General features: G+C 43.6%; 2 protein-coding genes and 1 long non-coding RNA gene across 3 annotated transcripts; 2 read left to right on the top strand and 1 right to left on the bottom strand.

Annotated features, from left to right (window-relative positions):
* Positions 1–2516: 2516 nt before the first annotated feature.
* Positions 2517–12712, top strand: LOC118208248 (retinoic acid receptor gamma-A-like). Its single transcript, XM_035382738.1, has 7 exons — positions 2517–2671; positions 2865–3006; positions 4613–4776; positions 5685–5861; positions 6485–6689; positions 8268–8426; positions 9325–12712. Exons 1-7 carry the CDS (start codon positions 2555–2557, stop codon positions 9705–9707), a joined length of 1347 nt encoding a protein of 448 aa, XP_035238629.1. The 5' UTR covers positions 2517–2554; the 3' UTR covers positions 9708–12712.
* Positions 12713–18173: 5461 nt separating this feature from the next.
* Positions 18174–25799, top strand: LOC118207762. The gene is made up of 3 exons (XR_004761450.1): positions 18174–18301; positions 18394–18458; positions 25525–25799. It is a non-coding gene; the product is annotated as an uncharacterized LOC118207762 (long non-coding RNA).
* Positions 25800–27478: 1679 nt separating this feature from the next.
* On the bottom strand, positions 27479–56129 carry calcoco1a (calcium binding and coiled-coil domain 1a). Its single transcript, XM_035381730.1, has 15 exons — positions 55943–56129; positions 40939–41099; positions 40482–40584; positions 38470–38672; positions 38089–38301; positions 37441–37589; positions 37277–37346; positions 36946–37101; positions 36106–36360; positions 34968–35093; positions 34487–34582; positions 34101–34185; positions 31763–32010; positions 31533–31627; positions 27479–31074 (listed from the first exon to the last, which is right to left on the bottom strand). Exons 2-15 carry the CDS (start codon positions 41068–41070, stop codon positions 31047–31049), a joined length of 1959 nt encoding a protein of 652 aa, XP_035237621.1. The 5' UTR covers positions 41071–41099; positions 55943–56129; the 3' UTR covers positions 27479–31046.
* Between the last annotated feature and the right edge of the window lie 67543 nt (positions 56130–123672).

The raw sequence follows: 123672 nt of genomic DNA, 5'->3' as shown, positions 1-123672 counted from the left end.
TGTCCTCTGTGAGGATGTTGTGATTCATGCGTAGTTTTTTCAAAGAGGAAGACTGGGGTTATAGACAGACACTGAGGCCCACGTGAGTCTTCCAGGCCTGCTCAATTTGCATGCTCCCCTTCGAACCAACATTGCGTGCACTTAAACTTGCACTTGTGCAAATCTGCTCAGGATTTACCATTTTCATGTGCTGTACGGGTGCTTTACTCAACCCAAGAATGGCCGTGGCATTCATGTGGAAATTCTGTCTCTCCAGGAGTCAGAAGGGCAGTCTGGAATCATTTTGGAGACTATAACAGATGCTGACTAGCAGCTGATATTGGGGTTTTGCTGTTATCACTCTTAGCATTTTTAGTAATACATAGTAATATTGGTAGTAGTGGTATAGATGATGATTTTTCTTATTTTTCGTACTATCACCTTCATCCTCATCATCATTGTGATGAATTTTTGTACAGAGCCATGTGAGTATGGCTCTTTTTTTTGGGGGTTCAGAGCACAGTTAGAGTTCAGGTCAGCCCTGAAAGCCCTCTTTGTCCCCCTCATTCCCCTCTTTCACTCTATCCCTCCTGTTTTTATTAAATTCTTCATTTATACCCCTTTTCTCTTCTTTTTGAAGTCTCCCAACTCTTGTAAAAAAAAAAGCCAGGCTGCTGTTTTTTTTTCAACCCCTTGGTGTGAGAGAGGGAGGGAGCTGTGAGGGTTTGGGGGGTGGGGGGGGAGGTGTGTAGGTTAAGTTCGGGCTGGTTCTGTGGTTTCCATTGAGGGTCTGAAGGCGGTGGGAGGGGGTTCGGGGGGCAGTAAAAGTTGGGGTTTTAGGGCCTCCCGTTCCTTCTCGATTTTATGATGGTGGGCTTTTTTACTTGTCTGGGCTGCAGCTGGCGTTGTGAATAGCCGCCCAAGGTGACCGGGTCCCAATAAAGTCCTCTCCAGTCAGACCCGAAACTGCGCCTGGGCCCTGGGACCGACTTTATAGGCCGGCTTACGAGCCTGGGCCTCTATTAAAAGCTGGCAGGGCTGCGCTGTGGAATTTAGGGCCAGGAAACAGGAGAAAAATAGGGTGTGTGTGGAGGGGGGGAGGGGGAGGGGGAGGTCTGAAGGGTGAACAGGGGTGGAAGTTGAAAGTCAGTGCATCGGCCTGTGTGCAAAAGGCGTTAGGCATGTGCGCGGTGCTGTGGTGTGTGTGTGTGTGTGTGTCTCCGTGGTGTAGTGGTGAATGTATGCATGTGTGTGTATGGTGCTGTGGTGTGTATGTATGTGTGTATGGTACTGTGGTGTGTGTATGTATGTGTGTGTATGGTACTGTGGTGTGTCTATGTATGTGTGTGCATGGTGCCCTGGGTTGTGTGTATTTGTGTGTGTGTGTCCATGGTGCTGTGGTGAGTGTATGTATGTGTGTGTATGGTGTTGTGGTGTGTGTGTATGGTACTGTGGTGTGTGTGTATTTGTGTGTGTGCGGTGCTGTGGTGTGTGTGTGTTTGTGTGTGTGCGGTGCTGTGGTGAGTGTATGTATGTGTGTAAGAGTGTGTGAAATAGGAACAGGGACTGAGAAAATGCATGTGTATGTGTGTGTTTGAGAGAGAGAGCACTGTAAGTGTGAGAGAGAAACACAGAATGAGAAAGCGTGTGCGTCTATGTCTGTGTGTGTGTGTGTGTGTGTGTGTGTGTGCGCGTGTTCGAGCGAGAGATTGTGTGAAACAGCTGTCTAATAGCAGTATCTCATTCCGCTGTAGCGAATGGCGGTGCGTAGCACAGCGTGTGACTCAAGGTAACACTGACGTCAGTCTCTCATAAGCTATAGCTCTGCTGTCGGTCATGTGATCGGTCCTGACAAGGACGGGCATGTCAGAGAGGAGGAGGAGGGGAGGAGGGGGAGGAGGGGGGGGGAGAGCAGAGGAACGAGGAAGCCGGAGAGGAGAGGCACATGCACTCTGCCTCGGGGGGCCGGGGGCAGAGGCGTCTTCAGCGTCCCACCGTTTACCTGCCTTATCAGCGCGGCTGTCAGTCCGTCGCTGATCCCCCGGCTCGTCCGCTGCCGTCTCTCTGTCTCCCTGTCAATCAGCACCCACGCACACACGCCCTCCCCAATCTCTCTAAATATTTACCCCCGCGGCCTGCCTCCTGGTGAGCGTTGGGGTGGTTCTGCTGATTGATTGACAGGTCTCCTCTGACATGCTACGGCTGATTAGTTTCACTCTTTACCGTCAGGCACTGGGCTCGCAAATAAAACCCGCTCGTGGAAAAGACACTGAAAGTAGTGATCTTACTCAGTGCAGACTTCACCAGTTTGTTTCAAATGCTTTTTGACTTTAGGCTTTTCAGCATAGAATTGGGAGCTGTAAGTACAGACCCCCATAGCATGAACAGCAGCGTCAGACCACAGTACAGTCCGTCCGAGTAAAGTAAAAACAATGCCTTAACCTTAACCCGCTTCCAAGAAGCTCACGGTCACTAATAATAAAAATAAATATTAATATGAAGAACCTCTCTCTCTCTCTCTCTGTCTCTCTCTCTCTCTGCAGCGGTGGAGACCCAGAGCACCAGCTCGGAGGAGATGGTCCCCAGCTCTCCGTCTCCCCCGCCCCCGCCGCGGGTCTACAAGCCCTGCTTCGTGTGCCAGGACAAGTCCTCCGGGTACCACTACGGCGTCAGCTCCTGCGAAGGCTGCAAGGTGAGCCCGGACGCTCCGCCCCTCGAAAAACGCCCGTCCCCCCCCCGTTACGGAGGTGCCACGCTCCGCCGCTCCTGCCACAAAATATAAAATCCAACCTTGTCGCAACGCAACATACCGGTGAACAGAAGGCGTGAGCTGCTGTATCTCCCGCCCACCCCCGGTTTGCTTTCCGCCCCCCCACCCCCCCCAGGGCTTCTTCCGGCGCAGCATCCAGAAGAACATGGTGTACACCTGCCACCGCGACAAGAACTGCCAGATCAACAAGGTCACCCGCAACCGGTGCCAGTACTGCCGCCTGCAGAAGTGCTTCGAGGTCGGCATGTCCAAGGAAGGTGAGAGACGGGCCCGAAAAGCCTGGGGTTTTCCTGAGCAGGCTGGGCCAGGAGAACGTGTACCATGCCTGGGCCTGCGAAGGACGTGAAGGGCAGCCTCACTGGCTCCTGTTCATTAGGTCCAATGAAGCTTCCTTGGCAGGGAATATACTGACTAGGGTTGCCAGATGCCTGGTTTTTGACTGGATTGTCCAGTTTTCAAATTATTTATAAGTCTGCCAACTAAAATGGAATGAAGGCACATTGACAAAACAATATATATCACCAACTTAAGAGGATATAGTTAGTTTGTGTATTGTGAAAAAGGGAATTTAGGATGCCTGTCCCAAAATTCCACATCTGAGTGATTTAGTCAGACCTCTTACTGGCCTGATTCTCTCTGTGAGCACATAGAGTAACAGTTGGGAAACCTGACTTGTACCCCGGAGGGTTGCAGGTCTGAATCCTAGGGTGGGACATTGCAGTTGTACCCTGAGGGTCTTAACCTGGATTTCCTAGATAAATGCAACTGAATAAATGAATAATGTGTAGAATGGAAATTATGAATGTCACCAGAGATAACAGTCTTGTCAGCAAATAAATGAATGCCTGGTCATGTGACTTGCCGCTGTTCTTGCACAGGGAATAGACCTTCCTGCCCACCTTCGACTCATACCCATTTTTCCAGTGGAGCAGGATGACTTTTAAAAGATTCCCTGCGATATCTAGGAAAGAATCTCTCTCTTTCCCCCTCCCCCTCCTTCCTGTTTCTCTCGCTCCATTTTGGTCTCATTTTCAGGTGCTTGATAAGGTGCGCTGTGTTTGATAAGGTTTCAGGTGTGCTGTGTTTGATAAGGTTTCAGGTGCGCTGTGTTCGATATGTTTTCAGGTGTGCTGTGTTTGATAAGGTTTCAGGTGTGCTGTGTTTGATAAGGTTTCAGAGCGCTGTGTTTGATAAGGTTTCAGGTGTGCTGTGTTTGATAAGGTTTCAGTGCGCTGTGTTTGATAAGGTTTCAGGTGTGCTGTGTTTGATAAGGTTTCAGGTGCGCTGTGTTTGATAAGGTTCAGGTGCGCTGTGTTTGATAAGTTTTCAGGGGTGTTGAGTTGTGCAGTTTGGCCTGAAATTCTGAGGTTGTGTTTAGGTTGTGCAGACAGCCTAGTGTTATACGTGGAAGTGATGTCAGCATGTGTGTGCAGGCTGAGGAAATGATGTCAGTGTGTATCTGACATGCCGGCCTGAACCTCCAGGAGTCATGTGTGCAAATTAATTTGTGAAAGGGTGTTTGCGAGTGTTTGTGTGTGTGTATGTGCGTGTATATGTATGTGTGTGCGTGTGCGTGTGTGTGCGTGTATATGTACGTATGTGTGTGTGTGTGTGTGTGTGTGTATATGTGCGTGTATATGTGTATGCATGTGTGTGTGTGTGTGTGCTGGGAGACAGCATTGTGCCTTGGCTATAACTGGATATCCTGAGAGGAAGGAGATAGGGGGAGGGAGAGAGAGAGGGGGGAACTGGGCTCATGATGCATGCATGAGCTGAATAAAACATTAAAATAAAGTTTTTGGGCAATGCTATGTAATATTGATATAAATCCTGAGTATGCAGTGGGCTTCTCCTCTTCCTCAGCTGTGAGGAACGATCGGAATAAGAAGAAGAAGGATGTGAAGGAGGAGGCTGTGCTGCCGGAGAGCTACGAGCTGAGTGGGGAGCTGGAGGAGCTGGTGAACAAAGTTAGCAAAGCACACCAGGAGACGTGCCCTTCACTGTGTCAACTGGGCAAATACACCACCGTGAGTCTCTCAAACACCCTAACACACATCACTCACACACTCAAACACTAACACACATCACTCACACACTCTAACACACATCACTCACACACTCAAACACTAACACACATCACTCACACACTCTAACACACATCACTCACACACTCTAACACTCTAACACACATCACTCACACACTCAAACACTAACACACATCACTCACACACTCAAACACACATCACTAACACACTCACACACATCACTCACACACTCTGACACACTCACACACATCACTCACACACTCTGACACACTAACACACATCACTCACACACTCAAACACACATCACTCACACACTCAAATACTCTAACACACATCACTCACACCACATCACTCACACACTCGAACACTCTAACACACATCACTCACACACTCATACACACTAACACACATCACTCACACACTCAAACACACTAACACACATCACTCACACACTCAAACACTAACACACATCACTCACACACTCTGACACACTAACACACATCACTCACACACTCAAACACTAACACACATCACTCACACGCTCAAACACTAACACACATCACTCACACACTCTAACACACATCACTCACACACTCTAACACACATCACTCACACACTCAAACACTAACACACATCACTCACACACTCAAATACTCTAACACACATCACTCACACCACATCACTCACACACTCTAACACACATCACTCACACACTCATACACACACACACTTACACACTCTAACACACATCACTCACACACTCTAACACTCCCACCGACATGAATATAGTAAACGATAAAGTATTTCCAGTGCAGATGAGTGTATAATAATGTTGTACAGCAGTAAAGATACTTTAACATGTGCCTCTCACCGCTCTCTCCTCTCCTCAGAACTCCAGTTCGGACCATCGGGTCCAGCTGGACCTGGGCCTCTGGGACAAGTTCAGCGAGCTCTCCACCAAGTGCATCATCAAGATTGTGGAGTTCGCCAAGCGGCTGCCTGGCTTCACCTCCCTCACTATTGCTGACCAGATCACCCTCCTCAAATCAGCCTGTCTGGACATCCTGGTACCCAGCATTCCCTCTGTCCCATACTAGCTGCTCTGCTTGCACCACCACCGATACTCTAAATAGTGACCAGATAGTCAACTCCCTCTTCTTTTCTGGCCTCCACATTGTATGTGTCATTAAGGTTTAGATTGGTAAGAAGAGATTATGGTGCTGTGCTGTTGGCTGCGGATGTTCCGACTTTGTCTACACCCTTTTCAGACAAATTCACAAGGATCCAGCAAATCAGAGATCAGTTCTAACTTATTGCCAGAGATTGATTGCTCATTTGAGCAATCAAAGCTGAATATCTGTTCAGGAAGTAGAATGTCTGTACTGACATCACGACTGGGCATCAAAGTGACTCCACTGTCAGAGATGAGGCCACAGTGCCACCCAGTGGACAGACATAGTATACAGCACAATCAGTAATAGTTAGCATAATAATAAATATTAATAAACAGTATTATTATTAATAAAATAATAATAATAATAATAATACATATTAGTAGCGTTATTATGAGATGTATTCATTTTTTGATCAGTTGAAACTAAGCAGTGTTTATAATATTAGCAGTGTTCGGTAGCGTGATTCCGTTCCCCCCCCCCCCCCCCCCCCCCCCCCCCCCCCCCCGCCCCCCCAGATGCTGCGGATCTGCACGCGCTACACCCCCGAACAGGACACCATGACCTTCTCCGACGGGCTGACGCTCAACCGCACGCAGATGCACAACGCCGGCTTCGGGCCGCTCACCGACCTGGTCTTCGCCTTCGCCGGCCAGCTGCTGCCCCTGGAGATGGATGACACGGAGACCGGCCTCCTCAGCGCCATCTGCCTGATCTGCGGAGGTACTGCGGCCTGCGCTGCTCGGGGATGCTGTGGGTTGTGCACTGAGATCAGTGCTTTTGGGATCAGTGTCTTTCATGCTTTGGTGTCACTGGTTTTTATTCTCAAATGTGCGGTAGGATATTCATTTCTTAAATTTACACAACAGGCAGTTTATTTTTTAATTGTGTGAGTGGGTGTTTATTCCCCTGTGTGTGAGTGGGTGTTTATACTCTGGTGTGTGAGTGGGTGTTTATTCCCCTATGTGTGAGTGGGTGTTTATACTCTGGTGTGTGAGTGGGTGTTTATACTCTGGTGTGTGAGTGGGTGTTTATACTCTGGTGTGTGAGTGGGTGTTTATACTCTGGTGTGTGAGTGGGTGTTTATTCCCCTATGTGTGAGTGGGTGTTTATACTCTGGTGTGTGAGTGGGCGTTTATACTCTGGTGTGTGAGTGGGTATTTATTCCCCTATGTGTGAGTGGGTGTTTATACTCTGGTGTGTGAGTGGGTGTTTATACTCTGGTGTGTGAGTGGGTGTTTATTCCCCTGTGAGTGAGTGGGTGTTTATACTCTGGTGTGTGAGTGGGTGTTTATTCCCCTATGTGTGAGTGGGTGTTTATACTCTGGTGTGTGAGTGGGTGTTTATTCCCCTATGTGTGAGTGGGTGTTTATACTCTGGTGTGTGAGTGGGTGTTTATTCCCCTATGCGTGAGTGGGTGTTTATACTCTGGTGTGTGAGTGGGTGTTTATTCCCCTGTGCGTGAGTGGGTGTTTATACTCCTGTGTGTGAGTGGGTGTTTATACTCTGGTGCGTGAGTGGGTGTTTATACTCTGGTGTGTGAGTGGGTGTTTATACTCCTGTGTGTGAGTGGGTGTTTATACTCCTGTGTGTGAGTGGGTGTTTATACTCTGGTGTGTGAGTGGGTGTTTATACTCTGGTGCGTGAGTGGGTGTTTATACTCTGGTGTGTGAGTGGGCGTTTATTCCCCCATGTGTGAGTGGGTGTTTATACTCTGGTGTGTGAGTGGGTGTTTATTCCCCTGTGCGTGAGTGAGTGTTTATACTCTGGTGTGTGAGTGGGTGTTTATACCCTGGTGTGTGAGTGGGTGTTTATACTCTGGTGTGTGAGTGGGCGTTTATTCCCCCATGTGTGAGTGGGAGTTTATACTCTGGTGTGTGAGTGGGTGTTTATACCCTGGTGTGTGAGTGGGTGTTTATACTCTGGTGCGTGAGTGGGTGTTTATACTCTGGTGTGTGAGTGGGCGTTTATTCCCCTATGTGTGAGTGGGAGTTTATTCCCCTGTACGTGAGTGGGTGTTTATTCCCCTATGTGTGAGTGGGTGTTTATACTCTGGTGTGTGAGTGGGTGTTTATACTCTGGTGCGTGAGTGGGTGTTTATTCCCCTGTGTGTGAGTGGGTGTTTATACTCTGGTGTGTGAGTGGGTGTTTATACTCTGCTGTGTGAGTGGGTGTTTATACTCTGGTGTGTGAGTGGGTGTTTATTCCCCTATGTGTGAGTGGGTGTTTATACTCTGGTGTGTGAGTGGGTGTTTATACTCTGGTGCATGAGTGGGAGTTTATTCCTGTTTTTCCCCTCAGACCGGATGGATCTGGAGGAGCCCCAGCGTGTGGACCAGCTGCAGGAGCCGCTGTTAGAGGCCCTGAAGATTTACGCCCGTCGTCGCCGGCCCAACAAGCCGCACATGTTCCCCCGAATGCTGATGAAGATCACAGACCTCCGCGGCATCAGCACCAAGGGTCAGTGTTGCACTCAGACACCGGGGAAGGCTGGGTCAGTGTAGCACTCAGACACCGGGGAAGGCTGGGTCAGTGTAGCACTCAGACACCGGGGAAGGCTGGGTCAGTACTGCACACTAAATACAGGGAAGGCTGGGTCAGTACTGCACACTAAATACAAAGGAAGGCTGGGTCAGTACTGCACACTAAATACAAAGGAAGGCTGGGTCAGTACTGCACACTAAACACAGGGAAGGCTGGGTCAGTACTGCACACTAAATACAGGGAGGCTGGGTCAGTACTGCACACTAAATACAAAGGAAGGCTGGGTCAGTACTGCACACTAAATACAGGGAAGGCTGGGTCAGTACTGCACACTAAATACTGGGAAGACTGGGTCAGTACTGCACACTAGATATAAAGGAAGGCTGGGTCAGTACTGCACACTAAATACTGGGAAGACTGGGTCAGTACTGCACACTAAATACAAAGGAAGGCTGGGTCAGTACTGCACACTAAATACAAAGGAAGGCTAGGTTAGTACTGCACAATAAATACAAAGATACTTAGAAATGCTCCCTTTCAGGATGACTGGCAGCCCACGGTGTACATTTTACCCACTCGTACCACTGGGTGTTTGCTGAAGCAGCGCAGGCTGGATAGCCAACGGCTCACAGGGCCCTGTTGCTGAAGCACCGTGTAAAATGTTAAATTTAGCACTCCTTGGTGTGGCGTCACTCAGACCAGCCCTTTTTTCCTCGCCACTGTTGCCGTAGGCTTGCTCCTGTGGGGGTTTAGGAGCAGGGTTGTCTGTAAAGCGTATTGTGACAACTGCTGTAAAAATACGCTATACAAATAAAATTTGATTTGATGATTTTTTTGATTTGGTTTCTCCCCCGGCTGCGCTCGGCCCGTGCAGGAGCAGAGAGAGCCGTCACTCTGAAGATGGAGATCCCGGGACCCATGCCCCCGCTGATCCGAGAGATGCTGGAGAACCCGGAGGCCTTCGAGGACCAGCCGGAGAACGGCGACGCCGCCGCCGCCGCCGCTCCGCCCCCGGCCCCGCCCGTCACCATCAAGAAGGAGCGGGAGGAGGAGGAGGAGGAGGGGGAGGGGGAGGGCGAATGCGGCGCCGGCGAGAACAGCGGCGAGCTGTCGCCGGAGGAGGACGACGAGGACGAAGACGACGACGGGGCGGACGAGGAGAGGGAGCGCGATGCGGAGAGCGACGGGGAGAACTGGGCGGGCGAGGCGTCCGCCCCCGAGTGGCCGAGGAAGACCCTCGCGGGGCGGGGCCAGTGAGCGGCCGAACGTTCCCTCGAAACAATCCCTCCAGTCTCTCGTAAAAAAAGAAACAAACAAACAAACAAAAAAAAAGAAACGGAAACAAACAAAACAGAAAATATCACAAACTTGTGATTCAGACCAAACTATAGGGAAGAATCTCATGGAAAAAGAACAGAGGCCTCTTTAGATGACAGTGACTGTCTCTCTCTCGGTGTTGTTATTGTTTTTTTAGTGTACATAGAAGCGAAAGGAGATGCCAAAAAAAAGAGAAACACCAGCCATAGCGGCGAGTGCAGGCGGGCTGCCGTTTTCACAGGGTCCTCTTCAGGGTGCAGTGCTTCAGGTGGCCAGCAGGGGGATGCAAATGGCATGTCCTATTTTTTCCCCCCGTCTTTTTTTAAACAAAATTACGAAAAATGAAACGACAAAGTGGACGCGGTGGCCCATTTGTTGTCGATGCTTTTTAAAAACAATTTTCATGTAGCATTTTAATTGTTTTTTTTTTTCTTTCTTCTTATGGCATATGTATACACTCCATATATTTCTCTATCTATATATCTTTATATTTTTGTTTTGTATTTGTCATTTATGGTTTTTGTATATTCTCATGTTCTCCTTTAAAGAATGTCCCAGAACAGAGACACAGAGAGATAAAGAGAGATAGAGGAGGAGAGAAAAAAACCCAGCAATTTACAACTGGCAGACCTCCACTGGTCCTGAAATGCTAACGCATCACTGATTCTGAATCAGTGAGATGCTCAAGATTTGGAGGGAGGAGTGCTTCTCTCTCATTGGCTGAAATGTTCTCAAACGCCAAATTCTCCATGCCAAATGAAGCTGTTTTTACTGTGACACACGAGGCTTTCTCACTGTGGGAAATGACAGTTGCATACCCCTCCCCCCTCCCCCCTCCTTACCTCCTGGAACTGCCCCTGCTGCTCTGTTCTTGGAGGGGCAGTATCGCTGATGCGTTCAGGGCGCGGGGCGTACCTGTACGGCCATGCTGTCCGTGCTGGAGGCAGTGTCCAGTGTCCAGTGTCCAGTGTTCAGTGTCCAGGCCCTGGTGTGAAGTGGCCTACACACCGTAAGTGCTGGCAGCACAAGAATGTGGCTGCAGTCTCTGGAGGAATCAATGCAGAATCACACACACACACACACTCAGACACACACACACACAGACAGACACACACACACAGGCACACGCACATACACCCAGGCACATACACACCCAGACACACACACACATACACCCAGGCACACACACACACACAGGCACACAATGCATGCACTTGTAGACACAGTCTACACTTGTAAAAAAGTGCACTTGTAGGCACTTTTGCACACACACACAGTCACACCCACGAAACTGTACACATACTACAATCAGCGTGCATACGCTTGCACATTTACAAGTTTCCGTGATTGGACAAGGAGATCTGCACAAAATATCATAACACATAAACGCACTCAGGGCTACCTTTTTAAGGACCCAACCGTAGCTGTCCACAGACATGCCAGAAAGGAGCCATATCCACAGAGACTTTGGGACTCATTGTCTCTCGTGAGCTCGGGGAGAAACGTACAACCTGGCCACCTCAATGACAAGCCATACCGCAGCCGGCTGTGTCCATCCGTTAAACTCTCCTCAGAGGTGGCTCGTTAACTGTGGCTCACCGGTGCTCGGGTCTCACCGAATTTTAACCGGCGCAAACGATGCGGGCGGAGAGCCGGTCCGAGGCGGCCGGCGACGCCCGAGCCGGGCTGAAGTGCCTCCGTCGCCGTGGAGCAATACGGACGCCACGCAAACACCCGCGAAAGGACGTCGCCCAATGAGATTTCATGCTCAAACGTGCGATCTGCGTCTTGGAGAGCGCGCGTGTGTGTGTGTGTGTGTGTGGTGGGCAGGTGTGTGTGTTAATGAGCTTTTGTTCTCGTGTTTGTACGCCCGTGTCTGTGTGTGTGTGCACCTGGGTCTGTGTGCTTGTGCGAATGTCTATGTGTGTATGCTTTTGTGTTTGTATGTGAATGTGTATGTATGCAAGTATGTGTGTTTGTGTGTGTGTGTTTGTGTACGCGCAATATCTGGTTATATTTTGCCAAATGAATGTGTTTTAATAGCACAGACTGTAGATGTGGAACCAGGCTAGTGGGAGGAGGTAATGTTCTTGGCTTGGGACAGAGCAGTAGCTTTTCCATTGTTAGTACCCACGTACAGGCCTGTGGCACGCAGCATCCACCATCCAACGCCTCCGTCTGCCACTGCGGTGCTGAGCAGGGGATTCACAGAAAAATAAAACGGACCTCCGTCTTATTTTCATCTGTCTTTGGCCGCTAGCTGTGACCGGTGATGGCAGCACAAAGCTTTCTACCTTTCTGTCTGAACAATCTCCCATGAAGCTTGCATTTAAGATTTGAGGTCAGTCCCAGTAAGAGTGTCCCACCCAGCAACAGGAATTACCCCTTTGAAGAGTTGTGTTTTTGGAATGTGTTTTTAAAATTCAGTATTCTGGTGATTGTTACATCAGCATTAGAATGTTCGGTTAAGAACATTCTAATCACATATTTGTGATGTCACACCTTAAAGGGGTAACCATAGCTAAAGCCCAACCTGCACTCAAACTCCGAGGGAGGGGCCAGCCTGGTTCCAGCTCTGCAGCAGAAAAGGGGGGAATTAATATCAGTGTTACTTGGAGACAGTGAGGATGGGTGGGGCTCCGTTAAGTCCCCGCCCTCTAAGAAAGGGTGTGGCCTTAGGGGGAAGGGAAGAACAGTAAGGCTCTGTGGTATCTGTACTGTACGTCCAACTTTGAGCATGTCGGAGTTGGCTGCTAATTATCCTCTCTTTATACTGTCAAACTCTCATGCTAAGAAAAGCCATTTGACAAAAGGGGAGGAATTTGTACAATAAATGAGATTTTTGTGAGCTTTTGATGCTTTATAAATCTATAATTGTTTTCTTTTTTTGCTTTTTTAAGTAAGTTTTTCAGAATAGGAAATAAAAGCCAGGTTGAGCTAACCAATCAGCCCAGCTTTATTAATATTATTATTGGTGTCCTACAGCTTAGTAGTGATGTTCACTTAAGACAAACCACACAATTAACCAGATAATAAATTACACTTTTTTTCACAAACTTTCTGAGGTAGCTAAAAATATTGGTGTTGGCCAAACTTCAGCTAACATTGAATCGCTCATCTACTGTAATTAGTTCATTCTGACTAATTAGTTATTTAACTTGGTTGCTGTAGTTACTTGGTGAAACATTTACTAATGAAACATTTATATTGATGCCAGTAACCAATCAAGTACTAGTACAGGTGCAGTACTTTTGTTTTTCTGGTTAGGTCAAAGATAGTCTGTCACTAGTGATGATGCTTTCAAGTGTGTTCCAAATGTACCAGAAATTGAAGCAAACTTTAGCTCTCTCATATTATTAAGTACATTTCAGCTGTTATGTTGAATGTTCTACTGAGTTTGGAAGTATGCAAAACACAAGTATGCATAATGGGAGACAGTCCAGTACTGACTAGTCTTCTGCTGGAGACTCTCCCTTCTACTGTGACATCGCTCCCTCCTCAGCCTATCGGAAGAAAGGCTTTCAAGACTTTAAGGGCAGATGACCCTAATTTAGAGTGGAACTGTCATTATGATTCAGGATCGGTTGCTAAAGGTAGAACACTTAATATTCTGTTGCAGGGCCCACCCTTCAGAGAGACCTGAGCTCTCCAAACATCAGGCACGCAGAACCATGAGCGTGCGGGCCTTAATTAAAATTCAGTCAAAGGTGCCTCGCCCTTAACTTTGCAAAAACCTAGCGACTTCAAACACGTTTCGCTTGCCTGTTAGCACCTGCTAAATTTCACAATGTTGTGCAAGGAGGAAAGATGCAACACTTTAAGTTTGTACAATCTGGGGAGATTTAGCTGCCTCACTTTAAGAATGAGGACAGTGACATTTTTAAATACAGCTTTCTGGAGTTTGCAGCCCAGTTAGGAGATTTTTTATCCACACTCACTACTTGTATAGAAACGTGCAGAAATCTCTCCACTGCTGATGAGGTTCCCCTGATGAGGAGTCCTTGGTAAAGTTGCGATCATTTGAATAATTAGTCACGCTGTGCTAAATAGACGTGTCTCATGTAGATCGGTGATATAGATACATTGCGAGTTAAACCTTTTTAAACGCGCTAGCGTGGTTATATGGTCGCTGTGGCGCGGCCTGTGGTGGGCGCTGGACAAAGGTGGCAAACATTAACCATTTTATTGAGGTGGAGGGCCTCGGCGAAGGGGTGGTCTGTTCAGGGGCTTCGGGTTAAAAAGGTTTCGGAGCCCCCAGGCCTGACCGGCACCGTAAATCTTACTGACGAAGGCGGAGCAGGCTCCAGATCAGGACGTGAGTCACACAGCGGCGCTGTGAGATTTTTGGGGCTCCGGTATTTGCACGCCCCGTTCTGAATCACCCCGTCCTCAAAATTCCCCAAAAGTAGAGTCAGGCGGCAAAGCACCCTGTCCCGCACCCTTTCAGTGATTTTAATAAATGATTTATTACTCGTTAGTGTTTGTACATAGCTCGTTGTGGCGATTTGAGTGATGTAGCTCTTATGGGAACAATGCCAACGGTATTGGTATTGAAAACAGATTACAAGTTTATCTAAATTACAAAGCAAATACGTGTGGTATTGGACAGCCCAGGACCACCTGTTTTATGATCCTTTGTGTAGTAGGCTAGCCATAGGTAGTTTCATGGAGCACAGCCATGTATGGTTGTTGGTATTTACTAATGCATTCAATTTGCCATTTGTGACAGATGACTTGAGTGGAGTGCAAAGTTGAAATATGTAAATGTATTGTTTAAAATCAGGTTTCACTCTGCATATTATTACTGAGAGTGATTGTACTGTAACTACAGCAACATGGAGACCTTAACTGGCACAGACACATATTTTTGCAGTCACAGGCCACAAAATTTTCTACTTGGTCTTTGTTTTTGGGTGGGTGGGGGGCGGTATTTTAATTGTTTTAAAACTTTTCTTTCCTGCCTATTTCTGAGAAAGATAAAGTATTATTCTTAGTTTTGTATAAGTGCCAGACCCTAGTTTTGGTGTTGACATCATTGTGTCATTTTCCTTAGAACAAGTGCACTAGTTTTGAACTGTAGAATGGGTTTACAACCCCGTCAAAGTCTTTTTTCTTGACATTGTAAGTATACTCAAGTAAAGTCAATTAAATTTGCTGTGAATTCTCTCCCTACCTTCCTCTCCTCCCTCTCCCTTATCCACCCCTCCCCCCTCCCCCCTCCCTCCCTCAAGCATTTCCACTTCTCGCTCTAATGTGCCTTCGACCTGTTTTGGCAGCTGCAGTAAGTGTGAGAGGGCTGTGGAGTGTGATAAACAGCACCGCCTGTCCCGTCCGCTAGAGGGAGGACGGGAGCAGACCTCCCACGCGTCTCTCAAACACAGCCTAGTCTTGTGTACCTTTTCGGCTTTCATTTTACGTTTGTTAATTGTGCCATTTTATTCACCTTCGTTTAATGCTGATTTTATAAAGAAATGTTAAACGTAATGATGTGTCTTGTTTATTTATTTCTGACACGCAATTGGTGGGTGAACAAACTGCAGTAGATGTACTGGCAAAATCGTATATACTGAGGAAATTTCTTGTTTTCAACCAATGTTGATCTCTCTATGGAGATTGCTATTATCTTGCAATGACCCCAATGATCAACAGAGGGTGCTCACGTACCATAGTTCGCATCTCCGGCCAGGAGGACGCTTCGCAGCGGCACGTTTTATTGAGTCAAACGATGGACACCATCTAACGCATTTCCTCCTGAGATATGATTGAACAACTAGGCTGACACCGTGACCTGTCCTTTGCGAAAGAAGGTAGCCTATAGACCTACTGATTAGCATTCTATTTTATTGACTGTTGCCTGTCACATGCATAGCCGTGAATTCTAGTGGTCCCTGGCTTGTAGTAATGGATTCTTTTCATTTGGATTCCCTCGACCTCAAACTGACTGTCCTTAGAGCTTGTCCTATAAGATTTGGATAAGATCATAGGCTTCAGAAACGCGGAGACTGGTGCCGTGTTCCCAGTCTGTCGTTCTTCCCACTCTGTAGTCGCTTTCTGTCTGACAGGCAAGATAGTGTCACCGGTCGAGACGCAGCTGGACAGTGGAGTCACGCCTCATCTACAACCCGGCCGCGCCCTAAATGCGCATGAGTCAGCGAAGCGTATCCAAAATAGCCGAAAGGTATCGAATTGGGATGTAGAAACCATTGTACTTGACACTGGCCGAGTGTGAACCACCACGGATCTGCTGCAGCACATCTTTGATGTAGATGTCTATTGTAGCCTATATGTTCGGCTTGCTGCGCGGCACGGTGAAGCGTTTATACACACACGCTTGCTCAAAAATAATTATGGGTACGTAAGAGCTGATTTACTGCATAATTGTGGCTATTACTGCAAGTGTGACCCCTGTCCCCTTCTGTGCCAGTGAAGAACATCAATTAGCAGCTAAAATACGAAAGGACAAGCCTTTTCATTTTTGTCCTGGCAGAAAATAACTCAACTCTACAGTGCTTTTGAAAGTACACAACAGAAATTCTGGCCAAACTATGTAGCCAAGAAACTAAGTTGAGCCGTTTAGAACTATAGATTTTGGACAATATATGATTTTGTGCAGATCATTACAATGTGATTGCTGATTTGTGGATTCATCCGTCCAACGCTTAAGTTAATGTAGCAGCATGTCACCTCACGAATACGAAACTTTGAACTAGTTTTGCTAAATCGGACTCTGACCATTTCAATTATTGGTCGTGAACAAATAGAACGCTGCCGTGTTTGGCAAAAAGGGAGCTTCCAATGAATAAGTTCATGCTTCAGCTGAACTGATTCTCCTAGCTTACAAGCCTGGGGTGCAGAGATTTCAACCTAGCCTTCACACCTGGGGTGCAGAGTTTTCAATGCTGCCGCTTCGACAGCTGCCTCAACTTCTGCTTCCTTGGTAACGTTAATCTCCGCGCGTCAAATAGGCCTATAGTCTGTTGCACTATAAAGTATTGAAACTGGACACACACAGCTATAAGACGCTAATGAGCACCGACACACACACGCACGCAAGCTCGCAACAGATACTCACGTGTGCGCGCGAACATACGAACGCGCGCACACAAACACGCACGTAGACGCGCACCTTTGAAGGTATACAGGGCTTTTGCAGTCATGAAATGGGGAAAAGAAAAAGCAAGGAGGAGTACGTGATTTGATTAAAAATCAACCCAACTGATTCCAGCTCTCTATGACACACCCAAACACTTACCCTGGCTAATTTCCAAATAGACTAGCTAATTTAAAAAACCCGATGAATAAATCTGATACTAGCATATTCAATTAGGCTACAGTTGAAATGGTAAATCACCGTTATTTTCAGAGAAGGCACTAGATGCCCCTATTACATGCAACGAATCAGAAAGAATTAAACGCACACACGCGCACACACGTTTTCTAGCGCTGAGTGATTGATGCCTTGGTCAGAATACCCATTTTTATTAATGGAAGAGGCAAGAAGGCGATAAACAGAGATGGGATTCTATTAATTAAATGATGCCATAATTAACTTTCATTAAACACAGATCGATAAAGCGAAGCCTGGACTCAAACAAGGTCTATACATTACACACCATTTTACAAGAAAGCGCTAAATGACCTCGTATATTCGGCCCCGTAAGTCGTCGCCATGGCAACCCACGGGAGAATTTGTTGAAGATGGTGGGTCTTAAAGAGGACGCACTTGCGGTTTTTATTCGTAGTCTCCCTGTTTTATGCGGTTCTATCCGTATTTATATTTCATTGCGGCAGCCGGAAACTAGGCTACACAAAAGCTTTAACGTGAACACAGCAAAAAATAAAAATAAAATAAATATACCAAAATATAACACCGAAGAACTGGGAATGTAGCCTAGTCAGTGAAACGATAGCTAGGCCAGCCTGCTATACTTAAATGTATCTAAACTGCGTTTTCATATTCCATGATATATATCTTGATAACCTGTTGGCCTATTCGTGGCTACTCACTGTAGGCTACGCCAAAGCAACTTGCATTCCACATCATTTTTTTATCCAGTACAGCCTATAGTAGGCTAGGCCTGCATCAACTGGAACAAAAGCTCAAGGGAACAAGAGTTGGTTTGTACCAAACAGGAACTTCCAAACATCATCGTAGCAAATTAGGCTAACCGCTGCCTCACACTGCTGGCAATAAAAGATACTCAGCCGAGATTGAAACATCAATAGGCTACTCGCCATCTCCGTTTGTTCAACTGCATCCGGAACGTAAACATGCTGTGATTCCCTCTACCTGCAATTAACTGACTATATAACTCAAACACTTTCTTTGGTCGTAACTTCTCGCCAAGACCACACCCCGAACTCGCGATTATGCATGCCTGATTTACAACAAGAAGGGAGCGGACGCGTAATTAACAGAAGTTACGCGCACGAGTCGCAGCTTGTTATGTCTATGCCCAGTCCACCGGCGGATTCTTGTGACCAGAATTTTCTATTCTTTAATTGCAATGGTTAAACGACCAGGTGTTATAAATGTCAGTTTCTTTGTATATTTGTAAAAAAAAAATCATTAAGTTAACATTACACTTTTTTCTTGGAGAAGCTAATTTGATTTTTTTGGAAATAGAGTTTGGGTCCAGATTGCAAACGCTGAAGAGAAAATGCATTGGCGGACAACATGCAGTTACAGAGGTAGGACCAACAGTACCCTTCCGGCTCCAGCTATTTTTATTAATTTTTTTTATTTTTTTCTTAATTGTAAAGCACAAGTGCTTTTTCAATCGCAAATCGCCCCACCCCACACCCAGTCACAATCTAATCCACTCGCCTAAGAGCCGAAAAAAAGCAGAGGCTGCACAGCGTCAGCTCTGCTCCTGGTGTTGATTAAGCATGAGTTTATGCCAGTGTAACGGAAGGAGATGGACTGGAGCGGTTTCCTGTGTCCTCATGAGTTTGATTTTAATATAGGAAGGTTTTCACAAGCTGCATGTGAGTTCCGCGCTCCGCCCGTGGTATTCGGCCTCTCTAGGTATCGGGATGAAGCAGTGCTCAGGAAAAGTTCATCATGAGGGGTTAAAGAATGTCGAATGGTTATTATCAGTTATTTGACCAGAAAAACACAGAAGTTAAATGAAGATTTCAGGTTATTGAAATGTGTTTAAAAAACGGATACATTTGGTTCCGTATTAATTCCCAGGCAGAGTTCGTGTGCTGTATGGACACTTGTTTTGCTTGACCCTGTTGAATGCTGTACTGCAGTGTGCGTTGAATAAGGTCAGAGAACAGCAGACCGAGCATTATGGCGCTGGTTATGGAGACTCCCAGCCCTAGTGCACCGTGGGCCTCCGTTTCTCTTTATGTGCCTGTTTACCTGGGGTGAAAGCTGATTTGTCCACTCCACAATCCCACACCCACCAATGATCACATGTATGTACATACACACACTTATGCATATTACACAGATTTAACAAATGCTGAAGTTACCTACTGGATTACATTTTTTTTTACATACAGTCCATTTAACTGTTTTTTATTTTTATTTTTTTTTAATTTTTTTTACGGCACCAATTTATCTCATGTACATCTGAGTCACAAGCCGTAATTATAGCCCAGTACACTGCTGTAAGTAGTTACAGGCCCAATTCCACACAAGCATCTGTTCATCCAACAGAATGAACTGTATTGGGACAGAAAACTGGAAAAGAGAATGGCTTTAACAGTATATTTTGTAGAGGAAAGAAAATGGCAGTTGTCTAGCCTAATATATATTCGCATTGCTTTCAAATTCATGCTTTGACTGACATATCATTAATTATGATTTATAAAAACATTATTTATTTTGCATTTTACTAACAGCATTAACCTAGATGTTCTAAATAATTGCCGTCATATACAAGTTACAGCTATCTTTTATAGGTCTTTTCAAATAAACTTTCACGAGCTACAGAAACGAGGCAACCATTCCCAGAAAACTTACATTAAAATAGTTTGAAGTAAACACAACTTTATCTAAACTGCAATAAATACAAAATACAGTCCTAATAACCCATATCATTATGGCCATCTTCCAGCTCGTACAGAAGACCCACCTTTCTGTGGATTGAAAAATTCATCTTGAAACTTATCTTGCATCTCCCTGTTCCCTTTAACCCCTAAGCAGTATTTCTCAATCAAAGCTTGTTGTATGGTTTTTAGCTAGCTATATGGGTGTTAGCTTAATGACTAGCTCTTATGTTTTATGTAGTATCTATTATTGAGTAGGCAATTTGATTTGTATTGTATAATTATTTGTTTTGGATTTGTATTATGGCTCTACATTGGCATGTTAACATACATTTAATACTTAAAAAATGTAGCACATACAACACTGGTCGGTGCATTTTGGCAATTGCAGCTGGATGCACGTTTGTTGTCTTGCATTTTAGATAGCTAGCAAATTCACTCTGGATAAGAGCATGTGTTTGCTGGCTTACTTCAATGGAATGTAATCAGCTAAAGTCAATCAGTACAACCTGTTAACATTCCATCATTTTCTACTGCAAGCTTGTTAGCTCTCATCTGCTGAGTTTGCTAGCTAGTTAACTGGTAGTTCAGGCTTTCAGCTAGCTAGATAGCCAGGTGACATTACAAAATCAAGGGCTGAGTATTTAACCATCGACCGTGGAGCTGGTGTTAGCGAGTTAGCAAGACCATTAGTTCTCCTCCCCCGAATTTTACAGTGGACCCTATGCATTCGGCAGGTAGTGTTCTGCTGGCTCCCTCCCCTTACCTCAAGGCGAGGAAACAGGCTGGAGTGCTCTTTAAGCTCAAGGCAAGGTAATGGGAGGGAGAGGTAAAACTAACTAAGATTTGAACATTGACTGGACTGAATTATCAAGCGAAAGTGTGTATGCAAAAATATGTGATAAACTATACGGTGGTATTTTCCCTTACAAAATGCATCTTTGGATGCATCTGAATGTATAAAGAACATTCTTAGTATAAGCATCTCAGAAAACAAGAGGGATATTATGTGGCTTGTTTCAGTTAATAGGCTAGCTGTGTGAGCAATAGAGAAATGGAGCTGCTTTGTAACAACTAAAATATGCCAAATGAATAATTGCAATGAGTATGAAACTAGTGAACATTTCATTTTGCACTGTCAGAGATCCAAAGAGGTGTGGGGGAAGATGCTTAGTATTGGTTTTGATGTAAATGTAAATTTTAATGCTGTGATGTATGGTATATTCAAAGAAAACATGTCAGATACACAGAGACACACTTTTATTGGACGCTGATATGCACAGTGGTGGCAAAGTTGTGGAGGACGAGGTGTAAGGTGGTTGTTAACCAGGTAAACATCTCCAGCGAGGTAGTAAGTGAACTGAAAAGAATGAGAACTTTGGACATACAACAAAAGAAACACACCGTGGAACCTAATCAAATTGTAAATTTTATTATGTAATATTAATATGCATTTTAAATATTTTTTTTGTACACCATTTTGTAAATGTGTAAAAAAACAAACAATAAAGTACTTAAAAAAAAAAAAAAAAAGTAAAACTAACGATGGCAGGATATGACAGAACCAAGCAATTGCAGGGAAAAGTAGAGGTGGAGAGAGCCAAGTATCGAGCCTTGGGGCACACATGTAGAAAAGCCACTGTAGCAGTAGTTAGTATGTGTATCAGAACTGTTCATTTCAGGGAGGTTCACAAATAAATCGGAGTGAATTGGGAGCTAGACAACTGGGGGGAACGACAATGCCATTAATGGTCAGCAGGTACAGCTGATGTTGCTAGCATTCACGCTATGCATTCACGCTGTGCAAACACAACGGGGTAAGCTCCACAAAATTACTTGGGTTATGCCAAAGTGAAACATCCCTTTAAGGGTTTCCTGCTACAGTGGCTTTTCTCATGCTCACAGCCCCTCCTCAGTAATTGGCTTTCTCCGCCTCCACTTTTCCAAAGTGAAATATCCCTTTAAAGAACTGTCCCGAGACACAGGATTAAATCAGTTGTTTGAGGTCCTGAGTGCAGAGACATGGGGAACACTGTGCAGTGCAGGGAACCATTTCCGTGGTTAGCGAGAGAGGGGGAAGGTGACAGCCATTCAGTAATGGAGAATATCGTAAATTTTACATCTTCTCCGGAGGGCAAGAGACAGGGAGAACTGCCCTTAAATATTAAAGAGAGGATGATATAGAGACTGAGAGGAAGAGGAATATTGCTTAAGGGCCTAAAGGCAGGTTTGTGTGAGGGGGGGTGGGAAGGGGGAATAAACTTTAGAGGGAAGGGGGAGGGGATAAGTTGGCAGGAGGAAGAAGGCCTGTATGTGGGTTTTACAGAGAGAGGGTGTGTGTGGGAAGTGTGTGTTTGTATATGAGTGCATACGGGTACACTTGTGCGTGGGGACAGTGCAAGTGGATTGTACACACACACACATACACACACACTTGTGTGTATGTACTATTGTGTGTGTGTGTGGATGAGTTTATGTGCATGTCCATATGTGTGGTGTATGCGCGTTTGTGTGTGCACGAGTGCATGAGTTTGTGTGTGTGTGTGTGTGTGTGTGCATGTGTGTGTATAAGTGTGTGTGTGTGTGTGTGTGTGTTTATATTGGTGTGTATGTGTGTGCGTCAAAAGTATTAGGCCACCTGTAGCTTTTAAAAAGACCTACCTATAGAGAATATATGTGCATTTATTGAATAACAAACCAAAGTATAAACTTACTTTGAACAATAACACATCAATACCTACAGAAAAATAACACAAAAAGATTAGTTTTACATAGATGTGGAAGGGTAGTTAAATTGATTTGAATTGTGGCAACGTTGCTCCCTGCAAGAAATTGATAAGAAGCTTAGGATTTGCTTCTACAGCTGTTGGGCAGTAATGTTGACAGGACACGACCTGGAAGATTAAGAGGGACTAGACCAGGGGTGCACAACACGGGCCAATCCGTTTCAGGATTTTGCGCCAACTTCTGCCCTTAATTATTTAATTAGCAGAATCGTACCTTGAGCCGACGTTTGTATGACAGCCGCAGATTGCAAGTGCATCCTAAAGATTTTACTGTGCTCAAGTACACGAGTGAACAAGTGTAGGTTATAGGGCTGTCAGATAGATAAAGCTGAGGCAATTGGATGGAACAAAAACCGGCACACAGACCGGCCCTCCAGGACCGGAGTTGTGCACCCCTGGGCTAGACAAACACATTATATGAGCAAAAGTATCTGGACACCCCTTGGTCTGGGGCTGTTTTTTATGGTTTTGGCTAGGCCCCCCCTTTTTCACTGTAGTCAGGGGAACTGATTTCTTAATAGTTGCATTTAGTTCTGTCTGTAGGTTTTGTGCAGTTTTATGATGGTTTCTCTTGCTAGACAACACAAGGAATTTGTCTTCTGCCTCTTGATCTTCTTGGTGTTCTCCTGTTAACATTACTGCCCATCAGCTGGAACCTTCTGAGTGTGAACTGAGCACCTACCTTCTTTCCACAATGTTTACTTAGCCTCACACATCTAAAGCCGCGTTTCCACCAAAATTACCCGGAACTTTCAGTCCCAGGAACTACTTTACCAGGAACTAAAAGGTTCCTTCAGCCAATGGTTGTCTGCGTTTCCACCGGGGTCTAAAGTCCCGCGAAGATTAGGCAAATTAGCCCACTGACGTATGAAAAAGCGACGTTGTTGTCGGTCCATCTGTCATATGATTTCTTCTGTAACCCCATACTACCACCGTAGTAGCCTACATTATTTTCTAATAACCGGGACAGCCCGGAGGGGTTTATTTCACTTATATACAACGGGTTACCAACAATGACTATATATGGTTACTTTTGTATTTATTGATTTTCATATATCCTCTCAAACACATTCATTATTATGTTTTTATGCGAACATTCGCTTTCATGTCTTGACATCCGAAGCGACAGAATGCATTCACATTTATATGTATAACTGGCAACAACAGCAGAAAACATGCACACGTTGTAAACAATTTGCTGTTTGATTACTTTCTCGTCGTCAATTCCATATAGGCTAATGGCAAAATGACAAGAATAGAACGAAAACTCGGACTTGCGTGAAAATGTAAATTAGTAGTGGTACAGACACCGTTTGCTTTCCTTCGAAGTTACTGCTAGCCGAGCAGCGAAGTGTGCCCTCCAGATGCGAACCATGCACCATAAATTAGTCCATAGTCTTACTGGTCTTTTCGTGGAATTGAAAAATGGCAGTAAAATTACAGCAGTCTGAAAAAGCTAAAGGGAAGATTACTAGAATTAACCTGTTATTTTACCCGGACAAAAAGTGCGGAAGGTGATTTCCAGTTTGCTTGTACTGTATCACCAATGTTAATTACGCAGAACTACCGCATACCTCACATAACTGTATCAAACGTTTTGAGTCAATTACAACGGGCTAACAAAGAAAATCCGGAAGAAAATATTCAGCAACCGAATTAATCCGTTTGAATGTTTTGGTAGCCTACGTAATATGCTGTCCCAGCACGAATGCTTAGCATTTTATAAAACGAATACTAAAGCAAGAAAAGAACAGAATAGCACACGTTATAATTCCAAGACGTTGGCAGGCTATAACCAAAACTAGGCTACTGCGCCGCATAACATACAAGTTTGATTTGAAGTTATTATGAAAATAAATTGGTTTGCCGCTGCATATTTTCAAACATGGCGGGTAATGGCGGAAAATAAATACAACACAAATGCGGCGAGTACTCGACCAATCAGAAATGTTCAGCGCTGCAAGCTCCACCCAAAAGGTTCCTGTACTTTCGGAAAGTACTACCCCCCGAGCAGGAACGTTTTGGGGGGTAAAACAAAGCCCCCAGAACTACATTTAGACCCTAGTTCCTGCGGTGGAAACGCACTGAGTTCCTCAAAAGGTTCCTAGTTCCGGGGTATAGTTCCTGCGGTGGAAACGCGGCTTATGCCTAACTCCTTTTTCTTTGCCATATTTCTTGCAACCTTAGTGCTTTTCTTTATTCAGATGTTATGTCCAGAGTTTGAGACTGCTATAGAGTCTAATGTAAGTGTGCAGTAGCACAGTGTTACAACATTATTACAGATTGAATGATTTTCAGGTCTAACTATATGATGGTAAAGCCTAGTTTATGTTGCTTTCTTTAGTTTTGTCGGGTAAGGTTACTGCTCTAACCAGCTCTAACTTAGCTAGCAGTGAAGAATGGTTTACATATGATGAGACTTATGGATATGAATGCTAATGAGCACAGGATACACGCTGTCCTTGTCCACCCTGTCCTTGTCTGCCGAACAGGTCACAATAATCTAATAGCGATTATTGTAATTTAATGGTTATAACTGGGTTAAAAACTTGACAGAAATATTAAAAAGACAATAAAATGTCACTTCTGGGAAATATAACCATGATTTGAATCCAGTTTCCTGGACCATTAAGGTAGATAAGACTGCACTCAATTTCATTACCCTTTCACCTCCCACTGTCCAAAATGATTAGATAGACATCCAATAATTAATTTATTTGTAATTAAAGTCGAAGGAGGCTATTTCAATGAAAGTCATGTCTAAGATTACTTTTATGTATTTTGAGTTATTGTAGGTAGAAACTGAAAAAGCTTTGTTATTCAATAAATGTGCTTGTATTAACTGAATCCTTCTCTACCTAAAGTTTAAAGGCCTACTGGTGGCCTAATACTTTTGGCCTGTACTGTATATGTGTTTGTGTATATATGTATGTGTGTGTTTATTTGTGTGTGTGTGTGTGTGTGTGTAGGAGCTGACAGAGTACATTCGGCAGGTGGAACAGAGATTGGACATCGTGGCAGATCCCAGGTGGAGCTTTCCGTTCTCCTCTAGTGAGAGACAGACTTGCCAAGCTGGGATACGGCAAAGGGCCTTCAGCATCCAGGGAAAGGGCCTTCAACACCCAGGGAAAGGGCCTTCAACACCCAGGGAAAGGGCCTTCAACACCCAGGGAAAGGGCCTTCAACACCCAGGGAAAGGGCCTTCAACACCCAGGGAAAGGGCCATCAACATCCAGGTAAAGGGCCATCAACATCCAGGTAAAGGGCCTTCAACACCCAGGTAAAGGGCCTTCAACATCCAGGTAAAGGGCCATCAACATCCAGGTAAAGGGCCTTCACTATCTTCCTATTCCCTCACTATTCTTCCAGAAAATCCAGCTATTCATTTGGTCTGACTGCTCAGTGAGGTGTCTGAAGTGTCACTGATCATTGATGAGCGAGTCTGCTTCACCGGTCCTGCTTCTGTTACGCTAACCGTGCAGGCAAAGGCACGCGGACACGTGTCATCAGCGCATCACCTTTACAGAATCCCAGAAGCTACTGCTGGGAGTTAAAATGAACTGTTGAGCCTTTCTGAACGTCTACCCACTTTGACTCCTGAAGGTCGACTCTGTTCCCGTTCTTGCTGAAGTAATGATCGATTGAATACGGCCTTCTCTTAGTGTCTTTGTGTGTTTGTATGTATATCATCATCTGTGTCTGTCCCTGTACACCTTTGTTCATGTGTCTGTCGACAAACTGTCCTGACAGCTCCCTGCATGACTTGGAGGATGAGAACCGTGTGTGTGTGTGTGTGTGGCGCGACAGACGGGGGCTCTGCAGGACCCTGGCCTCTCGGCCTGTATGTCTTTTACGTTGGTAATTAAAAGCAGTAAAGAGGGAGGGAGTTGTCAGTCCCAAAGCCGTTTCCCACTGAGTTTTAGAGACAGCTATAAAATGGCTGCCCCACCTCATTGATTTTATAATTAGCTCTCATCACCCCTAGACTCGATACTGGGAGAAAGATGGAGAGAGCGAAAAGGAGAGGAGGGAAGAGGAGGGCTAGGTGAGAGACAGGGGTTAAGGTTGGTCAGGTAAACAGGAGGACAGGCTCATGGGGGGGGGAGAGATATATATAGATATATACTTTTTTTATTTTCACAAAAATGAAGAGCGCTACAAGAAATGGATTTTGTTTCTGGAGACCAGGGGCGCTGCAACATTACAGTAACCCGTACAGTTAGCATTTGCAGTGCCCATTGTCACCTGGTCGTAGAACACGGTGGGTCGGTAACTAAGCCTGCTGTTAGCTAGCGGCAATTAATTAGCTTTCAAGCTTAGACGTGGATTCAAAGACTTTCTTTATTTGGGTGTAATGTCTGGAATTTGAGACTTAGTGTACAGTAGCTCAGTGTTACATTGTAATTACACACTAAACGATCTTCAGGTTTAACTACACTATGGCAAAGCCTAGTTTGTTGTTTTCTTTCGTGTAAGGTCACTGCATGGCTCTAACCGGCTCTACCCTAGCTAGCGATGAGGAATGGCTTACATATCACTTATGGATGGATATGAATGCTAATGAGTGCAGGATACATGCCCACTCCGTCCTTGTCTGCTGAACAGGTCACAGTAGTCTAATAATGTTTATTACAATTTAATGGTTATAATTGGGTTAAAAACTTGAAAGAAATATTAAGAAGACGATCAATTATAACTTCTGTGGAATATACCCACAATTTGAATCCAGTTTCCAGGACCTTAAGGGAAATGCATGTTCTCTGAGCGTATTTGCAATTACATCGTGGATGCATTTTCAAATGTTATTAATAAATGTTATTAATTTAATATTTAAAACATATACAATAGTAAAATTGAAATAAACATGCACACATGTGCACACACACGCACACCAATGAAAAAACACACCAGCAAAGACAAAAGTGATACATAGATAGTATTTTAATCCAGAGACTTACCCTCCACACTGCACAGTATTGGATATTGGAGCTTAGAAAATACATTTTGGAGAGCAAGGTATACTCTGTCAAAAAAAAACAAAAAAAAACAAACAAACCCAAAATGTGCAGGGCCCTGCTGTGCTGAACAGGCTGCTACAGGCTAGCACACCTGTGATACAGTACTGTGCTCCTCAACGCTGGAGCAAAGGAACGCCCCCGTCTGTGCGGATAAAGGGACACAGCAAACCCAAAAAGCCGTGAAGGCAAACGTGGAGCTTTTCCTGAACCCCGGGGGAAGTAGTGCGCAAAGGACGACGCAGAAACAAAAGTACGCCGTCCAAGCGCTTGGTAAAACACAGCATGGCCAATGCTGAACTCCACACGGATCTGAGTTACCTCCACGGTGTCATTTTAGCGAATATAACGAACAGAAATTGACATTAAATATTCTCTTGTGATGATAATGAGGAATTTAATTCCTCAAATTGCAATAACTTGATTAGCAAACTTTGTAGGCTCACGGTGTACCGGGGCTGTTATGAAAAGGGAACTTTTGAGATATTAATAGTCGAAGATGAAATAGGCTGATGACAAATCGGCTTGTTTTGCAGTTTCAGTATGTCGCAGGAATGGCCATCGTGTTTGCCACAGACGGAAACGACCAGGCTGGGTGTCGAGGAGGAGTTATTTTTATGCACAGAGGTGGTCTACCTGCACTGAGGGGTTTTCCTGTTCCTTTCAGTTTGTTCTAATAGCACCAATAACGCTATCTCCTGGATGCAGTCGCACACTGTCAAACTGTAGGGCCACGAAAATGTGTGGTCTCTTAACAGAAAATGGGAGTTTTTTTTTTGTTTTGTGAATTCAGAAAAAGCAGTTGGACCACCCGTGATGCTACAAACCTATTTTGGTATTTTCTCTGAGAGAGATCAACAGAAAAGCCGCTACGAGAATCAAAAAGGAAAAAGCAAACAAACTCAGAAAACAACTGCCAACACACAGACAAATCAAATAAAATGAAGGAAACATAAGAATGCAGAAATGAACAGAACAATAATATATGCACTACAGAACTAGTAGATAACAGTATATAAATCTGCAAGCAGCCTACATAAAGTCATAAATGTGCAATTATCCAAGATTTTATACATAAATATTTTTCTAGCGGTAAAAATAGGAGCAACGTACAGTAAATGTCGAGCTCAATAAAAACCATCATGTAAGTTGCTAAAAAAAAAAAGAAAGTGAAACAGATCTTCCCCTCAAAAACCCAGTAATGCTTTTTTTTCCTGACAGAACCTCTGGTGCTAAACTCCACAGCACCCTTACGAGCAGCCTTTTCACCATTCAGTCCGTGCGCGTGTGATTCACGCTCTGGCAATGCTACGTTACCCGCCACATCCCGCTATCAGTGCGACGCACCGGCAGTTACACGCGCGTTCCGTGATGTCACGTTGAGACGCTCCAATGAAGACGAGGCTACAGCAACTCTGAAATGACCTGCAACCTCAGTTTTCCATTTCATTTCGTTCATTTTTGTATTTAATTTTTGGGGGTGGGACGGGGGGGAGGGCTGGGATCCGTTAGCCTCTGTTATCCAGTTTGGAACTGCAGTTTTGCATGAACCTCACTGATGAGCTCACCCTCGAGACAGTGTCTGTATTCCTAACGACAACGGGCGCTACAGAAGGACTGATGGAAGTACAGGCAAATCACTCGCTCACTGACGACAAGCAGAAAACCTCCGGTGAGTACCTACTGTGGGGGCGACGTAACCTCATGCCAACTCAAAGGACCAAAGTGCCATGCCACTGCAGTTTCTCATGTCTTTTCGTTACATGCTTAAGCTTTGCTTCATAGTGCTAATTTCTTTAACTTCTGTGCGATGAGGCACGCATTTCGAGCAGCGGAGTGATCACCATCGTTATGAGTCACTGTATATCGAGCAAAGCGGCCCCAGAAAGGAACACATTCAAAGGCATTTTGCCTCGAGTTAAATGTCGCCGTCGTGATGTATTCGGAACAATTTGTATTTGTTTAAAAATCAATGTTTGTATCCCACCGGAATCCTAACTTTCATTACGCTAGGTTATAGCTCTCGTTATACGACCGCAGCCAGGGTCTACAGTTAAGATGCCCGTCTCCATGAACTTACATCGAGCTTAACTGCAGCACGGGCCCTACTCACCGATCTCCACAAACAGCCCCCACACGCACGTCCCCACACGAACAATAACATTTAAAAAGTGCCGAAGTGATTTAGTGGAGGCATCGTTTTACGTTTTTCTTTTCCCACCAATGACCTCTAAGGGTTAATGGGAATCCGAAGAGGGTTTGGGGGGCCTGTGGGGCCAGCCGGCCCAAGAGCCGGACGGCGAGCCGACCTTGCAGATCATTTGAACGTTGCCGCCTGAACCCGTTTGTGGCCTCGTCACGTCTATCCCCTTAAATGACATCGACCACAGCGTCACTGTCCTGTGCAACACACTGACAGCACAGATCCAGAGAAAGAGGGCTTTTATGAGACGGGAGACTGAGGCAGCAGAACCCCACCGTGGGCGTGGGCACTACCACGGGCTCATTGGTTTTCACCCTACAGTAGCTTTCGGCAGTCCTCATTGGACCGCGCGTGTCAGTACGTGACAGCCTGCAGTAGCCCCGCCCTTTACAGGTTTTCTGAAGCCTCAGTCTTGAAGCATAGCTTCAGGCGTACCTCCTTTCTCTGTCCTGTTTCCAAAGTCCTTCTTTCATTGCATACTTTCACTCGGATTTGCTACCCCCCCCCCCCTCCCCCCTTTCTTTCTGTTCTCTGGCAACTTCTCTCCACGACTCCCATCACGATCAAGAACTAGATCTCAAAATCAAATGGTTACACAAAGCATGAATAGCAATAAAGGATTATACAATTAAATGTGCAGATAAAAAAAAGCACAAACCCTTAGAGAATGTGACGGAAACCACTGAGCTGGTGATAGCAACTGTTACTTATTGCAATTATGAAGGTTTCTATAACTGTAGAGGCAGGTGCAGGCTGCAGTCAAATCTAAAACCAGTTAAAACTTTATTCAAATGGGAGACACACACATGCACACACACTCTCACACACACACACACACAAACACGCATATATGCACACACAGACACACGTGCATGCACATACTCACACACACGCACACATGCCTGCACTCTCTCACACACACACAAACACGCATATATGCACACACAGACACACGTGCATGCACATACTCTCACACACACACACACACAGGAAAACTAATACATTTTGCTAGTATGTCTTTCCGTAAAAAAGGCTGCACAGCTGTTGATGTGTGTTGTCAGTACATATATTACAGTATGCTAGTGTTTGTGTGGGTGTGGCAGTGGGTAATGTTGACTGTGCTCAGTGAGGCTGAAGGTTTACACACTGTATGTTGTATATTGATTGTATGCAGGTGTACGGGTGTGTGTGGTGTATACAAATGTAAGAGTTGTGGAAACATTCCATCGCCTCCTGCTGGTGATCACAGGTTGTGCAGCTGCAGTTTTGTTCCTCACCACAGAGGGGAGTCAGTCAGCTCCCTGCAGGATAGGAAGAGAAGAGACAGGGTTGAGATTAAGGTTATTAAGATTAATGTGGGGGGGGGGGGGGAATTCCGGTCCTGGAGGGCTGGTGTCTCTGTGTAGGCACACAAGAACAGTCAGCGCCTGTATGTGTTTATCAAGAAATGTAGCTAAAATGTCAGATGGCATAAATGATTGGGCTAAACCTGTTATAGCTGCATTTAGGGATGAGGGGCGAGTGTAAAGTAAGATCAGGGGGGAGGGGTTACAGGGGTGTTAGGTTTGGGGGGGTTACAGGAGTGTTAGGCTGGGATGGAGGTGTTACATGGGTGATAGGGTAAGAGGGAGGGGTTGCAGGGGTGTTAGGGTGAGAGGGAGGGGTTACAGGGGTGTTAGGGTGGGAGGGAGGGGTTACAGGGGTGTTAGGGTGAGAGGGAGGGGTTGCAGGGTATTAGGGGGTGGTTGGTGACTGATACCTCAGGATGATGTCGTTGTATTGGGGCAGTAGTGCGGCAGTCTCCTCCCCAGAGTACTGGTCCCTGGTCTTGGGTGTGTCCTGCTCCTCTTCTTCCTTAATTCAGAAGAGGGCAGGGCCATGTATGAGACAGACAGCAAGAAACACTGGCCAGTGCGAGTACACAGTGCGTGTGTGTGCGTGTGTGTGCGCGTGTGTGTGTGTGTGTGCGTGCGGCAGAGAGACTCTTACCGACTCTGAACTGTGCGTCAGTGTGTCAGTCCCCGGTTGTCGTGGAGAGGAGAGAGGGGCAGGCTGGCTGATAACCACGCCCCCCCGGGTCAGTTCTCGTGGCGACGGTGGTGGAGTGGCCAGGAGCAGGGCATCAGGGTGGGGGGGGTCACACAGGCCGTAGGCCCCCAGGGGCCGGGGGGGACGCGTGGGCTGGAGGGCTTCTGGGTTCTCATCCTCCGAGTCAGACAGCGGGCTGTCAGGACGGCCTGCAGACAGACACAGAGGACAGACAAAGGTACAGACACACACACAGACACACACACACACACACACACACACACACACACACACAGATACAAACACAAAGACACAGAGAGAAGACGGTATCCAATCAAAAACTGGCCTTAGACTGATAGGCAAATAAACACAAGTGCAACTTCAAAAACACAGTTTTGAGTCTTAATTTTGTAGAGCATGGAATTCCACAAACTATTCATGAAAAAAAACAAACACTTGCCTGTAACGATGAGTCAAAATGAAGGGCAAATGTTGATTAGACCTCGGACAGACATACGGACACATACATATGCACAAGACCTGAACAGACAGACATGCAAACACAGAAAACCGGACAGATAGACATGGTATATTTCCAAGAGGACTTAAAGCTGTAGTAGGTAACTTTTCTTATGGAAATATCCAGAAACAGTCATTGCTTAAAGAGTAACTGCATTCACTGTTTCAGCCTGGCTCCGCCTACTACACGATTCTGACAAATGTGTTCTGAAGTGGGTGGAGTAGGTGTGACCCTCTCATTTGCATAAAGTAATCTATATGCAAATTAGTCTGTACAGCATAGCTGTTCCGGGCTCGTGAAACTCTGATCAAATTGTCAAACTAGGTGCTGCAGATCAAATATGAATCAAGATTCAGCATCTAGTACCAAAAAGAAGGAAAGAAAATTGGACAGAGCTTGCTGTGAAACTAGAATAAACACAGGAGCATAATTCAGAAGGTGGCGAGAGCTTTGGGAGTGGGTGGGCTTTAAGACCAGAGCAGAGCTCGCATTTTTTCTGCTGGACGAGTAGGTCTAAATTTCGACACTAATTTTCCTAGAATTTTAGCTCACTAGCCAATTGTTACTTCAGTGAATTTAATGAATTTCGCCACTGAAATAGCTAGGTAGCTTTTACTGTTAAGGTTACTTAATTCGGCAGAAGGAAATGCTTGCTAACGTTTGCTGCGGGGTAGGTGAAGTTAGGTAGAGAACAGACTTGAACTCTGCTTGCCCAGCTGTAGGCAGCTAATTCTGACTAACATTACAAGAACCCTGTGTGACCGGTCTGTCTTCCTAGACACCGCAAGCTGCCTCTTGGAGCTGACGTTTTTAGTGTTGCCATGTCGGTCGGTAATCCTGTTATCTTGCTTGCTGAGGAGTCGTAGCTAACTAACAGGCATTATGATTTTCAATATGCTTTCAACAACATTGCGACCATTAAGAATGTTGCCTACTGTTGCTTTAAGATCCATATTAAGATCCAAATTCACCGATTACTTCGGCAACGGCTGCTGAATGTTTCACTCTGGAGTTGGCTCTGAGGTGGGTAAACGTTCAGAAAGGCTCAACGGTTCATTTTAATGGTAGCTTCTGAGATTCTGAGGTGACATGAGGTGATGACACGTGTCTGCATGCCTTTGCGTGTGTGGTTAGCATAACAGAAGCAAGGTGAGGCAGACTCGCTCATCAACAATCAGTGACACTTCAGACAACTCACTGAGCAGTCAGACAAAATGAATAGCTGCATTTTCTGGAAGAGGAGTCCTGTACATAAACCTCAGGGACAGTGTTGTGTTGCATATGGCAGGGGACACTGCGACTATATGCCTCACAAAGCTAATTCCAGAAACTAAGCCCTTTCCCTGGATGTTGAAGGCCCTTTCCCTGGGTGTTGAAGGCCCTTTCCTGGGATGTTGAAGGCCCTTTACCTGGGTGTTGAAGGCCCTTTCCCTGGGTGCAGGAGGCCATTTCCCTGGATGTTGAAGACCCTTTCCTGGGATGTTGAAGGCCCTTTACCTGGGATGTTGAAGGCCCTTTCCCTGAGTGTTGAAGGCCCTTTGCAGTGCAGTGGGCCCTTTCCCTGGGTGTTGAAGGCTCTTTCCCTGAGTGTTGAAAGCCCTTTCCCTGGGTGCAGGAGGCCCTTTCCCTGAGTGTTGAAAGCCCTTTCCCTGGGTGCAGGAGGCCCTTTCCCTGTGTGTTGAAGGCCCCTTCCCTGTGTGTTGAAGGCCCCTTCCCTGGGTGTTGAAGGCCCTTTCCCTGGGTGTTGAAGGCCTTTTGCCTGGCGTGTTCGTCACTCACTGGAGGAGAACGCTGACTCGCTCCACTTGGCATCTGCCACAGCATCCAATCTCTGCTCCAGCTGCCGAATGTACTCCATGAGCTCCTACACACACACACACCAATTAACAAAGATACACACACACACACACACAGAAAGCAGGAAAACACTTTTTGTTTTTGACTTTATATCACTCCACATGTAGGCAACATCAATCAACCTTTGTGTTAGTCTAGCTCAGTAAGGCTTAGTACAGCCCAGTACTTCCCAGATTCATTCATGGCTCAGTACGCCATACAGTATGGACCAGTTTGGCTCAGTATGGCCCAGCATGGCTCAGTGGAGCCCCGTATGGCTCAGTTTGGCTCATTATGGCTCAGTATGGCCTAGGACGAGGTGAACCTGCCTGTTTCATTAGCATCAACTGCTCCTTCTCCTTCTGAGACACCTGCAGACCGGTCTTCAGCTCCTGCAGCTCCCTGCGCACCTCACTCATCTGCACCTGCAGGGGGCAGCATTCACCACAGTCACATCCAGAGTACATCCAGTGTGTAGTAGTGCGCATTTGGGTGTACTAGCATGCAGATGGGTGGAGGAGTGTAAAGTAGTATTGTGCAGTTGGGTGGAGTAGTGTGCAGTTGGGTGCAGTAGTGTGCCGCTGGGTACAGTGGTGTACAGTTTGGTGTAGCAGTGTGCAGTAGTTTGCAGTTAGCTGCAGTAGCATGCCGTTGGGTGCTGGAGTGTGCAGGGTGCGGGTGGGTGCAGTTGGGTGCAGGTGGCTGAAGTTGGGTGTAGTAGTAGTGTGCAGTTGGCTGCAGTAGCGGGCAGGTGGGTGCCGTTGGGTGTAGTGGTGTGCATTTGGGTGCAGTACAGATGCATGTGCTTACCCTGTTACAGTCCTTCTCTCTTCCCAGCTCTACCTCCACCTTCTCTCTCTCCATCTTCTCCTCCTGCAGCCACTCCACTTTCTGCTGCACCTCCTCGATCAGCTTCTCCACCCGCTCTCTTTCCAGCTGAGGGCAGGGCAGAGGGAGTGAGAAAGGGAGAGAGGAGGGTGATCAGTTCTCACCACCCTTCCACTGCACTCGTCCCTCAGAGCGGCCTGGTGCATCTTCAGTCAGGTCCGTTGTTCAGTGTCCTGGGTCAGTTGTTCGATGTCCTGGGTCCATTGGTCAGTGTTCTGGGTCAGTTGTTCAATGTCCTGGGTCCATTAGTCAGGGTCCTGGGTCAGCTGTTCAATGTCCTGGGTCCATTAGTCAAGGTCCTGGGTCAGTTGTTCAATATCATGGTTCTGCTGGTCAGTGTCCTGGAACAGTTGTTTGATGTGCTGGGTCAGTTTGTCAGCGTCCTGGGTCAGTTGGTCAGTGTCCTGGGTCCGTTGGTCAGTGTCCTGGGTCAGTTGTCCAATGTCCTGAGTCTGTTAGTCAGTGTCCTTGGTCCATTAGTCAGTGTCCTGGGTCAGTTGTTCAACGTCCTGAGTCTGTTGGTCAATGTCCTGGGTCAGTTGATCAGTTAGTCAGTGTCCTGGGTCAGTTAGTCGGTGTCCTGGGTCAGTTGGTCAGTTAGTCAGTGTCCTGGGTCAGTTAGTCAGTGCCCTGGGTCAGTTATTCAGTGTATTGGGTCAGTTGGACAGTCAGTCAGTGTACTGGGTCAGTTGGTCAGTCAGTCAGTGTGCTGGGTCAGTTATTCAGTGTACTGGGTCAGTTGGTCAGTCAGTCAGTGTGCTGGGTCAGTTATTCAGTGTGCTGGGTCAGTTGGTCAGTTAGTCAGTGCCCTGGGTCAGTTGGTCAGTTATTCAGTGTACTGGGTCAGTTGGACAGTCAGTCAGTGTACTGGGTCAGTTGGTCAGTCAGTCAGTGCCCTGGGTCAGTTGGTCAGTGTGCTGGGTCAGTTGGTCAGTCAGTCAGTGTGCTGGGTCAGTTGGTCAGTCAGTCAGTGTGCTGGGTCAGTTATTCAGTGTACTGGGTCAGTTGGTCAGTGTGCTGGGTCAGTTGGTCAGTCAGTCAGTGTGCTGGTGCAGCGTACCTCTGCGCCGTGCTGCAGGGTCTCTCTCTCCTGCGCCCAGTTGGCGCGGCCCTCGCGCAGGGCCAGGCTGGCATCGGCGAGCTGCAGGGTGAGCTGGGCGGCCTGCATGCGGGCCTGGTGCAGCTCCGTCTGCCCGCGGTCCCTCTGCACCGCCAAACTGCTCAGCTCCGCCTTCAGGCCCTCCACCACCCGCTCGCTGGAGCTCAGCCTCTCCTGCACGCCCCGCAGCTCCGACATCGCCGCCTCGCCCTCCGCCTGAGAGAGGGGGGGGGGGAGAGAGAGGGAGAATGAGAGGGAGACGGGGGGAGAGAGAGAGAGAGAGGGAGGGGAAGAGAGGGGGGGAGGGAGGGAGAGAGAGAGAGAGAGGGAGGGAGGGAGAGAGAAAGAGAGGGGGAGAGAGAGTGAGAGAAGGGGGAGGGAGGGAGAGGGAGAGGGAGAGAGCGAGAAAGATTGTTAGTGTTTTTCACAATCTAGATGACCATACAGAGACACTAACAAAAACACTGAACCCCCTGTGTTCATAGGCACACACTCATTTTTGTCCTTTTCTTTCATTTTTCTCTTTTTCTATATTTCCAACCCATTCTCTTTTTCCCTCACCTCTTTATCTATATTCCCTCACTGAAGTCCGGCTTCTCCCATCTTCTCAGCCTTTCTCTCTCTGCTGTCTCTCAGCACTGCTTCATAAAACAACGTTCTCCACCTGAACTCTTTCAGTAAATGTCAGGTATATAACTGCTGTATAAATACCCATCTAGAAATAGTTCTCACTGAATAACGGTGTCTGCGAAACAGATGAGTAATAATATCCCTTCTGGGCTGTCTCCCTCTCGCCCTCACCTCTTTCTTCTGCGCAGAGTTGAGTCTGTGCGTCAGGGTGGTGATGCAGTCTTTCAGCAGCAGGATCTGCGTGTCTCTCTGGGCCAGGCAGCTGCGCAGGCTCTGAAACTCTGCAGACAGGCTGCGCAGCTCCTCCTCCGTCTGCTCCAGCTTGCTCTGCGGGGCAGAGGGAACCAGTGTGAGTACAGTGTGAGTACAGCCTGGGTACAGTATGAGCATAGCATGAGTACAGTATGAGTACAGTATGAGTATGGAATGAGCACAGTATGAGTAAGGCATGAGTAAAGCGCGAGTACAGCGTAAGAAAGGTGTGAGCACGTTGAGTACCCACCTGCAGTCTTTTTCGCTCCTCATCCTCCCCTTTCCTTTGAGTAGTCATCTTCTTAATCCTCTCCTTCATCCTGCACACACACAAACACACACACAAATTTTACCACTACCATGTACGCAGTAATAATAACAATAACAGACAGATACAGACAGACAGAGACACACCTCTCCAGTTCAGCCTCCTTCTCCAGCCCTCTGTGTGTTAGGGCTTTGATGTCCTCCTCCAGCTCTCTGATTTGCCGCTGGCTGTCTGCTCTCTCGGCCAATAGGTCATCGTTCTCCGTGATCACCGCCTCCTGAGAGGACTGCATCTCCTAAGGGCAGGAACAGGAAGTGGAGCCTGAGGACTCAAATGCTTTTAATAACGCACTCAATCCAATTATGACACACACGAGCGTCAGGGCCAAGGCTCTGGTGTTATAGCTGGTACCCTGTGGGCTCCTAAGCAGGAACTAAAACAGTCAGCCTTAGGCTCAAAGGCTCATAGTAAGCCTTTACTGACTGAGCCACTCTATAGGGCCCAGCCTGCGCTGGTGGTGAGAGTCTTTACTGACTGAGCCACTCTATAGGGCCTAGCCTGGACTGGTGGTGAGAGCCTTTACTGACTGAGCTGCTCTATAGGGCCCAGCCTGCACTGGTGGTGACTTTACTGACTGAGCTGCTCTATAGGGCCCAGCCTGCACTGGTGGTGACTTTACTGACTGAGATGCTCTATAGGGCCCAGACTGCACACATGGTGAGATTCTTTACTGACTGAGCTGCTCTATAGAGCCCAGCCTGCATTAGTGGCGCTTGTGGTGAGCCTATACTGACCTGCTGTTTGTTCTCCAGGTCCTGCACAGTCTCTCTGCTCTGCCTCAGGCTCTCCTGCAGATCTCGGATGTCCTCTTCCAGCTGCTCCCTCACTCTCTCCCACTCTTTCTTCTCCTTCGCTCTCTTCTCCTTCTCTCTCTCCTGCCCCCTCTCTGCCACCTCCCGGGCCTGGAGTAGCTCCGCTCTCTTCTGCAGGCACTCCTGTAGACGGCTCTGTGGGGACCATAATTAACATTATTCATTAGTACACTGCAGTATAGCCACTGTGGGAGACATCATTAACATTATTCATTCGTATAATATTGTATAGCCACTGTGGGGAACATCATAAACATTCTTCAACAGACACACACAGACACGCACAGACACGCACACACGCACCTGTAGGAGCTCAGCTCGGGGTATGACCATCAGCAGGTCCCCCACTTCCTCCTCCCCATGCAGCTCCTCCTCCAGGGTCACCAGGTCCTCCATCGGTTTGGGGGCGCAGAAGGTGAAGGGGGAGCTGTGAGCGCACGGGGTCCCCTTGGCGTCCACATACACAAACTGATACGCCTCCGGGCCAGGCCTGGGCAGGTACGAGGCTGGAGCACAAGGGAGATAAAGGGAAACAACGTAAATAATCGCTCTTTTGGCTGGGGGCATTGGTGGCCCAGTGGTAGAGCTCCCGCCTGCCACGCCAGCGGCCCGGGTTCGTATCCCATCCAATGCCCCTAAAACCCAGCCACCGGGGATGCGCAAGTCAGTGCATTCGGATAAATGGGAGGGTTGCGTCAGGAAGGGCATCCGGCATAAAACATATGCCAAATCAAATATGTGGATCAGGATGTGATCCGCTGTGGCGACCCCGAATGGGAACAGCCGAAAGAAGAAGGAAAAAAAAAAATCGCTCTTTGGGCTAATTGGGCATCCCCACGGAAACGACGACTTGTGGGTCAGCTCTCAACACCGACTCCTGTAATCTGCGAAATGACTTAGAGATGGAAGTAACACCTCTAATGCGTCCCCGATTCGAGCCAGGTCAGCTTGCCAACGGCGTACCATCACCGCTCAACGTGCTAGCCTGCCCTCAGCAAAAGCTGGACCGGCGCAGTCCGCCACACGCTCGCCGGGCCATTTGCATTCCTTCAGCGCTGAACGAGAACGACCTGTGTCCGGCCGACGACGATCCGTCATTTTTACCGAGTGCGGTTTTTTTTTTTTTTGCGAGGGCAGAGCAGCACTTCCCGCACCCCCGAGGCGGCGACACACGCCGTTTGCCGAGACGCGGTCACGCAGTAAAAAAAAAAAAAAAGCGACGGTTAACGGTCGCCGTTACCGAAGGTGTTTAAACTGTCTGAGGTTAACGCTTCGCGGGGCCTCTCCTGTCTTCTTTCGTCTCTATCGTCTCCTGGGCTGAGAAATCGCACGGTCGCGCCGTTCCCTCTCTCAGGGCGCCATTAATTTGACAACGTGCGAGACGCTGCTCTCAGCGCCGCTTTAGGTGTGGCTTCCAGCGACGCGTTTGTCCTCAACTTTGCCTCGCAAGTAAACACAATAGACACCTTTTTTTCCCCTCTCTCTCTCTCTCACTCTCTCCATTTCTCGATCTCTCTCCGCGTCTAGTCGCTTTTTCCTTGCGATTCCTCAAGTGTAACGAGCTGTTAACGGTCCTTAATTAGACAGCTTTAGTGACTCAACCAGTTCAGGCCTCGTTATGTTGGACACAGATATACCTGCTGCCGGAAAATCCCGTATTAATTTAAAACCTTTCTTTAATGGCTGCTGGTTTAAATCCCCGTGATGCACTCACTGTGAATATAATTCACTGAAAAACGACCACAAACAGGAACTGAGGGTAATTAAGCATTGAGCATGTGGCCAGTAAGTCACTGAAACTTAAACCATCTGTTGAGCCAAACCTGTACTGTGTTAAAATGAGTTTGAAGTAAACTGAAGTTTTGAAGTCGTGAAGGAACTCAATCGCATGTTTTCAGAAACCTGATAACTGATTAAGAGACCAGCTGGTCGTTACACACACACATATCACAACATTAAGGCCCTGGGAACGAGTCTGAAAACCCTATACTTGATAGGACAGGGAGAGATGGGTTGAATATAGGTGCAGGTGTAGGTAAGGGTGTAGGATAGGTGCAGGTGTAGGTGTGGGCGTAGGTACAGTTTCAGGTGTAGGTGTGGGCGTAGAAAAGGCGCAGGTGTAGGTACAGGTGCAGGTGTTGGGATAGGTACAGGTGTAGGTGTTGGTATAGGTTCAGGTGTAGATGTAGGTACAGGTGCATGTGTAGGTGTTGGTATAGGTTCAGGTTTAGATGTAGGTACAGGTGCATGCGTAGGTGTTGGTATAGGTACAGGTGTAGATGCATATGCAGCTGTAGTTGTACATCAGCGAGTACCTTGGAAGTGTACGCAGCAGTTAGCACTGGTTCCCTCTTTGTAGCCTCCTGGAACCAGGGCCCACACAAAGGTGTGGTAATTCCTCACTGAAGTCCACCCCACCTGAGACAGCACAGGATACACAGAACAAAAAGTTTACACTGCAGTGTACATTGCCAGGCAGATTCGGTTCAATCAATTTCCACCAATGATCTGCATTGATTCTTTGGTTTGAGGGATGGGGGGTTCTCTCTGTGGGTGTTGTCACTGGAGGCCATCTTTTCAGGACGAAATGGTACATGCCATCCCATTTCGGGTTATGTGCACCGACTAGCTATTTAAAGCCGGCTAACTGTTTGAGGATTACTTGTCCATTTCTCAACACACTTATCCCCACTAAGTATGGTACTGTAATATGGTTCAGTACAGTAATGTAAGTGAGAGCATATGGATAAAATGACCCTTTTACCCATTTACCTTAAACAGGCCAACCCAGTCACTGCTGGCCCAGCTGTGCAGAGGGCTGAGGGTATAATGGCATTCCACTCGGCTCTGGGGGAAGTAGCTCCGCCCCACATTCCGAAACTCCACCTTCCTGGCTGTATCCATGGCACAACCACCTGCACCTCTGCAAGGATCTAAAGGGACAGAAGAAGAATAATTCAGTTGGTCTAGGCACTTCAGCACCCAGATACAGATTTCTGTGTGCTCCCCTAGTCCTTCCACTGGAAGAATGCTGGCCCCGCTTTTGTGTTGTGACACTGCCACAGTTATCATCTAAATATTTTATGTTTTATTATAGTGGATTTGCCCTCATACCCCATGGTTTTATACACACTGGCTCTCTGGATTTATTTGTAACTAGGCCTGAGTATCAGGCTGTTTGTTGCAGTGTGAACAAACTGTTTGCATGGAGTTGGACGGAGTGTAGCACAGTGGGTAAGGAACTGGGCTTGTAACCGAAAGGTCGCAGGGTGCTGGCGGGTGTGGGCGCGAGGAATTGCATGTTATGCACTGAAATGACAAAGCGCTTCTTGTCACATTAATACCGCTAATTAAGTCAATCGGCAGTACACTGCATCAGAGAAACTAGCTGTTTCAACCCGTCGGAGGCGGGCTGTAGGCTGCCCACCCAATCAGAAGTTAGAAACAGTACTGGTATTTTCTGTGCTATTTTTCCATTGGTTGAACAAAAAAATACAAAAAGAAAAAAATTCTTAACTTTTGATTGGGTGGTTCCAAGGCAAGCAGCAGTTCCAGCTCCTGCCAGCTCCTGCTCGCTCAAGAGGGGGTTATCTCCTTCTACTCCAAAAGCTTTCAGCTCTCAACCTGCTTTCTCCCGCCGCACAGCCAGGAGTTGTATTTACTACCGAAAGCCTGCATCCCCCAGCAGCCCCAGTACTCCTGTCTCCACATACAGAGTGTGCTTAGAGCAAGCAAGCAAAGGCAGTGATCAGATAAATGCTGCAACTGGCCATCTGTCCACCTCATTACACAGCATAACAGGAAAAGTGGAGACAGACTGCTCAGAGGAGTCACATTCAGAGGACATATACAGCAGCGAGTTCAGCATAGGGGCTTCTCCCTGAATGAAAATCCACACTCAGATTGATACAGTAAGGAACACCACAACAACTCATGCCTAGACCTGTCCCTTGAAAACCCCCAAACCCCCCTGAACTAGCCAAACTCAAGCCTTGAGACCCATGAGTACCCTGAACTACTCTACGATTCGGGCTATCTGCTAACAGAACATCACCATTTTTGGAATTGTGATGCTGTACCTAAAGCGCAGCTCGACTTAAATTCTTAAAGTCATGACATTAAATGTACAAAATCCAACTCCTGTCTCTCGTCCCATTTCGGTAGGAGCGACGCAGCATCCATATCCCTTCTACACTAATGAAGCTGACCGAAGCACTACCAGGTGATAGCAAGTAGATCCCCCCGGGAATCCCAACTTTACAGGGGTTAAACCCTGGAGATGGGGGGTTAACGGCCCCAGTCCCCCTATCAAAGGGAGCAATTACGACCGTTATCTTACTCGCCGAAAATTACAGCCTCATTATCCAGCGAGAGAACCGGCGCAGAATTGCTTATTCAATACCATTCCATTTTATTTGTATAGCACTTTTTACAGAGAACTGTCACAAAGACGCTTTATAGAGTAGCGTGAACCTGATAATAGCAAGTAAATAAGGTTAAAAAAAAAAAAACTCCCAGTGGGGAGAAAACCCTCAAACAATGGTGAGAAAAAACTCCCCAATGGGAAAAAATCTCAAGAGGAACCTGGCTATAGAGGGGGAGCCCACCCTCCACTGGCCAGCCTGGTGTAAAGCAGCAGTAGAATGGAAGTAGAATGTAATAGAAATGCTACAAGGGATCTATCACAGCAAATAAAATGGGTTAAGCAGGTTACAGCTGAAGTGAAAGCTAACAGGGATAATAGAAGACCAGATGGTATAGTTCAGAATAGTGTGGTTTAGAGAAGTCAGATGAAGGATCTGGAGCTCCAGGCTGCATCAAGGCATGGGCAGGGGAGGAACAGGGTTGAAGCGGTCCATGACCATGGAGGCCGACTTAGGCTGAGGAAACAGGCTGGAGCGGGCTTGGGGCGAGGTAAGGGGCGGGAGCCCCATGGAAAGAGAAACAGAGAAGATAAGGTTAAGGCCAGCTTGACACTCGATGCTAAGCTACCTAGTGTGTCAACTCTGTAAGGCCAGCTTGACACTCGATGCTAAGCTACCTAGTGTGTCAACTCTGTAAGGCCAGCTTGACACTCGATGCTAAGCTACCTAGTGTGTCAACTCTGTAAGGCCAGCTTGACTCTCGATGCTAAGCTACCTAGTGTGTCAACTCTGTAAGGCCAGCTTGACACTCGATGCTAAGCTAACTAGTGTGTCAACTCTGTAAGGCCAGCTTGACTCTCGATGCTAAGCTACCTAGTGTGTCAACTCTGTAAGGCCAGCTTGACACTCGATGCTAAGCTAACTAGTGTGTCAACTCTGTAAGGCCAGCTTGACACTCGATGCTAAGCTAACTAGTGTGTCAACTCTGTAAGGCCAGCTTGACTCTCGATGCTAAGCTAACTAGTGTGTCAACTCTGTAAGGCCAGCTTGACACTCGATGCTAAGCTAACTAGTGTGTCAACTCTGTAAGGCCAGCTTGACTCTCGATGCTAAGCTACCTAGTGTGTCAACTCTGTAAGGCCAGCTTGACACTTGAGGCTAAGCTAACTAGTGTGTCCGCTCCGCATATGAGGCTCTACATGATAGTCTCACTGCTGGGGTACACCTGGAAGATACCTGGTCATCTCATATAAATTACACTACATTTGGGGATCCAATAGCTACTCTCAGAGGTTCAGAGCTGCCCTCCGCTCCCCCAGCCGTTCCTCACCCTACTGGGGGGTGAGAATATGCCTGGAGTGCAGGCCCTTTACCTTTATTTTTCTAATTCACACACAATCTGGAATCCAGCTATGTGTGATGTGTTCAGCCCTCCCTTCTGGTTCTGACAGTTTGGTTAGGGCACTTAAAAAGCTCCAAGTTTTCCTCTCCACAAGATGAACATCAGACTCCTAATGGGTACTGGCAAAGAGTATAAACGGTAAAACACCTGCTAATCCTACAATAATTTGTCTTCTCCTTAAAAAAGAATGATTTATTTCATCTGGGCAAAATTTACACAGACAGACTAACAATTATGTCAGTAAGATTTAAAGCCAGTGGGACAGCCAGTGCCATTATAGCTAATAGGGATAGATTCCCAAATGGATAATGCCTCCATTTTGTTGTCATGCTCTTAACTAATGGCCTCCTTGCTACAGAATAAGGTCCGACCCTCAGGGATATTACAGAAGGTGCACCCATACCCAATCATTTTTTCAGTCAGGTAGAAATACGATCTCACCTGGAAATTCCAGCACTAGGTGCAGACAAAGTCAGAAGAAAGAAATCGGAGCACAGCTATGAACTTTTTAAATCATCATTCCATGGATTATTAACCTGAAGGTATTCAGGTTAATAATGTTTCAAGATCAAAATCATAATGTTTCTTTTAGACATCAATCCAGTAGCCAAACTAGCTGACAGTTTGGCAGAAATGCAGAAATTAATCAGTTAAGCTACTGTTGAGGTAATCAGTTGTGGTACTCATACTAGACATGAGTACCACAAGACAGCAAAAAGACAATTGTGGTATACGTCTCCCAGCAAATCCACCACACAGTAGAAGTATGTGAGTGGCGAAAGAATGCATGTAGTACTACCCGATGGTACTGGAACGGGATTCATTTAATGATATCTTGCTTATCTGACTCCAAAATAATGTTTTAACCATTCCCTGTGATAACAGCCATAAGAGAAAGAGACTGCAAATGCATTTTGCATTGATACCGGTGTAGAAGAGTGACTGACCTCCGAGCCTTTCAGGACTATGGCTGTGAACTAATGGCAGAAGGGGTTATGTGACTTAAAGCTAAAACTGAGCATTTTTGAAAAACACTGGGGCCATTTCATAATAATTTTCAAAATAAAAGTACTAAAATAATGGAAAGACTACCAGAAGAAGTGTATATTGACAATATTTTTTTTTGTCTCGTAATGATAAACAAGAATTTTTTTATTTTTAAAAGGAGAGTGGACAGTACACCCTGCTTTCATATTATTTTACTTTATTCAGATGGGGAAAGCACAGAGGCTAACTGAGAGAAGGTGCCATGACACGGACCGTAGCCCCGATCACATGACGGGGGGCTCACACATGGCTCGAGACCACACGTTCAGACTTCAGAATACACCAAGCAAGAACATCTATGATGTCTGAAAGCAGCGATTTCTCGCCTGTCAGAAGCAGGTGTGAGAGAAGTCAAAAAAATCTGTTAGCAAGGAATAAATTGGCTTGTTTGGATTTGTAATAGATTAAGGTAAATCCTTAAGGGAAGAATACCTGAAGTTAACTCAACTTATACCGCATACCGCAGTAATGCAGCTTCAATCAAAATTAAGTTTATTAAATTATGTTTGGGGATATGCAGCAGGCCACTTAGGGTTTAAAAAAAATCTAACTGCTGCATTGAGAAAATGCCTTTATTGTAACAAAATATATCTGTATGATCTGTACAGGCTGTTAAAGACAATCTGTAAGAACAGCTGGAACAAACAGACCCAGAAAAATATCTAAAATAATGCCAGGTGTCCAATCAGGAATGAAAACTTTGAGAAACAGACACAGAAAAACACCAATTAAATACTTGTCTAATTTTTACTCTGGTCAAAAAAAGCACTGGCTTTAAATATATTGAATCTCGCACATGACACATGCATTCACATAGGCTACAAACACCATGTTCAGACCTTTCTGGGAATTTCAAAAATGACTGAAACCAGGGTTCACAATTCTCTTTATAAAGGCTTAGGCTGTATCTACACAGCATCTTAAAGCTCACACAAAGGGGAATTCCAAGCACGAGGAGGGAAACAATGATGCTTATCAGCTCACTGTGATGGGAACAAAAGCTTTCTGTGTTGTGTATCTGATTAATGAGAACATGAAGAAGACCCATTCTTTATGGAGAAAGGGTCTTGGGTACAAAAAAAAAAAAATGCGACAGCCGTCTAGTGTGTGTATGGTACAACCACAGATAGGGAGGAAACTGGTTGATCCTTCTGGTTGTTTGCACCTATAGGGCCGTTTTCTTCAGCTTCCAGCTGAACGCTCACACCGTGCTCAGGCACTTTTGGATGCTCGTCAACACCCTGGGCTGCCCAGCTGAAATATGAACTGATAATGGAAGTGCACTTGCAAGCAAAATTGCTAAAGATTTTCTGCTCAAGCTGCCAAGGGAACATGGTTTAACACCAACATATAATCCACCCGGCAATTGCACTGCGGAATGGGTACACAGACCTTTAGAACGCCCCTAAAAGAACAAAGCGATGATAAAAGTATTCGGATACTGACTGGACAACGTCACTAGAAAACATTTACACCCACGTTAAGCCAGGGGGTTACCAGCTTTTGAGCCCCTTCATAGCTGGGCAAATAAAGCCTTAAAAGGTTAAAACGCAATGTTGACACTACCCGCTTGTGTCCCATACAGGCTGGAGATCAAGTTGCAATGAAAGAACATTCTAAAGACACTGAAGCTGTGAAACCCAAATATGGAAAGATTCAGCAACTTCCCCAGTTAAACAATAAGAGAAAGAAATATCTATGTGATGACATGCAAGTCAGGCAGAGTAATTAGTAGAGATATTAGCAGAATTAAACATCACGCCCAAGGCCCATTTCTGGCAGCAGAAAGTGTTTGTTTTTGAGGGCAGCATAACGGGTGCGTGAGCGGCCATGTTTGAGCGAGGGTGATTCTCAAACGGGCGTCTGGGGACCCCCGGGGGTCCGTGAAGAAACCACAGGGAGGGGGGTTCGCAGCAGGGCGGAGGAAAGTACATTCCCATTTTAAGAATATTTTGTTAATGCTTCCGTATGTCACTAATTACACACAGAAACAGTTTCATATTGTTAGATATCTGGTTTTTGGATCGTCCTCATTTGAGAGACGGCCAATACAACTGGATCGGACAAACCTGCTCATAGTTCACGCAGTGCAGGGGAATGCTCTTCTCTATCCCTGACCCCCCCTCCACAAACATCAAAGGAAACATCCTTGGGCCAATTAGAGTCACACTGAGGGACTGTTTTTCTCCCACCCCCCTTCAGCAGTCATAAAAGGGTGTCATGGCGTCTCCTTTCTCCGAGCACCTAACTGCTGATGGGCCACAGAACACAAAGCTCCTTATGGGGTCAGAGGTTTCAGATCACACACAGATCACGTTCCTTTTGATTTTAAGTTTGAATTCAATCTGTGACATTTAATTGAAATGACTGAAAATCTTTATGTCTATATAGATAACGGTTGTTGAGGCCCAACAGTTTAAGTGAACATCTCAGGAAGCATGTCCAGTTTCAAGCAGAAACCCTACATCGTGCGATGTGGTTTTGGAAAATATTTTGCCAGAAGGTGGAGGTTACTACTGGCTGGATTGAACAATTATTTGTCTACACATACTCTGTGGTCTGAAGCAGAAGTAAATTTAAATTTTTTAGAGGTAGTCAATAGCTGAGCTGGATGACCTCCTATCATATTCATGTTTGGTCTCATTATAAAGAGACTAAAATCATGAATCTTTTAGTAATAATATAATAGTTCTTAGCCTTGCTTCCAACAACATAAGGCAACTTGAATATGTAATTTGTCAGCTTTCAAATACCACAGTCCTTGTTTGACCCGTCTCCCACAATTCCACCCGTTCACACCTCGCCCAATCAGCGCAACCATGCCATAGTCCCCTCCCCTCTTGCAACTGCATAAATGGGGACTTTCTTTACTCTAACACATAATTTTTGGGGGTGCTTAACCACAGCCAGTTAACATCTGTTGCGGTGGACATTCAGAGGTTGATATCTGCTGTTGCCATCTAGGGAATCTGAACCTAGAATCTGGGCCTAGTGTTCTAGGCGTTTGGTGTGCACAGGGTCTGATATTTTTACACTTTCATCCCTGGCTTTTTGTAATATTCGGCCATCTTTTGGTTTTGGTTCTTGAACTTTGATCTTGGATTTCTTAGGAATACTTGGGAGAAACAAGCAGTGGTTTAGTATTTTCTTTCATTAATTTCTGTGACTGTAACCTGTCCATGTCTGTAACATTCATTATTTGTTAAAGTAGTTTGAACCTTCATCTTTAGACTAGATGCTGAACATTTTTTTGTAATTTAAGAAATTTATTCATTTTAATCTGGTTGTGAGTTGTACATTTTTATAAATGTTGATCCAACAGGTTGCTTTGCCTATCAACAAATTGTCTATCAGCGATTTTATCAATAAATAATAATTAATGAATTTAATAATTCATATATTTTACAACAATTACCAAATTAAATCAAATAAATATATTCAATATGTAGGAGAGGTGAGAAGCTTTAAGTGTTGATACACTTGTGTTCAGTATTCAGAGTGCCAAACGGTAAACGAGGGTGTTACGGGATCATCAGGCCGGAGGGGACAGCTGTACACCCCCAGAGCGTGTGCAGTAAGGGCTGAAATCAGATATTACCGTCACGTGATATTAGAATAACCGCTACTGCAGTTAAATCTGATCTCCAGTGCTCCTGCATACCCACAGTGGGTCAACTGAGGGTGGTGCCCATCATGTAGCAAGTAGCAACCCTGGGGCCGGATAAAAGCACAAACTCACTCTCTGAGATTGAAGAAACTACAGTGGGAGAAAAGTTTCCCCACAGATACCCCAGGGACAGCCCGACGAAGCTGCAGCTCTGCTGTGCAGGGGAGAGTTTTTTTTGCTTTTATCTTGCTCTCTGCAATGCAAAGGTTTCTGCCCAAAGGTGGACATGCTGTCAACTGGACGTGAGTCCTCTCTAAGACAGAGAGTGTGTTCTTTTGCTCGGATCTTTCAATGGATGTGTTACTCCAAACCGTGAGGAAAGCCTCTAGACAGAAGCTACTGGGAATTTCATCCTTTCAACAGCATTTATAAATATATGAAAAGTATAGACCCAGAAAAAGTACAGGCACAACTGTAGCTGACAGCTATCTAGAATATAAACACTAAATACAACATAAAATATATAACAACTTGTTAAAAAATAACTTTTTAAAGCACACTGGAGCTTTGAAATTAACGTTTGAGATATTAATGGGTGTAATTTATCTTCTAAAACAATACATGACTCTGAATACAATACTCTCTCAAACTTACGTTAACCACAGACCTTATTCTCTGCAGAAATCAAATTCCCTATGGGAAAAAAAAGCATGGGGAATCTGCCAAGGGAATCCATGGTGGAAGTGACTTCCGGGTTGGCCTACAAAAAGACGTCATCACTGCAACGCTCCACACCTGCTGGTACCCTAGCGATATCTAACAGCAAGCCTGAAGAGAGAGTTCCTCTAAAGTTACTGAATGTGCTCGTCAGCCCCTCCTTCCTACCCAACCTGCTTACGTCCTCAAGGTCGAAGAGGTGCCAGTCCGAAGAGACAGTATTTTAGGACCGGAAAGATTCTGCATTTGCTAATGAGATTCACTCCAAAGGTTAGCAGCAAAACATGGACCAAGTAAAGAAGGCCTTTGGAAAGGCACCATCATTTTGTGGAATGATAGTAGACACTGCTCGAGAGGGCTGTAAAAAAAAAAAAAACGCCTATATCATCAGTGCTATTAGAGAAGTGGAGAGAGTTATTTTGCAACATACAACACAGGCTTATATATCAACGTGGGGGAAGTCCCTTTATTAATGCAATGATGAAAGCAGCATTAAGCTAATTCTATAACACACATGGTTGCCTCAAACACATGACTATGGGAAATGTGTTAACTGTACAATGCATGTGCGTGCTGTCCAGGATGCTTCATCAGACAGAGTATCAGATTTATGCGAACAAAACTCATGTCTGCCAGTGGCCAAAGCACACCCCAAGTGTGAAAGGCATGTTGCACTAGAGGAGCAGGGGACAGTACAGGATATACTCCCTCCTCCAGCTCTGATGCGGAGAGCTGGGAGAGCGGTACAGTGCCGCAGTTTTACGCCTCTGGAGAGCAGACCTCCGGCACCGTTACGTTTCATCACTTCACCTGTCTTGACAGAGTGGCCTTTTATGAGCACAGTGAAAAAATGCATCTCAAACCCGTGTGATATAAACCAGGCTATAAACATGATTAAAAAAAATAAATAAAAAAAAAACAGGCTACACAAATAAGCAGCAACTAATAAACCTCACTAAAATACTTCTATGGCATGACATTTTTAAAGGATTTGTCATTTTTAAAGCAACTTTTTAATCTATTAAATCCACGTAACGATTTCCATTTTGTTCGCACTGCGGCTTGTCCAGGTCTGGTCAATTTAGGCTACTTAGCATAAATATTCACTGAGTTCAGATGTCTCATATAGAACAAGCAGATTTTTACCCTCTGTGGAAATAATGTGATTCCTGTACATACATTTTAGCAAGGCTGAAAACGTTTACAAATATGCTATTCAGTGCACCTATTTCACAGGTAATCATCAAAGAAAATAGTGTATTTACACAATTACACAGTGGTATTTAAAGTAGAAGCTTTCTCCCATTAAAGAGACTCTTGGACAAAAATTGAAGAAAATTGTCCATTTGCAGAAATTGGCTGAAATACATCATGAGGTGATTCTACAATTTTGGAAACACTGCGTAGCATTGCTTTGGAATACAGCTTGTTTAATTTGTCTGAGCTAAAATAGACAATATTGTTGCATGTAATTTGGCACAATTTTGATATCAATACTTTCAATGAAAGGCCTAGATTTGAATGAATGACTTATATACAGTGCTACGTATGTGTGAGTAACTTGGCATTTTTGCATGTTGAAAATGTGTTTTTCATCAGATGTCCTTCAACCACAATCAGATGACCAGGTCCTGACATTCAGCCTGAAAATTGGAACAACAGGACGTATAGGTGCGTAAGGTGGTGTGCGTTGAATGTACGGATGCTGACACGGGGGGGGGGAGGTTGACATCCAGATTGAAATTGATGCATAGATGGGCGGCCCATTGCACTGAGTAATGGATTGCCTTGTGTGGGCGGGGGTAATGGCATTCCGGGGCGGTCGGTACGGGAGAGCGGGTAGGAGATGGATTCCTAACGACACAGACTGCCTTGCCTTGAGAGAAAGCAGTATAAGCTGCCCCGCCATGAGCCGTGGGTGCAATGGTCCTTGACATCAAATGGCGGCGGGGTCATCACACCTGGGTGCGTTCGAGCCTGGATGGAGCCCATCTGTCCGTGATTTATAGTTAAAGGGCAGAATGTGCTGGCAGGATCTACAGTGAGAGGAGTGACTGCGTTAGCCTAGAGCCGGGGGGGCCTACTGCCCAATCCTGCTCCATCTTCAGGGGGAAGAGTGACAGTGTTAGCCTGGAGCCGGTGGGTCTACTGCATGATCATACTCCATCTTCAGGGGGAAGAGTGACAGTGTTAGCCTGGAGCCAGTGGGCCTACTGCCCAATCCTGCTCCATCTTCAGGGGGAAGAGTGACAGTGTTAGCCTGGAGCCGGTGGGTCTACTGCATGATCATACTCTATCTTCAGGGGGAAGAGTGACAGTGTTAGCCTGGACCCATTGGGCCTACCGCCCATCCTGCTCCATCTTCAGGAGGAAGAGTGACAGTGTTAGCCTGGAGCCGGTGGGCCTACTGCCCAATCCTGCTCCATCTTCAGGGGGAAGAGTGACAGTTTTAGCCTGAAGCCAGTGGGCCTATTGCCCAATCCTGCTCCATCTTCAGGGGGAAGAGTGACTGCATTAGCCTGGAGCCAGTGGGCCTACTGCCCAATCCTGCTCCATCTTCAGGGGGAAGAGTGACAGTGTTAGCCTGGAGCCGGTGGGTCTACTGCATGATCATACTCCATCTTCAGGGGGAAGAGTGACAGTGTTAGCCTGGAGCCAGTGGGCCTACTGCCCGATCCTGCTCCATCTTCAGGGGGAAGAGTGACAGTGTTAGCCTGGAGCCGGTGGGTCTACTGCATGATCATACTCCATCTTCAGGGGAAGAGTGACAGTGTTAGCCTGGAGCCAGTGGGCCTACTGCCCGATCCTGCTCCATCTTCAGGGGGAAGAGTGACAGTGTTAGCCTGGAGCCGGTGGGTCTACTGCATGATCATACTCCATCTTCAGGGGGAAGAGTGACAGTGTTAGCCTGGAGCCAGTGGGCCTACTGCCCGATCCTGCTCCATCTTCAGGGGGAAGAGTGACAGTGTTAGCCTGGAGCCAGTGGGCCTACTGCCCGATCCTGCTCCATCTTCAGGGAGAAGAGTGACTGCATTAGCCTGGAGCCAGTGGGCCTACTGCCCAATCCTGCTCCATCTTCAGGGGGAAGAGTGACTGCATTGGCCTGGAGCCAGCTGGGCCTACTGCCCAACCCTGCTCCATCTTCAGGGGGAAGAGTGACAGTTTTAGCCTGAAGCCAGTGGGCCTATTACCCAATCCTTGCTCTTCAGGGGATTCCTGCTCAGCTGCCTTCTGTCTGCTTCCTCCTGAGCACGGCTTGTGCTAAAAATTCTGATCTCATGCCCTGTGTTTATAAGACAGGAGGAATTTTCAAAGCGCAACTCTTAAACACTTGGCTCACGAGGGGTCATCATTTTATAGAATGAATCTTCCATTCACCAAGCTCAGAAAAAAGAAATCAACAGGTCATCGTAATAAAGTCAAAGAACAATTTCCTGACTGTTTTCCAACATTGCGTGATCAGGATTTGGATCAGGAATCGGGAAGCCACCCCAACCCTGATGTAGATGTATATGTACATGCTTTAATCAATACACCAGCTCCTACCATCTCAGCGGCATACTGACTGCTGAAAAGAGACTGAAAGACATGCCTCTCTGAGTTTGCTCTCTGCAGCCTGAGAAGGTCTCACAAATATTATACTGGACTGGCAGGCAGAACATCCAGTAGATGGCAGGCGAGGACTCCCTGGAACTGTATGTGTAGTTTTTATTTATTTATTTATTTTTTTTAAACTCAGACTCAGATTTCATATTTAATATTAAAATGCATATACCTGTACTTACTTTTGAAAGCAAGCTGATTAATGTATACATACTCTTGTTTAAGTCTGCTTAAGCATATGTATGTATGAAAAAGCATGTTGCAGATCTGCGTACAGTGGAGCTACAAAATATACACACCCGTTCAAAGTTTCTTGTTTTAGGTGTCTCAAATGCTGTAATCGAGACCTTTTCAACTTAACACGTAATGAACAGCAACTAAATAAAAAACAAATGCCTCAATTTTGTGACATATAATTATAATTAAAAATAACAGAATTATTATTTTCACTGTTCATTTTCACTATTAATTTCTCCCTCCATCCTCAAGATAAGCCCTATTCCCGCTGAAGAGAAACAGAGCCATAGCACAACGCTGTAACCACCCTGTTGGACGGTAAGGTCAGTGTTTCTTGGGCAACTGCTCGTTGGCTTTGCGAAAAACATATCCTTCGGAAAACGAGGCCAAAAGGTCTTGGTCTTGTCAGACGGCAAGACCTTTTTCCACACAGCGACCATAAGATCCAGAGTTTTAAAAGGGTGTGGAAACGTTGTACCACTGTATGTAAAAGTGTATTAACTATACAGCAATAGTGATAACTTCATAGATAACTTGCAAATATGCAGAATACACTGTTTATCCGACAGACAAAGATGTAGGCCTATAAGTACTTGCTGAGATGATAAAGTTACAGAGATGACAGGAAAAACATAAAGAGAACTTCTTCATCGAAAGCGAAGACATTTTATGTACTCTACCATTATTTTTTCCAGTTGTTTAAGTAGTTTAACTTGTCTTATCCATAAGTATTTAAGTACTCGATTTATACTGGAAATGTCTATTGTCTTTTATACTCAGCTATCAGTTTTGTTCAATCCTTTTTAAGCTTGCTGTACATATATGTATTAAAGAAAAGGAATAGTGAAACGTGGGTCATTGAGGGCACTGGTCTCAGTTTGCACATGCCATAGGCCATCATTCCAAATGCAATAAAATTTAACATAGGCATAGTGAACAGCCTGCTCTGGACATAAAGTGTATTTTTGTGCTTTAAACCACAGACCCCCATACCAACCATTGCAAAGCCTGAAGGCTGTCAGAAACGTCAGTAAATATATAAATTATCCTTGACTGGGTCAATTGAAACCTACACTAAAACTGAAATAATATCAATAAACCCCAGAAAAGGAACTATCATTTCAACAGAAGGCAGGTCACTGCAATGCTCCTGCCTTAATTAAGAAAAAGTAGACAGCGTAAACAGGTGGCCAACAATAAACCTCAATAAATAAAGATGTTTGCTCAAAAAATCTGGTCCTGTTGAAAGCAAATACCTATGACTCACGCTGTGATGACAAATATACACTAATCAAAGTTAGTATTATAAATGGTACAAATGTCTTGCTTCATTTAAGCCATTTTTCAAGTTGCTATGATGCTCACATCTGGAGTTATAAAGCTTTAAATAATGCACCCTCTAAATGGGCAAGGATTGGCCAGATTTGGCAGGTGCACTAAGGGGGTTATATAAACTTGAAATTTTACTTCCTGGTTAATATCACTACGCACTTTATAATGAAATATTTCCATTTTGAAGTAGAGCCTGAGACAAGCCAACTAAAAAAACTTTTTTATAGTTAAAATATTAATTTTGTATTCAGTCTGTTTAAGTACATTATTGTGGGTAAGTAATGTTAGCAAAGGGTGAAATGTGAAACAAATGAGCGAGCGAGAGAGAGAGAGAGAGAGAGAGGGCTCAAGGTGGGGGTGGTGTTGAGTTTAGTGAAGTCTCAAAGTCAGAGAGACAAATGCTCGAGGAAGGAATGTTTTTTAATAAATACGTCACAAACGCCCGTCGTGTATTAAATGTCCTTTATAACAAGCTCGAGTTAGGACACGCGACAACCCAATAGGCCTACTCTAGCGACTCTATTACTGTCACATGTCACCGAACGAGTTCTGCCGTGCGTTCACAGGGTATAGGTTCAGAACAGGTGTAGCGCGTATCCACAGATGCAAGATGTGCGAGACAACGGAACCGCCGAGTGCGCACGCAGCTTTTTGCTAAGATTTAAGCTTCATTACCTAGAAGTAGAATGTGACAGAGTTCGCACTTATAACTAGCTACCGACATAACTCCATCCGTGTGAGGCTTAAACGAATATGTGCACTCAGCCATCACAAACGGTCCAATTAACTCAAATAACACACTGCTACAATTATGCACACTGCACACTGATGTTGGACTGTTGGCTAGCTAGCCATGTACCCATAACAAGCATTATCGATTTGCACGGTGTGAATTGGCAGCTAAGCAGCCCCCTTCACGGGAACAAGGTTGCAAAAGTAGCAGCTGTGTAGTTGTACTTTAATGTTGCAAAAGTATGTAGCGCAATAGATTCCTTGCTAGCTTGTATGTTAACTGATAGTTCATTATCCCAGGAAACATACTGCCATGTAACCTTAATTTTTGGGAGAGTAGATTTTACTTTGACAATTGTTAACTAGCAATCCAAGTAATACTTCGTGCATTAAGTGGCGATTGTCAAGCGTTGCTCGCGGGCCAGATAGGCTGGCTGTGTCATCATGAAGCATGTCGTTATCTAACTAGGCCTAGCGCGTGGTTACAGTATTGCGAACTAGTCGTATTTAGTTATTATAGCACTTGAATTTATAGTCAGCATGACGATGGCAAACAACCAGCTAGGTACTGCTGTCCAGCTACTGCATCGGTCTCCAAATGCATTAAAAATGCGCAAATCAGTTAGCTAGCGAAGCAAGCAACAAAGCATCTAGTTGTAGACATTTTCTGAAGACATTTTCCAGGCATGAGCGAAAAAGGCACAGGCGGACTGCTTGCCAAATTCAAACACATACCTTGCGTTGATCGCAGCTTTTTAAAAAATCACGAAATCTATCAGATGAAACTGCAGTCCACCTGTTTCAAAAGGAAATAAAAGAAAACTCTACACAGCGTCGACAATCCGCTATGCCTCAACTTGACAGTCCTTTTCCGAACCTAGATACAACAATAACAAAAACACAGTAATGACAGCGTGGTGGGTTTCATCGAAACCTGGGAAATGGTGTTCATTACAAAATGATTTAACAGCGAAACATTCAACTAAATACTACAATTCCCAGATTTAGAAGTGACGCATGACGTTGCGGGAAGCGATGTTACGTTTTGGGATGGCGTAGTTCGTTTTACATTTCTTTTCTCTGCGCACATAGTACGCACATCTACCCGATTGATTGCCACGTCCCTTGCAAGCAGTGGACGAAACTGCTGTGTACGATGAGAAAAACAACCAGCTCTTCCATTTATGTTCTTAGAATTGCGAAATCGAATCGAGGGCATACGGTCGGTTGTTTACCAGCAGCAAATGAAGGTCAATGTGTTTTGTCCAATTAAATACATGTATATTTATCATTTATTATCACTCTTATCGAATGTGGTCATCATTATTTTCAAGTTGACTTTCGGTGAATTCAGGTCGTTCGTTCGTTTTTGCCTGCCCAATTGCAGTGAATGAAAGGATACAATTTCAAGTCCTGGCGCTTCATTAAAATAAAGCCAGTCCTTTTGTAAACAGTATCGGGTTGCTGCTGACTACAGGATAACCTGAGACAAGAATGCTGAGCAGTGACGAGGACAGGCAGATGCACTTCTAATTTTACCATCATTTACACAATTTGTGGAAACAACCCCACAGACCGTCATCGTCAGCGAAGAGGACCCACGCGCTATTGACGTGTGTGAGTGTGACCATTAGATGGCAGTACATACTCTCCGAACCTCGCCACGAAGCTCAAAAACAAAAACTGTTATAAATAATGACGCCTATCAATCATCCATTCAAGCATAAAACTGGGCAAGTTTATTTGCTTTTGTTAGGCTTAAATTTACTAAATAAATTTGAAAATGTATCTGGCGTTGCCCATGTTAGTTTGAAAATTACAGCAATATGCAGCTCAGAGTTGTGTCTCAGCAGTAAACCCTAAGACCCAGCAACAGCAATTCATTTTTGTCCCCTATAGGGGACACGAGTCTCTGGTCTTCACCTCATTAAATAAAATACAAAAAATAATTGAAAGGATGTCTTTGAAAATATTTTCACTCTAGCATGTTAATATCATTCAAGACACTTTTATTATATAAAAAAAATTTCTGATGCAACTCAGGAGACTAGCCTATACATTAGTGCGCAAGACCAATTCAAATTATGTGGTGGTAATATGCGACCACATTCACGTGTTGTTGAATTGTAGGCAGCTTCCGGCAGGTCTAATGAAACATGGTCTGGAATGCATCTGCAGAACTACAAAGGGTAATGGGAGACCCATCCCAAGCATGCCACATATCATTATTCTAAAAATGTATCCCAAATCACACTGTAGAATCTGTATGTGTATTAGGCTAGTCACTGAAGAATCAGGTTATGACTATGGAATCACCCTTGTCCAGTTTGATTATGTACCCACACATCTGGGATCTGGTTTAAGCTCTGAATAACCATAATCTTGTCTACTGCAGTTGTCAATTTCCTTTTCTCGCTTCCTTGCTTTTCCTGAGTCCTGTATTTTAACAATACTTGTCAATACTTAAAATTGCTCTTGTCCACCTTGCCTCTCGTGGCCACCTCACCATCTAGGTCCCCTCAGATGGTACATATATATCAGTACAGCTGCACAACTGCGGATGGCTGTGCAAACAGTGATTGGGCTTCCACTGGAGTCAGCTGCACTGTTGCTTGAGGGAAGGGGGCGGGGTTTGAGTCTATGGAGAAGGTGTTCAGACAATGCTCTGCCAATTTTTATGTTTCTGTGCCAAAGCAGATGTTTACCCAGAGGGAAAGACTGTGCTACAATTCCTACCCAATTGTGAAATATATCGACCTAGTCTGTGAAGCATGCGGCTAAATAAGGCTAAAAGTCAGCCCTGCATATTGGAGGGAGCTGCAGAAATGAACTCCAGCATTTTGGATCTCTGCCCTGGTTTAGCGTTATGAACGTTCGGTAAATTCTGGAATGTCGATGACGTGCTCTCGAAGTGTGTATGAACTGGGGCGTGAGGAGACGACGTGAGGCCGATGTGCTCTGGGAAATCACTCGTAGGTCCGAAAAAGAGAACAGGAGCCAACCGTTTAAAGTGAGCCAGTCGTATTCAAACATGGAAACAAAACCGTGGACACAACCAAAAGTAAATGTCGAAGCATGGCTGCTGTAAAGCTGATTTAAAGGGCACTTTGGGCTTTTCAACTACCGCGCAGTCAAGTAGTCAGTCTTACAGCTAGCATTCCTTACAAGGCTAGTTTGAATTTGAAAGTGGGATTTATATAACCTAAACGGTTCAGGATCAGGCACTATGTATTTGAAGATTTGAATAGAAAACTATAAGACACATACATTTGCAAAGGCTTATTTTCAAATAACATCACTATGTGGGGCCATTTAATTTGAAAATGTGAAAAATTCAGAGATACTGCAACAAAGCACTGGCCTGTGAGCATTGCGTATTTATTGCCCTGCAGGCCACACAGTACTACAAGAGGCTATTTTACACTCTACAGGCTACACACAGTACCAACAGACAAACCTCAAACTGATCTGAGGAGAACCTCTCAGTTTACCTCTCACTGACTGGTAACACGTGGGCATCTGATATCATAAAGGAATTCATGTAGCCGTGACGTCAGAAGACCTGGCCTTAGAAAGCTGCCCATCGCCTGGCAGGGCAAGGCCAACTGTGTCCCTCTGATGTGTGCAGTCCTGGTCGACTAATGACATGACAGAGGCATGACATCGTTTATCAGGCGACCACCACAGCAGCTTTGTTTTACCCATAGATAATCACATGCAGACAATGCAGGACAAAGACAAAATGGAGTCTTCACTCAACCTAATGCTTCCAGCTGGCCCACAGTTACACAGCGCTAAGGACCTTCCTTATTACTCAGAATTCTGTCCCATAATCAGGAAAATGAGAAACAGAATTCTCCAGGCCTGCTGCAGTTATTGCTATTGTCATAAGGGTCAGTTCGGTGCAGGATGCTGTTGTGCTGTGTGGGGTTGAGTTCAAAGTGCACTGCCTGAGGACTCAGGTAGAGTGACTTGTTGCATATGATGAAAGAGGCAAGGAGTTTGGTGTCACATGTGGTGTCACACGTCTTCAAACTCTGATGAATTTTAAAGGGAGTGCCTGGGCTTGCATGTGATTTTGCATGTCACCATCTTTGGGGTGAGTGCAAACCCCCCTTCTGTGGAGCCCAAAGGAGTCTACAATTGAGCCCGTTACCCAAAAGGGTGATTGATCAATATCACAATTTACCCAATGCCTGTTTCATACGCCTGGTCGTGTTGAGGGGACACCTTGAGTTACAGCCTCTTGGTGAGGAGCCTCCTTGATCTAGGGGGACTCAAGGCCACCGCAAATGAGCTGGCCACTGCAGGCAGATAATTTTATTCAGGCAGTGAAGGGGACAGCCCCAATAAAGGCCACTGAGGTGTTTTTAACAGAGTGAAAGAGGAGGGGGGTGGCGGTGGGTGATTGATGGCTGGGGGGGGGGGGCGGTGTGCTGCGGGTCTACGGCCCTGACTTGGTCTCCCGGGTCTCCTGCAGTCCCCTCTGTTTTTTTAGGAAATCGATGAGCGTGGAGCAGCGGTGGCCTTCGATCTTCTCCCCGCTGCAGAATTTTTTTCCGTTTGAAGTGCTGTTTTTCTGCACATCGTTATGGGCAAACGGGCTGCTGAAATGACTGAGATGCGAAAACCGAACAAAACAATATCACAAACAAACAGGCATGGCACTTTGCTCCAAGATTGAATCTATGCGGGGTGTAAAATTTATGTTTGTTTCCTGTTTTGCACTAAGAGTGTTTTGCCCCACTCTTTATCGAACCCCACAGTCTGAAGTAAGTGGATGTAATGCAGTCTCAGGTGCTTCACTCTCCATCAACGTGAAAACAATACTATCAGCAGTTGGCCTGTTCTGTGGGGTCAGGTGGTGAGGAATTACCCGGGCAGATTGACTGTATCTCTGGTACAAGGCCAGCAACCCCCCCCCCCCTCCCCCCTCCCCACACTCCCCTTCCTCTGTCATCATCTACACGCTGGGGCTGTGTGCAGAGGCTGAAATCCGAAGCCAACTGTGGGCATGGAGGAGCGCTCATTGACAGGCACAAACCAATGGGGCTGGATGAAGTGGTCATAAAAACCTCTCCAGAGGCTCCGCCCCTCCACCCCCCACCCCCCTGCGAGCCTACCCTGTTAAACCTCACGATTCCAGTCGTCATGGAAACCAAAGTTTTGACCTTGATGGCTTGCTGCAGTGGTGAAGGCTGAGTGGCTGTCTGTCGGCTCAGGGGCCGTGGAATCAGGGGCCGGTGCCAGGGGCCCGTCCAGCCAGGGGCCGGAGCCAGGAGCCATATAACCAGGCATTGTTTGGCACTTGTGGGAATCCTGGGCACTTGTACACTGTCAGTCAGGAATGAGGACCCCGAGGCCTTTGAAGTCACACTAGATCTCCCCCAATATCATTGTTCCTACATACAGCGCCCATGACTGGGGCTGCCAACATTCCCTGGCCCTGAGTATCTGACAACTCAATTACAAAGGGGGGTGGGGAGGGGGGGCCTGCAACCCAAATTTGGGAAGTCCAAAGTGACCCTGGGACACAGCATGACAATGGGCAACCCAATGAACTTCCAGACTGGGGGTGGGTGGGGAGGGGAGGGTTGAGGGGAGGGGAGGGGGGGGGGGGGGGTAGGTGAACTTGGGGAAAATCTGCATATTTCTGCGACTTCCCCAAATCTTGCGTTTCCTTGGATCTTATTTGGCGTCTGACAGGCTGCCGGCTGGAGAGTGCACGCCCAGCTGTGCGGCTCGATCCTCTTAAAAAACACAGATAATAAAACTGCTATAAAGACAAATAAAAACGGGCTTGATGGCTTCGTCCTTAGCCCCAGTACTCCCTCCGCACGCAGCGCTACCAGACAGCCTCATTTGCAACCGCACGATCCCCGTAAAACAGAAATGGGCAAGGCTGGCAGGCTATCGGCCGTAATTCCTCCGAATTTGGGTCCTGACAGTGTCCACGTTGTGGAGCAGGGGTGTCTGAGGGGCCCCAGCATTTGGGGTGGGGTGGGGGTGGGGGGGGGGGGGCGGGGGGCTACCACAGCTCAGCCTTGCCTAAAGACCCTCTGGCCTGAGCAGGCTCAATTCATCAAAGCGGACAGAAAAACACCACAGATTTAGACAACAAAACCTTTGTCCTCGTTCCTCTCTACACAGTTGGTGTATTTACCAGGACAGCAGTTTATTTCTAAAAACAGAATTCTTCCTTCCGACTATCAGACGGCCCGGTGCCGTGCGGTCCAAAGACCCCAGGCTTGGACCGGACCCCTCTGCACCGCAAAGAGGGAATCAAATTAATTTAAATGACGTCTAATTTAGTCTTTCTGCATCCTGTGACCTGATGGTTTATAAAGAAACCCTTTTTAATCAGTGAGTTTAACAGGGCTTGCGTGGACTTGGACCAGCAGTAATATACTGTTAAGACATTTGGTGAAGGCTAATGTGAGATGTTATGGGACATGTATTATCTTTGCACAATGAAATGGGTATCATTCTCTGATTATTTTCAGACAGAGAAGAAGAGAGGACATGTAGGGAGTGGTTGATCCTATATCAGGATTAATTGGAGGAGAATTTCAACCAGATCATCTGATTGGGACACTATTATTCTGGTTTTCTCCTTGCCTGATTACTGAGGCAAGGAAGAAAACCTGAATAAACGACAGGCAAGGACAGTGGACAAACAGAGGTGCAAGATGATGAATAGGAGGATCGAGAGAGGGAGAGAAAAGAAAAGAGAAATGGGGAAATTACTGCCAGAAAAACGACGGCCCAAGAAATGTAAAAAAAAAATGAAGGCGATGTAAAAAAGTAAAAAGGAAAATAGAAAACAAGAAAAGACATGACGAGAAAGGGAGGGTGAAGTAGCCTATGTGCCGAGGCGGCCGCGAGAGAGAGAGAGCACGCGAGAGCAAGTGGTGGATATAGAATGTTTAGTATGCACGGCCAAACTGTCCCATCTGTTTAGCGCTGCAATCCCTGTCGTATAACTGTCTCCGGGCTGCGGGCCGCATAACGAATGTCTCAGATTTGATGTAATTCCGCAAAATTAATGACAGCTTTACGCGGGATGGGCCGTGAGGGAATGATTAGCGTTTGATCGTCCATCTGATCGAAGTCTATGCCCGGGACTGGGCCGGCCATGCTCGCCAGCGCACTTCCGCCCCAGCCTCACCGGCAATATGCGCTCCTGTTGCAGCTGAAATAGGCCAGCTACGACTCACGGGCAAACAACGGGACATCGATTCTTTTAGAATTAATTTAGAGACAGGCGCTATAGATCTTTCCATTCATTGTTTCAACAGCGCAGAAATGCAGAAACTGTAGGTAGGCTACACTTATTTGCTTCACCAAAGTTCAAATAATTTAAACTTTAACAAAGGTGGCGGACAGCCGTCTTTCAGGTTTACTAAATAAATATAATATGTATCATTTACTTAGGCTCATATTATAGCGGGCTGAGCCATGAGCTCATAACCGGTCATAATTGCTAAGTTATCCGCCAATATTGCATTCTGTTTAACAGTAAGTACCGTCCGCCTTACGCGGAGTGACAGCATTCTTTTAACGTGTCTTTGCTGAACGTCGAACGGCTTTTAACGCTTGCACGTCCGTTTTTTGCACTCTCCGGCCCGCGTCCTGTTATCCGTCATGCGCACAGCAAAGAGCAGCACGCAGCTTGATCAGCGGGGGACCGTAACTGGGCGGTCCGTTTTTTAATAGCACTCCTGGGCAGGTCGTGCAGTATTTCAAAGCAACGTGGTCCACCATGCATCTGAAATACAGATGCCTGAGGCTGCAGAGCGTCTTTATTTATTTATTTATTTTATTTTTTTACAAGACGTGCTTTATTGCGGTTGGAATTGGAATCGGGGATGAGTTTTTAAAGGAGACGAGGAACGGATTCGGAATTTTGAAAAGCAGAAATTGATCCTGTCTCTCGGGCGGCAGTAGTTTATTCTCGGGAGAACAAGATTCCTTCTCTTCTCTCCTGAAAACATACCCTCCCCCCACGTCGCTCCGCGCGTACACAGCATTTACAAGCAGGCAGAGTATTCGTTTTTACTGCCGGGCCTGGTGCGTCGTTGGCTGCTGGCAGCATTAAAACCGAAACCCCATCTTATCAGGGCAAAGTGTGTGGTTTTACGTCAGGGCCTGCCGTTTGTCTGTGACGGGAGACCCGTCTCGGTTGTAACGTATATTCTATTGCAGCCAAAACACCCCATAAGACAAATGAATGTGAATTAACAGCCGAACGATCGGGCTTGGTACCTTGGACGTGGATACAAACGTGTTAGGAATGGGGCAGCTGTACGTTCAACATTACAGAGGCAAATAGCTTTCTGTATGGAGAAGTGCTGTTGTTGCATGAGAATGGGGAGATGCTTTTTAGTATTTATAAAATTTCATCTGTTAAGAATCAACTGTTTCAGCAAAACCTATTGCTTTTACATCCTAATACGCACTGTTATTTATGTGTTTACATGTTTTACAATGAACATTAAAATCACATCTTTTTAAAGCATAATTGTGGAGATTTGTGTTCTGGGAAGGTCTATAAAATATGAGTTTTTTTGTCCATCTGTCTGGCACTGTGGATATGTACCAAACCTGCACACATTTTTGCCATGCATCCAAACTACAAAGATACCAGACTGGCACATTTACAACCCAAGTGGACAGGTGTTAATAATCAACTGCAGAAATAAAAATGAAATGAGAAAATGGCTTCCTGCAGTAAGGCTTATATAAATATCACACACACACACACACACACACACACACACACGTGACTACTCTCCACAGAAGACTTCACAAACAGAGCATCACAAACTACAAAGGCTACGCTGTAAGGTGAAAAACACTAATTAACCTCAAAAACAGGATTCCCGGGTTATAGTTTGCTTAGAAATACCAAAAAGAACCTGCAGAGTTATGGATAAAGGTCTTATGGTCAAATGAGACCAAGATTCACTTGAATCACAGTGATAGCAAGAGCAGAGTGCGGTGGCCAGAATTGCCCAAGAGCCAAAGCAACCCCCCTAAATCTGTGGGGAAATGGTCATGGGGGTGTTATGGTCATGCTTCATTGATGATGTAACTGCTGATTGCAACAGCAGAATGAATTCTGAACTGTGCTGAAGCATCTTATCTGCTCAAGTTCAACCAAACGCCCCCAGGCTCATTGGGCGGTGCTCTATATACAGCAAGCCAATGATTCTGGACTTACTGGTAAAGCAACAAAAGAGTTTTCCAAAGCCAAAAACTGGAAAAGTCATTCCCCCGATTTGAATCCCATTGAACGTGCGTTTTATATGTTGAAGAGAAGTCTTAAGGCAGTTAGCCCCCGGAACAAGCAGGAGCTGAAGCTGGCTGCAGTACAGGCCTGGCAGAGCATCACAGGGAGAAGGCGCTCGCTTGAAGCACACGCGAGCAGTTTGTTTACTCATCTAAAATTGTGGAGCACAGCGCTCAAATCAAGAAAAAACACGACCTTGTCCCAAATGTTATGGAGCTCGCTGTATGTGTGTGTGTGTATGTGCGTGAAAACTAACACACCCCATAAGAAAACTGAAAACCCTGCTTCCTTCCTCCTGGTCTTTCCTCATGTTTCATCTTTCATTGCCTCTCTTCCTCTCTCGTTATTCTTTCATATTTTCTTTTGCTTTGTTCTGCTGTCATCTATCCGTCAACCTCTCATTAATCTGACTGAAATTTTTCATGTTTGTTTCCCCTTTTCCTTTGTAATTCCCTCTACTTCATCACTTTCTTTTTCCGTTCCCCTTTTCCACCTTCTCAACCTCCACTTTTTTTTCCCTCCTCTTCCCTCTGTCTTGCCCATCCTTTCACTCATCCTCTTTCTCCTTCCTCTCTGGTTTCCTCCACTTCTCTCTTCTGGCCCTTCTCATTCTCTCATCTTTTCTCTTTTCCCTTTTTTGCCTTTCCCTTTCCCCTCTCCATTTTTCTCTTTCTCTCTCCTCCTTTCCCTCTCTCTCTCTCTGTCTCTCTCTCCCCATCCTCCTCTCCTCGGTCTTTATGTTGTGTTTTTGGCAGAGCAGCGGCTCTTGGTTGGTGCTGTGACCTTTCCGGTTTTAAATGAAGCCCTGCTGCGGTGTTTCTCTCTTCATAGCCCGGCAGTTACGAGTCTTTGGAGAACCGCAAAAAAAATAATGATTCTGATCAAACGGCCTCTTTAAAATGCTCTTCCAAATTCCTTTTTACATTTTCCTGCCCCTTTTTTCTCCCTCCCGCGATATTACTATTCAAGCTAATGAGGAGCCGAGCAGAGCAGGAAACGGGAAACAGGAAACAGGAGAGCAGGTCAGGGAACGGAGGAGTGTAAGAGCAGGTCAGGGAACGGAAGAGTGTGAGAGCAGGTCACGGAACTGGAGAGTGTAAAAGGAGGTCAGGGAACAGGAGAGCAGGCGAGGAGGTCAGGGAATGGAAGAGTGTAAGAGGACACAGAGAAGGGGAGAGTGTGAGAGGAGGTCAGGGAAAGGGAGAGTGATAGAGGAGGTCAGGGAAGGGGAGAGCAGGAGAGGAGGTCAGGGAAGGGGAGAGTGAGAGGAGGTCAGGACAGCTGTGGCTTATGGGGTTCCAATCAGAAAGTGATTTATGTTGGAGAGATAACTCAAGGCTGGTGGTCTGATCACTCATTTTCCTGAATCCTGACAATTCCCTCAGTTTAACATCCAGGTGCTCCAGGCCACCGTGCGGAAACATCACCCAACACCCACCTGGATCTCTGGGCAATCGGCACGGTGGTGAGATCACAGTTTCCTGATGAACATTAGCATCAACACAAAAAAAAGTAAACAAGCGAATGAATAAAGTAAGAAGTGTTTCTTTACTGCCGCGGTCGGATGTTGCAGTACCGGCGCCCCAAGCTTCGCTTTACTGTCGTGAGATTAAACGCCTCCGCGTTCGTCGCGAACGTCTGTGTTTACCGCGGTTTTACAGGACCGACCTCAACTGTTTTCTGAGCCACTCTTTTTTGGTTTCTGTTCTAGTTAGCCGCAGCTCAGACTGAAGCGCGGAGTAAGCATGACACCCACCCACTTGTAACAGTGCCACTATTGTCTCCTTGATGTCTCCCATCCAAGCAGGCCGGGGTCGGGCATATACCACCCTGCTGGTTCCTTTCCTCGATTCCAGCTTTGTTTTGGAAACTGGATATTATGTTTTCGTTTCAGTCAGCCAAGAAGGAACGCCTAGATACCGCGCTCTTTATGAAGCCGGCTTGCTATTGGCACGGAGAAAGGGAAACAGAACGAGGGAACCCGTGGAGGTGAACCGTTGAGTCTTTAAGGCTGCACAGAGAACAATATCAATTCGGAGTGAATAATCGGTGTAATTACTTACCCACATCAAATGGGTCGAGTGGGTCCAGTTTTTGGGCAGAGAACCAGAACTGTGCTCTGGGACTCCAGGAGGCTGCGGGGAGCCAGTGGGATCGTACACACACACACACACACACATGCACATGCACACACACACACTGATACATACTCACACAGAGACACATACACACCCATACACACACTCATACATACTCACACAGAGACACACTCACACCCATACACACACTCATACATACTCACACACACACACACACACACACACACTCATACATACTCACACAGAGATTCACACACATGCACACCTATACATACTGTACATTTGTTAATACTCACATAGACATAGACACACACACATAGTCCCACAGACACGCGCACATCCATACACACAAATTCATACATACTCACACACACACAGACACAGACACACATGCACTCACAAACACACACACACACACACACATACACACACACGCACACACACACACACATACATACACATGCACATGCACATGCACACACACACACACTGATACATACTCACACAGAGACACATACACACCCATACACACACTCATACATACTCACACAGAGACATACTCACACCCATACACACACTCATACATACTCACACAAACACACACACACACACACACACATACACACACACACGCACACACACACACACATACATACACATCCATGCACGCAGTCATACATAATCACACAAGCACACATGCGCATGGACAGTAGGGCAAGCTGGCTCACAGACCTTCGCCATGTGTACATGAATGATGAGATTGATAGTTCGCCCTTATTTTTTTTACCTACGTCCCCGCTGTAAATGAGCCATTGCCTAGTTTCTGGAAGACATTACCACTTGGATTTACAGCATCAAGGAAGGTGTTTGGGTTTAATTGCACCGGGACCACACATATTTTTCTGTCAGATTCCTCCCAGTAAATTTCTGCCCTCATTCCAGGCACACTGCGTGGAAAAAAAACGGGATGGAAAAACTCAGGCAAACTGCGACTCCACTTGGAAAAGGGGGGGGGGGAGGGAGGGAGGGGGGCGGAGCAGAGAGAGAGAGAACGGCCCCCAAGGCTCGAAGATTAATTGGGAACAAATAATGTCCGTCCTGTGATTCCGACTGCACTCAGCCCGCGCGGTATGCGCTGTGCGGCTGGGGGGGGGGGGGGGGGGAGGGGGGGGGGGCGGAGTCCAATCGCTGCGGTCTGTGCCGCGTCGAAGGCGCGCCGGCCCAGCGCAGCCTGAGATACACGGGACCCTGGCCACTGTGAGAGGGGCCGTCTCCTCGCGGTCAGCTGGGCGTCTGTTTGGGGTTTCCCCCAGGCTAGTCCATCGGCTCACGGACGTGTGTGACGGGGCTGAACTGAATTGCAACCGTTTGTCCTTTCCACAATTTCCTCTGCCTCAGCTCCATCTCCAGTTCCTTTCGATGGTCAGACTCGTACTGTCAGTGGCACCTCCCACTCCCTCCCACTCCATCCTTCCCTTCCCATCTCTCCCTCTCTCCATCCATCTCTTTCTATCTCTCCCTCTGTCCGCCCTCACCTCTTTTTCTTCCCCATCTGGATTTCCCCCTTCCCCTCTCCCCTGCTGTCTCTCTTTCCCTCCCCCCTTCTCTCTCCCTCCCCCCCCACGCTCTCTCCCTTCCCCCCATTCTCTCTCTCTCTCTCTCTCTCTCTCTCTCTCTCTGCAGGTGGCAGTAAATCTTTCCTTCTGCACGCACAGCTGCCCTCCCTGACAGGCCTGGAGCAGCTAAACGCTTTCTGCTGATGGAGTGACACACTTGGAACCACATACTCCCTCTCTCTCTCTCTCTCTCTCTCTCTTAATTTGATTGGCTTGATATATTTTAACATACATATTGGCAAAGCATATTGCTTGTGTAACACTTTTCATTTGTGGAAGAATGAAGACAATGAAACTTAATAATCATCAAACATAATGAAATAATAACACTGAATGCATAAAATGACAAATAGCAATGAATTGTGGAATGGAGCTTTGTAATCTGCTGCCAGATTTTCTGAATATTTCCCTCTGAGGGGTATTTGCATTTGTTTTGTTTCAGGCTGGAATATTTGGATTATGGACTTTGGGAAGAGATTTCCTTGAATTTGTTTATATTTTCCAAAGTTGGCGGGGAACTTCGGCTCTGTATAAGTCTGCTGTTGGTGGCAGTTTGAGCACGGCCTCTCTTCTTTAGGGCTGTCCGATTCGTCGGTGTCGGCCAGGCTCTATACCCAGGTGGTGCTCACCCTGTCTGTATTTTGTCAACGTTTTTCTGGATTTACATTTCTTTCAACGTGGTCAGATAACCTGCCACAATGTGTTCTTGTTATAGAGCCGAATGCCATGCCATTCTCTCTGTTCAGCTAATCGTTCATCCTTAATCTTTCATTTTTAGTACATTCTATATTTGTTGTCCCTTGAGTAAAATAATGTCAGATCTGCAGAGATCTGGATCTTTTCTGGAAAATCATTGAAGTTTACGGCAAGGGCCCTGGTCTTGTAGAATTTCTCCAGCAAGCCTAGATTCTGCTACAGCCTCCGTTTGGTGGGCAACAGCATAACCAGATTATTTGCACACAGCAATAATTTGATTCCTTTATCAAGTGAGAGCAGATGTAGCTGATTTGTCCAATTTTGTGGAATATAAGCGAGTGAATAATTTGTTGTTTTATTCCAAATTCAATTGCAAACATATTTAATGTGTGGCTTGATTTGATTACATCATAATGTATGAGCCTTGTTTTTATAATACTACAAAGAATATTCCCCAGATTGTCTCCGTTGTTGTTAAGGTCAAATCTTTATCCACTCCAAAATGGAGGTTATGAATCCTTGATTCCAGATGTAAGGAGAATAACCTGTGCTAAGAACAAAATTGAGCAGTTTTAAAATGGCGCTCTTAAATTGCTCATCTGTGTTTTTTTCGGCATCTCATTTAGAATATAATCCAGTCCCCTGGCTTTTTTTTGGTTGCAGGGATTTCAGATTTTCCAATAATTCCTGTTCTGTAATGATGGAGTCCAGAGGATTCTGTTTGTCTTTGATGGAGATTTTCAGTTCTTTCAATTTTTCATGTAAACTTTATTGGTATTCTTTTTTTTTAATAAAAAAAGAAAAGAAAATCTATTTACTATAGAATTTATCAAAATGATTCTTCCATATATCCATTTTTAATGGGCGCTTACTCGTTCTGTGGTTTATTAAAGAAATTTCCATTGTCCCATAAGGGGTTGAGTTAAGAAACTTCTCAACTAAAGTCAATTCATGTTTTTGCGTGTTGTTTTTTTGGTTGTGAGAACATGTGTTTGTTTTAGAGTATCACAATAACTGAGGTACTGATCCTGATTATCTGGTTGTTTATGGTTTTGATTAGACAATGTTCTGTGTTTTGTTTTCTCTCATTTTTATGTACTCAATATCGAAACACTTTTGTTTCATTTTTCGCCTTTTTTTAACATAATTTTAGATTGGATATTAAGGCCAATTTTTCAACAATGTAATTCATATTTTGCACTGCCTGATCTGGCAGTGATTATAGTTCTTGGTCTTGAATTGCTTTCTGGTACTCTTTTGTGCGGTTTCGGGGCCATCTGTAAGATTTACGAACGTTGTACAGCTTACTGGGCTTTGTGGCTGTGTTGTTAGTTTCTGTCCCTTTTCAGTAATTTGCCCGTGATCTGACAGACAGCTTAGTGGCCTGTCTGTGAAGGCTCTGACAGAGAATGGATCCATATCTGCGCGGGCCTTCATTTGCCATAATTACTCCTGTGAAATAAACGAGGAGATGAAGGTGGTTCTGGCCAATGACGTGGTCGTCACCGTATATGCTGATGAAGTCGGGTTTCTCTTCGGTCCTGGCATTTACATCACCACGGATCAGCACATTTCCCTGGCCCAGGAAATGACAAATCTCCTGCTGCACCTGAAAAAAAAGGTGTCTTCTTTAAAGTAAGGAGGTTCTGAAGGAGAGATATAAATCTCTCTCTCTCTCTGCTGGGTCGTCTCCAACAGTTCATTTAAAGAATCTAAATTGAGCGTTAAGGCCCGTTGTCTGAAGAGAGCCCGTGAGTAGAGGGGTGATGGCTAGGCCCCACACAACAGCCCGACCTCTCTGCTCTGCAGCATCTGGGTGCTGCCCCTCCCCCAGCAGGAGTCAAGATTAAAGAATTTATTGCCACATGTAACCAGTACAGCGGCATGCTTGCAGCCCCTTCACTTCCACAGTGTAAGCATAAATACAAACAAAATATATTTAAAAATGTAACAAATACAAAACAATTCAAAAGAAATAAGCAACGCGCAACGAGTAAAAAGCAATGAGAAATAAGTAAAAAGCAGGGCAAACAAATTCAAGTGCACCACAGTACAAGTGACCAGTATAGTACAATGTACAGTAAGAGCTTCTAAAGTGATTGTAATGCAACATACTTTTGTTAGCAACACTAATAGTTGGTTTGTTCAACTAATTTTACACGTATTGAGTATAAATGGGCCTTCTTTGTGATATTGCACTTATAATAATAATAATAATAATAATTAATTAATTAATTATTTGTGTTCCTTAGAGTAACACTGATGATGTATAACAGCGTCTGTGATATAATGCGTCGTTCTAAGACCATAGCAGATACAGTGCGCTATTTAACTTCCGCAAGAGCAGGGACTCAGAGCAGAGGATGATTTAAGGACTGGTCGGGGTAGGAAGAGGCCGATTTTTCACAAACTCGGGGGCTGGCCGCTGAAAGGGCAGGTTCAGAGCTAATGCGTAGCGGCTGGCTGCGCTCGTGGGGGCAACAGGAAGGCTACGTGCTAGCTGGGGAAGTGAGAGGACCGTGGGGTATCAGCGGTTAGCGCTGAGCTGTGAACGTCCCGGTGAATCTACGCAGCACGGCGCAAAAGAGAGAGCTTGACTCGGTCCAACACACACACGCTTAACCGGCTGTTCTGCCCTCCTGCACAAACACACACGCGCTCTCCTTCTTTCGCCTTATCTGAGAAATAAGCATTTTTACAGAGTTTGAGCCGTAAAGCCCAGAGCAGATAGCCCGTAAATCTGGCCGTAAAAACGTTGAGCTGTCAGACCAGCCATCAGCCATCAATCCTGCTTGCCAGGCTGATGGAGGGGAAATAGGTGATAAAAAAAACAGCATTTTAGGGATATTATGTCCAGTCTTCCATTTGCAAAGTGCTGCAGTCACATCCCCGTAGAATCTTAATCAACTGCTGCTGCAAGAAGAGACTGCAGCGTGAGTGAGAGATAGAGAGAGAGAGTGAGAGAGAGTAGAGAGAAAGAGGTAGAATGAGATAGAGAGACAGAGAGAGAGCAGAGAGAGAGGGTGAGCGAGCGAGCTTAGAAATAGAAAGAAAGACAGAGAAAGAAGGAGAGGGACAGAGACAGAGAGCGAGGGAAAGGATGGGAGGAACAGATGAGACAAAGAGTGGGGGAGACAGAGGAAGAGAGACATAGCGAGTGAGTGGGGCAGATGGAGAGTGCAAGAAGGAACATGGGGAGAGGGAGCGAGAGATTGAGAAAGAGAAGTACTGAAAGAAGGGGAGTCTCATACAGACAGAGAGAGAGATGGAGAAAGAGACAGAGGGAGCTATGTTGGAGGATGGGGCTAGATAATTATACTACTGGTATAAATCATCTCTACAAGCGCCTTACTCGCTCTCTCAATTTCCACATCCCTTCTCCCTTTGCTCTCTCTTTCTCTTACTGCTTATTTATTATGTTTTACCGAAACATGGCTGAAAGCAAATGAGACCCTGGCTTTAAATGAGTCCTCTCCTCCTGCTTAAATACAAAAACTCTCTTCTCTGTTGAAGAGGGAGTGGCGTTTGCCATTATATACAATTCCTCTGTTCCCTCGACCCCAAGACCAGATCATAATTGTAACTCATCCGAAGTGCCAGTCATGAACTTAACACAGCCTGATTCCACCTCTTCTCAGCCTATTGCCCTTGTCATGGTCTATAGACCTCCTGGCCCTTACTCCAGTTTTATTCATGAATTTGCAGAATCTCTCACACTTTGCTGTAAACTACGGTAAAGTGGTGGTATCAGGTGACTGCCAGCCCTGCTCATTACTCTAAGTGTGGCCCTGGTCTTAAGTTATGTCATTGATTTTGGTCAAATATTCCAGTTCTTTCTGGCCATTTTCTTACACTGCACATATAATTAAACCACCCATTATGAACTTAATCTAGGATGCACACTGGTTACACTATGACTACCTCCACCATTACAAATGTCAAGGATATAGGAGTGAGTATGGCATTGGAGGGGGACATGTTTGCTCCCCATCCCCTACCCTATTGTATTTAGTAGAGAGTGGAGAAGTTCATTGGTTCCACCAGAGCCAGCTATGGGTATTAAAGATGCAGACACATGCTAGCCTCATCCGTTCTCACCTGCAACCTCATCCATTCTCACCTCACCTTCATTGTTTCTTTGTTGTTCTCTATGTTTGTGAAATATCGCATAGTCTGTAACAGGCTAACAGTAGACACCCTCAAGAGGGCACAAGAATGAAAGTATCATGTTTAATCAACTTGATTAAACCGTATGTAACCCTCTAATATTGAAATACGAGTTAAATACATCACAAACGTTCTGTTTTCAGACGCATAATGAAAATGCATACATTATGAATGTGCAATAAATGTGTCTTACACAGAGCGTGGCGTGCAGATGAGGCAATGCCAACTGAACAAGGTTGAAGAAGAGCCACTCCACACCTCAACACCACCTCCCAACCATCTCTACACCCATCCAAACCCTCTACTGACACATATGGAATCTGTCAAAGCATATTAATTTACATTATCTGAAAATATGACATAGAGTATGACATAGAGATAAGATTGATAGTTTGTCTTCAAGAGGAAATTATTTTCAGTTAGGTGCAGGCATGCAAGAACATTCCAGAAGCCTAACACACAACAACAACAACAACAACAACAACAAACTATTTCAATTCCCCTATCCCCCTACCCAACTTTCCCTCTCAAAAAATAAATAAAGAAAAATAATGGTCACAAAAAGCTCAACAACCCTTTTTTACTTCCACCCCAACATCGACATGCGATGTAAATATGTATAACGTATCCGTGTGGCAAACATAGTAACACAATCCGTTGCACCAGATTAAACGTTGGACTGGATCCGTTTCTGGACTGCTTTGATTGTCGCAGTTTTGGACGAAGGAATGCTGCAAATAAATGAAATGAAGACCGCCAAAACAGCCACTGGACCGTCCGACTTCTAACCTGGCTCTGTACTTTCAGCCAACATTACAGCTCATGCCAGCTTCAGATTCTAACCTGGCTCTGTACTTTCAGCAAACATCACAGCTCATGCCAGCTTCAGATTCTAACCTGGCTCTGCACTTTCAGCCAACATTACAGCCCATGCCAGCTTCAGACAGACATAAAGGCCTGGGCAACCCAACATCTCCTCTCATTGAATTCAGATAAGACTGAGATGTTAGCAGTAGCCTCCAAATCTCTGAGAGATAAATCCTTAGACTTTTCTTTAAATTTAGATGGCTTCTCTGCCTCAGCCAACGCAGTTGTTAAAAACTTTGCTGCGACTTTTGATTTAGATCTCTCCTTCCAGGACCACATGAATAATGTCACAAGAGTGGCCTTCTTACAACCGAGGAACGTATCTAAATTAAAAAAGACGTTTTCCCCGCCGGATACTTAAGAACGGCTCTTGCTTTTGTAACCTCTTGGTTGGATTACTGTCGTGCTTTTTTGTCTGGTTGCATTAATTCAGCCTTAAAATGTCTCCAACTGACGTGGAACGCAGCCGCTGGAGTACTTAGAAAAACGAAGAAATGTGAGCATATCAGTCTGGCGTTCACAGCTCTTCGCTGGTCGCCCGTTAAATTTTAAATTTACTACAAGATTCGCAAACGGCTTTAAACGATTTGGCTCCAGAATATCTTATAGCGAGTTACTGATTCTCCTCTAAGATTTCTTCACTCACAAGAAGCTGGCTGTTTGAATATTCCAAGTATATCTAAAATTATATTGGGATGGCTGAGCCATCTCTCACAGAGCTCCTGTCTTATGGAGTACTCTCCCTTTGGGCTTTCGACAGCAGTTAAGCTCAGGCTCAAAACTCACCTTTTTTAGTCAAACCTGTTGTTAAAGATGTCTGGGAGGGGTAAATCAAAAGCGCTGAGCTGTCATGTGAGCTGAGCAGACTGTGAGACCCTGTCCCTATGGACGAATGCCCTGGTTTGCTGCCATATTGTGGTACTGTCTGTTCAGGATCATGCTCACAGCTGTACATGCCGCCTTCCACGACATCTTTTAGACATGCATCCATAGCATAGCGCCCTGAGGCTTTTCCATATTACACTCAGACCCCTACATCTGCAGCAGTTAATCTCATAATTATATAGTGCATAAACTTTTCAATCTCTGCTCGCTTCCCTGGGGCATCTGGTCCTTCCTCCCACCCTGAGTTCACAGTCCCTCATCCCTCTCCTGGTTCAGGTCCACAGAAAGACACAACCAGGATGCCTAGATGCTTCACCCGGCTGCTCTGAACTGCATATTAATATACATATCTTCTCTTGGACTGTCTGTTTCACCAGCTAGATCAGTGGTCTCCAACCCTGGTCCTGGAGAGCTACTGGGCCTGCTGGTTTTCATAGTGACTCTGCACTTCATGAATCAATTAGAGCAGTTGATTACACAGTTAACTCAACTCACCTGGTGTCTTGGGTCTCAATTGGATGCTGATTTAAAGTTGAAAACAAAAACCAGCAGACCCTGTAGCTCTCCAGGACCAGGGTTGGAGACCACTGAGCTAGATTAACTACCACAGGCTGTAACCTGTCCATCCAATTGTATTATTTGGTCCAATAGATCCCTCCTCAGATTTCTTCTACCATTAATACTATCTTCGCTTGTACGTTGGGGCGGCCAACGGAGGATGGGCTCCCCTTCTATAGCCAGATTCCACCCAAAATTTTGGCCTATTTGAGAGTTCTTTCTCACCACTGTTTGAGGGCTTTTTTATTCCAATGGGGAGTTTTTTATTTACCACATTTTCTTGCTTTTGCTTATTTTTCCTTTTTTTTTGTTTCCCCTATGTAAAAAAGCGCTATACAAATAAAATGGAACTGAACTGAACATTCTTTCTTTGTTAGATTTTTACATCACTTTCTTCTCTTCCACTCGTCACTCTTTGTCTGTTACTCTCTTTTCTGCGTATGGGTTGTGATTGTAGGCGTTTACTTCCTGAATGATCTCCTGTGGCACTCCTCTGTCTACCCACCTGTCCCCCGTGTCAGTTTCCTAAAACACAATGCTAAAAGATGCAAAGATTGAGCCATTTGGTTCAATTGGCTTTAAACTGGACCTGACATGAGCTGGAATTAAACTCCACAGCACTTCGTGGAAAAGACCCCTGCACTTCTAGCTTCACTGGGATGCTCTTATAACAAATTTATTGTCAAAACAGGAACAGCAAAATAAAGCCAAATAAAATCTGAGTATCAAATATTGTATACAAAGTAAAAAACCATTTTTTCCGTACATTGCTGATATAGTCAGTGTAATGCTGTTTGGATCTGCTCCTTACCACTCACCATAAATATCAAGAAATGTGTGTCCAAACTGTTTATCGTAGCATGCAGCCACCTCAAAGTAGCTGTTTTGAAGCTGTATTCTGAGCACATCCCTTTGGGCTGTATTTTGCACAGATGGGGGGGGGATGTTGTGCATTTGAAAAAAAAAAAGAAGACAGGGGCCATGTTTGCGATAGACAGCCACTGACTGAATGCACCCATTGTGTGATCAGTGACTTCCCCGCTCAAGTCAAGGTCCTTTGTTAATTGGTTCTAATGGCCTTGTCCTTGGTTGAGCTTCATCCTGAGCTACGTAATTCCACACTGAGCTGAGAGGTTCCGCCCAGGGGGTGGCCCATGGCAGGTGCCCTGTGGCCAGGAGGAGATGTGGGCACATCCTTGGCCCAGTCCACCTCTGTGGCACCTGGCACAGTGACACGACCGTGAATCCAGGCCGCCCTCCCAGGGGCTGACGGACAGCCGATGGCTCGACGCTCCCCTCCCCCAGGAATGTGAAACGTGTAAACACCCTGGAGAAAACGCCATTTCCTGTCTGTGGAAGCGCCAGAGCTGCATTACCGCCAAACGTCAGCAGCCTCACGGCATTTCAGCCCAAGCCTGCATCGCGGTCCCGGCACGAGCGCACAACCCTCGCGACAAGGAAACTGCGGAACGGGTATTTGTACAACATTTGTCGGGGCAAAACGACATTCTCGATTAAAGGTTCTATGGAAGGCTATGGAACTCCTTTTGCTGGCCACATAAAAGGAATTCATGATTTCGGTCATTTTAATACAACGGTCACTGGTTGAAATTTAATCAACCGTGTCCGTATTGAAATATCCATTGTAAATTTTTATCACGTACTATATTAAGTGGCTAGTTAATATGACACTTGTGCTCTTCTTTTACAATTTAATAGCATGTCGCCGTTCCTATTTTAGGCAAGCTATCAATGCACAATGAGAGACAGGTGACGTGAATTAGGCTCTAAAGACAAGGGCAATGCATTGGATACTGCTTCGGCATTGTATAAGAGTTTAATTGCACTTTCATCTCACAAATAAACGAATGAATATATAATTAAATAAATAAATGGTCCCACTACACAGCTCATGGAAACTCGCTGGATTTCCTGACTGTTTGGAGAAATTATCTTTGCTGTATAAAAAGGCTTAAAGTGCCTTAAGTCTCAACAGGTCCTTCCGATAAAGCAATGTTTTCAAGGGAGTTTCAGTTTATCCTTTTTCTCTAAATCGTAGACAAAGCGACATGTAATTTTCATTAAGTAATCAAGTGTATTTGAGATTCTGTTCTGATAATTATTTTTTTGTGTAATATAATCTGGCTGATCTCTCATACATCAAAATGTTTGCATTTTTCACGAAACAAATGCAGATCCAGCGTGGGGGTTTATAAGAGAACACAACACCACAGAACTGTCATGGGATCTGCTTCGGTTTACATGTCTGTGTGGAAGAACCTCTCTACCCACCCTCCCCTCCCCGCCCCACCCTCCCCACCCCACCCACAGTACACACACCACTGGTACTCATCTGGGATTGCCTCAATGGGTTTTCAGAGTTATTGGCAGGTGGGCCCTGTCATCTTTTTGCTTCAAATTACCCTGTTACATTGATTGACCAGGTCCAGATGACCCCAAACATAAAAGGAGATCAAATTGATATACTGGAGGTGCCCGGCAGGGCGAACAGGTAGGAGAACAGGATGTCTCTGCCAGGGGAATCTGCCAAAAGCACAGAGGCTGCTTTCATGTAGGCTAATACATATTCAGACCTTGATTATTCATGACAGGCATCAGACGAAACAGAGTTGACACTGCAGGGGGCGGGGCTTGATTCAGGTGGAGTCCCTTGTTAGGTACAGCCCAACCTCCTTCCTGGAAACAGAAGTGCCGATTGGTCTTATTAATTTACACACCTGCAGCGATGTTTTATAGTTGCATAAAGACACTTTCACACTTTTCATTGGTGTTGCATTTTTAAAATGATTATTATTGTTATTATTATTATTATTATTATTATTATTATTATTATATCTGCACCTCTACTTTAACCAGTAGTCTTAAATAAGACCGCGGTCCTCTTCAAACTCGTCTAATGAAAACCAGGTGCTGTGCTGCCACCCGTAGGATGATTGTGGTACTGCGCAATTCCTATCGATTGACATTCGTCAGCAGTTCCGTTATCCAAAGACAATAGTAATCCGACAAATATGGTTTTCACACTTCCTGTTTTATGAAGTCGGAGATTTGTCCTAACGTGTGGCGAGTACCTGCTTGTTGTCATAATGCTCGCTCAAACGGTATCTAATCGGGGAATAGATGTGTCAAACTTAATGTCTGATTATTCCAATCCTGTGTTTAAATGGCGTATGCACTACTGTAGTAGATAATCAATCTTGCCCCCATAGGCCTTATTTTCTAGACAAACAGCTGATATAGCACATGCAAAACTGTCTTTATGAAATGTGCAAGAGCTAAACGATAGCCAAATGATCAGACGCAGAATTTAATCCAGGGATGCCCAACCCAGTTCCTGGAGATCTACCTTCATGTAGCCTAGGTTTTCAAGCCTGAGAAATCGCACCTCACTCAACAGCTAGGTATCTCACTGAGCTGCTAATTTGTACAATCAAGCGTGCCAAATTAGGGTTGAAATGAAAACCTACAGGACGGATCTCTAGGAACCATTTTTGGCAAGAACGTGGTTTAATTAATCGCGTTGCTAGCTATATCGTTAAGTTTGTAATATCTGTTCTTTGTATTTGTATTTTATATGAAAGAACGAAGACAAATGAATAAACCAATATCTAGATTATATCGTTTTACACATCCATACGCAATATTGCTGCAGAATACAAAGTCAAAACTGAAAATAAAATCCAGCTATTGGATTCATAAATCTGCAGGCACAATATGGACAACTAAATTCAATGACTAACTCAAGCGTAGAGCTGTGGCACAGGCATTTGCAATAGGCAGCCTGCGAGGGGAACGGGTCCTCCTGTCCTGGCGTATTGACTGCGTTGGACTGCGAGTCACAAGAGGACAATTATTCCTATGAGGTGGTTATGGAAACTGGTGCCTATATTTAGCTTGAATATAAATTATGTTTTTATTTTATTTTGGACACACACGCATGATTAAATGCAGGAAGGAGGAAATGTAACCCGCTCATTCCTATGTTTTATGCATATAGTAACACTAAGAACGTAGTGCTAGAAATAAATAGGCCACCCGTTCCTACTAGCTACTTCATGCTGTATGTTTTTTTTTCTGCAGAAATGATTATCTGGTTACAACTGTCCACCGACAGACCCTGTCCGATGCAGACCACGCAGATTACAGGCTACGGTTAGAGGCTAGTCTCGTTTTCAGAACTGGCCGTGGTGGTAGGGGTGGAGCCATTGAGTTAGAAACCCAAGGATAAAAAGGGAAAAGGCGCTGTCACGCCACCTATTTAAATGGATAGGGGGCAGTGGCGTACATAAGAAGGCAAAGAATTAGGCACACAGCACTGCAGACTGCAGCCTGGCCGAGAGTAGACTCACTTCATTTTCCTTCAGGCTTTCACGTCTTATAATCGTGTTCAAGTGCTGAACACTGTATGCAATAGGCGACATAACTCAACTTTGTGATTGTGAATTGATACGTCGAATCTAAAACAACGTTGCCTAAGCAAGAATTCTGCTTGTTCCGGGCAATTAGTAAAACAAAAAAAAGCAGCCGATCATTTTCGATCATTAAATTTAGTTTATTTTTGATAAATCTCACAGGGAATTATGTGTGGTAAGCATTAGTACCCGCTCGTATGGATCTGCACAAAATTAGTGTGATCAATTAACACTGAAGAAAACCGATGAAGGGATAAATCAAGTTTATTTCACTTCCATTTCAGCATCGAATTTGGCATTGGTATGGGAAAAGGTTAAAATTTCAATATCATGTCTTACTTCAGAAATGAAGTGAAGTGAAGTGAATGTCAAACCTCATCCTTTAATCTATCCGTCATTAAAACGTAAAATACTTTAATTCCCTTGTACACTGCATGTTCATTAATTAATAAAAGTTAGGAGCAATATTGAAACAGTGTACAATTTTCCTACAAAACGACATTCTCAGATTTTTGTCTCACTTTTGAGACCAATGGATTAAACACCCCAGACAGGTGAAAAATAAATCTGTTAAAAAAAAAACCAAAACAAACAAACAAAAAAAAAAATAAAAATAAAAAAAACAAAATAAAAAACGCGCGCGCTTGTTCTTTTATAATGTGCTATTGTGCTATTAAAAAAAAAAAAACCTTTTTAAATGTTATTTTTAAGAGGATGACAGAAAAAGCTCCTTCCATCTCAGCCTAATCATATCCTATGCTACGTATGCATTGAAACCTTGAAATTAAATCAATGTTTAACTTTATTTTTTTTAAATAATGTGTAGTTTTCCTTTTAGTCTGCGTGTCCCTGCTGGTGCGTCGAGAATGGCTGTTATGTTCGAGGGCAACACTTATTACCAGGAACGTGCACTGACTAAGTCCTCGGTTTCGACATGTTTTGGACTTTTCTTGCGCTTCTGTTCTCACACAGCGACAAAAAGCAATAAAACTCTTGTTTAAACTACAACGTAAAAAGAACACCTGAATCCTGACACGAGGCTATCTGTGCAGAAACATCGCTGGCAGGTTTACGGCGTACGGGGATGGAAAGCCCACACGCAAACAGATAATTTGTTATGCTGTCGGGCCGCCTGCCGCCACTAATCGGAGATCGAAGATCTGTCTACTTCCTCCCAGAGTGCCAATTCGACACTATTTTTAAAATAGTGCTTTCGAGTGTGAGTTAGATTTTATGCCGATGAACACCACTATGCAACTAGCGCAATGCTGCTATGTTGGTGTTTTTTCAGGGGGGTTGGGGGGTGTTCGTGGGAGTCGGACGTTACTCAAAATGCTCCCACTCATGTTTTAGTCATTCAAAAGCCTCTAGGCTGCGACACAGACTCTCAGCCACAAAGTATTTGGGTACCCTCAGGTCCACAGTGATTTATTGCTCCTTGCGACATCTGTAAAGAGCTTTTTCACCTTTCACATTCTCTCATTCACTCTTTCACTCTCTGTCTATCCACTCGTTTCTGTTCTTCTCTGTGTGTCCCTTTTCCTGCCCCCTCTTTTAAGGGTTTTGTTCCTGTTTTCCCCTTAGTCTCCTTCTGGTGTTTTCAGGGAGGCTCTGTCTATTCCTGTCACCCTCTGTCTGACTCAATGTTAACAACATCACAGATGTGTGAGAGAAGATAAGCAGTAAGAAGATGAGTTTTGAGTCCACACACCTCATTAGTAGATCCCAAACAACCAATAATTAATTTTAAAATGCATTCCAAAATGATCAACATTTCAAGCCATGCTGGACCTTTGTCGTTCATTTCAGTGTTGTCTATATTTTAAAATAAATTCTTGGTTATTTGGGAGCAGTTCATGTGGTTTGTGCCCTCTGTTGCCTTTACTATAGCTGTTTATTCTGCCCTGCTTTGCTGGTTTGGATGTGCTGTATTGCTATTTTTTGCTAGACTTTTTTTCTTTTACCAGTATTGTTTTTTGTGACATCCACATTATACAATGCGTTCTATAATGTTCGGGACAAAGACATATATTTTTTTTATTGATTTGGTTCTGTAATCCACAATTTTAGATTTGTAATCTAATATTTCAAAGGTGGTTGAAGTGCATATTCTCAGCTTTTATTTAAGGGAATGATTGTATATTTTGATTTCACCATGTATAGGAATCACAGCACTTTTTATACATAGGCGTTGTCGTCGTCCCCCCCCCCCCCCCCCGCCCCCCCCCCCCCCATGTCAGAGAATCGTCATGTTTAGTACTTTGTCACATATCCTTTGCATACAATGACTGCTTGAAGTCTGTGTACCATAGACATCATCAGGTGCTGAGTGTCAGGCCTGTACTGCAGCCAGATCCCGCTTGTTTTGGAGGCTAGTTGCCTTAAGTTTTCATTTAAACATATGAAACATGTGTTCATCATTTGGATTCATGACTTAGCCAGTCAATAATTTTCCACTTTTTAGCTTTGATAAACGCCTTCGTTACTTTAGCGGTATATTTTGGATAATTGTCTTGCGGTAGGATAAAACACCGTCAAAGGAATTTGAAGGCATGTGGTTGAATTTGAGCAGATAAGATGCTTCTGTTCACTTGAGAATTCATTCTGCTGCTGCTATCAGCAGTCGCATCATCAATGAAGACAAGTGAGCCAGTACCCGTGGCACCCACGCATGCCCAGACCATAACACCCCCACTATGTTCCACAGATGAGGGGGGGGGTGCTTTGGAACTTGGGCAGTTCCTTTTGGCCTCTACATTTTGCTATTGCCATCACACTGATACCAATGAATCTTAGTCTCATCTGTACACAAGACCCTTTTCCCAGAACTCTTTTAGGCTCATTTTGCAGGCTCTTTTAGGTGCTTCTTTGCAAACTGTAACCTGGCCACCCTGTTTTTGTGGCTGACTGGTGGTTTGCATCCTGCAGTGTAGCCTCTGTAGTTCTGTTCATGAAGGCTTCTGCAGACAGATGGCACTGACACATCCAGGCCTGCCTCCTGAAGACTGTTTCTGATCTGTCGAACAGCTGTTTGGGGGGTTTTTCTTCATTACGGTGAGAATTCTTCAGGACAGGTCTTCCTTGGGCTCCCAGGCCCTCTGTGATCTCCGAGCACACCGGTGCTCTCTTTCTTCTTACAGATGTTCCAAACAGTGGATTTTGGTAGGCCTACGGTTTGGCCTGTGTTTCTGTTTTTTTCTTGTTTCTCAGCCTCATAATGGCTGCCTTGACTTTCATTGGCACAACTCTGGTACTCATGTTGACAAATGCTCATAACAGATTCCGAAGTCAATAAAATCAAAAGGCTAAAATCAAAATTAGATACTGAAAGCTGTCTCATGCTTTCACTAAAGAAGCAATTCAACACACCTGACTAATCAGAAATACCTGTGACGGCATTTGTCCCAAACGTTATGCCCTGACTATGTATGAAAAGTGCTGTAATTTCTACATGGTGGAAGCAAAATGTATAAAAATACCCTTAAATAAAAGCTGAGAATGTGCACTTTGATCACATTGTTACATTAAAATCTCAAATTTGAAGAATACAGAGCCAAATCAAGAAAAAAATGTCTTTGTCTTATTATGGCATGCACTGTATATGATATTTTTGAAGACTTTTTTTAAATAAAAAAGTTCATAAAGTTTTTCTCTTGCTATCGTTCTCTGTGAGGAAGAGCTCTTCACAGGATACCCCCCTCCATCTTCACCCCATTCTCTGTCCTTCATTTACATCCCTTGCTCTTCTGCTCTTTTTCACCTTTTCTCCAGCTGAAAACGTAAATCTGGGTGACAGCTGGCTGTCATTCAACTCTGTGTGTGAGCACGCACGCGCGTGCGTGTGTGTGAGTGTGAGCATGTGCATGTGTGCGTGCATGTATAGGCATGTGTGAGGGTCTGCTGATTTTTCTGTTTGTTTATCATTGTCCTCTTATCTCTGTGAATTTTAGTGTCATTTGTAACAGTAATTCTGCCAGTCTCTGTCACCTGACGTGGTGGGTCCCCAGGTCTCATTCTAAGGCAAGTACCTGGCAGGAAATGAAGGAGGCTTAGGCTTCAGAGTCAGAAAACACGCCAAGAGGTGGGGGCAGGGCAGGGTGGGGGCAGGGTGGAGGCAGGGCGGGGCGGGGTGGCACTGAGTGCGTGACAGCACTCACTGCCAAAAATCTCTCAACCCCACCAAATTGCCCTGAAGGAGAGTGCTGTGGTGCCGATGCAGATGAAAGATTTTTAAAAATATGTTTTTAGAGAGACAGTCAGTGGACAGAACAGTTTCTCACGTTTATGAGCCTCGGTGTCTGCCTCATTGCACACGTCCATTGGGTGACAGGAAAAATTAAGGACCCGTCTTGCATTGTTACTGAAGCCACCCATTACTGAAGCCCCATTCAGTTCACCCGTCTGAGCAAACTAAGAGGTGAAATCACCTCAAAATGACAACGAACCAAGTCCTGATTTACCCAATTGCCTAATCACAGGCCTTAATGACAGGAAGACAATGACACAAAATGAGGAAGACCATATACACTGGGACATTTTTTTTTCTCTTTATCTGGCTCTGTGCTCCACAAATTTAGATTTGTAATCAAACAATTCACATGTGATTAAAGTGCCGATTCTCAGCTTTTCTGAAGGGTCATTTTTATTCATTTTGATTTCATCATGTAGATTAAAGGTTAAAGTGCACATTCTCACCTTTATTAAAGGTATTTTAAAACACTTTGGTTTTAACATGTAGAAATTACAGCACTGTTTATAAATGGTCCCTCCATTTCTGGGCATCATAATACTTGGGACAAATGGCTTCACAGGTGCTTCTGATTAGTCAGGTGTGTTTAATTGTTTCCTTGGAGCAGCTATAAGAGAACTTTCAGCATCTAATCTCGATTCTAGGCTTTTGATTGTCTTCTGTTATTGGCGTTTGTCAACATGAGGACCAGAGTTGTGCCAATGAAAGTCAATGGAGCCGTTTTGAGACTGGGAAATAAGAAAGAGACAGTCAGAGACACACCGGCCAAACCTTAGGCTTACCAAAATAAACATCAGTTTGGAACATCAGTAAGAAGAAAGAGAGCACTGGTGACCTCAGTAATTGCAAAGGGCCTGGTAGACCAAGGAAGACCTCTACAGTTGATGACGATGAAGACGATGATCCCAAACACACTGCTAAAGAAACAATTTTTTTTCATAGCAGAAAACTGGAAAATTCTTGACTAGCTAAGTCTGTTGCCCAGTCTGAATCCAACTGAACATGCGGCTCATAAGCTGAAGAGAAAACTTATGGCAACAAGTCTCTGAAATAAGCAGGAGCTGAAGATGGCTGCAGTACAGGCCTAGCAGAGCATCACCAGAGAAGATACTCAGCACCTGCTGATGTCTATGGGTCACAGACTTCAAACAGTCATTGCAAAGAAAGGATATGTGACAAAGTACTAAACAAGACCACTTTCATTTACATAACATGAACGATGCCCTGAAATGGGGAGGTTATATATATAAAGTTTTATACGTTATATATGACATGGTGAAACCAAAGTGTACAAAAATGCCCTTAAATAAAAGCTGAAAAGTGCACTTTAATCTCATGTGAATTTTTTGAGTACAAATAAATAATTGTGGCCAAATCAAGAGGAAAAAATATGTCTTTGACCGAAATCGTACAGAGATCATGGTACGTATTCACACACACATGCACATGAACGCACACATACTCACACACTCACACATACTCACACACACCGAACAAGCACACGCACAGACGCGCACAAGCACACCACACGTACATATGTGCATACCGTGTGTGGCTAGGCTAAGATACAGACTCTTTGCAGTAGTCTTATAAAACGAACAGGCATTTTGGGGGTGGGGTGGGGGTTGTCAGTCCGTCGCTGCAGAATGACAGTTGGTACTAAAAGGCAGGCGTGGCAGCGCAGCTTCCCCGTGAGTTGGTCACAAATAGCTTTATAAAACCAAAGGCCTTCCACACACAGCTCCTGTGATCTGTCCCTAAACTCCCCCCCGCCCCCCCCCCCCCACAACCCCTGTAGATATTTTCAGGTGTGCCACATTCGCAGTTTATGGCTTTTTATTTTTCCCCTTTGAGAGAGACGTTGAAACGGAATGATCGTGGGGAGAAAGGGGGACATTTTGCCAGGGGAAGAGGACATTATGTGTGTTTTTTTTTTTTTTTTAAAAAGAATGTCAGGAGAAGTGCGAGGAAGGTTCATGCGCGGGCATAAGAAATACGACTGCGGAGCAGGGGAAGGGTTCGCCGCCGCACCATGGCGCAAACGGCCAGCGTTATGTTTTTTTTTTTTTTTTACGAGCCTCACAGATGTGGGGGATAAAAGTGGGGCGAGATGTGGAGCGGGAAGGCCAGCGCCATCGAAATCTTCTGGGAGGCCGCAGACAGACGTCGGTCCTCCTTTTTATTTTTTTAAATTTATCATTTTATCCATTTTTTTACAGACGCGTCTTTCGAGGGAAATGAAAGCGTCCGTAATGAGATTCATGTGCACAGTCAGGCCGCAGCACCGCAAGAAATTTAACTGTGTGTTGTTTCGGACATATTTACTGTCAAATGTTATGCTTTCCCATAAAAAAAGTGTTTGTGAATAAAAGATCCTCGTTTCCCTTCGCCAGAAGATGTGCTTCGCGGCGAAGGGGGTGGAGTCCGAGTCCCGTTCACATCAGAGCCAATTTCGTCTGAGGGAAACCATTTAAAAATTATTCTTTCTTTTATTTTAAAGCTTTTTTTTTTTTCTTCCTCTGGCTGGGGTTAAAGATGGCTGAGATCTGTGTGAGACAAGGCCAAGCCACCTGACAGTTTCCAGTATAGCACACAGGAAGTACCCACTGGGGGGTGGGGGTGGGGGGAGTTGGGATGGTGGAGCAGCAGAAGGCAGTCTGCGGAGGAATTCACTGTGAGTACATTATCCACTGAACCAGGAAATAACTCAGCTTGTCTTAACCAGCACAAAAACACACAGTCTTCCAGATTCACAGAACAATTTCAGAAGGTTTGTATTGGAGTTTTTTTCAGGGTAACCATGGCTGAAAAGTGACCCTTGTTGGGGGGCTGGGGAGTGTGGGTAGGGGGTTGTTTGCCTGAACGTACTTAAGAATAAACCCAGGAGAATGTGTTTGGTTGAATATATCGACCACAGACTTGCACTGAATAGGAATAGGAACTTCCAACCAAAAGGCTTTCACATGATTTTATTTTCTCACATAACCACACCAGGAGCATATTAAAGAATCCATAAAATTCACAGAAATTTAAGATGGCAAATGTTCTTTTTAAACACATCTTCTGGCCAACGTACAAAGTCATTTGCCATTTTATGGCCTGTGAACATTTTTGATTAGTTATTAAGCTGCCAGCAACACAGTTTTCTGAAATATTATTTAAAAAATACAATTTTGTAGGGAGTCATTCTTTGAGCCATTACCTCCCTGTGCCACAGAAATGTCTGATTTGATGCTAAATCTTCTTCAGATATTTTTACCACCTGTTTCATAGCTGTGCTGACTATTCTTATTAATCAATCATCTATGGTGGCAAGATTAGTGCATTATCAAAGCTTTTCTTACAATGCCCACTGTAATCCAGTAAATCGGACACACCCCTGTCCAGAGTAACTGCACTTTGTTAAAGATGGCAAAAAGAAAAACATAACTTTGGGCTTCAGAACTCAAGAGGCTTTGTGCCAGGTAACCAGATGCAGCTGTTGCAGTCTACTGAACATTATTATCTTTGAGTTTTAGCAGGAGACTTTTCTAGAATTGTGATAAAAGAATATGTAACAGTGTCGTCAAATTGGTGTTCTTCCAGATGTGGCTTAAACTTAAACCAAGGGTTTGGAGGGAGGAGGGTGGTAGAGTTATGTGTATGTGGGTGTTTTTTTGGAGGGCTGTGGGGGGGGGGGGGGGGGGGGGGGTGGCACTGTATTCATCCTTTGTGAATTGGTATCAAATTGCCTCTGCAAGTTTGTACAGCCTGTACAACAACAGATGTCCTGGCTTAATTACCAGAGAGCAGCCCAGCTCGGCAAAACGCAGAGGGCTGCTTCACTGAGGAATTCAAAGATGGAAGGAGCAGGAAGGGACTCAAACTCCGCCATCAGGCAAAACCTGTTCCACCGAATGACATGCAAAAAAAAGAAAAAAATTACCACGGCAAAAAGCAGTAACCAATCAACACACACTCATATACACGCAGGAGCAGCAAATTGATAGACGGCGTTTACGTTTTTTGAGCAAGTCATAAAATCGAACGGATTTTCTTCATTGCTGTGGATAAACAAACACTTTTTCTTTTTTTTTCCTTTGTGGAGGGGGAAGATAAAGAAGCAAATAAAAAAAGGGCGCAATGCAGAAAATCAAAAACCAAATGTAGCACTCGCTGAGCCAGGCGGAGCATTCCAAAGCCTGGGCAAAAAGACACAAATAGTGACAGATGCATTGTGGGCTGGCTATTCCATTACTGGCGTCTTTAATGGATTCCATGTTGCCTTTGCTGCTGGTCGAGCTGGGCGGGGGCGGGGGCGGGGGGGGGGGGGGGGGGGGGTACACTGTGACATCAGTGCTGTAAAGTGGAAACACACAGAAGGGGGGGGGGTAATTAAGCAGAGCTGTGTTTTACTGGAAACCCGGCTCTTGTTCCTACACAGGTGTCCAAAAAAGAGAGCAAAGCTAATGACACAGGGAAAATACACGGGGGAGGGGCTTACCAATGAAGGGCTGGTTGGGGTTAGAACCCCCCCCCCCCCCCCGCTCCATTTACAATAGGACAGGAGCTCAGAGAGATGTCTAAGTGATGTCTTTCAGCCAGAAACTGCACATTTGACGCATAATCAAATAAAGCAAAGTCATTTCCGATACTCACACAATTTGTATGAACGCACAACTTTTACTCAGAAGCTGAGTAAACACAAATTTAAAAAATATATATATATATATATATATTATTTCATGTATTTAATGAAGAAAGGTATCAAAACTTTTTCCACGCATGTGAAAAAATAATTGTTCCCCTTAAGCATAATATCTGGTTGTACCACATTTAATGGCAATAACAGGAACCAAACACTTTGTATAATTTGATATCAGTCTTTCACATCACTGTGGAGGTATTTTAGCTCACGCTTCTTAGCAGAACCGCTTTAATTTAGACAAACCGGTAGGATTTTGAGCATGAACTGCTATGTTTCAGGTACTGTCACAGCACCTTGACTGGGGCTCTCCAAAACTTTTTATTTCTTTTCAGCCATTCAGATGTTGACTTCCTTTTGTGTTTCGGATCATTGTCTTGTGACATAACCCAATTACGCTTCAGCTTCAGCTTCAGCTCATGGACAGATGACTGGACATTTTCCTTAAGAATTTTCTGGTACAGAGCACAATCCATGGTTGCTAGAATAATGGCAAGCTGTCCAGGTCTCAAGGCAGCAAATCATCCCCACACCATCACACTAGCACCACCATGACTGCTGTAATTTGCTTTACACCAGACATAATGGGACCTTTGTCATCTAAAAAGGTGACTCATCTGTCCATAGAACATTATCCCAAAAGGCTTGGGGATCATCCAGGTGCTTTTTCGTGAGACGAGCACTGATGTTTCTTTTGGTTAGCAGAGGTTTTTGCCTTGCTACTCTCCCATGAATCCCATTTTTTCTCAGTCTCTTTCTTATTGTGGAGTCACGAACACTGACCTTAACTGAGATTAAATTGGCCTGCATTTTTGGCTGGACCGCAACAGCGGGGCCAGCCCTACAAATGCGAATGTCTGTGACTGACTGGCTGATATAGTGATGAAGTTACACCGCGCATGTCTGTGACGTCGGCCGGTAGTCCAGCCATATACTAGGTTTTAGGGGAGGGTCGGGGAAGCAATGGAAGACGGTGCTGGAGTGCATGCTACTAAACGTTTGTTAATAAAAGCCTTTTGAGAGGATGAAAAATTACTTTTCTTTGGCATGGATCCATTCAAAGACAATATCGGGTGAGTTAATTTAGTCTTTGAATCCGTCATTATGCTGAGAAATAGCTAAACCATTTTTATTGATAGTATCTCAGTTTCTCGACAAACACGCGAAAACATGCTGGTATAGGCTAATAAAACAATGACGGTAAATATTTGTATATATAGTCCAATTCGTTCCGTTGCTACCATAATATAACAAACGTCCTTGTGTCTACAGCTGCAGTTTCTTGCTGCAATTACTAATATTGAATACAAACAAAAGATGCAATTTATGCTGTAGTCTGCCAACGTCTAAATAAATAATACGGTAAGCTACTCTGCGCGCAGCATGCAGGGAGCAGGGGCGGCGAGTTGATATTTCGTTTTTGTTTTCTCAATGTCGTATTTATAATTTGAAATATGTATTATTATTCTATCTTATTCTCTGAGGCGCTCTGAAATGTGCATTCTCTGCTAAGCTGAGCAATTGATTGGAATATGTGTCTGATGCCTTTTTGGCTGGACCGCAACAGCAGGGCCATTGGTCGGCGGAGTTATGAAGTTACACCACTGGTCGGCCGGATGACGTGTGTTAGGTCCAGGCATATACTAAATGGTAAATGGACTGCAATTATATAGCGCTTTTATCCAAAGCGCTTTACAATTGATGCCTCTCATTCACCCATTCACACCCACACTCACATGCCAATGGTGAAATGCTGCCATGCAAGGTACCAATCAACTCATTGGGAGCAATTAGGGGTTAGGTGTCTTGCTCAGGGACACTTCAACATGCCCAGGGCGGGGGATCGAACCGACAACCCTCTGAATGCCAGACAACAGCTCTTACCTCCTGAGCTATGTCGCCCGCTATATACTAGGTTTTGACCTGGTCTTGTTTTTGATGTTTTTCTTTTGTGACTTCCTTGGATGAGTTGTCACTGCACCCTTGGAGAAATTTTGGCAGGCTGACCACTCCTGGGAAGATTCACCACTGTTCCAAGTGTTCTCAATTTGGAGGTAATGTTGTTACTGTGGTTCGGTGGAGTACTCGAGCCTTAAAATGGCTTTGTAACCCTTTCCAGACAGATATATTCCAGAAACTACTTCTTCTCATTTCTTCTGGAAATTCCTTTGATTGTGGCATAGTGTGTTTGTGGTGACTACTTCACTCACTCACTCACAGTAATGTTCGTTATGATTCAAATTTACCTTCAACAGGGCTGTCTGCAATTAATCCTGGCTGTGTTCAATCAGCTGAATCTAATTATCAATTAAACTGAGTCAGTTGGTTAATTGAGTAATTAAGGGGGCAATTACTTTCTCACATGAGTGATATGGGTGTTTGATAACTGTTTTCAATAAATAAATGAAATAATAATTTTTAAAATGCATTTTTTAAAACTCAGTTTCCCTTTGTCTAATATTACATGATCTGAAGCCATTCAATGTGACACATGAAATAATAGAGGAAATCAGGAAGGGGCCAAATACCTTTCCATGGCATTATATGATCTTGCATCGCATGGGTGAAAAAATCTTTTGATAATTATTGTTTAATTATTCTCTTTTGGTAAGTATTCACAGACTGTTCAGACAGACAGGGGTGTGTACAGCGGACAAACTTATATACAGTCCCTTGAATGAGTGCTTCTCAAACTTGGTCCTGGGAACCCCTCTGTATGCTAGTTGTTGTTAGAGCCTATGTCTTGCTTAATTAAGGCTGTTCTTTGATAATTCATTTCCTTTTAACTATTAACACTATGCAGATTTGGTTCGTTATCATTGGCCTTTGAATTCTTAGTTATCTACCAAATGTTACATCTTTCTATGTAATTATTTGCAATATTGCACAACATGGGAATTTTATTCTTTATGGCATGCATAGCTGTGTTTGACAATGTTGGTTAAGAGTGTAAACAATCAAATTTTGCTTAAGAGGGTAAACTTCTGCCTGACTTGTCTTCAACCGCCCCAAGTTCTCTCACGTCACTCCCCTGCTGAGGTCACTCCACTGGTTACCGGTCACTGCCAGGATCTGGTTCAAAGTCCTGACCCTCGCCTTCACTGCAGCCAACAGTACAGCCCCCGCCTACTTACAGAACATGATTCAATCCTACACGCCAGCTCGACCAATCCGCTCTGCGGCAGCAGGGCAACTTGCACCACCTGCCATCTGGGTGAATGGTTCTCACTCATCCCTACCACGGAGCTTCTCCACCCTAGATCCCCAGTGGTGGAACGAAGTCCCTGTTCTTCTGCGAACCACTCCCTCATTGCCCATCTTCCGCCATGGTCTGAAGACTCACCTCTTCTGACTATACCTAGACTAACTATCACCACTCTGCGGGGCACTCACAATCTGGTCTCATTTTTAGAACTTAAACCCCCCTCTTTCATGTTACACATGTACCTCTTGTGCCACTTTCATGTTGCATGTACCTCCATCCAGCATTTATTGTACTTTGTATCATTTATCTTGATGTTGCAGCTTGTCTTGCCTCCTAGTTTTACTTAGCATAGGTTAGATCAGAGTAAAGTTTACTGTGTGACTTAATGTGTTCATGGCTATGAAAAACTGTTACAAAATGAGTATTGTATCTTATCAGACCTGTGTTTTTGTAGTTCTTGGATAAAAGCGTTTGCCATACAAATGTAATGTAATGACTCAAAACATCAAAAGCATAATTAAGAAAAAGCTGAAAGGGAATGGCTTGTCCACGCTGAGTTTCGGTAGGATTTATTTACCTTGACTGTACTTACTGAGGAAGGTAGCTGGTTATGGAGAAAGTTGTTGCGCTTTTGAATGTATAATTCATGGTTGGCTTACCGTGTCACAGGTGCATAGTGTTTGAATGAACAGGAACAGGAGACTAACTGACCACACTCTGCACCTCAATAGTGCGCACACAACACCTTTTTTGCACCTTTTTATTTTTCCACCGTGCAAGGCTTGTACTAAAAAAGGAGGGGAAAAAAAGAGAAACAGAATCCATAATATTTATTTCTGTGGTTTTTTGGAGCCACAGTGCCTGGACACTGAGCCTGTTTGAATGCACTTTTATTATTTTGGCAAAAGTGACATACGGAAGGAGCATCTACAGTACAGAAGAGAAACAGCAGTCAAATCAGTCTATGCAACAAGATCTGCAAAACAAAGGGATAAACAAGTTTTAAAACATTTAGGTGCTCTCTGAAAGGATTAAATTTCAGTCTCTTGCAGAAAACAGCCACTTTTGCATTCTTATGAAGAAGAAGTCCTGTTGCCATGGGTTACAAAAACAGGAAAAAACAGTTTTCTAATAAGTGCTTACAACTGATTGGGCCAGGGCTGAAACAAATCCTGCAAAGAGAACATTCTTTCAAACATAATTTGAATTCACTCAAACATAATTTTGATTTGGTGGCCTTTTTGATGAAGTGAGTGTAGATAGCCATTTCTAACAAGTTGAGCTGTGCAAATTATGAATGTTGTGTTTCCGTGGTTCAGAGAAGTAGTTTTTGAACCATCAAAGACTCAGACTGAGCCCTCACCTCTGATTGGCTGGGGGGGCTGAGGGTCGCTGGGAAGTTCTCACAGCAGGTTTTCAGATCCTGCTCCAGTTGATTGGTCAGCTGGGGACTAAATGTTTTGAAAATGTCTGGCCAACACAGATTCCTGGCTTGGCACGCCGAGCTCAAGCTAAACATCTGTCGTGGTGACTTGGCGTGTGGCCCAGCAGAACAAGAAGGTTTCCAGGCACACTCTGCTACTAAATGGACTCGTTTGGGGCACAAAAAATGTTTGCAATGGGCGGGGCATGTGAACCCAGAGAACAACTAAAGAGAGAGCTCCAGTTTTTTCTGTGCAAGCTGAACTGTTATAGGGTCTCCCTCTGCCCAACCTGCATCACTGGGTATTGTTCTCTCTCTCGCTCTCTCCCTCTCTCTCTCTCTCTCTCTCTCTCTATTTCACTAACATCATTAAGTAGAGAGAGAGCACTGGTGAGCTCGGTAATTACAAAGAGCCCGGCAGACTAAGGAAGGAACTCCGTTTATAACTGAAGAATTTTCTCTATAATAAAGAAACACCTGTCCGACACATCAGAAACACTCTTCAGGTGGCAGACGTAAATGTGTCAGTAGCTACTGCCCGCAGAATGAACAAACAGAACTACAGAAGCTATGGTGAAAGATACAGACCACCTCTCAGCTGTAAAAACAGGATGGCACAGTCACAGTTTGCTTACAAGGACCTAACAGAGCCTGTAGAGTTCTGGAAAAAAGTTGTCGTGTACGAGACCAAGATTCACTTGTATCAGAGTGATGGCAAGAGCAAAGTGTGGAGGCCAAAAGGAACTGCCCAAGATCCAGAGCAGTGGTCTCCAACCCTGGTCCTGGAGAGCTACAGGGTCTGCTGGTTTTTGTTTTCACCTTAAAATCAGCACCCAACTGAGACCGAAGACACCAGGTGAGTTGAGTGAACTGTGTAATCAACTGCTCTAATTGATTCATGAAATGCTGAGTCACTATGGAAACCAGCAGACCCTGTAGCTCTCCAGGACCAGGGTTGGAGACCACTGATCTAGAGCATCCATCCCCATCTGTGAAACATGGTGGTGGGGCTGTTACTGTACCATTTGGGCATGTGTGGGTGTTGCATGTACTGGCTCACTTGTCTTCATTGCTAATGTATCCGCTGATAGCAGCAAAATGAATAGGGCAGGTGTTCGGGGGCTTTTCTTGGCCTACCAGGGCCTTTGTGATTACTGAGCTCACCAGGGCTCTCTTTGTTCTTACTGATGTTCCTAACAGTTGATTTTGGTAGACCTAAGGGCTTGGCCTATGTTTCTGACTGGTTCTTATTTCTCACCCTCATAATGGCAATAGGTAACAGGCGCTGATATCCAGGTATGGATGGGTTCCTCTCTTCTCCGGCACGCTATTCAGCAACTGAATGACTGACGCTTTCATATGAATTTATTGGTCAACCGCTATCAAAAATTATTTTGCACATATAATCAAAATTAATTCACTGCAATCGTTTGATGAAGGTAATTTACTTTGATTATTGACTTCAGCTTGGGGATCAATAATTGTGGTCATTGTAGCCATTTAAATTATGGGTTTCGAACTCCGTGTTCGTAACACCCCTGACGTTTGTCACTGAAACGGCGACTTTGGATAAACTCTGAATAGACTACCGGAAGGCAAAATCACATGAGCGAATGGGACCAGCGATAGCATTGGAATTGCTGATGAATGACTTCATTATGGACCTGGCATGCAAGCTGTGTGAAAATTACATGAAGTTGAAGACAGAAGCAGCAGCCGCGGTCGCACCCATCACTCCTAGGAAGAAAACACAGTCAGCAAATGCAGTCGGAGTAAGGCTGAAGACAACTGCATGAAATGCGATTGGTTTACGTGCGGCCGCTGCTCGCGCAAACAACCCAAGCTGTGCATCCCCTGTGGAACTGACGAGTGCCAGGAGAGAGACAGTACATGTGTAAAAGCTCAGTCGAAATTGCAAGGGAATGGAGAAGCGAGCGGTATTCATCATGACTGAAGAAATAATTTTAAATGAAAATGTTATTTGTATTTCTTTAACAACTTTAACATTTTGTTTAGCTTTTTGCTTGTTTCACACATATCAGTGCTTTTCTGAATGTGCCTGTAATACACATTTTTCCTTACCAATATAACAAAACTGAAATAATTTTGAAATAAAAACGTTGGAATTGATATAGTCATATCCTTTATTTCAAGAAAATAGTTTTGCAACATGATGTTTAATAATCTTTATGAAATCAGGTATTTTAGTACTGGGCTAAAACAAAAACCTGAACCCATACCAAGACTGGACATCTCTTCTTTAATTAAATTTTTCATTTTACTGCTGTGATACTCTGTCCTGGTCCTGGAGTGCCACAGAGTCTGCTTGTTTTTGTTTTTTCCTTTAAATCATCCATCCATCCATCCATTATCTATACCCGCTTATCCTGGTCAGGGTCGCAGGGGGTGCTGGAGCCTGTCCCAGCATGCATTGGGCGAGAGGCAGGACAGGGCGCTAATCCATCACAGGGCACACACACCATTCACTCACACACTCATACCTATGGGCAATTTGGAGTCTCCAATTAACCTACCTGCACGTCTTTGGACTGTGGGAGGAAACCGGAGTACCCAGAGGATACCCACATGGACACGGGTAGAACATGCAAACTCCACACAGAAAGGCCACAAGCTGAGATTCGAACCCACAGGCTTCTTGCTGTGAGGCGACAGTGCTACCCACAGCCACCACTACATACTATATTTTCTTCAATAGCTGTTAATTGATAACTAATGTTATTGTTGTTTGAATCTTTGAACCAGTATTCTGCACTGATTATAGTTGTAGCCAAGTGAACAAAACATCTAGCACCACCAACAAGTTTGTTGAGTAGTTCCTCATTTAAAGTTGTCTGTACTAGCCTCTCTTGTAATGACGCATAGTGAAGCTTGTATGCAGAGCTGTGTGCTGCACCAAATGCTAGCTACATTTTAGCTGGTACATAGAGCAATTTTAAATGAGGAACGGCTCGGCTGACTTGTTGCTGGTGCTAGCTTGGCTGAATCGAGTTAGCCAAGCCTGCCTTTGATGTACACATAGCTGACTTGCATGTTGTGGCAAGTGCTAAGTACCTTTTTTGGGTATAGAAAGAATTCGTGAATGAAGCAACTTAAATGCATTAGCTAGCTATAGAAGAAAGAATGAAAGAGATGTCTTGTTCACTTTCATATTTTAAGGAAGCTACCCAGATAGCAGGCGACTCTGGCCTGGATCTGCCTTGATTCTAGCCCAAAATCTACACTGCCGGGTGCAAAACACTCTTCAGAAGATCCAAACAAATAGATAATATTTGTCACCCCATTTATAGCTAACAGCTATCAGAGACAATACAGTATGTAGCTGTGGTTCATGGAGCTAGCTAGCAACCGAGTGCTAGCTAAGTGTTATAGCTAATGTTTATTAAAGTGTTTGCATATTTTGTAGACGGTAGCATAGCTAGCCACAAAGAAGCTTATGCAATATGTTCTGGATGTCAGTTTGCATTATTGTTGTCAGTGGGCCCATTTCACATCAGTCCTGAGGTGTTAGATGGATTTTGCCCAGGTATTTACTAGTAGGGCAGGAGGGCTTACCATTTTGAAAAGTGTCATTATGATATGAAAAAGGGAGTTCATTAATAAAAACACCATTTGGAAGTACGTCGTTTGGAAAAGTGTCATTATGAAATGAAAAACGCCATTCGGAAATACAACATGAAATAATTAAATAGACATGAGGTGGGAATTATTTAATTATTTTGAAAAAATGAAGTATTTATTTATTTATTTAATTCCACATTTATTTATTTCATTATTTATTTTTTTTTTTTTTGGCACATTTAGTCCTCCATAGAACACCATCCCCTTCTGATTTTTATACAGTTCATTGCACGGGCACACCCACACATGAGATATGAGGCTGTGATTGACTCATCATTTGAGTTTTATATTTGCATGAATTTAGACTTGCTGTTTTTGTCTGCTGTTACTGGCTAGAAATAGCCAGGAAACATAGTAAGGTCATTTATGGCTTCTTGAGTTACCGACCACATTTCTATGAAAAACAGTGGCTAGCTAGATAGCTATGGACAACACAAAATGACTGACAACGCACAACACTTCTTCACTGTAGGATTTCAGTCAATCAGAAATTGTGGCTACCTTGCCTGCTATAATTACTTATTTATGCTACAGTTAATTGCCCCTGAATGTTTGTATTTGTTTGGAAAAGTTAGTTAGCTAGCTACAACTGTTCTATTGTCTAGCTAGCTGGCTAGTTGTAGCTCGCCAGTTCGACAGCTTGATAGCAAGCTTGTTCAACAATAGTTATTTACTTAGCTAGCTGGAGGGAATTTTTCCAGGTGATTGGTCGCTTACTAGCTAGTCGGGGTGTGACCAATTTCTACAAAACTGAATGTGGTTATCTGACTCTCAATTTGAAATGTAGGCCTATATATCATAATTGACTCATCTATCCAATAACTGCTGATTCCTGGACAATTGAGTTCTTGGTTGCTGCATTCTGAGGAAAATGAATCAGCATATCAGTGCCATTTACTCCTTGGTGCTCTGAAACATATCTTAAGGGCAATATAGCAACCACCCACAGCTGTTGTTAGCTGAAATATCAAAATGATGCAAGATTCCAAATGTAATCTGCGAAGGTTTCATAAATGCTTTGTGCTGAGGACCACTAATCACCGACGATGATGCTTTGAAGTGTAAAAAACATGGGTTTGAGCCTGCCTCCCTCTAAACTGCCATTAAAACATTTAATTACCATCAAAACCTCTACCTTTACCATTATCATCAACTCTTCTGCCTTGAAATCCAAAAAACAATGCTCTTGCTTTAAGGCTATTATTATTATTATTATTATTATTATTATTATTGTTATTATTGTTATTTTATTTATTTATTTTTTTGTGTAGAATCGCACGTCTCTTGATATTAGTTTTCACAGTGTAATGTTTAGCCTATTCGTGTTTCTTTTGTTATTTGTGTAAACACTTGTACATAGCGATGTAATAATAATAATAATAATTTTTTTAAAAGTATATACAAAAACCTGTAAAAATTTCTTAGAAAACCCGTAGCTGCCCTTTTGTAATTTGCAGTAATGTGAAAATGTCATTCCCATTTTATAACAAAATCTACATGTCATACATATTGTAACTTCTATTGCAATTCATGTCAAGTTCAAAAAGAAGCCTAAAACTAACGCGTCACAGAGAAATGGCTGCGTGGATGCTAATTCATACATCCAGAGGTATTTTGCCGCATTTCTGGGGTTTTATACGAATCTTCCGGTTGTAAAAATCGGGGTTGTAAGAATCAGCGCAAAACTGGTTCACCCGAAAGTACGTGCAAACAACTGTCAGAAATAAATCATTATTCGACCTCTGGGGTCCAGACAACGCGCACTATTGAGAACCATCATGTTCGCTGATATGAGGATATCGTTAACTTGCAGGCGAAAACTAATCCAGACGTTACCCGGAAACGGGGTTTGAGGATTCCACGGCGTCTCAATCCCTCCAGTGCTCGGGTGGCTGGTGTCCTGTCTAAGCAGGGCAAATACGACTCTCAGAAGACCGCATCGCTACAGACACCTTGTTTCTTTGGACACAGAACTCAGAATCTGATTTTTTTTAAAAACTCAAACTATTTTGAAAATGGCACCAGGATCAAGAGTCGTATCTAGAACTGTTTCGGACTTCCCACCGGGGCAAAGGTACAGCACGCAAAATATCAGAGGGCACAAGATCACGACCTGCCACAGCGAACATATATTGGCAGCACCTCCACTTTTACGCACCAGCTGTTGAATGTGATGAAGACTACTTTTGACAATACAAACATAAACATACTGGAATTCACATAGCTCGTGCCGCCCACACGCCTACGAATACAGGTACTCACAAAAAGCACGCGCGCACTGACAAACACATTTTAAACACACATGACACTTTGTTGGAATTATGAATGCGGGATCAAACCTGGCTGGCCTATCTCATAATCACGTCAGAGTACAGATTTTTAAGGTTTATGAATGGCTTTGATATGTGTTAATATAGGAATCGACCACATTCAGTAGGCTAGATTACTTTCGGAAAGGAATACAGAATATAAAAATAAAATAGGAGGGGGTTGGGGTGATTGGGGGGTTAGGTGAGACCTGAGGGTGGAGGTCATTTCCGCAACTCATCCGCGCGCTGTGTGGGGAAAGAACCTCGAACTTGACCTTCAGACTTAACCTCGTTTTGTTATCGCGGGATCTGAAGTATTGTTCATTTCCTTATTCTTATGAATTATACTACATTATATTGTTCTCAAACAATTCAGATAATGTTTCACACGTTTTAACCCCCAACATCTTGATACCTTAAAGCTAAACCTTTAAAAAATCTCAGTGTTTTAAGTTTTTGTCAGGATCTTCGAATGCATACGGTCTGTAGGCCTACAACCTCTCTCGATGATACATGCGACAAATCAAAAGTACATATTGTATGTAGGCCTATGGCACGCTACAACCGGTGAATTTGTCGCTTGCCAGATTATATTTTACAAACAGATTGTTTATAACTATTATCACTCATGGAAAACATAGCAGAGTCAGCCTAAAGTTAGGAATTGCGTACAATAAAGTGCTTAGTCTGTGCCACACTCTCGGTATACTTGCCAACCTGCCAATACCTCTCCGTGTATATAGTCAACCCAGGATAGCTTCCCACACTATCCTTTTTTGTGGAATTTCAGTTTAGACTCTGCACTTCTACGCCCAGGTAGACACAAACGCGCTATTCACGGGGAATAGAGAGAAGAAGACTCCGTAGCAATTTATAATCAAGCGCTGGGGCCGTGCTTTAAGTAGGATTATTAAGAGGATTACTAACATTCATAGTCGAGTCACTCGATTTCCACGAATTCACGATAAAAAAATTAGAAGCACCACCCGGAAGAATCTTTACAGTCATTATCCCCAAAATGGCCAAAACTGGCATTTTTAACATAGTTAAATAGTAAGAATAACAGCTGCACTTAATAAAAATGGATTTTTGGAATAAAATTTACCGCACAATGCGATTCTCCTTTATAGTAGTTGAAACAACAACAACAACAATAATAATAATAGTAATTATTATTATTAGCATTATAATTTTATTTCTATTTCTATTCTCTCTCTCTCTCTCTCTCTCTCTCTCTCTCTCTTGCGGGACGCGCTTGATGCATTGTAATAACGAAATACTTTGGGGTTTCATCTGATTGATACTGTTTTGAATTTCAATTGAGTCAGACCCACAGAATGAATGTGCGGTCATATAGAGGAATGGCCCAGGGATATTACTTACGCACATTAATGTGAATATAGCATAGAATGCTGAAATGAATGAGGAACATTGCACATTTGCACCAATGTATAGCTTCTCTTTTCCAATGGGTTGTGCCCCGAAGAATATATTAAAGAAACATGAAAAGGATGTGTTTCACATTCTTCGGAAACAATCGATGGTTGACATTGAACTTGAGCGAGACGGTTGTTTACAAGGGACCACACCGTTGGCTAGCTGTACGCTACCAGGGAGAGCGTCTGGGGAACGACCGTTTGTCCAGTGCTGTTCATTTGGATATCCTCCATGAAGCGCCGTTAAGTATCTAGACTGGGACACACTAATTGCAATATAGCCTAATGTATTTACATCCTAATAAATCTAGCGCTGAATCGCCATTTTCGTCTCAAACCACTTGATTCAAATTACTGTAGGCTATACATTAATCTGTGAAAAGGTACGTGACAGTGTTAAGGAATCACATTTCCGTGGTTTGACAATTTTAAACAATTATGTTTCCGTGTCAATTATGGTTTTTGCATTTATTTTTTCATTTTATTTTGCGTTATTTGACAACGTATTTTTTATCGCAGTGAACTTCTCTGCTAGATATATTTCGTAGGAAAAAAAAAAAACAGCACTCCCCAAATACCAATTTAGGAAGTACTTCAGGAAGTTAAACTCATTTCATAACCTGGCCACTTCAGACCTAGGTTATTAATAATTTTGTAGTTATTAAAACGAAGCTTTACAACATTTAATACTACAGAAATAAAATTTGAGTTCATCACACACAACCGACCTCTGTCACACAAGCACAAGTTCACACAAGCGCCCACGCGTTTAATATTCCTTTATGTCCGAAACTTTTTAAAATCACCAATTAATAATACTCGCATTTCACTTGGAATCATACGTAGTAATGTTTCATTTTCTCATATAACCAGTCACAGTTGTGCTTATTCGGATAAATTAATTAGGCCACATATTTGTCCATAGTACAACGAGGAAATCAATTTGAAATAAACATTCCAGACACGTTTTTGTCCTGTCAAGATGGATGAAAACTATTTGTAGGCCTATACCAAAGAGCGCAAATGAGAATGTAATCGCTAATCTATAATTGTGTTCAGCTGGGATGTCACATCTAAATGTTTGTACATTTAATGCGCTGTAATGAATTTAAATGCATCGAAGATCCGCGGAAGACTATAGCTTATAGAATAGTTGTGGTCTCGGTATAAAACTGAGTTTCGTCTATTTTTCCGATTCATTTTCATGATTGTCACTTATCTGAGTGTAATTAAATCTGAAGTCTAAACTGTGCAGTTTGTCCTAAAACTCGATAAACTATTTTAAGTTACTTCTCTCGCTTTAAACATTAAAGTAATACGATAGCTTTTGCTTAACTTTGTGGTTGAAATAACACAAAAAACAACAAAACAACTACGACCACCACTAATAATAATAATAATAATAATAATAATAATAATAATAATAATAATAATAATAATAATAATAATAATAATATCATCAATTTATTTGAGAAGAAGAAGAAGAAAATAACAGGACATTCTCTGAATGTGTTTGGATAGGTCAGTCCTGCTGGTTTATACACAGTCAAGACGAATTAAGGCCTAAATATTAAATTAACATTCATGCTCTGACTTTAAAAAATACATTTGTCGGTCCTTTCCGGGAAGTCTGGCTAATTTAGCAATGACCAGTTAGATTACCACACTGAAGTTGTGAAACACATTTGAAAAGAAAGGAAAACTTTTCTGTAAGAAATATGTTGAGTAAATCCAGGCCTGGGACTATCAAAAAATATATATATATTTTTGATCTCGGAAACAGCGAGGGACACGCGATATTTACAGAGTACAATGAGACGAAGACAAAGATTCACTGGCATATAATCAACCATAATTTTTTCCTAATAATAAATTGAACATTTGGATGCAGGGCAAAAAATGTGTATGCTCTTAAAAAATGTGTAAATAATAATGAGGCTAATAACAAAGATGATAATAATAATAATAATAATAATAATAATAATAATAATAATAATAATAATAAGTATAATTATCAGTGTTAAATCAACTCTTACAGAGTACATATGGTCCCTATTGGACCCAAATGTACTCTATTACAGTTGAATTTAACTCTGGACTTTTTTTTTTTTTTAAACCGTGTAATAATAATAATAATAATAATAATGAGAAGAAAAATAAGAAAACCTGTAGCCTATTTATCAACATTTAAAGCGTGGATGCCTTCATTCCCGAGTCTTAATCATTTGGCTTACCAATAAAAAAAGGTATTTTTCGGAAAAAAAAAACGAATCTAGTTTAAGTAGAATCGGTTTTAATGCACATTGCATTTTATCGAATCCTTCTGAGACTAAACTAATTATACTGAAATTGTACCAATAATGAATTATTCCTCGAGTCGGCTTCATATCACTTTTGATTAATCCAGTATTTTCTGCTAACGATAAAACTAATGTACTTGCGGCGGTCATTGATTTCGATGCATGAAATCATACAATAAGAGCATATAAAATAAAGGGAATTTCCCCATATTGTGAAATCACGAGCAATTTCAATGCCTCCTTTCTGGGACGGATTGTCTTAGAGGGGTGCTTTATCTTATCCGAAAAGGGCCGACGTGGGTCCATGTTTTTTTTAGCCCAACGCTAAAGCATCTGATTCTGCTCATTAAGGTCTTGATTGAAGACCATAATTAGTTAATTAGTTGAATCAGGTGAATTGCTAAAACTAAAAACCTACACCCACATTGACCTTTTTCGGATACGATTGGGTATCCTAATGTCTTTAAACAACACATTTTTCCAATGCACTTTAAATTATGTTCCGCAGTTAAACAATAACTTACAACAATTACTTCAAGGAAGTGTATATGTATAAGTATCCTGCACTGTAACAGAATACTGCCCCTGAGAAAGAAACGTTTTTTGAATCATATTTGCAATTACGCTTCCGAGCTCAGATGACGTGGCTCTCGTTAACGTTCTCTATAAAATTTCTGTAGGCTATTTCTTTCCGGTAGATGCATTACAAGAACCCTGTGATAACTTTTGATCAATTTTTCCCTTTCCTGTTCTTTCCCAACAGTTGTAAGGTTAAGTTTGTTTTAAAAAATGAAACTCGACTTGTGGTTATATGCATACAGTGCCCAGGCGTCACTATTCTTTAACACGCGAGTCATAGGAGCGATCAGCGCAAATGTTTTCCAACTCTTTTCTTATTTGTGGACTAAGATTTGTGTATGGTCCTATGAACTGGTGTTTGAAGTGCGCTTGACTTACTCGCCTGAGTGGAGAGGTGAGCAGGGGATCCTGCCAAACACCTGGCCCTCTCCTTCAGCTAAGGCTGCGAGGGGGTAACATGAACATTACAGTCTGGTTGTGTACTGCGGATCATCTGTCCTTACTCGATGGACTAACCCCAAAAGTGAATTATTACCGGAAACGCATTTTTCAATCTTCTCAGTGGACTCCGATCAAGTGTTATTCCTTCCAGCTCGTGTTATTCAATTTGTCTGCATGTTTACCATGGTTTCGGCTTCATATAGCTTATAATGTAATAATCCGGTTGGGATGAAACAAAAGCATATATAACTGATTCAAGTTCTTGATGAAAGACAACAGGCTGTAATTTAGAAATATTTCTAATATTAAAAAAAGAACAAATCAGCATCTTTAGGCTACATGCTGACCAAGGCTCATGTACTGGTAAAAACATGACTCCTACATTCCTCCACCAAGATCTTACATAAGAAGCTAGTGAGCTGAGGCTCACACATACCATGGATTTCATGGCCAATAACAAGAAGTTCAGGTTTATCACAATTTAGCTGGAGGATCCTAATCCATCTGATTGGGATTGAAAGAGAGGTATGGATGAGTATCACACATATAACGGTAAGAGACACATTTGAAGCTTTCAACAATGTGACCAAGAGCATATAAATAACAAACAAGTGAGGCCCAAGAACTAAGCTCTGTGGGACACCACACGAATGGGCAGAGGCACGCTTCTACTGGAATAGCAGCACCAATCAAGTTTCGGTCATGCATTCACCGAGTTCATTAACCTATTAACACTGAAAGGTAGCCGGCTTGTGTATCAGCCACTTATGTTAGCTAACGAGATCACCACACTGTACGTTCTCATTTACTGTGTTAAATTAGACACAAACACAATGCATAAAACAAAATTGTGGAACTGGACTTCACTAAAGTATTTATGTTTACAAGCCCAAATGTTATTAAAAGAAGTGCCTGTTACAACTAATCAAACATGGATTACACCTGCTTACGAGGTAATGTTAACATTCTGCTTCATTACTGGCAGAATGCACTGAAAGACGACTAGCAAACGTTTCATTTCCAGTAACTCCCCCATTTAAACTAAAACCAAGCAGATAAATTGGCTGGCTTACTGTACAATTTAACGCAAACAATACAACTAATGGATCATTGAATTTGTCAGGTTGAAATGTGCAGATTAGATCAATGAGTTTGTGACTGGAACCAGCTGGCAGGCATGGGCGTAGCTCAATGTAACATATTCCCCGTAACAAACAATTGAATCTTTGTTCTACCTGTAAATCTCCTCTTTTTATTGGTGACCTTAAAAACTCTCGTGTTCTCTTGTTGTTCATAGCACACAGCAGCCTTCACCATTAACTAGCTAACATACTGCTAACATGAACTCCACTAATATTTAATGAAATCACACCACACCCCCTAGTACTGATGCCATCAGTTTTTATCATAGTCACTCCTACCGAACTTGTCTTTGCCAGTTAAAAACATGCATTGCACTTGAAGTACCCTTTAAGATATGTTGCCTGTACCGTGCATGCTGACAATTGGCAAATCCAAGACAGATAGTAAATACCTGTAGTAACATTTTCCATGTAACCCACCCCCCGTCCGCCTCCCGACTCCAACCTACTGATGTGACATTGCAGCAGCTGCTTTGTTTAGGCAAGAAAGTTCTCCTTATTGTGAATCAAACGGTTAGCAAGGGGAACGGAGTTCCCCCAAGTTCAACGACCATGCTACTGTTATTTAAATAGTTGCTGAGATCGGCAGTAGCACTGCTGACTGCCCTGTTTTGGGGTGAGGTGCTATTAGTGGGAGCAGGTGTGTTTGCTTGAACTGGGACTGGGCATGGGATCTGATACTGAGGGTGGGGTCTGAGGAAGCCTCTGAATTTGATCTACGAGCAACTGCAACAGCATATGTGGTATTTTTGTTCGGTTTAGGAATCAAAAATCGATGCATGATGATTTCATTTAGTTTAAACTAAAATGTTAGCTAGCCGTGTAATGATTGCCACACTACAGCAGCAAAGTCAAAATTTTAAAAATGGCCAGCCATTGTGAGCTAGCCTCAGTCTCTCCCAACTGAGGCAAGCTATTACAAATATAGTCACAGCAGATCCTGATCTCTCTCCAGGTTTAGTGTTTCCCAACCAACCAGTCATAAATGAGGGCATCTAGTTAAATAATTTTATTTGTTATTTTAAACGGGGCACTTCTATCATTGGATAAGCCTCTCAAGCAGAGAGAGAATGGGAAATAAGGTGAGAAATGTTAACTTGGAAAAGTGCAGCTTTTCTGTAGGGGTGGATTATTGATTATTCACAGCTAATGGTAAATCAGGTAGCAAAGCAAAAATTTTGGGGGGCAATGACCTCCCCCCGTTAGACCCAGGCCCTTTTGTGACCCTAAGGAGCACTGATTCAATGCATTGTTGCCTCTCACCAAGAAGGTTCTGGGTTTGAATCCAGCCTGGACCTTTCTGTGTGGAGTTTACATGTTCTCCCCTGTGTCCATGTGGGTTTCCTCCGGGTACTCCGTTTTTCTCCTGCAGTCCAAAGACATGCCGGTAGGCTAATCGGAGACTCTAAATTGCCCGTGTGTGCCTATGAGCGTGTGAGTTAGAGGTGAGTGAATGGTGTGTGTGCCCCGCGGTAGATTGGCGGCCTGTCCTGGGTGTAATCCTGCCTCTCGCCCAATGCACGCTGAGATAGGCACCAGCACCCCCTGCCACCCTGCCCATGTGGGTATAGATAATGGATGGATTTTTATTTAACAACAAATCAAATCATGCATCATTTTATGCAGTTACCTGTCCTTGGAAAGTCAGTATGATTTTCTGAAGTTAATTTTGGCGGGATTTGATTGCTAGGTGACAAAAAAAACACACAATGTCCCTGCCTGTATAAATGTAACAGCTGTTACAATTATGCCACCTCTGAGTTGCTATAACCATCAACGTGCTTTTTTGCTTTTTTGTTTACAGAATGCCTTCTAAAGAGAAAATGAGAAGGTTGGTACCCAAACAGGTCATGGAGAGGGCTTCAGATTTGGAGATTATGGACACTAAATTGTGCTGAAAACCATCTACATGTAGTGTCCTTTAGGGGAGACCTTAGGCATTTAAAATGGTGTTAAATATTTGATAAAGAATTTAACTGCATTGACATGGTACCATCTTCTGGATGCTCCATGTGATGAATGGAAAATAAACTTCCACCTCACAGGCATTTATAATAAGCACACACCAGATGTGTCTGTATAGTAGTCTGTTTACTTTATGAAAGCTCACCTGGATGTTAGGAAACAAACAAAATGAGCTTTCCTCATCGATTTGGACGTTACGATGTTGCTCGTGCGTAAATGTTTGCGCAGAGTCATTTTTCATAATTAAAGCCCCACGCTGCATAGTCTGAAGATGAGGCTGGATCCCCACGTTACCATTGTAAATGCGTTTCCTTGGTTTATCGTATGTGTGGAAAAAACCGCTGGCGTTTTACTTTACAATCATTCCGCCTCTCTGTTACAATTACACCGGCTAGGTAATATGAATGTAACATCGGACTGATTGTACTTTGATTTAAATTGTATCCGACTCAATGAAGTTAGGAACCTAATTGAAACAGGTCAAGACTACTTAAAAATGCTAGGCTAAATAGTCTCAGAATAAATGAGCAAAATCCAAAAACTGCAACAGTTATACTGACTCTACCCTAATACCCAAAATAAACACCGAAAACTATATATGTCCTGTTTGACATTCCACACCTCTTTAAATCATTTGGCAGTCAATAATTTTACTTCGCTGTAAAGCAAAAAAATGTCTTAAAAGTGGTTCAAATGTGAACCCTTTTTTAAACGGACAGATGGACTAAAACATTTTTTTCAATTCAATTCCGAATCGACAAACAGCGACAAATCAATGAAACAGCCGTGTTGAAAGCCAATTAAATAGATTTAAATGATTCCTCTTTCAATTAGATGACGTAAACATGTATGAATAGACAGGCACAACCTTTCCTTTGGAGTCTTTCTAAAAAATTGAGGCTTTTTGTGGTTCGGATTTAAGGGCGTCATCGTTTTAAATATTATACGAACAATATACATATTGGTGTAGAATAAAACGATGTTTAATGCATCAGATATTTTTCTTACATGAGTTATGCTATAAATAAATGAATACACAAATTAAACACAAACTATCACAACTATCATTTAAAGGGGAATAATAACATGATAGGAATCCGCAGCTAAGCAGGACAAAGCAGATTTTGTCCAAATTTAATATTACAAAGAGAGACGAGGGCAAACAACACATGTAAAGAGAAACAAAGAATGTAAAGACAAGTGATTACTTCATGTTTATTCAGGAAAGAAAGGTTTCAAATTGAGGATTTAGAGGAGGGCTCAAAATACAGGTTGGCCTGCACGTATCCAATTCTGGCGGATTAGCCAGAAAATTCACGAGTGACGTTGCTAATTTGGGTGCAGGTAATATTTTGTTATAGAATGCCATTGTATAAACATTGTCTTGAGTATCAAACTCATTTTATATCAGACGTGATTGGCCTATTGATATGAAATATGTATTTTTGTGGATATGCCCCGGTATAAACAAACAAAGAAAAAAACAAAAAGTAATCAGCTGACCAGCTTTTAAAAGAAATAAAATATTTCGCTTTGGTATAGTCTACTGGAGGATTACGTCCGCTATAGCTATGTTTCGCTATTTGGGGTGCCCACAAAAAATAACCAGATTTTAACGCTGGCAAGATGTCACTGGAAACACATTCAGTCAGTCACAACCCATGTTCTCGGAGACGAGGAGTCACGACTTGCCACCTTGAACGAGACGTCGCCCGGCTACATCTGTCATCACTTTCGCACGGCGTCTTGAACCAGAGCACAACATTTTGCGCGTCCATATCCAGAATCGCCTTGGTTTGTTATATTAGTAGGCGTCACACAACAAAGCGTAGCTAGAATGAACGTTCATAAGACGTGTCATCCAGACATCGTCTCAGTATGTGCGTACATCTCACTCTATTGTGATCTAGGGTGAGTTAGAACACATCTTTTGACAGTTGACAATATTTTAGCGGTCTCAGACAAGATCGGAAGACTCTCCATCTAATATGGATGTCCACTGGACGTTGACAGAAGAGCCAAGAACAACGAACCCATTTCGGCTTAAAATGTTCGCCCGTGTGACGTGGATAGACTTTTCTTACTCAGTAGCGAACAGGCTGAAGCCCCAAAAGACTAGGTTAAAAAAAAGTCTCCGTAGTGGGAAGAAAACAGAACAGGCTCTTTTATTGGGCACCCACCAGGTGTTTCTGATCAGCAATCACAGCTGATTGGCCACACCCACATGTTGTGCACACCTGAAACCTGAAACATAGCAGATTGAGTAAGACAAGCCTGTCTAGGACAAAACGCAACCATGAGACTGATCCTGGACTGACAGTATCCCAACAAGGCACAGAACAGCAAACCTGAACCTCCAGGACAACAGCAGTCAGATCAACACAAATTACAGCTCTATGGCCCTGATTTACTCTTCCCAGACATATTCAACCAAAGAATTGACTAAAGAGGTAAGTTTTGACCAAAACTTAAAAACAGAGAGTGTGTCTGAACCCCAAACATGCAAAGGAAGTTTATTTCATGAGACAGGAGCTTTGTAAGAGGCTCTGCCTCCCATTGTCATTTTAGAGATACTTAGAATTTTCAAATAGGCAACAAATCAATTTGGGAGGAGTGCAGAGCAGACTAACAAGGTACCAAGGGTTTCACTTCGAATGGACTTTGAGTTGTCAGCAGTGGAAAACATCTCATTTTTGGAAAAGTAGTCACACGGAATGGTATGCTAATTACTGCATACAACAGATCAATCGATGAGAAACCTTTAGTGTGATGATCTAGGTTGGGACCCCCAGGTGGCAAATGATATGGAGACTTCACCTCACCAACCTTTCTGTGGGTCTATACTGAGGTAACATCCAACATGTCACACAGCACAACGTCTTCATACTGCTCCGGTGACAACGGAGTTAAATGAACGTATAGTTACAGTATATAACTGATGCCAAAAGCTGTGAATTTGTTTTAACCATTGAAAATGAACATATACCCAATTATTATTAGCTGCGACCGCAGCTCTATAGCTCTGTCTGTCGGTCGGTCGGTCGGTTGGTTCACAAAAGTGTCCCACCCCGTAGTGGCCACAGTTTTCGCCCCAGGAGGCTGAAATTTTCGCATGGACGTTGATCATGACCGGAAGGTACAGCTGAGTAACTTTCAGGCCGATTGACCAAGAGGGGGCTTGGCGATGGGTGTGGCCTATCACAAAAAGGCGCATAACTCCCGAATGGATTCACAGATTTTGTGGAAAGGTTGGTCATGAGCCAAAGAAGAGGTCACGTGTTTGTGTGAGGGTGTGTGTGTGGATGCATGCACGCATGGATGCATGCGCATGTGCGGTCGCAGCTATTGCGGATTCGGGCTTGCTTTTTCTTCTAAATTAGTTCATCTTACCACTGCAGCAGCCTTGACGAATTACACAGAACCGCACAACCACAGACGCTCTCCTCTGAGGCACATGCTTCATGTGCGGCCGTTGCAGACAGGCGTCCCGTCAGCTAGAGGAATCCGTCTCGCGGATGGAACGGGGGCAACCGTGATTCCCCCCCCTAAGGTCAGTGTAACAGCCAATCACACAGCTGCCTGCAGTGCTCTGTGCTGGAAAGGCCATGGTGAGATTCTAGAACAGGGGCGGACAACCCCGGTCCTGTGGAGCCGCAGGGTCTGCTGGTTTTTGTTTTCACCTTAAATACAACAACCGCTTAGACAAAAGAAACCAGGTGAGGTGAGTTCACTGTGTAATCAACTGCTTTAATTGATCAATTAAGTGCCGAGTAAAAACAAAAGCCAGCAGACCCTGCGGCTCTCCAGGACCTGGGTTGGCCGCCCCTGTTCTAGAACGAAGGGTGAGTCAGTTGACTGAAAAGCTGTTTCGTCCCTGCACAACACTACAGCCCCCTCTCTCGCCACGTGGATATGTGTGGGCTGAGCTCGGAGGTGGCATCCACAGCTCAGAGGCACGTGAGGCGGGTGTGCACTTGTCTGGGTTCCACGAGGTGAATGTGACAGGGTTCAACATGGCGACACGTGAGATGTGGCAAGGCACGCAGAGCGTGTGCCATGGGATTCCTCCTCTCACAGCTCCGTCGGCACATAGCCGACCGTCCCGTGCAGACCTCCCCAACGATTGGCTGGCTGTGCTCAGCAGCCGGCCTATCATTATGCAAGCCTACACTTGCTGATGTTCTGTTCTGTCAGCATAGCACTGTCAGCACAACAAAGAGTACTGCATTGTGTCAACTCTGGCAGAGAACGATCTAGAACGGATTCAGAACACCACGTCAAAGGACACCTAATAATAATAATTATTATTATTATAATAATAGTCATCATCATCGGGCAACAGCAACATAATAATGATCATAATGACAATGATATTATTATTATTATTATTATTATTATTATTATTATTATTGGTTGTGCCCTGTGTAGCAGCCCACTAATGAAATGATGCATTAACGGCTCTGAAATCTAAGAACATATCAGACACCTTTCTATTGTGTATTATATATGTCTCATGTCTATATATTTGAATTAAACACATTTATTGTATTGCTATTGACACATCTGCTCAAAAAACAGTAATGCTTGACTCAAATAAATATTGTTAGAATTGTAAGAGCTCTGGTAGGGTTAATTTTACACTCAATATCTTGCCATGTACGGGAAATTTAGATTTATCACTAAGGAGGACGTGGCTACCTTACTAACGGGTCCACTGACCACCCCCCCCCCCCCCCCCCCCCCCCCCCCCCGCCCCCCCAAGCACTGCAGCCCTGTGGGGGTGTCAAGCCTGCAAGTGATGGTCATGTAGCAGCCCCTGCCCGTTTCAGCCCCTGACTGAGAGGATTACTGGGTACTGGCGACTGTCAGGCGGCAGAACCAGCCATGCGAAAGCAGGGTCGCGCCCAGTCCGAGCGGAGGGCTGTCACTGATGGTCTCTCATACCCACGGTATTGCAGCAGCATGCATTCAATCACTTTTCCCTACAGTTTACAGTTTGGAGTGTAGCAGACGCTCTTATCCAGGGTGCCTTACAAAGTAGTACCGCATCAAGAGTGAACATTCAACACTGGCAGGGCCAATGATTGCAATGGAAACGTGCATCGACAGTAAGGAATAGCCTGCAGAACAACATGCATACATACGCTAAGTACGAAGCAAAAGGTGAAGTACAGCCAACTTAATACAAAGCCAGCAATACGAGGGCAATGGAGTATCACAAAAGTGAATGCTTGCCTTACACCTTAAACTCTGTCTGACGTGTTAGCGTTTAGTGACTGATACACTTTTCAAACTGTGATTTTGAAGAGCAAAAAATTACTCCTGCTTTGAATGGCCAGTCAAAGTTAAGTTCACATGTAGACTGAATGCCAGGCATTCTAGTTCTCTTTTATGAACGACTGTTTCCAGTTTTGTTTAATGTTTTTGTTTTAATGGGGTGTGAATGTACTATATCAGAGTAAAATGTACTGTAGCAGAGTTCATTTAGCTCTTTTCTAAGCAGGGCACTGTGATAAATCACCTCCCCACCTGTGCCTAGTCTACGCTCTGCCATACAGAGTGATGTCATGCTTATGCAACATAGTCACATGGCCCTTTCATGGGCTGTCGGATAATTAATCTGGACTTAAAAAACATGAAAGATAAATATTTGCCTGAAAATTGAAGTGTTGAATTGAGATTTTCCTTCCTACATTCCTTTGCTGGTCAGTTCATATGAACTGTGGACTCACTTTTCTTAAAATACCTGCTAGTTTGTATTGGATATGTTGATGTGGTGCTACTTGAACCAATGTTCACGACAAAATGATGTGAACATTCTTTAGCCAGTCACACTGGGAAAGGTACTTTATCACCATGCACAATAGGAATGTTTTTTGCAAAGATGGTGTGCTATTTGATTAGTTGATAGCATTGGACAATTTTGGAATCAAAATTTCCTTTTGTTTTTAATCATGCATTAATCAACTTTTTTTCAACATACAGTAAATGCTTTTAAATGTTGTATTCATGTAGCTTACTGCAGTATTGTATACTCACTCAAAGCCAATGTAAGTTGTGGAAACTGCTATATGATCTGGGGATCAAGCAGCCGCCTATCCAATGGTGTAAAATGATTGTACAAAAATAAATAAATAAGTAGCTCTTAGCTATGAAAAATTGATAATAATAATGATAATAATAATATCATTATTATTATAATAATAATAGTCATCATCATCGGGCAACAGCAACATAATAATGATCATAATGACAATGATATTATTATTATTATTATTATTATTATTATTATTATTATTATTATTATTATTAATATTATTATTATTGGCTGTGCCCTGTGGAGGAACCCACGAATACAATTCTGCATGCAAAATTCTAAAATCAAAGAACATAGGCCTATCTATTATGTATTATATATCTCTCATGTATTGATATCTAAATGATAGAATTTTAATGTATCGTTACTGAAATTGAGACGGGCCTGTTATGCGCCCTAATGGGACACTCTGTGTGCTGTGCTGGCGTGGCGTAGCACTACTGCGCGCGGTAAGACTGGTTCTCAGGGGTGTGCGTGCTGATGAGATTTGGTGAGTCCATAACAACTTTCTGTTACAACGGGAAAAACAGTGACTCACCTTTAATGTCCCACAGTCAGATCACTGGTTCTTGCCCAAATGGTGACGAAGTGTCTCTTTTTGAAACAAAAATGTGCGCCGTGAAGAGAGGCACACTTGAATTTATCCGGGCTGAAATTGACTGTTTTGGAATTAAACATTCATTCGTTCATAGCCGAGGAATCAAACAGGCTCTTGATATAATCTCAAATACACTGGCGCTGTGCACAGTTGTACCACAAGATGCTATATATTCACTGCCACACCCTGTTCTGCCAGGCTTTACCAAACAGCCTTATCTTTCAAACGTGATCCCAAGATATATAACCCCAGACAGGCGCTTCCAAAAATCGTCTACATCTCCACGATTGCTGCCGAAGGCTCGTGACGTGGGTACAAGATCAGGCGCAAGGTTCAGATTGATCCGATGTAGACGAGATGCTTCGCCATTAGTTAATTCATGCTGCACGCGGGCATTTCTGGTTTTACGCATACATATGCACAATGATAAATTATTATTATTATTATTATTTCATTATTATTATACTAACTTTCAACTGTTTGATTTCATGAAAGCCAAAAGTAACTTTTATCATCTACCTTAAATACCTTAACAGCTATGACGAGCTATCTGCCAGTTCCATCTTTGAAATACTATAGCCATTGGAAGCGGACAACTTATTATTAATAATTTTTGGAAAGGATGTACCATTAAAACTTTCGAATCGTTTAGCTTAAATAATGCAAATGAGACTTTTAAAATTAAGTCATTCATGACCATTCATGATTGAATTCCCATGGTTATATAACTAGGCTATATATGCGCTATTTATTCATCTGTACAAATTTATAAATGCAACATTTAAACCAAGTGGATCAGTAAGTTTTTTCTTTTGAATATTCTGTATGTACCGGCTTTTATGTATACCATCAGCTTGATTGCTTCTCCTATGTATAAGCTAAATATTTTAATGAGCTATTATGGTAGTGTAAACAATCATCTAATTTATTCTTCATCGGTTATAAAAAACGGTGTACAAAGGCGCTTGCGATTTCGAATTCTTTAGTAAAAAATAACAAGTAAAGGAAAAAAACACGGTTCAAATAAACTGAATCCAATTGCATCATTGCATCAGGTTTCTCCACACGAAAAATATGCAGGTTAATATTCAGTTAATTCGGTAAAGGACGCACAACCACATGTAATATATCTACAATATTCAAAAGCAAATTCAGCCACACACACCGGTCCATAAACGGGTTAGTCAGCACGTAGCTCCTCTTGTAGCGATTGGGATTGTAAGAAAAGTTAATGACATAAAACCAAAAGCTCAAAATCAACCATAAGGAATGAACGCTTGAACCATAAACAATTAACAGTCATAAAGATCCACTAAGAACATTCCTGACGAACTGGGTACTTTGTATGCCTGTTTAAAAGCATGTGAAACATCAAATTGGATTATTTTTTATTCTTATATTTCGTGACATTTGATTAATAAATTAAATTCGATATCATCTCTGTCCGTATATGTGTACTCAGACAATGACCACTGTGATATTTCTGTTCCGTAAACGGTAGATTATCATATACTTTTTTCAGAATTTTCGTCCTTCAGCTCATGACGCAGTAGTAAGTCTAATTGGACTGCGTACATCTGAACGCGTCAGATAAGAAGCCAAAGACATTCAGACATTCAGTTTTGATATGTGCGTTTCCCCACTCTTTGGGTGACAGTCCTTGTAATCCTAATTAAAACTCACGTGGAGTCGACTAATATGGGTTTCCCTAAGTAATTTCTCCTTCAGAACGTTGGCTACGGGCTAGAATCAAAACAGCCTGCGACATTACCTTGTCGCTGACGGAGCTCCGCGCGCCCAGCCTAAGCTTCAACGCTGTGAGGTCAAAGGTTAACATTTAGGATTAAGCTAAGAAAGGTGTAGGCTAAACAAAACTGCCCAGTCTTCTCCTTGGGACATATCGGTTTTCTCGACTGAGAGGGTCTCTGTGAAGTACGGTTTTAATTTGGCACACGGGGAAGAATGGAGAGAAGCATGAGGGGGGCATAGTGGTAATTAAAAGGTCTGGCTTTTGTTGTGCTGCCTGGACAGAGGCAGTGACCGGCTCTTTTAACTTGAACTTGGACTTCCGACAGACAGGTCTGTAACCGGGGGAGACATTTTGTCTGCCTGTCTGGAGTCTAGGCACTATACTATTACGCTCAGCCCACCGCTCAGCCAATTGGGTAGTCATTCTGGCTACAGTGATGCTCTTCTATATACGCAGGCCCACACGATGTGAGGATAAAGAAACATGAATTTATAACATAACCGTGATTTAATTATTTGTAAAATGATAAACTGAAAAAATGTACGCCCTATTGCTGGTCGTTCATGTGCCTTATTTGTATTCTTGAATTGGTCAGGGAATTAAGTGAAATTGCCGAAATAAAACAAAACTATTAAACAAAGTGAATATCATTCACAGTTTCTGAGACATTAAGTGTCTCCTTGCACTGATAGACGGAGAATGCATGTGAGGAAGAGAAACTTTCCAATCCTGTATTTAAAAAATATACTATTGAAACATAGCATAGCCTTTTGGAACAAATTTAATTATATATAAGTTATGAAGTAGCTACCGCACTTGAGTAGAAGAAAAATACACTGGGTGCTCTGTGGTACACAAGAGTATGCGAATATATATATATAGTAGGTGCTCTTAGAACATAGGGAACAAACGCATTAAGAATAGTAAGTCCAAAAAGAACTAACAAGCGTTCTAAGCACTCATATAGTAATCCAATGAGGAGAGCAGGAAAAGGGTGAAGTTAAAAAGCCTTTATTATAATGGATAAATAAACTAAAAAGCCAACCGCACTTGTCACGTGTTATAATCATTAGCATCAGTATAGGTTAATCTGCATACTCTGATTAAAATGTGTATAGAATTGAAAGTTGAATTGGAAAAAATGGTCTTTTTAAACAAAAAGCACGTTGTGGTTTAAATCACTGTTTGGTGTCTGTGTATGAACTTGCGCGGTTTTGCGGGAGATTTTGAGAGTGCGCACTGTAGCCTACTATATGCTAATATGTTTTACAGGTTTATATGTTTTACAGTTTTAATTTTTTTAAATTTTTACAGTCACATACTCTCTCCGCATAGGCTACTTCCGGATTTCGTTATTTTAGCATATTAAATGTGTAAAAAGAATCCAACTCTCATTCACTAATTTTTAGCCTATATCTTGAAATTATATTAAAAGTAAACTTCGCAATTTTTCACGGGAAAACACATTTGAGAGTATGGAGAGCGCTAGCAACTGGATTTATGAACAGAATAACTTCTTCAAGTTAACGGGACGAATATTGTTTAACGTAATTTTTTTTACAATTCATTGTTTTTACTTTAAATAATCATAGTAGGCCTCATCATAGTAATTATATTATACAAACAGGTGAGCCTTGTGCCGTTGAAATAATCAGAATACGATTATCTGAATAGTACTTAAATACGCCTGAACACAAAACCAAGGAGCTCCTTGAGGCAGACAAGGGTTATTGGCCGTTTCTCATGATGGTAGATTTCCAGGACAATAAATGGACATCCCTGCTCACCAAAATACGTAAAAGCTAGACGTTTCAAAGTAAAAGCCAGCTGGCTATAAGTGGAAATCTCTTAAAACAGCGAATTAACCCAAATGTTGTCGCCACATGTGGAGTAGGACAGTGTCTGAAATTAATCAACATTGTCCAAATGAGCAAGGAAAGCACATATGCAGTATGGAAAACATGGGAAATTTGCAGGAAATATTTATACAATTAACCATTTTGCTTTTAAACAGCAGGTGAGGAAAAGAGCCGGAATCCAAACTAATTATGCTCGCACAAACTCAAGAAATAAATCCAGTTCGGATTATTCGGTTTATTATTAATTTGTATTTTTACAACCGAAAAAAAGAATGTTGGCTGACGTACGACATTCACTCTATGTCAATAGGATATATCACACTGCCTGACTCTCACACAAGCACTGGCACAGGTATAAGCAGCATGTGTTCTGCATTTAACACATACAGACTATCCTGTCATTTTTAGGTAGACGCCACATAATTACACTGCGAAGACCCCTCCCTAAATCTGACGTCTCGTTTAGAAGAGCGTCCACACGCGTGTGTGCGTGTATGTGCGCGCGCCATAAGTATATGAGAGAGAGAGAGAGAGAGAAGAAATTTTGATGTAATAATATAATGATTTAAATAATAACTATGACTAACAGGTTGCGTTTTCTTTGATAGTGCTAAATATGAAAATGAAGCACTGGCTGTGTAGGTCCACAAAGCAATAGAATGGTTAGGTTGCTTCGGCCCAAAATGCAGATAAACGTCCATATGAATGCTGAACTCCTACTGTAAATGATCATTTAGTAGGCTACATCAAAGTACTTCGAACAAGGTCCTACGGTTCTTTTCTGGTTTGAACCTCAAGAAGCAGCCTATCTGTTCTCCTTACGTAAGCCAAATACTTACAATGTCCGTTTTTAAACAATTCGAGGACTGTAATGACATTTCAATGCTGGCTCATTAATGTCACATCTGATTGGGTAGGTGTGAAGGCAACGGTGGAAGGCAAGTTTAATTTGAGCAATGGACAGGCAGTCTTTGAAAGCTAGACGAGCCTGCATCGTTTTATATGCTTGGATATCTTACTTATCTTACGTACTTCACTAAGCCGATTTTGAAATGCATTTATGTTTTAGATTATGTTCAGTGTTCACTTTTTATATTAAGCATCGCTTTGGAACACTTGTATAGCTACTTGCATCATACCAATGGCCTTTATAATTTAATGGTCTTACGCATGCAGCAGATTGGGGTGTTGGATCCATCCACGAGGCAGCACAACCAGCCTCTTCTTTGCGTTTAATCACTTTTGGATTCCGAGATGTTAAATACTGGGCCACAGTAAGTCAACGACTCGTCAATTAACGGGGCGCTTCCCAAACCTTACACAACTTCGGATTTGCTGTAGGCCTGTGTTAGAATGCATACAGTCAAGAATGAACGCCTGGAAAGTCATAATAATTCCAATATATAGCATACCGTGGCAAAAAAATGGACCCAACTCAAAATGCACGTGGTCTCTAGACTGGTAGAATAGTAGAAACGTGCAGCTCTTCACATCTTACAAAACGGTTATTGTAACAATTGTTGGTATAAGAGAACATAGATTTTCAAACATGCATTTGTCAACCGAAAGGTGCACAGGCGCATTCCTACAAGTGCGCACTACTAATTTAAATGGGATGTGGGTGACGTGGATGTTCTACTGAGCACCACATCCAATGATGTCTGCACTCACGTAACTCACGACAACACGGCCACATTAAATCACACGGAACTGTATACTGGCATCGGTAAACCATTAAGATAGCATCAGAGCATCGCAGTGAGTAATACGTTGAGCTGAGATCGAGTCAATCTGAGCACAGCATGTGAAGACATTTTCAGAGCAGGTGATTTTGTTGCTATTTGTCTTGAATAAATATAGTAGGATCGAGTTCAAGAATTAACCACAGGCTTGTCTAGGAAACTATTAACATCTCCCATAATAATAATAATAATAATAATAATAATAATAATAATAATAATAATAATAATAATAATAATTATTATTATTATTATTATACGTGCACACAATGATTTCAATAATTGGTGATTAGATTAGGCTACATAAATAAAATAATGTTTGGAAATATTAGGTGGCTGCAGCGGAAATAACAGTAAATCAATCAATTTTAAATCAAGCAAAGTCTTTTCATCGGCGGTGACAACAGTGTTGAAGAAACACAACAAACCTCTGACCTAGTAATTTAGTAGCTAGCAAATTAAGTCGGAGTTATAAAACCGGCGATTAAGCTATGCAACGCCGGCAATGGCAAGATGCTTGGAATACAGCATGAACGGTTACTTATTCGAAAAACTTGAAACATCAATGATAAATAATTAACTTTTTCTGGAGCCATTGGCATCTTTGGCTATACCATATAACTACTAGGCGGCTAACGGCCGCCGTAAAGCAGTCATTAAAAGTTACTTCTTATTTCGAATTGACAAGTCCGTTGCAGTGGGTAGGCCTATGTGGGTTTTGACGGGGATAACGCACTCAAGTGTCTGAGTACGCAGTTTACGCAGTAGTAGTTTTAGATTAAATACCTAAATATCTACCCCTCACTGGGACCCGAGCACCTCGTTTACAGGGCCACTACATGTGGAGGCACAACATTTTGTCGCGTGCAGAGCGATTAGTCACCATCGTATTCAGATCCGCGTGCGCAATCGTAGTTGTCATATTCAGTGCTTATTTCACTGATGAAAATTTGTATTTGGTCTTTTCAAAAATTATCTCAAGCTAATGCTACAGTAGAGACTACTACTACTGCCAATAATAATAATAATAATGATATGAAAGTCAGACTTATATAAGCAGCAAATATTGCAGTAAAGCTTAGCTGTGGTAATACTAATAACCATAGCAGTCTTAACATTTGTATTTGTGGTTATATATATATATATATATATATATATGTGTGTGTGTGTGTGTGTGTGTGTGTGTGTGTGCAGTAGTTATCGCAGGTGCAAGCTTTATCTCTTTATCTTTACTTTGGAAGTAATCATTGTCATTTTGAGCAAATCTCCCTTCAATGAGCATCTCTAATAAAACACAAAAAGTGCTAAAAACCTGCACAAACTGTGATCTACTCAGAAGTAACTGTTCCTCACTGCTAAAACCTGCACAAACTGTGATCTACTCAGAAGTAACTGTTCCTCACTGCTAAAACCTGCACAAACTGTGATATACACAAAAGTAACTGTTCCTCACTGCCCAAACCTGCACAAACTGTGATATACATAAAAGTAACTGTTCCTCACTGCTAAAACCTGCACAAACTGTGATATACATAAAAGTAACTGTTCCTCACTGCTAAAACCTGCACAAACTGTGATATACATAAAAGTAACTGTTCCTCACTGCTAAAATCTGCACAATCTGTGATATACACAAAAGTAACTGTCCCTCACTGCCAAAACCTGCACAAACGATGATATACTCAGAAGTAACTGTCCCTCACTATCAAAACTTGCACAAACTGTGATCTGCTCAGAAATGACTGTTTCTCATTGCTAGTACCTGCACAAACTGATATGCACAGAAGGAACTGTTCCTCACTGCCAAAACCTGCACAAACTGTGATATACACAGAAGTGGCTGTTCCTCACTGCCAAAACCTGCACAAACTGTGATATACACAGAAGTGACTGTTTCTCATTGCTAGTACCTGCACAAACTGATATGCACAGAAGGAACTGTTCCTCACTGCCAAAACCTGCACAAACTGTGATATACACAAAAGTGACTGTTTCTCATTGCTAGTACCTGCACAAACTGATATACACAAAAGTGACTGTTCCTCACTGCCAAAACCTGCACAAACTGTGATATACACAGAAGTGACTGTTTCTCATTGCTAGTACCTGCACAAACTGATATACACAAAAGTGACTGTTCCTCACTGCCAAAACCTGCACAAACTGTGATATACACAAAAGTGACTGCTCCTCACTGCCAAAATCTGCACAAACTGTGATATACACAGAAGTGACTGTTCCTCACTGACAAAACCTGACAAACTGTGCTTTATCATGTCCAATATCCCATCCAATGCCCCAGGCTCCACAAAGCTTTCTTGAGCCTGAACTACGATGAATTTCAGAGCATGTATTATCTATTGTACAGGCAGACTTTCAAAACAGTCTTGTACACATTGTACAACTCACATAAAGACCTTGCAATGTACAGTACATATTGCGCAAAGCTAATGTGGCATTCTGTGATTCATAGGCTGCATAAATCCATCAGAAACAACAGCCCACCTTAAGTCCCCCACCACCCATCCACACGTGTAGACACACATACACGTACATGCAGGCAAACGAAGACACTCACAAACATGCACACACATAGACACTCATATGTGCACACACACATACATTTGCACTCACGCAGACAAATATACATACATAAATACATGCACACATACGCACATGCATGCACACATACACAGACACATACACACATGCGCACACACATGTACACGTGCATGCAAACACATACATACACATAAATATATAAACACACACACACATGCACATATGTGCGCACACACACTCATACTCTTGCATGCACACACACAGATATGTAAATACTCAGATACACTCACACTCTCTCACAGGCGCATGCATGTACTCAGATGCATACATACGCACAAATACACACAACACTCGTATGCACACACACGCACACCTAAACGTAATAAACACCTAAAAATAATTAAACAAAAGCGGATGTTATTAATATCATCATTAATAATGATGGCCACGATAATAATATTTAAAAAAAACTATTTCCGTGAAGTAGGACAATAGACCTGATGTAAAGAAAAAAGGAAAACAAAACATTTACAGACATGACACAGGCGCTCTTTCCGACTCACAAGTCGGAGTAACTGTTTGACAAGCAGACCGAATGTAGAGGAGCAGATGAATAGATTCTCAAAATACACTTTAGTCTTCCTCTCAAACACTACCCACTTTACCAGCAGACCAAAATTAAGGGGGAAAAGTGTGTTTTCTAATCTGTGTTTGTATTTGCTTGAATCTTTCACTTTTTCTTATTACAAGTAGTTAATATATAACACAGCATCTATTGGGAGAAATGCTCGACGCTGAACTTGACAACAAGATTTAATTTTCCTCTAAATTTCCATTTCACAGTTGACAAAATGCTATCTGAAATACATTATAGCGCCCTATTTCAAAATACAAATGTGGCAATAATAAATTAATCAATTTGTGTTTTGGCGGGAGATTGGGGATTGAGTTTGAAGTTGCACATGTACACGAGTACATGAACCGCTACTCTGCATGTCAGCCCCGGTGTCTTACAGGGAGATCAGGCCAGACTATTTATTTGGTTGGCATAATAAATTCAATTTTACATTTTCTAACTGAATCAGCCTGATAACGTATACCGAGCGGCTTGGACACTGTTTCTCGCGTTTATTGAATCAATAAATAAAGTGTTGTCTGTGAGAATGAAAAACTGATATTAGAGAAATGGACTAGCAATACATGTTTATTCTTTGATTGTAGCCTAAGCATGTCAGTATTATCGCACTATTTATTTATTATTTTTTTTATTGTCTGTCTGTCTGTTCTTTTTGTTTGTTTGTTTTGGCTTTGTGACCTATTTTTACGGTTGCATCAATAGGTTTCAGTTCTGATAGCTATTTTTAACCTGAATTTGTTTGACTTTGAAATTTTGTAAATTTAGTCAAATAACTATCGGTGAAAAAGGTGGACGAAGCAGGCTACATTTTTGAAGAAGAATTAGATTAGCTATGATCAGTGATGTAATTCAATAGTAAATTGTAATCCAATAGTGAATGGATCATTTAATTGCCACTGTTGCAGAAATTATCCCAAATCAGCGAAAGGACCATGATCTTGAGCAACCTACCGTTTCAAAAGCAACATAAAGGAAATGAATCGTTGCAAATGCTATTCTCTTTCTCTGTGCACAGTTAAAAAACCATCAAGCAGGAACAAGCACGAAGATGATAACATATTCGCCTTAAAAATTAAGCATAAATATTCGAGCGCTAAGGAAAATATCAGTTATTTTAGACATATGTCACTTGTTCTGCAAAGCTGTCCAATCAGGAATACTCATCATGAAACGAATTTAATGCGCGTTTTTCCAGTTTAGAAAACTAACATGTTTTGGATTCAGCTGGTAATATCACA

This window comes from Anguilla anguilla, chromosome 11 (genome assembly GCF_013347855.1).
Source record: "Anguilla anguilla isolate fAngAng1 chromosome 11, fAngAng1.pri, whole genome shotgun sequence".
NCBI lineage: Eukaryota > Metazoa > Chordata > Actinopteri > Anguilliformes > Anguillidae > Anguilla > Anguilla anguilla.
This window is presented reverse-complemented; position numbering and strand designations above follow the sequence as displayed.

Coding starts and splice junctions, on each gene's coding strand:
- LOC118208248 (XM_035382738.1), top strand. CDS start 2,555: ATGGTCCCCAGCTCTCCGTCTCCCCCGCCCCCGCCGCGGGTCTACAAG. Junction 2,672..2,864: donor GCTCCTGCGAAGGCTGCAAG/GTGAGCCCGGAC, acceptor CACCCCCCCCAG/GGCTTCTTCCGGCGCAGCAT. Junction 5,862..6,484: donor CAGCCTGTCTGGACATCCTG/GTACCCAGCATT, acceptor CCGCCCCCCCAG/ATGCTGCGGATCTGCACGCG.
- calcoco1a (XM_035381730.1), bottom strand. CDS start 41,070: ATGGATACAGCCAGGAAGGTGGAGTTTCGGAATGTGGGGCGGAGCTAC. Junction 37,347..37,440: donor AAGGAGGCTGAACTGGAGAG/GTGTGTCTCTGT, acceptor GTGTGTGTGCAG/GATGAAGGAGAGGATTAAGA. Junction 34,583..34,967: donor GAGAGAAGGACTGTAACAGG/GTAAGCACATGC, acceptor TGCCCCCTGCAG/GTGCAGATGAGTGAGGTGCG.